The sequence below is a fragment of the Medicago truncatula genome, chromosome 4 (genome assembly GCF_003473485.1).
Source record: "Medicago truncatula cultivar Jemalong A17 chromosome 4, MtrunA17r5.0-ANR, whole genome shotgun sequence".
Classification (NCBI taxonomy): domain Eukaryota; kingdom Viridiplantae; phylum Streptophyta; class Magnoliopsida; order Fabales; family Fabaceae; genus Medicago; species Medicago truncatula.
Window position 1 is genome coordinate 33,560,808 of NC_053045.1, and position 122,144 is coordinate 33,682,951.

General features: G+C 32.4%; 13 protein-coding genes across 32 annotated transcripts; 3 read left to right on the top strand and 10 right to left on the bottom strand.

The window, feature by feature from the left end:
• The first annotated feature begins 7,082 nt into the window (after positions 1 to 7,082).
• LOC25492674 (RHOMBOID-like protein 13) lies at positions 7,083 to 8,646 on the top strand. Its single transcript, XM_013600858.3, has one exon. The coding sequence runs from the start codon at positions 7,607 to 7,609 to the stop codon at positions 8,420 to 8,422; it is 816 nt and encodes a 271-aa protein (XP_013456312.1). The 5' UTR covers positions 7,083 to 7,606; the 3' UTR covers positions 8,423 to 8,646.
• A 6,790-nt stretch (positions 8,647 to 15,436) lies between these two features.
• LOC25492675 (protein ENHANCED DISEASE RESISTANCE 2-like) lies at positions 15,437 to 17,993 on the bottom strand. Its single transcript, XM_013600859.3, has 3 exons — positions 17,803 to 17,993; positions 17,468 to 17,514; positions 15,437 to 16,707 (listed from the first exon to the last, which is right to left on the bottom strand). Exon 3 carries the CDS (start codon positions 16,700 to 16,702, stop codon positions 15,803 to 15,805), a length of 900 nt encoding a protein of 299 aa, XP_013456313.1. The 5' UTR covers positions 16,703 to 16,707; positions 17,468 to 17,514; positions 17,803 to 17,993; the 3' UTR covers positions 15,437 to 15,802.
• A 5,718-nt stretch (positions 17,994 to 23,711) lies between these two features.
• On the bottom strand, positions 23,712 to 28,411 carry LOC11414458 (F-box protein SKIP16). The gene is made up of 5 exons (XM_003606775.4): positions 28,058 to 28,411; positions 26,417 to 27,139; positions 25,822 to 26,040; positions 25,078 to 25,184; positions 23,712 to 24,116 (listed from the first exon to the last, which is right to left on the bottom strand). The coding sequence occupies exons 1-5, from the start codon at positions 28,259 to 28,261 to the stop codon at positions 24,038 to 24,040; spliced, it is 1,332 nt and encodes a 443-aa protein (XP_003606823.1). The 5' UTR covers positions 28,262 to 28,411; the 3' UTR covers positions 23,712 to 24,037.
• Positions 28,412 to 30,659: 2,248 nt separating this feature from the next.
• Positions 30,660 to 41,031, bottom strand: LOC11412967 (flowering time control protein FPA). 2 transcript variants are annotated; one of them, XM_039833755.1, is made up of 6 exons: positions 40,596 to 41,031; positions 38,032 to 38,277; positions 37,322 to 37,401; positions 36,228 to 37,106; positions 34,257 to 35,691; positions 30,660 to 30,980 (listed from the first exon to the last, which is right to left on the bottom strand). In XM_039833755.1, the coding sequence occupies exons 1-5, from the start codon at positions 40,890 to 40,892 to the stop codon at positions 34,269 to 34,271; spliced, it is 2,925 nt and encodes a 974-aa protein (XP_039689689.1). In that variant the 5' UTR covers positions 40,893 to 41,031; the 3' UTR covers positions 30,660 to 30,980; positions 34,257 to 34,268. The 2 variants fall into 2 exon arrangements, with proteins under 2 accessions (XP_039689689.1, XP_003606822.1); XM_003606774.4 differs by having other exon boundaries at positions 36,228 to 37,102; positions 37,321 to 37,401.
• A 1,839-nt stretch (positions 41,032 to 42,870) lies between these two features.
• LOC11412484 (3beta-hydroxysteroid-dehydrogenase/decarboxylase) lies at positions 42,871 to 50,129 on the bottom strand. Of its 3 annotated transcripts, XM_024782625.2 has the most exons (13): positions 49,956 to 50,129; positions 49,605 to 49,862; positions 49,443 to 49,535; positions 49,255 to 49,367; positions 48,680 to 48,850; positions 47,909 to 48,025; positions 47,738 to 47,817; positions 47,067 to 47,262; positions 46,412 to 46,520; positions 45,238 to 45,412; positions 44,658 to 44,814; positions 43,602 to 43,668; positions 42,871 to 43,518 (listed from the first exon to the last, which is right to left on the bottom strand). In XM_024782625.2, the coding sequence occupies exons 2-13, from the start codon at positions 49,852 to 49,854 to the stop codon at positions 43,313 to 43,315; spliced, it is 1,734 nt and encodes a 577-aa protein (XP_024638393.1). In that variant the 5' UTR covers positions 49,855 to 49,862; positions 49,956 to 50,129; the 3' UTR covers positions 42,871 to 43,312. The 3 variants fall into 3 exon arrangements, with proteins under 3 accessions (XP_024638393.1, XP_024638395.1, XP_024638394.1); XM_024782626.2 differs by lacking the exons at positions 44,658 to 44,814; positions 49,956 to 50,129 and having other exon boundaries at positions 43,379 to 43,518; positions 49,605 to 49,949; XM_024782627.2 differs by lacking the exons at positions 44,658 to 44,814; positions 45,238 to 45,412; positions 49,956 to 50,129 and having other exon boundaries at positions 49,605 to 49,949.
• A 2,271-nt stretch (positions 50,130 to 52,400) lies between these two features.
• Positions 52,401 to 56,834, bottom strand: LOC11412966 (hydroxyacylglutathione hydrolase 2, mitochondrial). Of its 3 annotated transcripts, none has more exons than XM_024782963.2 (9): positions 56,532 to 56,834; positions 55,865 to 55,952; positions 55,424 to 55,606; positions 55,079 to 55,282; positions 54,776 to 54,899; positions 54,186 to 54,286; positions 53,267 to 53,341; positions 53,075 to 53,173; positions 52,415 to 52,667 (listed from the first exon to the last, which is right to left on the bottom strand). In XM_024782963.2, the coding sequence occupies exons 3-9, from the start codon at positions 55,433 to 55,435 to the stop codon at positions 52,521 to 52,523; spliced, it is 762 nt and encodes a 253-aa protein (XP_024638731.1). In that variant the 5' UTR covers positions 55,436 to 55,606; positions 55,865 to 55,952; positions 56,532 to 56,834; the 3' UTR covers positions 52,415 to 52,520. The 3 variants fall into 3 exon arrangements, with proteins under 3 accessions (XP_003606820.1, XP_024638731.1, XP_024638729.1); XM_024782961.2 differs by having other exon boundaries at positions 55,865 to 55,977; XM_003606772.4 differs by lacking the exon at positions 55,865 to 55,952 and having other exon boundaries at positions 52,401 to 52,667.
• Positions 56,835 to 63,548: 6,714 nt separating this feature from the next.
• On the bottom strand, positions 63,549 to 70,802 carry LOC11413905 (calreticulin-3). Its single transcript, XM_003606771.4, has 14 exons — positions 70,599 to 70,802; positions 70,349 to 70,456; positions 69,769 to 69,961; positions 68,618 to 68,876; positions 68,317 to 68,373; positions 67,871 to 67,918; positions 67,659 to 67,745; positions 67,515 to 67,572; positions 67,155 to 67,222; positions 66,909 to 67,004; positions 66,759 to 66,815; positions 66,576 to 66,659; positions 64,878 to 64,913; positions 63,549 to 63,831 (listed from the first exon to the last, which is right to left on the bottom strand). Exons 1-14 carry the CDS (start codon positions 70,696 to 70,698, stop codon positions 63,820 to 63,822), a joined length of 1,263 nt encoding a protein of 420 aa, XP_003606819.1. The 5' UTR covers positions 70,699 to 70,802; the 3' UTR covers positions 63,549 to 63,819.
• Positions 70,803 to 77,205: 6,403 nt separating this feature from the next.
• LOC11416828 (uncharacterized) lies at positions 77,206 to 81,879 on the bottom strand. The gene is made up of 4 exons (XM_003606768.4): positions 80,277 to 81,879; positions 79,502 to 79,804; positions 78,950 to 79,041; positions 77,206 to 78,366 (listed from the first exon to the last, which is right to left on the bottom strand). Exons 1-4 carry the CDS (start codon positions 81,195 to 81,197, stop codon positions 77,499 to 77,501), a joined length of 2,184 nt encoding a protein of 727 aa, XP_003606816.1. The 5' UTR covers positions 81,198 to 81,879; the 3' UTR covers positions 77,206 to 77,498.
• Positions 81,880 to 85,169: 3,290 nt separating this feature from the next.
• On the bottom strand, positions 85,170 to 86,449 carry LOC11427662 (60S ribosomal protein L38). The gene is made up of 3 exons (XM_003606767.4): positions 86,291 to 86,449; positions 85,722 to 85,905; positions 85,170 to 85,384 (listed from the first exon to the last, which is right to left on the bottom strand). The coding sequence occupies exons 1-3, from the start codon at positions 86,291 to 86,293 to the stop codon at positions 85,362 to 85,364; spliced, it is 210 nt and encodes a 69-aa protein (XP_003606815.2). The 5' UTR covers positions 86,294 to 86,449; the 3' UTR covers positions 85,170 to 85,361.
• A 7,894-nt stretch (positions 86,450 to 94,343) lies between these two features.
• On the bottom strand, positions 94,344 to 100,181 carry LOC11422047 (uncharacterized). The gene is made up of 2 exons (XM_024780624.1): positions 99,908 to 100,181; positions 94,344 to 94,396 (listed from the first exon to the last, which is right to left on the bottom strand). Exons 1-2 carry the CDS (start codon positions 100,179 to 100,181, stop codon positions 94,344 to 94,346), a joined length of 327 nt encoding a protein of 108 aa, XP_024636392.1.
• LOC11415975 (U11/U12 small nuclear ribonucleoprotein 59 kDa protein) lies at positions 99,121 to 105,269 on the top strand. Of its 13 annotated transcripts, none has more exons than XM_024782185.2 (11): positions 99,337 to 99,451; positions 99,574 to 99,680; positions 99,760 to 99,855; positions 101,598 to 101,819; positions 102,022 to 102,361; positions 102,457 to 102,540; positions 103,129 to 103,194; positions 103,525 to 103,597; positions 104,073 to 104,458; positions 104,687 to 104,727; positions 104,852 to 105,269. In XM_024782185.2, the coding sequence occupies exons 4-11, from the start codon at positions 101,644 to 101,646 to the stop codon at positions 104,931 to 104,933; spliced, it is 1,248 nt and encodes a 415-aa protein (XP_024637953.1). In that variant the 5' UTR covers positions 99,337 to 99,451; positions 99,574 to 99,680; positions 99,760 to 99,855; positions 101,598 to 101,643; the 3' UTR covers positions 104,934 to 105,269. The 13 variants fall into 13 exon arrangements, with proteins under 13 accessions (XP_003606813.1, XP_024637961.1, XP_024637953.1 ...); XM_039833309.1 differs by having other exon boundaries at positions 99,574 to 99,676; XM_039833308.1 differs by having other exon boundaries at positions 99,594 to 99,680.
• Positions 105,270 to 109,493: 4,224 nt separating this feature from the next.
• LOC11422046 (protein NLP9) lies at positions 109,494 to 115,230 on the top strand. 3 transcript variants are annotated; one of them, XM_024781028.2, is made up of 7 exons: positions 109,494 to 109,554; positions 109,933 to 109,973; positions 110,545 to 111,570; positions 111,874 to 111,918; positions 111,992 to 112,738; positions 113,212 to 113,335; positions 113,901 to 115,230. In XM_024781028.2, exons 3-7 carry the CDS (start codon positions 110,674 to 110,676, stop codon positions 114,824 to 114,826), a joined length of 2,739 nt encoding a protein of 912 aa, XP_024636796.1. In that variant the 5' UTR covers positions 109,494 to 109,554; positions 109,933 to 109,973; positions 110,545 to 110,673; the 3' UTR covers positions 114,827 to 115,230. The 3 variants fall into 3 exon arrangements, with proteins under 3 accessions (XP_024636796.1, XP_024636798.1, XP_039689599.1); XM_024781030.2 differs by lacking the exon at positions 109,494 to 109,554 and having other exon boundaries at positions 109,561 to 109,973; positions 110,559 to 111,570; XM_039833665.1 differs by lacking the exons at positions 109,494 to 109,554; positions 109,933 to 109,973 and having other exon boundaries at positions 110,682 to 110,812; positions 111,151 to 111,570.
• Positions 115,231 to 115,772: 542 nt separating this feature from the next.
• On the bottom strand, positions 115,773 to 119,576 carry LOC25492676 (uncharacterized). The gene is made up of 7 exons (XM_013600866.3): positions 119,434 to 119,576; positions 118,570 to 118,671; positions 118,416 to 118,484; positions 118,297 to 118,330; positions 116,558 to 118,193; positions 116,286 to 116,376; positions 115,773 to 116,045 (listed from the first exon to the last, which is right to left on the bottom strand). Exons 2-7 carry the CDS (start codon positions 118,647 to 118,649, stop codon positions 116,009 to 116,011), a joined length of 1,947 nt encoding a protein of 648 aa, XP_013456320.1. The 5' UTR covers positions 118,650 to 118,671; positions 119,434 to 119,576; the 3' UTR covers positions 115,773 to 116,008.
• Between the last annotated feature and the right edge of the window lie 2,568 nt (positions 119,577 to 122,144).

Below are 122,144 nucleotides of genomic sequence, written 5' to 3' on the forward strand. Positions count from 1 at the left end.
CGTTGAATATATAGGGGGGTCTTGTCTTGGTTCATAATTCCTCTTAAATTCAACGTTTGTAGCGTGTGCATCATGCATGCAGCTCGACAAGATCAAAGTCTATACATTTGAACTTAGCATTTGTAATTTGGCTCAAAAGTCTTGGATAACACACAAACACTTCGGGTGATTGGGAGTTCGGTAACTTTGTCTCTATCTTCTTTTAAACTAATTATTATCTCATTAAAATAATTTATTTTAATTATTCTTTTAAATCTAAAATACGTTAAAGTCACTAAAATGCAAAGTCACTCAATTATTTTTCAAAAGTTTCCCATCCAATGGAATTTGAAAAGTACATATTGATATGGTAATAGTATGTTTGAATTCACTTATTTGATCTTATCTATTTATATAAATATTTGTTAGAAAAACTTGCATCATAAATTATGAAATATTCATAAACTTTTTTTTCTATTTATTTTCATAATAAGCTCTTCATGATAGCTTATAAAAATGACATATAGTTTATATAAAAATAATCTAATTTTCTAATTTGTTACATAAATAGTAGCTTATAAAGAAGCAATTAAGCAGTATAAACACTCAATTAATTTGTTTATTCAAACAAGAGTAAATCACTAGGAGAATTTGCGGTTCGGTTTGGATCGGTTTTGAGGCAAAAACTAATCTAATCCAAAGATAAAATTATATAATCTGATTCAAATTAATGCGGTTTAATTTGGATTAGTTTTTGGATATGAAAATTACCAATTGTAACTTTTTTTATTAATAATAATCTTATAAAAATATGATAAAATAAGAAGTTCAATACAAAATACAAAATATGATTTATAGTATGAAATAACAATGATTGATTATCTTTGAAACATATGAAATAGAAACAAAATTGATTAAATTAAACTCATAAGTAGTATTAAAAGAATTAAAAAGAAAAAAATTATAATAGCTTAATTATATAATATACTTGTAAAAATGGAAATATGTATTAAAATATTTGTATGCAGTTCGGTTTGATTAAGTTTTGAAAAATCAATCCAAAATCGGATTTAATCCGAGGGGTTTTCACAAAATATCATCCAAACAGATCCAATAATATTCGATTTTAATTTGGATCAGTTTGAATTTGAAAATCCCTATAAATCACATTCTTCATTCGCAACTTCTTCCATTTTGAAAGTCATACATGTAGGTTAGGAATAATTTCCATTTATAAAGAGAACTTAAGAACTTCATTTAATTATTTTGGATATTAAAGTTGGAGGTAGGCATGTAGGACATTAGGAGTATCAAAGTTGGGAGATATACCAATCATCACAATCAGTCATCACACGGGATTTATAGCGACAGTTTTTATTTTTATTTTTAGAGGGAATAAAATGGTATTTGTCGGCATGTTGAAATCCTAGCCTCTATACTACCATCAAAATATAAACCAAATTTGTTTTTAGTTACTAAACTATATGTATGATTTCATGCAAATTCCAGCTCAAATACGTCGTTTGGAGTATTTTTCAACAAAAAATAATAATAATCCAAAGTTGCATGTTGAGTATAGACGACGTCTAAAAAAGAACTTGCATGTGATTAAAAGGTGGTTGGATTTCCCTATGATATGATGGAATAGAACGGTTGTTGCCTGGTTGGTGAACAGAAGTCTAGTCGGACTACCAGTCTGAGTTACCACATTTTCTTGGTTTCTTTGATTTGCAATTTAAATTTCAACCAAAACAAAAGCTTAAAAGAAAAGAGAAAATCCGATGAACAAATTGTCAACACCCATGACCTCAGCTAAGAGAGATGAATATTTTCCTGGACATCAAATTTCTTGGAGAATATTCATACTTATATTTTTTTAATCTTCCAATTCTCAGAAGAAGAAAAAATGGTTATGATAATCTGAAATTCGGTAAGAGATAAGTAAAGTTTGATAAAGAATGGTTCCACACAAGAATATTAAAAAGAATTCTGATAATCTAGAGTTTCGATGTGAGGTAGGTAAAGTATAACAAAAAAAAAATTCACACATGAATCGAATTCAAGTTCTCCTGAACTATTCATCTTTTATGAAGATCATTAACCATTTGAATTTAATCGCTCGGTTTAAGAATATTTAATTTTATATTATAGAATATCTCTCTTATATGTTACATCAATTATATATAGTATTTATTAATATCCGCAAGACTTTTTAGCAATTTTTTTCTGTTGTTGGAAAACTTTGCTAAAATTGGAAGCCAAAAATCGCTGGATATTAAAACTTGAAGGTCACAACTGCATTTTATTATTCTTCTCAGTTAAAAGCACACTACTATTACATGTTACATTACATACTCTCCTTTTTTGTTAAACCATGGCATAAAGCATCTCATGGTAACAAGAAACATAGATGGCAAAGACATTGTGACCCTATAAGCCCTTATTCCAAGCCTTCTCTTGTGCATCTTTCTACGCATATCCAAAGCAACTCTCATAGCAGCTTCATTCACTTCCTTTACTAACCTTTTCAGCTTCTCCTTCAAACTAACATTCTCTCTTTCCAAATTCAAATGGTAACTATTCAGAAATGCTCGCCTTGCGTACCAAAATTCGCGACCACGAAGAGACCATGATCCATGATCAAGTTGCAAATTTGGTGTTACTTGGAGTTGAAGGGAAGTGTTAATAGAAGAACTTGCATAAGAATTGTTGGATAATTTGATGGGTCGAACTTTGGAATTTCTCATATTGAGTAAAGGATATGAAAATGTTGGAGTGAGGAAATGGCTTTGTACAAAAGGATTTTATAGACAAAATGTTTGTTTAGTTTTGTTTTGATTTTGCTTTGGTACTCTTAACTAAGCGGTTAAACCATAGAGGAAAACAGGGTGTTGAGGTTTGGTTGTTTTGTTGCACCAAAGATTAACATTCTTAAAGTTTGGTGTGAATAAATTCTTATTTAATTGTATTGTACATGCTGGTTGGTTGCATATAGTGTGTTTGAATGTGATTTCTCCTCTCATTTTTGTGTAGGGAATATGATTTCTCCTTTAATGGGGAACGTGAAGTTTAATAAAGTAGTTAGATTTATAGCATAGCTCAACTAAAGAATAAAGAAGTCAAACAATGGGAGCATGCTAATCAACAATTTTGTTTTTATTCAGTAACTTTCAAAGTTTTTAAGAATGTACTGTGTATACCCTCTTTCAAAGAAAAAAAAAACTGTACAGAACATATCGAATGGTTTTTGGGAAAATATTAACCGTTATATTACAGCTAGGTCGTTATGATGCCTTATTCCACAATATAAGTCATTTTAAGAGGAAAAAAAAAAAAAGGAGTTTCTACTGTCCACTTGCGGTATACCTGTTTCATAAATCAATAAATTAACAATCATTTTTAGATAATAAAGAACTATTTTTTTCTTCAAGAAAGGTAATAAAGAACCATTTGTCTTGTACCAAAAAATAAAAAAAAGAACCATTTGTCGATTTTTGTATTTAAAAAAATATTATTTAATAAGAAAAAACAACACTTCATTGTTTATAAGAATCATACCAATTCATCTTCAACCACAAACTCAATTCAAAACTAACACCCTTTTTTTCACCATCAACCTTCGTTTTTCTGAATATTCCTTCATTCTTCTTTCATCGATTCAAAAACTTCACCGTTATTCAAATCTTAATTTTTTAGTTTTCAATTTCATCATCAATATCAGGAAGAGGCAAAACCCTAGGTCTTGGTGCTGCCAAGAAGGCAACATCAAGAAACAGCAAAACTAAAATTAAAGTTGAAAAGTTAAAATTAAGATATCAGTTAATGACTGATAACTGATAGCTTATGGTTGAAAAGTTAGTTTATTAAAATTAAAGTGTTTAGTAAAATTAATTGTTGAAGTGGCTGACAAATATAAAAAGACCTAAACGGACATGTTTGTTTATTTTATTTTTTTTACAAATTATATAAAAAAAATTTGGTTAATGTATTTTTTAAAATATTTAAAATTATTTTCGTCTCCAAAATGACAAATATGTTTTATGAATTAAATTTACTTTTTCATTTTAATTTAACAACTTATGTTTTATGAATTTTATTTAACTATACTTGCTTCCCTGTTGTAAATTTTAAGTAAAATTATATATTACATATGAACTAAGAGCAAGGTTAAAAATTAACAAGAAAATATAAAAATCAATATCATGAGATGACAACCTAATTGTATATGAGACTAAATGTAGCCGGTTACTTATGAAAAATTATAAATTATGCGTTCAAATGCTACTTAAAATAGCATCTCAAAAAATAGAGTTAATTATGTTTTAGGTCCTATAAATAGGTGCATTTTCAACAACAGTCCTTACTTAAATTTTATTAAATTTATTATCCCCAACGTTTTTTTTCGTTAGTAAAATAGGTCATCGTTGTTAATTGTTACTGATTGAGCAAACGGTGAAGCACACGTGGATGCCACATCTGACCTTTTTTTTGTTGGGTTAAATATGTTTTTAGTCCCTATAAAATTGAGGCATTTTAAGTTTAGTCCTTACTTAATTTTAACAGTTGTTTCAGTCCTTACAAAAGTACTATGCACTTAGTATTAGTCTCTTCTCAATTCAAATTTGTTTAATTTATGTTTAAACTCTTAAGTTTTTTAACATTTTTTTGTAGACGTGTTAAGAACATTACTAAAAGATCATCCGCAAAAAATTATCGCAAAATTTGATTTATATGTCCAGATTTTTTACTTTTATCTTTAACATTTATCGTTTTCAAAAATTCATATTTAATTCGTTTTATGTTAAAAAATTCTAAATTTTAGTAATTGAACCTTTGATAGTGTTCTAAACTTGTCTCAAAAAAATCGTTTAAAAATTTAAGAGTTTAAGGATAATTAAACAAACTTTGTTTTAGCAGGGACTAAAAATAAAAGTAAATTTTTTTAGGGACTAAAAAACCTACTAAAACTAGTTATGATAGTATTTTCATCATGAAAAGATATTTTTGACTAGTAATTATTCCAAAAAAAACTATCAATTCGGCAACAAAACCACTCATGCCCGACAATGCAAGATAAGTCATCGATAAGATAGTGAAAATCGTGAATATTTTTGATATTGGGATAGCCATTCCGCCCATTTCGTCAGGATAAAGAAGACGTAATTTATCATAACTAGTTCCTGCCAAGAAAAAAAGATAGCGCCAATAAATCCATGATATATTATTTGTAAAACGGCCCCGTTGAGCCCAATATCACTTATAGAACCAATTCAAATAATTATGAAACTCATATGAGATACCGAAGAATAAGCTATTCTTTTTTTAAAATTACGTTGACCAAAAGATGTTGAATCAGCATAAATTATTTAAATAGAACTTAATATCATTAACGAGGGGAAAAATATTGAATGAGAGTGGGAAAATAATTCCATATTAATTCGAACCAATCCATATGCTCCCATTTCATGCAAACTAGTGGCAATATACAAGAGTTTAAGCATAAATTGAACAAATTTGAATTGAGTAGGGACTAGTACTGAGTGCATAGTATTTTTTTAAGGACTAAAACAACTATTAAAATTAAGTAAGGACTAAACTTAAAATGCCTCAATTTTACAGGGACTAAAAACATATTTAACTGAAAAAAAGAAGTCAGATGTGGCATCCATGTATGCTTCACTGTTTGCTCAATCATCAACAATTAACAGCGAGGACCTATTTTGCTAACGGAAAAAAACGTTGGGACCAAAAATTTAATAAAATTTAAGTAGGGACTAATGTTGGAAACGCGCCTATTTATAGGATCCTAAAACATAATTAGCCCCAAAAAAATATTATAAGCTAATGCGGAAAGCTTTTAACTAGACATGTCTAGTCCTATCAAAACAAACTTATAAATTAGTTCAATAAACTAGCTTATTTATGTTACCAACTACAACCTTAAGCTTTTTGTTTTCTTTACACTTTTTACATAGTTTTTATGAATATCTAAAATCGACCCGCTCACCTCACCCTTTTTTAAACAGATTAACGATAAGGTGTAATGAAACGAGGAAAGGTTAGTCGATATTGTCATCATCTAATAAACAATGATGAAAAGTATACCATTGCCACCATTCGATAGTGTTATTGTTGTAATACAAAACTTTAAGTAAGTTAAATTTTCAGACTCGCCAAAACTAAGAGAAACTCCCGAAGTTCAACAAATGTAGTAGTTCATCAAAGAAATATTCGTACTAAGAGCGGAAACTGAACCCAAGACCTCGCCTGTCATTACCAAATGAGCCCTTATCATCTACAATGGAGACACCCATTTTTGAATACTAATAGTAGTTTTGGCCCCCTATGTTTCAGAAGTTGCGATTTTTGCCTCCTAACAAAATAAAATACAAAACCGTCCCCTAAGTATTGCCCATTTTGTAGTTTTGGCTCCAGATCAATTTTTGTCACGTGTGTCTTTTTTTTAAGGCTAAAATATGGTTTTGGTCCCTGCAAATATGTCTCGTTTTGGTTTTAGTCCCTGTAAAAAAAATTTGTTGTTTTTGGTCCCTGCAAAATATTTTGTTTTTGAAAATCAGGGACTATTTTCAAAAACAAAATATTTTGCAGGGACTATTTTCAAAAACAAAATATTTTGCAGGGACCTTTTTCAAAATCAAAAGATTTTGCAGGGACTATTTCTCTAATAAATGGGTTCAGTCATCATGTGCCACGTGTGCAAATCATCACAAAAGTGGAGTCAGGGACCAAAACCAAAATGAGGCATATTTGCAGGGACCAAAAACAACAAATTTTTTTTACAGGGACTAAAACCAAAACGAGACATATTTGCAGGGACCAAAACCATATTTTAGCCTTTTTTTAATTATTAAAAAATAAAAAATTATTTTTTAATTAAAAAAAAAATAGTTTTTTAATTTCAATAATTTTATATCATTACATTTCAATTTTTTTAATATTAAAAAAGTGCAGATATCACTTAAGATTGGAAGTCTTAAATAAGATTAGTGTCTCATAAAATCTTGAAACCCTGGTCTAGCTTTAGAATTTACCCTATTAATTTAATAAATTATGATAAAGACATAGATGAAAATTGATTATGATTGGTAATACCAAAAAAAAAAAAGTATACACATGTTGCTTCACAAAGTGTAGGCCATCAAAGAACAAACAATAAAGAACCGTCTAGTAGCTGAATCAATCACGGTGAGGACTCATCTTCTCTTCTCAATCCGTTTCACACAACAAAAACCCTCATTTTCCCCTTATCCAATTCAGCTTTTTCACTCTTCTTCATCAACTTCCCCTTCGTTCTCTGAAGACAAAGATTCAACCTTTCTGGTATTTTTTCGCGCAATCCATTTTCTTTTCGCAAACAACTTTTTGTTTCTATGGTTGGTGAATGCTGCACAAATTTTCGTTTCATGGGTCTCAGTAATTTATGAGTTTCCAGAAAAACCCTTGAATTTGAAATTGAGAGTATTGGATTGTATAGATTCTTATTGTCTTGTTTGATTGAAAATTTAACGACCCTTTTTGCTAAAGTTTTGATTTTTGGAATTGCTGCACAAGTGTAGAAATTAGAATTGATTTTGGGAAATTAGGATTTAGAAGTGATTTTGAGAAAATGGGTAAGCCTTTGATTTATGAGATCTTGGAAAAACCAGCAACAAGTGTTATTATAGCAATTTGCAGTGCAATTTGGTTTTATATACAGAAGAAAAATATTGGTTATTCACATGTTGGTTTGAGTTATGAGACTGCAATGGAAGGACAATATTGGAGAATAATCACTTCTGCATTTTCTCATATAAGTATAATTCATCTTGTTTTTAACATGAGTGCACTTTGGAGTCTTGGGGCTGTAGAGCAATTGGATCATGTTGGCCTCGGTGTCGAGTATTATTTGCAGTATACACTTGTGTTGGTGGTTGTATCGGGGGTTTTGGTTTTGGCAATGTATCACTTGTTGATTCAGAGATTCAAGGTTGAGTATTTTCGTCGAGTTACGGCTGTTGGTTATTCGTGTGTTGTTTTCGGGTGGATGACGATTCTTTCTGTGAAGCAACCTTCTTCAAAGTTGGAGCTCTTTGGATTTCTTTCGCTTCCTATTAGTTTTGCTCCGTTTGAATCACTTATTTTCACTTCGATTATTGTTCCTCAGGCGAGTTTTATTGGCCATTTATCTGGGATTGTTGTTGGATATGCTATAGCTTGGGGTTTGATTCATGGGATGACTAATTACTGGGCACTTACCTTATTGGGTTGGATTGTTCTTGTCTTTGTTTTGAGTTTGAAGAAATCTAGTGCACTTGACATAAGCTTCATTGAGATTGAATCTGTTACCGATCCTTCATTACCGTCTGTGCGATTTTTGGGATCTGGCAATGGTAGAACCCTGCAGATGAGTGCATTGCCAGATGGAAATGTTGACATTGTCTAATGTTGAATTGATATATCATTGTTATGTAACCTTGGTCGACACAAACCAATATTGACAGCAATATGACTCCAATTTTTCTTATATAGAAATTGTTCATAGGTTCATTAATATTTGTGTTTAGAATTTGCATCTTTAGCTATGTGGTAATGAATGTTTCAGATGATATATGCCAATTTGACGAAGTGACACTGCTCATTGCAAATGTCTACTTTTTGTTCCTTTTTCGATACGTGTGATAGAATCAGATTTGCTATGTTCATGGATGATAAGATTATGTTTAAGATATGTTATTACCATTTCCTAGTTGGTTGATGTATAAATGGAAATTAGTAACTAAATCACTAAATTGATGAAATTGAAGTTGATTCAGTTCAACAGTCTGGATTAGTCTATCAAGTTACTGAGTGTGATCACCGAGTGATCTGGGTTGGCTTTTCGATGATTTCCACAGCTTGTAAACTATTCAACCAGTTGTATTTTACAGAGCTTACTAGACTGGTTTATAATGCTGATAAACTTATTATTGCATTTGATCACTGAATGATCTTGGTTTGGTTTTTCCATGATTTCTACTGCTTGTAAACTATTCAACCAGTCGTTTTTTAGGAAACTTACTAGTTTTGTATAAAATGCTGATAAACCTGATATTGCATTTCTGTTTTCTTTCAAAGTTTATTGTTGATGTTGTTTTTGCTGTCATCAAATGATGTTTTTTAAGGAATCAAGTGATGCTTATTCACTGTTCAAATACTCAAATTGGAACTTCAAACATAGCTGGAATGATAAGTTGGTCTTCCAAAGATTCTATACATTGATTTGGTTTTTCATAATGTAAAATAAACCTTAATTTAAGACCAGATTGATGTCTAGAAACATACTATTGACAAACAAAACTGGTGTTGTGAGACCAAATTGATACTGATAATTTGATAAACAAAACTGGTTTTTGGGGGGAACATATTGATCAACCTGAACGTCTCCTAAATGTTGAACAAACAAATTTGATAATCTATGCTTAGTCATCAAAGTATCCAGCTTCTATGATGATCTAACCTGACAAGTGACAACCAGTCTTGCATATAGGGACAGTGATTTTTATTTTATTTTTGTAAATGAAAGTTTGCTTTCAAAATTTAACTACTGTGTTCAAAGTTGTTAAACTCTAACTAACTATAAAATGTGAGTTTACGTTTCTAGGTCACAAATTAGTTAACTGGCACGTAATTAAACCCTTACGTGCTCAAGCAAACTCTGAAGAAATTTGGTAAACTCACGATTTTACAAGCGAGTTTAAAGTTTACAATTTTAAATTGTTTTGGCCTAAAATGTGAAATACTAATCAATATTTTTGATATTTGATTTAGTTAATTCTTTTTTTAAGGATTGATTTAGTTATTTATGTGTTGTAATAGATACCGATTTTGAAATGTATTCTAAAAAAGTATTTATCCATTTAAAATCTTTTATGCTTTATTAAGGAGATGAAATGTTAAATTATTACTGTTTTAATGGTAGTATTAGGTAAACACGTGACTCTTACAAGTTTACGAGTTAAGTTTGCGTAAACATCAAAGCCCTTGTGTTGTTAAATTTTAGCTCATGAAAGTTTCTCAATTAAACAAGTTTTTTGCTTTGAAAATTTGTTTTTATATACAAGTATGTTTTTGTGCAGTAGGTAAATGAGAGACTTGTAAAGAATTTGAAATAAAATCGAGATATAAAAGCTAACTTAATTTACGAAATGAGTTCACTTTTTACTTTTTTTCATTTTCTAAAAAAGATGCTTAATAATGAGTTGTGTGAAGCAGAGGATATAGTGTCAATGAGCTTGCATGCACAAATGGTTGAATCTTGTTTACATGGCTTGAGTTTGAATTCAGAGTTTCTTTGTTAAATTTATCATAGAACCGACTATCTATTCCCCTTTTCCATCTCCAACTCCCAAAAAACTTAATAGTTTCAACAACAACAACCAAGTCTTATCTCATTAAGTGGGGTCGGTTACATGGATCAAATTACACCGTAGTGTTCAATCATAGACCAAATTTAGATCCAACAAGAAAGGCTTTGCAGGGTTACCCATGATTCTTATAAACTCAAACTATTGTCATGGAATCAACATTTTCATGTTAAAAGTATGTATGATCTTAGCATATTAAAATTGTGTTTATTTCATTTTTCATGAACTTAAAATTAATAGAGATATACAATGTCAATAACCAGCTATAAAAAAAAAAAAACTTTTTTGAGTCCAGTTTAATTTTCTGTAGCCATATTAGAATACATCATTAGATAATATTGAAAATGTGTCTTTGGATGCTGCTAATATATTTTCTATTTGTTTTAAATTTGAATAAGTCAAAGCAAAAGATCTATTATTTTGTTTTAGTGGACAAGTTAGTTTCACTTAGTAAGTAGTGGTGCTATAATTAAGAACCATTTTATTCATTCAGTTATTTCTTTTGATTTGTAATATAACATCAGTTTCTTATTAAAATAAAAATAGTTTTGCAGCCATATTCTCTCTGCTACGTTCTATTCTTTCATATTCCTCCTGTTATTCAAAACTAGAAAACAACAATTGGTATCCAGAGCTCTCTTCTTGAGGGACTTGTGAAATGGATGATGAGTCAAATTTTTCAAAAGTTGCCCCTCCTCTCTTTGATGGGAACAACTATGAACTTTGGGCAGTAAAAATGGAGGCTTACCTAGAAGCTTTGGATGTTTGGGAAGCCATAGAAGAAGATTATGAAGTTCCTCCACTGCCGAATAATCCAACTATGACTCAGTTGAAATATCACAAGGAGAGAAAAACTAAGAAGGCGAAAGCAAAATCATGTCTCTTTGCTGGTGTTTCAGAAACAGTTTTCACTAGAATCATGACCCTCAAAACACCAAAAGCAATATGGGACTATTTGAAGGAAGAATTTGCAGGTGATGAGAGAATTTGAAGCATGCAAGTGCTGAATCTGATGAGAGAGTTTGAGTTGCAGAAAATGAAAGAGTCTGAGACAATCAAAGAATACTCAGACAAATTGTTGTCTATTGCAAACAAGGTTAGATTACTTGGCACTGGATTTGCTGATTCCAGAATTGTAGAAATTTTTTTGGTTACAGTGCCTGAAAGATATGAGGCATCTCTAGCCTGTTTAGAGAACACAAATGATCTTAGTAAGATCACTTTGGCAGAAGTCGTACATGCCTTGCAAGCCCAAGAACAACGAAGGCTTATGAGGCAAGATCGTATGGTTGAAGGTGCTTTACCAGCCAAGAGCCAACACTCTTTGAAGAGTCATCCAGCAAGTAGTGAATACAACAAAGGAAATGATAAGAAGAAAAGTTTCCCACCTTGTGAACACTGCGGAAAAATGGGTCACCCACCATTTAAATGTTGGAGAAGGCCAGATGCAAAGTGCAGCAAGTGCAATGAAATGGGTCATGAAGATGTGATTTGTAAAGCAAAAATCCAACAAGTTGCAGTTGAAGCAGAAAATGTACAACAAGAGGAGGAAGACTATCTCTTTGTTGCAACATGTTTTTCCAGCAGCAATTCATGTGAATCTTGGCTGATTGATAGTGGATACACTAATCACATGACCACGATAAAGCTTTATTCAAGAATCTGGAGGACACCGAAATCAAATGGGTCAGAATTGGAAATGGTGTACATATTCCAGTTAAAGGCAAGGGAACAGTCGCTATAACAAGCTACTCAAGTACGAAAAATCTCACTGATGTTCTATATGTGCCTGAAATTAATCAAAACTTGCTTAGTGTTGGACAACTACTTGAAAAAGGGTTCAAAGTTATTTTTGAAGATAAGAATTGTATAGTTAAGGATCCAACATGCCAAGAAATGTGCAAAGTAAAAATGAAGAGCAAGAGTTTTTCATTTGATCCAATGAAGGAGGAGCAATCTGCTCTTCCAGTCACAATTAGCACAACTGATCTTTGGCACAAACGGCTAGGACATTTCCATCATTTGGGAATGGAATACATGTTGAAAAATCAATTAGTTCGTGGAGTTCCATCTTTAACAGAAAAGTTAGTTGAATGTGAAGCTTGCCAATTCGGGAAGCAAACGGAAGCCATTTCCTACAAGTACCTGGAAGGCGAGCCAGAAGCTCCAACTTATTCACACTGATCTTTGTGGACCACAAAGAACTCCATCACTAAATGGAAGTCTTTATTATATTGCTTTTATTGACGACTTAACCAGAATGTGCTGGATTTATTTTCTTAAATACAAATCAGAAGTAGCTGCAGTGTTTTGGAAATTCAAAGCTCATGTTGAAAATCAAAGCAATTGCCGTATTCAAATTCTGAGGTCAGATAATGGAAAAGAGTATTTGTCAAATCAGTTTCAACAATTTTGTGATGAAGCAGGGATCGAACATCAGTTGACTGCTCCTTACACTCCTCAACAAAATGCAATGAGTGAAAGGAAAAATAGATCAATCATGGAGATGGCTAGGTGTATGCTTCATCAAAAGGAATTGCCAAATAAATTATGGGCTGAAGCCGCAAGTACTGCTGTTTTCTTACAAAATAGACTCCCTACACGAGCTTTGCAAAATCAAACTCCATTTGAGGCCTGGTTTGGTTTTAAACCTTCTCTGGATTTTTTTAAAGTGTTTGGTTGCTTATGTTACTCACATGTACCTCAGGTTAAGCGTGACAAGCTTGACAAAAGGGCTGAATCTGGAATATTTATTGGCTACAGCACAGTCTCTAAAGCTTATAAAATTTTTCAACCTCAAAGTGGAAAATTTTTGGTAAGTAGAGATGTGCACTTCATGGAAGATGAAAAGTGGTGCTGGAGTGGTCCAAATAAGAATCATAATGTTGTATTGGACCTTGAAGAAACAGTAGATGATCCACCAATTCAAGGCACAAGATTAGTCTCTGACATCTATCAAAGAAGCAATGTAGCAGTGTGTAACATAGCTGTATTTGAACCAGCTAGTTTTGAAGAAGCTGTTATGGAGGCAAAATGGTTAGTTGCGATGAAAGATGAGCTCTCCATGATCGAGAAAAACCAAACATGGGAGTTGGTTCCAAGACCTCATGATAGAAAGGTCATCGGAGTGAAATGGGTTTTAAGAACAAAATTCAACCCCGATGGTTCTATAAACAAGCACAAAGCAAGGCTTGTTGTGAAGGGTTATTCTCAGATATTTGGAATTGATTATTCTGATACTTTTGCTCCTGTAGCAAGACATGACACAATCAGGCTACTACTTGACGTTGTTGCACAAAAAGGGTGGCAAGTGTTTCATATGGACGTTAAGTCGGCTTTCCTTAACGGTTTTTTGCAAGAGGAGATATATGTTGAGCAACCATATGGTTCTGTGATCAAAGGTCAAGAAGAAAAAGTCTACTTGCTAAAAAAAGGCTCTCTACGGCTTAAAGCAAACACCAAGAGTGTGGTACAATAGAATTAATGATCATTTGCTGCATTTGGGCTTCCAAAAGAGCCTCTCTGAAGCTACACTTTATGTCAAGCATGTTGGTGCTGATATTTTAATCATTTCTTTGTATGTTGATGATCTTTTAGTGACAGGAAGCAACCTAGCACTAGTTGAAGAATTCAAGCAAGAAATGAAAGATGTCTTTGAGATGACTGATCTTGGTCTTATGACTTATTTTTTGGGCATGGAAATCACTCAAAAGAAGAATGAGATTTTTATTTGTCAGAAAAAATATGCAAAGGAGATTTTGAAAAAATTTCAGCTTGATGAATGCAGAACAATGAACACTCCTATGCATCAAAAGGAGAAGTTCATCAAGGATGATGGGGCTGATAAAGTTGATGAAGCTCATTTTAGAAGCTTGATTGGGTGTCTAATGTATCTTACTTCTACAAGGCCTGACATCTTATTCTCAGTTAGCTTGTTGTCAAGATTCATGCATTGTCCTAGTGAATTGCACTTAAAGGCAGCAAAAAGAGTTGTAAGGTAAATCAAAGGAACTGTCCATTATGGAGTAAAGTACTGCAAGGTCAAAGAATTCAAATTATTTGGCTACTCTGACAGTGATTGGGCAGGTAGCTTGGATGATATGAAGAGTACTTTAGGGTATTGTTTCAACGTAGGTTCAAGTGTTTTCTCTCGGTGTTCAAAGAAACAAGAGGTTGTAGCCCAGTCAACAGCAGAAGCTGAGTTTGTAGCTGCAACAGCAGCTGTAAATCAAGCTATTTGGTTGAGGAATATCTTAGCAAATTTGGGCCTGAAGCAAGAGCAAAGTACACCGATTTTTGTTGATAATCAAGCAGCTATTTCCATATCATATAATCCAGTATTTCATGGGAAGACCAAGCACTTTAATGTCAAGCTATTTTACTTAAGAGAAGTGCAAGAAAATGGTGATGTGAATTTGGTTTATTGTAAAACAGAAGATCAAGCTGCTGATATGTTTACCAAGTCTTTTCCACTCAGCAGGTTTGAATTTTTAAAGAAGAAGCTAGGAGTTTGCAACCTCCACGGCAAGGAGGAGTATTGAAAACGTGTCTTTGGATGCTGCTAATATATTTTCTATTTGTTTTAAGTTTGAATAAGTCAAAGCAAAATATCTATTATTTTGTTTTAGTGGACAAGTTAGTTTCACTTAGTAAGTAGTGGTGCTATAATTAAGGAGCATTTTATTCATTCAGTTATTTCTTTTGATTTGTAATATAACATCAGTTTCTTATTAAAATAAAAATAGTTTTGCAGCCATATTCTCTCTGTTACGTTCTATTCTTTCATATTCCTCCTGTTATTCAAAACTAGAAAACAACAGATAAGATTAAGGCTAGTAACGGATGCTCTGAACTCTACCATTAAAAATTGTTTGAAAGAATAACCACTTTCCTCAGTTCCTCTAGTAAATCTGTCGACAACACATCAAAGAAAGTACAAAGAGATTAAAACATATAGTCAGAAGACAAGTAACTCTGAATATACATTTGAGGCTTAACACACATTTGCTCAAGCTCTTTTGATGTGATAAAATGGTGTAATCAAGATAAGGAAGTAAGAAAGAATCCCATCATATAAAAAACAGAATGCCAGTAATTGTTTGTGTTTACAAGCCTACAACTAAATATCATAATAAATTTACTAAAATACAAGCAAGCTATTGAGTGAAACAAATATCGAATAGGTTTCCTCTCTCGTGTGTGTTTGGATCGCCATCAGAAACCCTTCAATTTACGTTTGCACACCAAAAGCTGAATATAGATCTTGGTTGGTTTTCAGCAAGGAACATTTCCAAACTAAATTTTTACCTTCACATCACACATAGTTGAAATGGATTCAAACTTAGATTTGGAAATATGGCTCTTGCTTGAATTTGAGGTGGAAAAACTGCATATGTACGTTTGGACTTGACCCAAAATATCTATACAAGTTTATTAGAATTTTGTGAGTTAGAAGTAGAGCCATCTTCTTGAGAACCCAGAATTTGCCCAATTGAATTCCACAATCTTGTTGGAAAAGATTTTTGTAAACTAACAGTGCCGGAAACAGATGACGGCTCTATCGGTCTAGCAGAAGCAGGATCAACGTTAGAAAATCTGAATGCACCCAGGAGTTTTTCTGGAAGCTCTGATTCAGTTTGTCCCTCAATAAGAAAAGCCATGTCAACCGTCAAAGTTGTCACGTAACCAAATGCTAAATGAACTATTGCAGATGCAACCATAGAAGATCCAATATCAATATCTACTTCCATGAAATTTTCTGTCACGCAGTATTTACATGCAAGTGCACGCCCAATTATGCATATTGCTTGCTCCCCGACTGCTTTTCTCACAATCCAAGGACCATTAACAATATTGGCAATCATCTTAAGTCTTGACGTTCGAAAAGCATCATCGCCTTTCAAGAATCTGTCCATTACTGACCCCTCAGCAATAGGCTCTTTTGTTGTAAAATATGCCACTGCACTATAATTATCTTTGGTTGGAAGTTGAAGATTAAATGCCCACACAAAAGGCCTATCACCATCAGGAAACTCATTCTCAATCACCTTTCTAACTCTGCTATTCGGATGCTTCAATATCTCACCAATTTTCGTTGAACTTGTTATCCAATCAAATCCAAGAGGCTTGAGCAGATAATCACTTCCCGGAATCTTAACCTTTGTGGTAAAATACTCAGGACCTCTAACCATGAATGCATCTCCGGGTGGTGAACCCCAGCCATTTGAACACTTACCTGGATCAAGAAATGGAATGGCTCCTCCAGATCTTATTCTATCTATCCATTCAGATTTGTTTTGATCCTTTGGGCCAGCCATCATATGTACTGTTTTCAAGTAGTAATACACAATATAAGCTTATGAGATTGCTAACTCGAACACAATCAAAAGGTAAAGCAGTATGATCCATTCAAGGGTCGGCCCAAACTAAGTTGAGGTAAAGCAAAAGATGTCAAGAAAATAAATTTGGGTCTGGTTGGTTTGGCTTATTTGAGCTTATATGCTAAAATAAGCACTTGTGAAACTGTTTAGGAGAGCTTAGGAAAACAGCTTATAACATGTCTATTAGCTCTCCAACATAAGTAAGCACTAGTGAGACTGTTTAGGAGAGCTTATGAAAACAGCTTATAACATTTCTATTCGCTCTCCAGCATTAACTAAAAACAACTTATAGCTTATATGAAAACATATTGACTTTATTTTATCTTTTCTTACAGAAATATATGATAAACACATGCTATAAGCACTTTTTTTTTTGTTTTGAAAAATTCAAACTAGCCCACTGAAATTGGCAATGGGAGAATCAAACCTGAGACCTTGAGAGAAGCACACTCCAAGGTCCCAAGCCACACCACCAGGCCAACCCAATTGGGTTCATACGTTATAATCACATAATTGAGTTATTTATCCAAACAGAGCCTTGGAGGCCGTTTCGTAACTTCTGTAACATGACAGGTCAAGTTGCACATGGATTCAGAGATGTATTTACAAGTTACAACATGGAAAGGTTGGCTAATTTCACAGGTCTAAATACAAGTAAAGAGCAAAGAAATATAACAGAACTCAAATAAAGGTTCTCAATTTTACCTAGTTAGATGCTGTTCATAATCTTGCCTTTCCTCCCAAATTTTTGCCTGGAATAAATCAACAATAACAACTATTTAATTTTTCTACAGAAAAGCAAAATCTTGAGCAACTCTATTACTTCCTATACATACATACTATACTATGATTTTAGTCCAAGCAATTGTAATGTTTTGATTTTAGCTGCAAATGCAAAAATTGTTGCTTTTAGTCCCTAAGTAACATCATAAATACATGGACTATTTTAAACAAGAATTAAAATTAAACAATAGATTATTGTGTATAATACAATACTGCCGAAGAAGGGATACATATAGAATTGAAATACGTAGACGTACCAGTACTGTCTGTATACGTAAAAGACACCAAGGAGATTTTTGAGGTGTGATGTGTTGCAGGAAGAGAATGGAGAGATCTGGAATTAGGGTTTTGCGATTCAAATTTTGGATCATATGCTTTGCTTTGCTTGCTTGCTTCAGGATCACCAAGGAACGCCCTCTTTATTATTCAAAAGCAAAAGACAATTATTATCTACGTTATTATTAACCAGTCCCATTATTTATTATGATATATCTAATTATATTGAATCTTTGATCATTAATGAAATGCTATAAACACATTTCTTTCAAAAAAAAAAAAAAAAAAAGAATAATAAATATCTCTTTATTTAAAGGGTCATGTTAACTTGTGTCTTTAGGGCACATGTTAAGGTTTCTATAAAGAGCAAATATTTATTAAGAAACATTAAATTTTAATTGCGTAAAAAATAAATTGACACAATTTTCAACGCATAATTTCTATCTTTGATACCTTAACATGTGCCCTAAGGTCACAAGTTAACATTTCCCTTATTTAAAAAGTATAACTATAACCCCCCTAAATAATAAAGTCTTCTCTCGATCTCGGGTCATATCATCATACCCCTAAGAGCGTCTATAATGGATATACTCATTTATAATTTATTAATAATAGTATTTAATAAGTATTCAATCTCTTCAACCCAACATCTCACACAATTTTTTAAATGGGATCGACTAATCCATTATCAATAACTTTATAGCATTACATTTCAATTTTATAATATTTAAAAAGTGTGTGTCAAACTTAAGATTGAGAGCATTAAGTGAGACTTCGTGTCTTTAGGACCCCGTAAAAGTTTCTCCCCAATGAAATACCTAATAGATACCAGGTCTTAAATATTTAAGACCCTCCAATTGAAGAATGGCTAAGTGACCAACCATTGATTAATAAAGTGAAGATAGATATTGTAGATATATTTTAACAATCACGATAATTGATTTTTTCACTTTACCTTTTACTCACTTTAAAAGATTTTTAAATCGTATTAAGTATGGGTCATGCTAAGCTGTGTTTTTGGTAAAACGTAACACTTCACAAATAACAAAGTATTTATTTAGAAAAATTAATTTTCAACTATTAGAGAAATAAAACAAAATTCATTCATTAGTTTTTTTTTTAGAATGACAAAAAAGGAAAATAAAATCCTACAAAGAGGGCTTGGCCCGGGGCATCAACCTCAATACTGCCTTCAACTCTGAAGGGAAAGTCTGTCAAAAGGTCAAATTTAGCCTTGTTATTTTTACAGTATTTCTCTTTATGTAAGAAAAAAACATTACAATAATCATAATTAATAAGTGTGTTTTAGTAATAAAACATATTATACCATTAAAATTAACAATACTAATCATTATCTTATTACTAACTAGGTGAAACTACAAAAAACACATAATTTGAGATTGAGGGAGAACATGATTTAGGCTTTTCTATTATGCTTAATTGTATAATATTATAGTCGAGTTGATCATATTATAATGGTAATATGATATTTGTCTTATTTATTTAATTAATTATTTAAACAATATTATACATAAGATAAATTTGCAATTATAATAGTTTAAGTGAAGGGTATAATTCGAAGACAAAAAGTCATTTTAAAATCATATATCTCCTTTATATCAGAAAAAGATAGGTAGATACCATTTTTTATACATCTCTCATATACACCTTTATATGTTTGAGGTATTTTAATAATTTCACATCACATCACATGTCACAATTGTGTATGGATGTTAAAAGGTGTATGTCACCTAAGGTGGTCCATGTATAAGGGCTCTTTATATCTATATAAATCTATTTTATGCAATATGTTCACACATATGTTGTTTGAGTGTAACATCCTTACATTGTTGGTGTACAAAATTATACATTCATCATCACAATCAATCCCATTATGACTTTAAAGTTTGTTAAGAGAAAAGACAAATGTTTTTATCGATATGATGAGGTGATCAACAAACATCAACACCACCAATGCATATGAGTTGGATTCATATTCTTTTAAGAGTTGAGTTATTTTTCGAAGAAAAAAAAAAAGAGTTAAGTTATTTGAACATTAAAATATATGTGACGTCATGTTATATTTATCTTTAGTATTTTTTTATCTTTACACGTTTAGGAATGTAGATAAAAATAAAATAAAAGTGTTCTTTAATCAAAATTTTGATATCAAAATGCTATTTCTGTTGTTTTAAAGTGAATTGACAAAAACTCATATCAGGCAATTACTAGATATTTTAGATAATAGTTTCTGTGTTTTTAAACTATCACAATACCGATGTGATATTTCATTTGTTGTTTGGTTGATCATGTATGGTTTAGAAAAACTTGAGGGATGTTTATAGAAATTTCTCATAAAATTTGAATTTTTGTTTTAACAAAAAACGATTTAAATATGAATTTTTAATTTTTTTGTGCTAAATTTTTTAAATTTAATTCATATTTTGTTGATTTTTTCTTTTTGTGGAGATTGTTATAATATTTTTAATATATATGTAAAAATTCGTTCAAAAATATGAAGGGTACACATAAATGGACTTAAAAGGTAAAAACATAAAGCAAATTCATGATGAAAAAATATTTGGAGGTTTAAAAGATTTTTAGAGGGACTAAAAACAAAATTTAAAATAGGGTTAATATGTCTTTACCCCCCTGTAATTTGGACGAGTTCCGGTTTTTCCCCCTGTAAAAAAAAAAGTTTAGATTCCAACCCTATAATATAAAGATTCTCCACAAAACACCCCTGTAATATGAAGATTCTCCACAAAACACCCCTGACCCCATTCAGACGCTGATGTGGCACGCCACTGTGTAATTATTTTAATTTTAATTTTTTTTAAATCTGACATGTGTGTAATTGTTTAATAAATTATTTTTAAAAAGATAAAAAAAACTGAAAATTAATTTTCAAAAATTTAAAATCAAGAAAAAAAATAATTTTTTTAAAAAACGAAAAAAAAACTAGAATTTTTTTCAAAAAATAAAAATATTAATTTTTTTACCAAAACATTCAAAAATTAGCTTATATTATTTTTTTCGAATATTTTTAAAATTTTAATTTAATTCGGATTTTTTTTTAAAATTTTTCGAAAGTTTCAAAATATAGTAAGTGTATGAATTTTTTTTTTATATAATATTTTTGGAAATATATATAAAGAAAACAACCCGTTTTAGCTTTTGGGTTGGCTGTTTCTTTTCAAAAATGCCCACAATTTTCAATACAAATAACACATGTAACAAATAGATAAGAATAAATTTAAATATTAAAAAAATTTCCAGATTTTTTTTATCCTCAATTTTTAAATATTAAAAAATATTCTCAAATCTGTAACACATCGTAATAAAAATCTAAATTTTCCTAAATTTTTAAATAAATTTGTATCCAGATTTGTTTTTTTGTTGAGAAAATTTAAAAAACTTATTTTTCGAAAAAAAATCTGTTTTAAACTTCAAAAAATTTATATTCCAAATTTTCAAAAATAATTTTGAATTTTTTTTTTTGAAATATATATTTTTCGTAAATTATAAATTTTGGAATTTTCGAAAAATATATATTTCAGAAAATATTTTTCGTAATAAAAAAAATCCTGATTTTTTTTAATTTTTATATATTTTTTAAATAAATAAAAAAATTAATTATACAGTCAGCACGCCACATAGTCAGATATGCATAGTCAGCATGCCACTCAGCTCGCCACGTCAGCAATTATGCACAGTCACATGGGTCAGGGGCTAAAATCAAAGAATCTTATTTTACAGGGTTGGAATCTAAACTTTTTTTTTTACAGGGGGGAAAACCGGAACTCGCCCAAATTACAGGGGGTAAAGACATATTAACCCTTTAAAATATTAATAAGGATCAAGAACTTATTTAATTTTGATTTTAACTTAGAACTAAGAATTGTAAGTTTTGACTTCACACATGATTTTTTTCACTCATCTTCAAATCATTTTTATATAAATATATTCAAATATAAATAACTTCTTCAATTTACTTTTACTAAAATTAATTTTATAAATTCAAAATCAATATTTATCACCGTTGAACTAAACACACATTATTTAATACAAGCAACACACATAAGTTTTTTTATTTGTTACAGCCTAAGTTTGTTTTATTATATTTGTTTTATTAAAATTTGTTTTATGTTTGGTATTATTTATACTATTTGTTTTTTTGTGCAAATTATTTTTTATAGTATTTGTCTTTTTGTATTTTTAAATTTTGGGGAAATTACCTTGTTGGTTCCAAATGGCGACAGAGAAGAGAACCAAGTGGCGTAGACATCAAGGTGAATGTGCAAGCATTTTAGGTTTCTTTGCCCACTAATTGACATGCTCTTCTGGATCTCCTAAGAAAACCAAACCTTTTATATTAAGTTTGAAATTCACGTCAAACAATATAATAATCCAATGGTTCCTTCAAAAAAAAAAATATAATACTCCAATGGAAATAGTAAACTTTGAGTTGTATAATTTAAAAAAATAATAATTCATGGCCTTCCACTATTATGGCTCTGTTTGGTAAAAATAGCGGATAGCTGATAAGCTAACTGAAGTGTTTGGTAAAAATAGCGGTTCAACTAGCTGATAAATGTAAAATGACATAAAGGGTATTCTTAATTCATAATAAAAATTATATCATTAATTTAAGTATTTAAGTATTTGTAATTTTGTAAACTAATTTTTCTTTAAAAAAATACTTTAAATTTATTAATTTAATATATCCTATGTATTATAAATTAAATTAAATTTTATTCAATAAAATTTTTATCTTATATTTATTATCATTTAAATGTTTCTACTTTATAAAGAAAATAACATTTACCTCAAAAACAAAAAAAAAAGTAGCACTAATAGAGTAATACTAATAACAGAGAATAAAGAAAATAACATTTACCTCAAAAAAATAAAAATAAAAAGTAACACTAATAGAATAATAGTATTTTGTTTCGTAAAAAAAAAAACGAAGGTATATATTTTTTCAAAAAAAAAAAAAAAAAAAGGCCAGCTGATATATATACAAAAATTGAAATAAATGGATAGTAGTCTTTATTACGTAGCTTATTATAAAAATTATAATGGATAAAAATACAATTTAAATGAAATAATAAGGGTAAAATTGGAAGAAAAAGTGAGAAGCTATAAGCTATAAGCTCAAACGCTACTTGGAATAGCTTCTGAAAAATAGCTTATAAGCTCGTGAAATAAGCTATAAGCTCATGGTGAAAAAGTGTTACCAAACAGAACTTTTTTTATCAAACGAGCTTATAAGCTAAAAGCTAAAAGCTCTTTTTTTTAGTTTCACAAACAGACCCTATAACTAACTGTAATATTATTCATATAGCTCCACATGTCTAATAAATATCCACACTTGCAAAACTTCGTATTTTACTAGCAAATTCAGATTAGCACACAGACACTGTTCATATTTCTCTGTCTCTCATCAAGTACAGAAGCTACCAATATTGTTCATCAGCGAGCTTCAACATATTCTCCTTCTTTCCTTGGAAATGTATCCATTGTAGTATTGGAAAAAAGCATTGAAATATACACTTTCAATAAGCAATAGATACTCCTTTATTAAAATCTGAAACTCCTTTCCTTAATCCTCCTGAAGCATCTGCACCCTTACCATAATATAGTTTCTCATGTATCCCTCTGCTCTCAGCATGATGTTGAAAGAAAGTTCTACGCAGACTACAGTTTATAACTGATAAAAATAATGGATTGTTTGTCTTATATTATTCTGCTGTGCTTGAGCTACGTATATCAAACACACTCCAATAAACACCTATTGACAGCCCTGTTGAAATGCTATTTTGCGTGGTTAATCACGGATAATGTGGTAATAGATCTGTTTACTTTCTTTTCTGATGCTTGAATAATATATCCTCTTTGAGAACAAAAGCCTATGTGAAGTACACTGAATTCAATGACATATGTTTTACAATAACAGTAGATTGGATTCGAATAATTTAAACGACAAAACTACTATTTAAGTATATATGCAATGCATTTCATACAAAGATTGCGAGAATTTCAATATTACTACCCAAATATATATAGATAAATACAAAGGGAAATAGTGCACTGCCAACTAAAACTCACAACAACCAAACCAAGCAACTCATACAAAGTAACATGATGCACCAGAACTATATATAACCCAAAGCTGCAACCATTACAGATAGCTGAATCCCGTCAAGAAGCAAATCAGAAAATATAGTCTGGCAGCTGAAGAGGGAAATGTGCGACTTGAACTAGGAATGGATCCCCTCTTGGGTCTACCAATCTGAAATCAGACACAGAAAAACAAAGAAACATTAGTTCATTGAGTCATCGACGATAGCACTTGAACTTACTTAGTGCTAAATGCATGAGTTTTGATGCTTGCAAGGCATCCACACCCCATCCCATCCTTGGAAAGATTAAGGTTTGAATAGCGGACATATCCCAAAAGTTAATATTAGTTTAAATTGAATCAATGACATTCAACGGAAAACTACCTTACTCATAAACGAAAGGAGAAAAAAAAATCTGGATTTAATGATACTAAAGTACTGCCAAAATAGCTAGTAGTTAAATCCTGTTTATCATATATTGAAGAAGGTAAACAAGCAATACTAACCACAGCAGTTGACTTGACAGTTGACACCATACGGATGTCAAAACAACATTGACTACAACCTCATTTGACTCGGAAAATACACCATTAAGGTACTTACCTCAAAGACCGGACAATCTCATGTTCTCATATCCATCCATCATCCCTATCCAACTTACTTGGCCATTCTGAAGTCCTCTTTATTTATAAAAATAAATGGAGTATGTCATTTAGAAAGAGATACACAAAAAATAGATTGTGGGTCCTACCACTAAGTGGATCTCACCGACATTAATTATTTTTTAACTTTTTTTATAATTGTGTGTGTCTTTATCTCTCCAAATGGAAGAAATGGAGAAGGCCATAAATGGAGAGGATCTTAACTCTGCTAAACAACAGCTATCTGGAATTTTCTTATAGTCAAACTTTAACTTCATCCCACCCATGGCTCAACACTCACATACAGACACTTCTTTAGTAACACTTAAAAAAATAACAATTCATGTATATCAGATAAAAAGGGTTTCAACTGTATGTCATAGAAAATTCCTCAAACCCCAACACATAGACTTCTGTATAGCCAAACTAATCAAAGATAATGAAATCACGTGGGAATGTCAACAGCGATAATAATAAAAGAAAAGCATACCTTCCAGGTACAAAGGTAAAGGAACCTTCAATGGAACCTGAGGATGTTGGCAGAGGTGAGCAACTCTGATAAACAAATTCTTTGTCACCTGGACGCAAAAGTGGGTACTGCAAAGACATTTATCAAAGTAAGTAGTTTGGCCGCTTCATTCAACTATAAATACTTGCATTCGGAAAGGCAGAGACATTTTTCTTTGTTTTCTAATGAAAGTTCTAAAACGCACTTCCAAAACTACATACAATAGACACTCTTTATGGAAACTAGAACCACCAAAACAGTATAGCGTTTATGATGCTTGCGAGGTTGAACTTGAAGAAGACTCGTCTGCTTGCAAGCTATAAATCACCAGTTCAACTAAGCCTAGCACTGAATGCACTTGGATCAAACTTTTCATTTAAACTTTGATCCCAAAATGTGTAAAATCCAAGAGAAAAGCCTATATGCAATTAAGTTATTACCCAAGCATCGGAAACATACATAGCTAACATCTTCCCAGATTTTTCAAGACAATCGATACTGTTGAAGTTATAGGTATTACAAACTAATCCAAGGAGATAAACTAAGATAGTCTAACATAATATCAAAGATAGATATTTAATATATTTTAACAGATGCAATTAAAATACATATTGTACTCCAACAGTCAAGCATGTATTAGGCAAGAATGTAAGTTTATTAAATACAGTACAATTAAAAAAATAAATACATTTAAAGAAAGGATATTGGAGAAAAAGGAGCTTATACCATTCCTATAACAGCTTCTCCATTGACGTCAGATACTACAGCATCATTAGCACGGATGATCCAGTGCCTCCAATAAAGCTGGCAAGAACTGTGGGACATTCCATTGATCACACATCCTTGAGGTTGTAAGGACATGCGGATTGAATAAGAAAATAAGTACTTCTCACGGTCACCTTGAAGATCAACACCCTCAGGGACAAGCAATGCAGAGGCGCGAATCTCAAGAAATAAGAAATACTTATAAGTTTTCACATGAAAATTAATCACAAGAAATAAACAAATACTCAAAAAAGTATCCAGTGATCAACAGAATAGACAAGTGAGTTGGAACATCCCATGCAACACCAATGAGAAAAAAATCAACTGTTCTCTCCTCAAATGCAGCAGATCTCAGAAACTTTGATAGGATATAAATGGTAAAACGCCCGGGAGGCATATAGTATAACATGTCAAGTTTTGTACATATATATATATCCCATGCATGTCATGGGTACTAAGAAAACTGCATCGAACATTATCATGTAAGTATTCTTTTTCATGCCTGAATGAATAAAGCTAACAGTGCAAGCATAAGGGGCAATATATACTCTCCTACCTGCACACCATTGGTTACAGCAGTTGAACAAACAGGGGATTCTTCTGGAAAAAGACTAATGCTTTTGGCATTTCCTTCTTCGAGCAATTTGATAAAACCACGTTGTAAACGGCGACCATGTTCTTCTAACCACAGTAGCATGGCATCCTGAATCTTTTCGCTGTCCATCTCATGATGCAAACTAATCAGATTCTGAGGAACACATGGCATCAAGTCTCTATTGGTAAGAAGATTTCTGGTCCCAACATATAGTTGACCATTGGTACAGTTGAGAAAGAACAACTTCTCACGGTACGTGGACGAAGCAGCCACAAGAACATACTTGGATCTTCTTAAAAATCCTAAGTTGTGCGAAATTTGCTGAGTTTCTTGGATTACCTGACTTATAGGTAATAAATAAACATTCACGAAATGATCATAGAAGGAGTAACCACCAATAATTCCCAAAGAAATGTCAGATGTGCTGGTATCATGGTCATGTTTTTCAATTTCTTGCCCATTATGAAAGCGGTAAAGGATCCTTGTAGGAAGAGGCAATTTGACATTTAAGACATCCTCCAACTCTTGAATCTCAACTTCTGACGCACCTTCACAAAGAGTTTCCTTAGCTTCTGGAAAGTTATTGGTGAGCCAGGTTTTTATATTGTCCCAACACCTTTTTACACGCTTAACAAGAGACCAAGGATACATCACAAAAGCTTCTCTCCAAGTTTGATAAGCTTCCTGCACAACACAATGAGTTTAATTTCTAGCTGTACTGATATCTACTTACCACACCAACACTTCAGATTGAAGGTGTGGGGGTGTGTCTGAAGTCTGACACCCATACGACACCGACCACATGTCAATTACTTTCATACTTTTGAAAATTATTAGGGCAAACAGTCATTTTGGTCCCTGAATGAGTGAGACGCTGTTATTGTAGTCCCTGAATGTACCATAGTTGCAAAATGCAAATCCATCCACAAGTGTCTCTTTCTTTGTAATTTTAGCAACAAAATTGACTAAAAAAACACAGTTGAGGACCAAAATGTCCAAAAAACACATTTAAGGACTAGAATGACTAACTAAATAGACACTTGAGGATGTATTTGTGATTTCGATACATCCATGGGTGTATCACACATTCAGAACCAAAATGGTTGTTTACCCAAATTGTTATAGGTGCCTGTGTCATTGTCCGTGTGATGTCCAAGTATGTGCCTCATTGACTACTCCCTATGGTGTCAAATATATGCAAAAATTCTCATTTCAGTTCATTAAATAACTGATGTATCTGGTTTATATTATAAAAACATAAAAAATAAAAAAAAATTGAAAACTCAGTGTCAGGTCCAAGAACAGACCAATCCCACCGCCCACTGCGGGACCCATTTAAAGCCAAGCAAAGTTCAGTATGGGCTTGCCCACCAAAATTGGCACCAAAGTTACGAGGGAAAGGACTCTAATAATCCAAAGTAAGGTTGAGAGGTAAGTAAAATTTGACCAAAGACAGTTACAGCTACGATTCAAACTCAATTACTTCTAAAGGATTGTTCCTTATAATAAAACAGCATAATTTAAACTAAAGCATACACATCAAAGATTATAACTAGAAATGAAGAAGAAGAAAAAAAATGATAAAAAGGAGGGAAGAGTGACCTTGAAGGAAGGGGTCGGGTTTCCGAGATGATCAATGGGTTGAGTGAGAGAGAGTTCACGGAAGCAGATTTTGGACCAAAGAGAGTCATCGGAGGTGAAAGATTTGAACCTGTTACTGACACATGAAATTCTGGCAATGTCTTCGGGTTTAAGATTTTCCATAATTTCATGAATCGCTAAATCTCCAACTGATTCCAAATCCATCTTTCTCAAAATTCAATCGCTCTTTCTTCTTTCTTTCTGCTTCTGCTATCAATCAGTATGAATACCAAAATGTATCTCTTACTCAGAAATGATCTCCGCTCCTCTCTACGATGCTTACATATGCATACTACAGAAGAAAAGAGAACCGGTTCAACACAGGATGCAACCGGTTCCCTTTTTTTATAAATCGAGTATCTAAGGAGGGTGTATTGGATATGATTTTAAGGGATTTTAAAAGACTTTTTTATCATGAAAAAGTCTTGTATTATTCAATCAAGATTTTTGTCATTTAAAAAAATTCTTGTGGTATTCAATCAAGACTCTTAATCACTTAAAAAAAGTCTAGTGGTATTCAAAATCATTCAAATTTCGAATGATTGTTTAATAAATCAGATTTTGATGGATTTTGTGGGATTTTTTAGTGAAATTTTAGCATGAAAAAGTCTTAGGATTGTTTTTTTCTTTTAAGATTTTACTATCTCTCCCTCTCTCTCCTCCCTTCTCTCTTACTCTCTCTTTTCCTCTCCTCTCTCTCTCTCTCTCTCTCTCTCTCTCTCTCTCTCTCTCTCCCCCCCCCTTCCCTCTCTATCTCTCTCTCTCGTAAAAAACATCTCTCTAGCTCTCCCGTAAAAAACCTCTCTCTCTCTCTCTCATTCCTTCACTCTCTCTCTCTCTCTATAGCTCTAGCTCTAGCTCTCCCGTATAAAATAAAATAAAATAAATAAAAGAGTCTTTATTGAGATTTTGTGAAAGAGAGTGTGTTATGATATTTTTTTCAATTATTTCTTAAAATTCATAAAATCTGTTGAAATCTCTTGAAATCCATAAAATCATTTCAAATCCTTTAAAATCTTATGAATTAAATCCATTAAAATCATCAAAGTCATCAAAATCTTGCAAAGTCTTTTAAAATCCTCAAGACTTTTTTAAACAAAAATTGTCCTTTAAAATCCTAATCCAATACACCCCTCTAAATAGATTAATCATTCAAACCGGATAGACCCGAAAATGAGTAAACCGGTTCTTAAGATTATTTTATTTATTTTATTTTATTTTCTTTAAAACATAGGGTTTCAATCCCAAAAAAGAAAAACAAAAGAGCTAGAAGGTGAGGTAAAGAGACATCTGAAAAACAAATTTTTATATACATATATATAGTCGATATGATAAAATTTTAGAAACTCATGATTATTTTTAAAATATCAACATAAATATAGTGTGTTTATTAAATATTTTTAAGTTATATTTAAAACACCGTTAAATATTTAAGTCGCACTTATCGAAGATTTTATATGTTTATATATGCAGAAATATATTTTTGTACGATATGTGATAGTCGATATAATAAAATTTTAAAAACGCATAACTATTTTTAAAATATCGACATTAAAGATATCATGAGTTAAATAAGGACGATTATGAAATTTTGTTGTGCTTCAATTTTTATACATTGTTAGTAGATTAATGGCTTAATTACACTTTTGGTCCTCGTGTTTTGGCCTACTCATGAAACTGGTCCTGCCCTTTTAAAACAGAACAAAACGGTCCTTCAATTATCATTTTTGTTGCATTTTTCGTCCTACCTCCTATTTTCAAACTCCATAAACGCAGAGAAATGACAATTTTAGGCAGTTTTAGACCTACCCATATGCTCAACCATGAAATCAATAAGGAATAAAACATATAGGCACAAGGAATCTATTCTATTCAGCACACTAACCAAAAAAACCCTAATTTAAAACATATCTGAGAAATTAGGGTTTTTTTGGTTAGTGTGTTGAATAAAGTGGATTCTTTGTACCCACGTGCTTTATTCCTTATTTATTTCATGGGGGTAGGTCTAAAACTGTAATTTCTCTGCGTTTTTGGAGAATAAAATGGAGGGTAGGACGAAAAATGCAACAAAAATGATAATTGAAAGACCGTTTTGTTCTGTTTTAAAAGGGCAGGACCAGTTTCGTGAGTAGGCCAAAACACGAAGACCAAAAGTGTAATTAAGCCTAGATTAATAGATATAATAGATATGACTGATTCCGTAATTAATTTTTATAAAAACAAATAAATTAGCCTTATAGTTATTTGTGCGAATTAGATACACTTGTGATAAACATTATCCGTGATTAATTTTTAGAAAACAAAAAATTAAATTATGTTGAAACTAACCAACAAACACATGTTCAAACTTCAACGTACACTGCTGAATAAGCACCTCATTGGAGATGACCAAAGCGCACTAAAGAGGAACCACTTGTCCTTTTATTTTCATTGAACAAAAAAAACCTGTTACTTTCAACTTGATTTTCATACTCTACTAGTACTACTATATATTGATTGATACATTCTGAACAACACTTGTCATTTTTTTCAAATTTTAACAATCAAATAAAAACAAACTGAGTGACACGTCGGTACAAGTTTGAGATGGAAAAAATACAACGCGTATATCGAACAGAAACAAAAATCATAATCCAACCTTGCAATTGAGTCAAAAAACCTTACAATTTTATAGCTTGTAGATAAAACAAATGTTAAGAAGAAAAAGACTAAAAGATCCTAATATGAGAATAATTTAAAGAAATCCTTGCTGAATTCGTCAAATCATCGTCACCTCTGTCGCTAGCTTTTCATGCGTCTCTCTAACCACACACATTGCCTACGCGTCCATTTGAGAGTCAAAATTAACGATAACTTTAGGATATGATGATGATTTTTTGCAAACCTGTCAATAATAGTTAAAAAATTAATCCCGTTACGCAGAAACCATTTTACCATAAAACAATGTAAGAAAAATTGAGTAAAAGAAAATAAAACAAAGTAAAACAGTAAAATTACTGATGAATTAGAGATAATTATGTTGAAACGCGTAGAACCATTATACATCGACATTTTTGTCCGTGGAATAAACGTTGGTCATTTACTTGGTGAACATTGAGAATTCTTAAATCCCCCAATGCAGACGATAAACAATATGATACTCCCAACGTTCTTAAAAATTAAAATAAAAAATCAAAATATATTTAATTTAAATTTAAACTAAATAGATTTTAACTTTAGTTTATATCTAAGACTTGAAAGAGTTCCATTAATTAGGTCTACCTTGAATACAAAATCATAGAATTACGTTATAAATGCTAACATGCGTCAAACACTCAAACTACTAGCAACAAGACTCCACAAATAGCAAGTTTTATTAAAAAAAAAAAAATCAATTTTTAAATAAACTAAAATAAATTAGCACAATTTTAAATACAAAATTTCTATTTTTGATACACGAACGGTGTCTTGCACATGTAAACATTTCCCTTAGTATATATACACCATACTAGTAACTAAGATTAATAATACTACAGCACTAGATGCAAACGTGTTTATTATGTACCCATTTTTTCTCCTTTTTTGGTCAAGTAATATCGCGGGTAAAAATTCATCTTTTTAAGGTGAATATTTAGGATGTTTGAAGTTTGAACCCACATATATTATGCACTCATTCTAATAATTGTGCGCACGACACATGACTCATTCACATCAAGAACAAAATAGAAAATCTTTGGTGCTTAGCTGTCAGAAAGAATTAAAGATTCAAATCTAAAATAGTTAATTCTGAAATGAATTTTCGTATTTATCACTGCGCCACTTTATTAAGGACAGTTTGGAAGCAGAGACTGTACGTTCCAACGCTGCAATAAAGGATGAATTACCCAGAAGCACTAAATTCTGTAAACCTTGCTCATTTTAACAAACAAAACATGCTTTTAATATTCATGCATTGAATTCTTTCTTAATAGAATGATATTTCAACGATAGTTGGATCTAATGGAAGGGACTAGACTTCCACAACGTGACAAATTAAAGTTCGGATCTCAACTACAAGAAGTACGCGCGCATTTTAGTGTCCGACACGTCTCGAATAAAAAAAATGATAACAATTTTGCACGAATACTTGCAAATCAATGGAACATTAAAATCGAATGTTCTAGTCATGCATTAATTGTCCCTGAACTGGTGATACTTAGCATATGTTTGGTTGTGCAGTGGGTTGTCGCGCATCTAGGGGCCATATTACTGTTACAAAAAACGAGTGTCTGGGGGCCTAGAAGACGCGAATACAAACATGGAATTAACATGAAGAAATTGAAAGGATTGAATGGCAACATACATGAGGAGCAATTTCCATCTTATTTATATATTTATTCATTTATTCATTAGTACTATTATTACAGTCTAATACACTCTTATTTTCTAAGTTTTATTAAGTCTATTTAAACTGGGTGTTAATTTTCACAGGGAAAGCATAATCGACTATCTAAAGCAGTTTTACTAAATATATTTTACAGTAGTTCAGCATTATTGTCATCTTGTTGAATTTTCTGCTGTAAAATTCTTCCAACTAGACCTAGCATGTGTTCTTGCTCTATTTTGTTCCCATGTCTCATTAAACAAAGCCATCAGGGTTGATTGAACCATGAAAGCACATTCAATTCAATATTTGCAACAAATCCGATTAAATTCCGAATATTTTTAAAACATTATTATGAAATGCAAACAAATGAAATCCAAGGGCTGACTTTTCCTAAGGATAGGCTCTAGTCTTGTTAACAAAAGTTTAATATTAGAAGGCAAGAGGTAATTTTGCACATTCCAGAGACACAGATTGCAATAATGAGACTAACCACATGAGTTTTGTTGAAATGTCCATTAAAATTATAAAATCCGGATAGGAAGATTTCCGTAAAAGATCCTGTTCGTAGTTTAAAAATAACTGGCATCGGTTGAAAAAATCTCTAAACCAAATTGGAAAACTCATTAGGATTAAATTCAGAGTTGCTAAAACATCAGTGGGTCATAATCCTCACATTATTATACCTTTCAAACCCCTAAGTAATTATCGGAGTTAAAATAACGATGGAAACATAGAAAATTAGCGGGGATCCACAACGGAATGTGGTACCAAATTTTTTGGCTCAGTCAAGCAATCCCTAGTTATGGTTAGATGGGAAGGTAGTAAACAATATACAGATTTAATTAGAGCAAGTCATCTTCACATAATCTTTAGAAGCACATTTGAGATCCTTACATAGTGAAAATAACCCCTCACAGTAAAATAAGTTCAGGGGGTGATTGGATTTCCAACCCTAAAAACTACCTTCTAAAGAGGAAAGAAAAAGAGAGATCACAGACTATTGATAAAATATAATGGGATACAAAACTTAGAAGCAAAACGAATTATCATGCATGTGAAATAGAGCTATGTTCAAGAGTTTGTCACAATATTTGCTATCTATGAAACACATTCAATCCAGAAGGTAAACTACAGCAATAATAAAAACAGAGACAATATGACATACAACAAAAAGAAAAAGAACAGAGCATGTGACGAAACTTAAAGCTTAACATATATGTATCAATCACAAATAAGCTGAAATTGAATAGAATTTCTGACAGCACAAATAAGCAGGTGTATCGGTACTTGCTACACTCCATCAGAACTATAATACAACTATATTTATATGAATACCAGAGGGATTTTAATAGAGTTAGTATTTTGAAATTTGAAACTTGGGTAAGGTTGACAACAGTTTTAACAAGGACAGTACTATCAAAATATTTTATTTGGGGAAAAGTACAGGCGAAAAGATGCAAACCAAGTAAAATGTTCTAAGATCCTCCATGCAAAGCTTTGGACCCCAACACTGCCTACCAAACCTAATTGTTTACACGTGCTTAATTTGTCTTTGTAGGTTCTTATACTTAAGAATTCAATACTACTTAAGTATATGGTTTACATGTCACATGACGCAGGTTTAGAGCCCGCAGATCAGTTACACTACCAAGTGTATCAAGGTATGTAACGAGAAAGTGAACTTTCTGGGAGAAAAATATAAATATGGTCACAATTTCTATATGTTAAAAAGTACAGCTTAGTTAAGTGAATGGCAGGGATGTTATATAAACTATATCACTCATTCAAAAGAATCAATTATGGGGTGTTACTTACAGAAAACAATTCTTATTGTTGAACTCCTGGCCCATGTGCTCCTTGTGTTTGCTGCTGCTGTATTTGGAGTAGAAGATTGGCAGCAAACTGCAATGTTGACTGGTATCTCTGGTTCTTATCAGCCTCCAATTCTGGGGGGCCTTGACCAACTCCAAAGGCAGGATGTTGTTGGATGGGAGGGTTTGAGTTTACTTGGTCTGCAGTATATTGCATGACAGGCTGATGCTGAGGATTAGCACTGTTAACTTGACTAGATAAGGCAATAGAATTATTGGGTTGCTGGAAAGGTTGGGGGTTATTATTAGATTGCTGGAAATGCTGGGGGTTATTATTAGGTTGCTGGAAAGGATGGTGGTTATTATTAGGTTGCTGGAAAGCCTGAGAATTGTATAAAACAGAGACATCACTTCCTGGAAAGCCTTTCTGAGTATTGGGGGGAACTTCAGCCTGATACTGATGACTGAAATGGGGGGATGCAGCTACCTGTCCACTTTGAGTAGGTGTCACAAAATTAGACACGAGTCTAGATGAAACAACTCCTTGCTGTTGCTGGTTAACAGCATTGTCTTGAATATGAGAACTGCCAGAGAACGCTTGAGCAGTGTGGCCAGGAGCTGATGCTGGCGGGTAAGGCTGATGATGAGCATTATGACTGTTATACATATTCCTAAACTGCTGAGATGGATGAATGGATTGATCCGCAATTTGATGATCCTGTTTCCATATTTGAGATTGGTTTCCATCATTAGGTGCCACAGGAGGAAATGGAGGCTTCACAGTTGAGGAGCCTGCTCCTGACTTAGCACCATCAATAGCAGGTGACTGCACATTTGTGGGCAGAAAAGAAGCTAAAGTTGCAATAAGCTCAGGTGTTAATGCAACTCCAGCTTGAGACCCAGAAGCAGCAGTGTTTAGAGCATAGTCCGAAGCTGCAGGCTGAACTGAAGAAGGCCCACCTGTAGGTGGGTATACTTGTTTAGCAGGAAGCTTAGAATCCTCGTGCAACATTCGGTTGTAATTCATTGCTAAAACTTGTTCCTCTTTTGCAGGATTCATATCATATTCAGCCTGTGAAGGAGGCATCTGCTGCATATATTGATTTGACGGTACAGGCAAATGTGATGATTGGTGCACGGGCACACCACTTTGTACTGGTGCAAACTTGAGAACGACACCATATAGACGTTCCGGTCCGGTGACTTTCAGAACATCCGTCAGGAAATCTGAAGGAGGCACCAAGAATAAAGTTGTATTCTCAAATTTGGCAACACCAGCACGATTTTTTGCACCAAGGTAGCGTAGGAATTCAGTGTATGAACCAAAATCATTTTCACTATCAGGCAGAAAGAAAACAATCTCAAAGTCAATTGCATCAGCATAGTGTGCTGCGAGTGTATCCAATCCCGTCCTAGCTGAGCAATCCACAACTTCAGGACTGCAATAAATGAACAAAACAAACTTCAATACAGCCTCTAAACAAGACCTTGAGACAGGTATACCTTTTGACTGCTACGTAAGACAGTTTTCAAGGAAAAAGCAAATGGGCCCATTTCCAAGAACTAAGGGCCAATCACTTATATTGGAGAGAAAAAAAAACAGAGCTTGTCGGTTACCTTATTTACCAAAAAAAATATGAATAGTTTCTTCAGAAAAAATAAAAAAAAAGGAGCAATAAGAACGGCATACTGTATACTTCCTAATGATACAATGAAGAACAAATGTATAAGAGAAAAGCTAGCATGAAGCACAACCGAATAAAATTCATAAAAGTTAAAACCTACATGTTTGTTTTATTTAGAAAAGATATCCTATGCTAATGATATACCATTTGCTACAAGTGACTTTTCCAGCAAATAGGGATGGAGGGGTCAAATGCAAAAGTCGGCAGAAATAAACTTATTGGAAGAAAAGTCCTCTTCCATATTTACAAAATTAAATTGAAACACTAAGAACAGATAAAATTAAACTCACAGCTCTGTCCCGATCCCTTTCCCTACAGGGATGCATCTAGCACGACAAACAGGAGTTCCTCCTTTTGCAATAAGTCCGCGCCATATATGATCAGGTTGGACAGCATGTACTCCACCTGTAATCCTCGTGCTTGCTGAACCAAGGATACCCCTCCCTGCATAAGGATCATCATTAGGTAATGCACCATCTATCCTTGACCGCTTAGAATCTCTTGGAATATGATTTATGTCAAGTACATCCCATGCACCAGAGGATGATCTTGCAGGAAGCCTAGCACCCGGTACAGGAGAAGAAAGCAACCCTTGTGCAGGAGGAGATGGCCGTTTCCAGTTTGGACCCTTGTGTAGTGTACTATTCTCGTTAAACTCAGGGCCAGAAACAACAGATTCAGGACCACCATTAGGACCAAAAGGCCGCATTGGTATGTTTGGACCAACATTACCACCACTTGGCAATTGTCCAGGAAAACTATTCGGAATCATAGGACGATTATGACCAAATAAATCCATTTGTGCAGGTCGATATGGATGCTCATTTAGGAATAAATCAGGTCTTGGCCCATTACTTCCAGGATAAAAGCCAGGGTAGTCTTTGCCTTGTACCTGGTCAGCATTAGAATAATTAATTGTTATGTGAGGATCATTGAAAAGGCGCCCTTGAAGACCCTCTTTTGCACGCCGGGCTTCATCAACACTTCTAAATTCAACAAATGAAAAATTTCTTGAAGGAACACTCTTGATTCTCTCAATTTCACCAAATAGGATCATGGCATTGTGGAGCATTTGCTCATCGATCTGAACATTGGGAGGATAACCGATCCACAAAATATTATTGGGTTGACCGTCACCCTTTCTCCTCATTAGAGGTTGTGAATTCTGTTGACATGGAACAAGTTTTTATAAGTAAAAACTAAAAAAATTCAAGATACCAGCATAAAGAAAACATCAGCCAATATACAAATAGGTGCATGCAAGTCTTAACAGTGTATGGTCTTCAAATCCCAACACATTACATCCAACAAGGCAATCACAAAAGATGAAACGGACTAATGCGAGACACATCCAATTAGATGCACATTGTACAGTATTCTCACCAGTGGCCTTTTATGTCCAGAATAAGAATCAGAAGGCCCAAAGCTTTTGCCTTGAAATTGCCCATAATCAAGCCCTTGATCCTACAGAAATCAGAAAAGGAAATATTAGGGGGGTATGAAAAACATACAGAAGAGCAAAAATAACATGAAAAGAAACAACTTGTTCGGTAATCCTTGGGGTTAGTGGAATGGTCACACACTAATGTTAGAGAATCAGTACCTAACACAGAATCCACCAAATTTCTATAAAACATCGACGAAAAGTAATTGGAATGACACTAATATAACACATCCAAAACACTACTGACCAAATCAGACAAACCTTACAATAAAAGCAACCAAGGTCCATTTTAAAATGTGAAAAGCTTCACAAAAGGTAGTTCACTCATATATGAATTATTTATTGCAAGAAATAGCATTCCAGTATGTATCATTTTCAAAGAATCACACCCCAGTTACCAAATTGAAATTATAGATCCTGCCCTGAGACATCGGGATATTTATAGTAAAATAAGCAACTACTTCATCTGGTCCAGTATATAAGAGAAAGTTGGTCAACAAAAGTTGATGCATCTGGTCCAAATTTTAAACCAGGTACATCAATTTTTGTTGATCCAACTTTCTCTCTTATATTTGGGACTGGAGGAAGTAATTAATATACGGAAGTTGAGTAACAAGAAACAAAATCAGCATTCTAAAGTACAAACTTACTCTTTTTGCATAATTTGATCGGAGGAAGTCAACACGGATATTTTCCCCACCGATATGTTTCCCATTCATAATTTTCATTGCCTGAATAGCATCATCTAAATTGAAAAATTCAACACATGCAGTATTTCTGTCTCTGAAGAACTTGAAATCCTCAACTTTACCAAATTTACGGAAGTCAGCTTCCAAGTCTTCCTTTGTAACAGCTGGGCTAATGCCACCTACCCAAAGCTGTTTGCATGTCTTTGCCTGGAAATAACGTCATTTTTGGTTAAACACACGCGTGAAGAAATATACATATCTTAGCATCTACATTCAAACACATTACAATCAAAACAATCTGCTAATACTAAAAGGAAATTGTATTGTATTTTTGCTTCAAGCTATTCAAAGGCACCAACCACTTCTTAATTTTGACAGCTCCTATTTTGGACTTAACAGTCAAACTGTTGAAAAGAAATTCATATCTTGAGGTGACCAAGAACAAATAAATTCTGTAGAAAAAGACTATAACTGCTATTGTTATAATCAAGTAGAAAAAGGAAGTCAAGTTGCTTCTTCAGCATTACTCATATGAAAAAGGAAGTCAAGTTGCTTCTTCAGCATTACTCATATGACAGTGTAAAGGAATTTATTTTCTGTGAAAACAACATTTGCGGTACAGAACTAAAATATCCAAGGTTAAGTTCTAGTACAAAAAACTGCCCCTGCATAGATTTGAAAAGCAACAGAATTAAATTACGGTCCAATTTTACTTTATTTTTGTTGCCAAAAAAACAGTAGGACAAACTTAAGAACTAGAATCTCTGGTTTGAACAACGGACTATGTCCAATGCTATTTTTAAAATTATAATACATTGAGTTTGTATTTTACCAGTAATCTTTATTTTATTTTTGTTACATTTTACTGGTAGTCTAGTATTTACATCTGTAACGTATTTGCAGCTCCATGAATGATTCCCAAGTCTTGTTCGGAAACCACCAAAGGCACCTTTTACTATTGATGATTTAAACGTGGCTATAAATGGGGTCTCTTATAATTACTAGTCAGGTTGCTATTTAGATTTGGTATTATTATTAATGGATAAATAGAAACTGTGTTATTTTTATTTGTCTTTAACTTTACTTTCATTCACGTTACATTACATCATTAGAAGGACTAGGATTGGTTTTTTTTTTTTTGAGGGGACTAGGATTGGTTTTGACGGTGGTAACAGAGATAGTTTTCCAGAAACGCATGTTCTCTGGAAATTATTATTATTGTAATAGTGCAAAGATAGATGCAGTACAATCTCAAACGGGAAATTATTTAGAGAAATGAAACGTAGTTTCCACATCAGATAAGAAGCAGTTTCACTACCTCAAAAAGTACACTTTCGTAATATCTGCATCATGCGTTTTTTTTTTCTTTCTTTCTAAATAAGCCTTATTACTAATAAAAGCACTATTGCCTATGCTCTGCATTATCTTCTCTAATTTTTACTCCAATCTCCTAGAATAAAATGCACACTCTTCATCTCCATAATTTGTCCCTGTTAATCAAATATATTGGTATCATTTTTTTCACAACATTTCATTGAGGCGAAACTTGGTTTAATTCAGTTTTTTTTGGCGTTAAACACAGTTTACCCTACACGATTTATAACTAAAATTTACCGTCCCTGCGCTTAACTTAATCAAAGTTCATATATTTTCACGTAATCGATTACTGCTTTGCAGATGTTTTGGCAATTTGAGCGGAAGGTATCTCCTCGCAACACTGTTTGATTGTTTATTTGAAACTGTTTGCGCAATACTAATTACAACATTCATGATCATGAATTCATTACGCATTTCGTTGGCACAAGGCAGAAATTGATTTCTGCATAATTTTGGCGTGAATGAATTCGAGAATTAAGGCAGGACTTAAACTTCACAAAGTAATCTTTGTCTTAATAAACCAATTAATACAAAAACAAGCTTTCAGAATCTCTTACATTGAAAGGATCTATTAGTTAATTAATAGCGTTAGATTTAGATTGCTAATTACAACCAGTTAGACCAGCAACTTTCACAAATCCAAATTCACGATAACATTGATAAAGTTCTGCGAATATTATAAATTTGCGTATCGTAAATTTCAAATCAATCACACGCTGCTAAGTATATCTTTAGATTATAATTCCGGGGTGTGTTTGGCAGAATCACGTTAATTTTTGTATTTCAATGTGAATTTCAGTAAAAACACTAAATCCCAATCCAATCATGACACTGTTCACCATACATATCCTAATAATTCACCATAAAAAACCACTCGCACGAACAACGAGTCTTCAAGGTTTCATCGATGAAGCAAAGTACCGAAAAACGTATAAGAAGATTTGATTTGAGCGATTAGAAATCGAGAATTCAAGCCAAGCAATTTCGTAGGCAAATTAAACGATGAAAATTGAAAACAAAATTAACCAAAACGTTGAATTCAATAATCGTAATAAGAGTAATCGAAGTAGATTAGAATAAATATAAATAATAATACATGAATCCTTATTGTAATTGAAAATTAAGAGAGCGCAAAAGTGAGAACGAACCGGTCTAGCAAACTCAATTCTCAAGGAATTGCCACGAAAATTGAATCCCTGAAGAGCGTTTTTAGCAGCTTTTGCATCATCAATGCGTTTGAAGAACACGAAAGCGTAATTGCGAGCGGAATAAGATGTGACGCTATCGAGAGCACCGTACTGAACGAACAGATCCATCAGATCGGAATCTGTTACGTCCGGCGATAGATTCGCAACATATAGGTTGTTGGAAGGAGTCGAAGAATCCTCCGAGTATCTGCCGCTGCCTTCATGTTGTGGTCGCATTGGCTTCGCCGGAGGCGTCATTGCGATTTGAAAAGATGATGCTCTGGGAACGTGAAGAAGCTTGCGAGATTGAGGGTGAAAATTTTGGAGAGAAAGAAACCCTAGAAGAGAGGATGAACTGTTGTGAGGGAGAAATAGAAAACGGATTAGGATTAGGGTTGTGGTTACAATATAAATGCAAATTTTTTTTTTTTTTGGACAAGAAATGCAAATTTTCTTCCTTCGTTATATTTTTATATTTATATCAATACTTTCGACATTTTTGAGTTGGATTTTTTCTTTTCAAAAATACCTTCAATTTTCAATATAAATAACACATTGTAACAAATAGATAATAATAAATTTAAATATTAAAATAAAAGTGCAACAAACACAGATATCCATTTTTTTTCCTTTATCATTTAAAAAGTGTAACAAAATATAAGAGTGTATCTTTTTCATTAATCCAATTATACCTTTAAACAATAATTTTTTCTATAATAAAGATTGTTTTTGGTGTCATTAAAAAAAATTAGATTATATTTGTTTGTTATATTGTTGGTTTCATTGAAAAATATAATCATGGTTAGTTTGATTTGTTATCATTTGAAAGCAAAAAACGCTAATATTTGTGACTTATTGTAACTCTTTCCGGTCCGACCCATGTGCAGCCCTCCAAAGGATTATACTAACTAATTAAACAGGAAATGGTCTAAAAGTGTTCCTTTGAAAGTTTCTATTTGCGCATGCCGTCTCTTTCGTAATAGATGGCCGACAAAGGATAATTTGGTGCGGCGAGGTGTTATTACCAACGACAATCAATTATGTGTTTCAGGATGTGATAAATAGAAAACTATAGATCATTTAATAATTCATTGTACTATTTTTGGCAATCTTTGAAAACTTATTAAGTCTTGGATTGGTGTGTATTTCCTCAACGGGTTATGGATCATTTTTACCAGTTTGTTCACTCTTCAGGTGCCTATGCTCCCCGTCGGTCATTTCTTCATTTGGTTTGGCTTTGTTGTATTTGGGTTCTTTGATCTGAAAGGAACCATAGACATTTTGCTAATAAAGTCAACACGACCGTGCATCTATTGGAAAAGGTGAAGATATATTCTCTTCGATGGTTGAAAGCTTAAAATGTATGCTTTCCTTTTGATTATCATATGTGGTGGCAGAACCCCCTTGCTTGTTTGGGGATTGAGTGATGTTTATTTTCATTTCATCATCACAACTCATTTTGTCTGTTTAAAAAAAAAACTTCTTTCTGCATTCCTTGTGCAAGGGAGCAAAACTATTTCTTTGTTAATATAAATCGCATTTTGCATGTTAAAAAAAAAAACAGGAAATTGCCTTGCAATCGAACCAAAGGGGAGTTTTTTTTTTTTTTTAGGGAAACAAAAGGAGTTAAAATGTTACAACCAGAATTAAACAAAACCATAGGATTAGCCTCACGAAAGCACGGGTAAATTATAGCAGACCAATAAGAGAGATTGAGAAGATTAATAACCTCTTCCAAGAGAGGTTTAAGGTAGGCAATGAAAGTGTCTTGATTGAGAACCATCTTTGCAACATTGGCAGTTTCTGTTTCTAAAACAACACGATTGAGTACACATAGTATGGATCAAGCCCCACATATCAGTGCCATGGGAATTACTTTGGCCAAGTTTGCAATTGAAATTTTGAACAAGATCACCATAAAAAACATTCAATTACAAGGAGTGTTTCCAATACTATCGTTACTGAGATTTCATTCAAGCTTCATTTCAGTCTCTTAAAATGTGCATGATTGATTAGGCGTTTGCCTACATTTAGGATAACTATCATCATCAGAGATATGCATCTTATATCGTTCAGCATTTTTCAACTACCTGTTATTGGCCACCTTCCAAAGAAATGCTCAAGTTATAATAAAGACCAAAAAAGGTTTGATACGTATTCTTATTTTAGACGTATCGAACACTACATGTATATGTGGATATCTCTCATAGGATAAGGAGTTTAAACACTTGCTAGATCCAACTAAAGAAATGCACAAGTTATAAAGACCAAAAATATGTTGAGAGCTTAAAAGCAATTTACATAACTATTTAGAGAAGCTAGTACATTACATATATCTCACAATCGTGAGCCTCAAATTTTTCTGGCAAGAGAAAGTTGCATGTTCCTTTTGCACGCTCATTGATGTCAATGAATCATCAATCTATCTATTTGTTAATATTTCACCCGTTAAAACACAGAATAACGGTAATTTCAAACGGCAACGTCTTCAGCCTAAACACAGAATAACGGTTCTATTCTTGTGATTACAGAAGTTAAGACGGGGGAGAGAGGGCATTCTTTAAAACATGATTCTATCTTTCCCCATTCTTCTAAAGGGGCACAACTCCAACTTTGTGAGTAACCTATAGCCTATAGGATGTCAAAGATTGGAGAGCTAAGCTGAAACCTCTGTTTGGCTATCTCAGATCTTTCCCGCATTCTGGTCCTTGGTAATGCTGAAAGTTGTCACCATAATGCAGAAGCCGCGATACAGAAACAGGTAAGTTTCTCATCAAATATACCATGAACTCCTTCGAAATAGTAATTAGAATATCCACAAGTCCATCAATTTCTGATTCATATTGCTCGTAAACAAAGAATACCATAAATGCGAAGACCAGACCTACATAAAAATTCAGTCAGGGTAAAAATGAAAGCAGGCAACATTGAAGTTCTGCAACTGCACTGCAAACAAGAATTCCATACCTACACCTATCAATGTTGTCAACAACTTTGATAGAAACAACTTCAGAAGGTAGAGAAAACCCGCAACCTGCAATGTTTTAGGTATGCCGCGTGGAGGAAAAGAATCTGTTAGGACTAATATCTAATATGAGAAAATATAGAAGAAAACAGAATTTATGAGTAAGTATCCTTCTGTAATAATGGAACAGCAGAGGATTTTATTTATTTAAACAATCCGCACAAATACAATATGAAAAGAACAGAAAGACAAAAATTAGTACGTTACACAGATTCCCTTCCAAGTTTTAGAGAGCTTGGATCACTCCCTCCTAAATCCAGATAACCAACCCCCTAAATCCAGATAACCAACCCCTTCCCTTTTCCAATAAATTCCCTATTTATTACACAAATACATAACTGATCACATAACCATAACTGTTCTAATTAAACCACGTATATGACTGCCCTGTTTCAATAAACAGGCAACCAACCCACTTACTTGGGTCTCCTATGAAGTATTAATGATTGGTCTAACTGAATCCTAGATTTTTTTTTTGTAGAAAACAGAATCCTAGAATCTAAATCGCAGTAAAAATTTATTCACATATAAACCGTTAATTCTTTCTAGACTGCCATTCTAAGCCTGCCTTTGTTTTGGGAGAAAATGAAGGGACGAAAGAAGAGTGGAGAAAAAATGAGTTAAAACTTAGAAGAAATAAAAGACATGTTGGGTCCATGACATCTTTTTCTTCCATCACAAATGAGATAGAGTTTTGTTAAATGAAAATGAGATAGGATTTTGTTAACATGTAATAATATATATTTACCGTATATAAAGTTAATATACTTTTCCTTTCAAATTTCTTTCTCTTTTTTGGCATTTAAACAGATCTTTAACCTTTTCATAGACCAAATAAAAGATTCTGACATTAAATACATTGCATGCATTCTCATTAAACAGATAATGCAGACATCATATATTTAAAAGAACACATAATAAATTTAATTAGAATAGGAAAAGAAGTGACACTGTTTAACAAAAATAAATAATAATAAGACGAGACCCACATCTTTTACCTTGAAAAATATAGACCAATCATCCCCTTGGGCCAGTCCCTTAATATTTTGAAACCCCTTGTTCCATAGATGTAATGTAATTGTAACTGAATCTTTCACAGCCGTATCAGAGATCTTAAAATTAGACCCAGGCACTCTCTGTATAGAGAAACCAAATCTGAACCAAAGGGTCCTACAGTTAGTCATGGCAAAAGATTTTTCGGTGACCTATGAAGGAAGATACGAGCCTGTTACCCCAAATTCCCAAAAAAAAAATCAAAAAACATGACGTAATTCCCGAACTTAGCACTGATTTGTGGTGAGATATAAGTAGCCTTATAGCTAAGAAATAAACCATATCCCTCTTTGAATAACTTAACTAAATAAATAATCCATGGATAAGTACTATTAAATTTAGTTCTGCAAAAGATTTAACCAGCACTCGAGCAGGACAAAAAACATAGAAGACCAACTGCTAAATAACAGAACAGGCTTTTCATTTAAAAAATTGCGCTATACAGTGTCCAGAAGACACAGTTCTCTAAATTTATTAAAAATGCATAAAAATATAAAGTTGAAGTCTATATGAGTAGACACATACAGCTTTGATGGCAGAAAACCATGTCCACATAGAAGTAAAGTCGCAAACAGTAAAAGCCTTGCAGCAGATGATATAAAAGTGCTTCCAGAAAGGAAAAACCAATAGAACAAAAAAACTAGCCCAAGGAAACATGTGAAGGATGCCTTCTCGTTTCTCCACAACAAAATGTCAGCCACTGTAACAATAAAGCGGTGCATAATTTCATTATTTGGCATAACAGACTGTTATTTAAGTGCATTGATTCAGAATAGTTAACAAATACACCACCAAATATTCAATTTCCATTTAAAATGTATGACTCAAATTGTATTCTACCTACGCGATTTTATAATGATAAAAAGCCCACTCATTGTCATGTGACTGAAAGGTCACGGGTTCAAGTCCTGGAAACAACCTCTTGTGTAAAAAACTGGGAAAGGTTGCGTACAACACACCAAATGGTGGGACCCCTTCCCGGACCCTGCATATGCGGGAGCTTTGTGCACCAGGCTACCCTTTTTAAAAGAAAGTCCGCTTGCCCATCAATTTTGTGAGTTCAGGGTTATGACCAAAAGACGAGTACAAAAAAAAAAGGTTTACGACTATAAGATACTAACAAGAGAAAAGTACATTACTGATGCAATCTGAAAGTACACTTTGAAGGGGTGATAGAACGAGGGAGTGTCCTTGGTGTGTGCTCATAGGTGGAAGAACAAGGGTGAAAAATCATTTTCAGTTCACTTTCATACTAAAGGAGGATAATTAAAAAAAAAATTAGTATGGGTGAAAATGAGATGTGTTTCTCTTTCCTCACCCTTATATTTAACTTGTACCTATATACAATCAAGAGTACGGAAGATTTCATTACAAATTTTTGCAACTGACCTAAGCGCGCAAACACACACACACACACTCTTTAGTAAACAAAAAATGGCTGATATCCCAGCAAGCCTACAAGCTAGACCTTTACTGTTGTTGTTGGTGCCCATAAACTTATGTCCAGGATAAACTTGCAGGTTAAGAGTCAATATACAAACAAGATGCAACCAATCCATGCAGTAAGATATACCAAACAATATGCTCCAAGTCATTCCATTTCAACCAACGGTTTCTTTCACATTAATTGATTTAAGAGAACAAAACTTCATTACTCTAGATATAAACATTTTAACACAATAAAGTGTTATGTTCTAACCTTTTCCACTACCAAGCAGCTTATCTGCTTTTGACCGATCACAGCATCTTGAGAAAGATGAATCTTTAGCTAAATGGGAGAATGACTCTATGGTTAATGTGACACCTTCCTGTATTATCAAATATCAGCGATCACAACCAAATCGAAATAGTAAGAATTTATGTAACATGAATAGACGCAGGCAAAAAAATATTTCATTTTTTTTTAGAACAGGTCTAAAGTAACATATATGAAGGAAAATAAAGTGGCTGCTAATGGTTGAACATTTATACTGTTTCAAGCATTTATATATCACCTGATGAATAATTTGGAAGCGAAATTCAGTTTTTGATGAAAGGGTAAGAATTCATCTTTAATTAATATCCTTGAATATTGACAAAAAGAAATAAAAAGGCCTTCTAATGTGTGTGTGTGTGTGAGTGCATGCACGTTGACTATACTTGTATGTATGAGAATTCTGGGGTCCAAACAGTATCAAAAAGGAAGCAATCATTTCTCATTGCACTGGTCATCATTTGTAAGATAATATTTCATCATTTAAATGTTACATGTTATACCACATATAACCAATTGTCACTAATAGTTCAAACGAGAAAGAACAAGAATACAAAATATTTCACAAGTAACAATTTAAAATAAACAAGCAGATTTAAACCTCAAGGGAGACTATCGGTGCGTATGCAATATATTTTTGAGCTGCTGAGCAGTTGAAAGTTCGGGTGTGTAAAGCTAACTGAATAAAATGAACTAATAAGGGATAGTTGAAGTATCCGGGTCCCGATTTTTCATATAACCACTTTAAAACTGAGAGAACGTATTGCACTAAATTGGCAGGAAGCTTGATGAATGGCCTGCAATTAAAGGAAGGATTTCCATATTTTGGTTAATAGCATAAAAGGTAAAAAAAACCTAATATAAAAGCAAGAAATACGGTTGTTGCCTGCTGCAGTGAATGAAGTAGCAAGCCGAAAGAGCAAAACTATCACAAAAAAGAGATAAATGAACAAAACCAAAACACCGCAAGGTAACCAACTATGCTTTGTATGACAAATGAAACAGCATAAAAAACCTAGTTCTTCAAAAATTAGAGTCAAGATGGTTAGACATCTCCTACACTGACATGTAAAAGAAAAATTTGTGATAGCTTGTGGCTATAATTTTCCTAACGATATGAGCAGAGTACATATAATTTACAAAGTTTTGTTTTTCACCAAAAAAATCTGATATGCTGTATCACATGATCATGTCAAACATATATAACCAAGCATCAACATTACTGTAGACAATGTTATGTCATCATTATGAAAACAAGTTGCTAACTTTTACCTTCGATATCCAAGGCCTTCCAATAAAAGTGAGAGAAATTTCCAGAACTTCATAGGCTCGAGATTTGTGATAAAAAATGCCTGCAGATAAAGCAATAAAACATTTGTTATGTTGTGCTTAAATATCAAATAAAGCAGTTAATACAACCTTATTGGAATTCAATGTGTACACCTTTCCAGCCACAGAAACCGTTTGGAAATTTAAGGCTTCTTCTGCACAGATATGGGCATGAGCAACATTCTCAGAAAAGGTGAAGTCGGTCAAATTATCACCAGTCCCTATAATAAACTGAAATGAGAAATTGTTACTCCAAAGAAAAGCTTGAAATTCGGAATTGATGGTCAGCAACACTAACCAATGTAAATCAATGCCACATATAAAAGACTACTAGGAAATTTTGAACTCAGCTTCATGGTATAACTCAACAGTATTTACAGCATATCCAATAATCACTGCTAATCAAGGAGGATCCATAATTGTGGATTTCAGAGATTGCCTCGAGTACAAGAGGCTGTATGAAATTATGTTTACTAACATATACATATGAAAAGGGTTTCAGAACAGACAGTTCTTAGTACAAAATTTAGTAGAAAAGGTATCAGAAAGAAATATCAGTCAAGCTTCCCATTTTAGTGAAGTTGAAATTCAGAAAAGTCTGTAGACAAGTATTCACTTGGTATGAAGAAATGGTTTTTCATGAAAAGTCAAAACAATAAGCTTTAATAAGGTAAAGAAAAAAAAAGGAACAAAAAACAACTTATTTTGTGCTTTCTTCATCACCTATAATATTTAATACAAGAACTGAAAATTTAAGTTTCGTACAGCTTACATTATTACTAAAAACAACTTTTTCCCCTAAACATTACTAGGACTATTAAGAACAAACAGATTCTGAACTTACAACTATTAACAAAAAAACAAAGCAGGTGTGAAGTAAAGCACCTTTGTGAAACCATATCTTGCTAACTTCAGAAAAAATGGCACAAGTTCTGAGTCACCAGGACCAAACACATTACTAGAACGAAGCGAACATGTCAGCACTCCATCAATGTCATTAGCATTCAAAATCAAAGCTTCTGCTTGAGCCTTAAGGTCAATTAACATGTTATCAACCTGCAGTTCACATCCCGCTTTCAAAATCACTTAATTACTTGTAAATGAAAGAGTGTAAATAGTCATTTTGATCCCTATACGTCTGAGGTGGTGTCCCACTATAGTTTTTTATGTGTCTTCAAATAGCAATTTAATAGACCAAACCGAGTAATGAAAGACACATCCGAGGACCAAAATTAACCAACAAAAGACAGTTGACGAGGACAAAATTGACTAACAAAAGGCACATTCAAGTATATTTTCGGAATTTTGATACACGTTCAGGTACTGTAGTGACAAACCTCATGCATTTAAGGACTAAAATGAGAATTTACTCAGGATAAAATACATCAAATCCAATCTCTCTTGATTCTGTTATAAAATAATTAAAGAAACAAAGGAAACAAACTTAAAGAAAATCTCACTTTCCACGGATACGCCAACGGTTTATCTCTATCAAACACAACATCAGCAGAACTATTGTATATTAAGCGTTTCACTTTAGATTCTCTGCAAGCAATAATCACATTCTTCGCACCTAAATTAAACATCAAATCACATTATTAAAAAATAAAATCAATAGAATTATCAATCAAAGAAAATCAAAGAGTACCTTGAACTATTAGCTTATACAAACTGCAGAAATGGTCGCCATTATTGGAACTATCAACATCAAAATAGAAAACGACGGAAGAACCTTCTAGAACTGCACAAAAAGACATTGTTAGAAAATTGAAAGAAGATCGAAAGAAGATCGCGTCGATTGAACGGTTACCTTTGGCGATGCGGTGTTTATCGGTGAGGTCGAGATGGAAGTAAGAAGCGCGGGAAGAAGAGAGAGCTTCAGCGAGGAGAGATTCGGAGTGGTGAAGGTTGAGAGAGTGAGTGGAATCGGCGATTCGGACGATCCAGTTTCCGAGTTTCAAGAGCTGTAAGACTAATGATTTCCCGATGAATCCTCTTCCGCCTAAAACAACGCAAGTTTTAGGGTTTGAATCTTGGAAGCGATCGGCGTTAACAGCCATTGATGCGACTGTGAAACGATGAATGTTAATGTTGTATCATATTCATTCACGAACAATGCAATGAGAGAGAGAGAGAGAGAGAGAGAGAGAGAGGTGGTTACTTGAGGAAGAAGAACAATCTTTGTTTTTTCTTTACTTTGGCGCGGAAAATGTGAGTGGTACGGTACTGAGAGTGGGTGGGGGGACCCCTGGGGCTAGAATCTTTTGGACAATGGAATGGGGTGGAATACCTCAGGGTTAAGTATTTGATTATGACCCTGACCTTGGTTCTTGATGCTTATGTTTCATTATGTTTTTATTCTTTAAATTGCTTTGTTTTTTGATTAATACACCTACGTCCAATTGTTTCATGAGCTATCCAAAAAATATTTCTTCAAATAACATGCCTCATCCAAAAATGTGACCAACCAAGCAACTACTATTTTATACATACATTATTTGCTTTGTTTCTATAAGAGATTTTGACATTTAATTTTTATGACAACTCTCTTTTATACTCTCATTATACTTTTATTCTCTCTTTATTGTTATCATCCAATAAGAATAGAGAAAAAAAATTATCCCTAAAAGTTGTTGAAAATTGCATGTCAAAATATCATTCGTCTTTCTATAAATGTTTACTGGTGGACACATAGTATCAGTTCTCTCGCCAATTGGATTTTTCCCTGGAAATCAATTTGTGTCACATTTGCTTAGTGCTTGTTTGTCACTAATTATGTATTGCTCAACGTGAATTCTTGTTGCATCTACAATTTTGTTGGGCAGCTATGTTGAATAAAACGAGTTGTATATTCATGTAGCACGAACGCTAATTTTCTTGAATTTTTCTTTCTGGGCATTATTTAACTAGTGATAGTGGGTCAATATATGTTTATTCACATAACTATATATTCTAGCACTATAATAATATTAATTAATAAAATGAGAGGAGTGTTATCGGTTTGATGGTTTAGAGGCGAAAATTAACAAACAAACACATGTAAAGAATGGAGCAAAAATATAACTCCGAATTTAGCGGAAAACAAAGAGGTTAGTGGGAATGAATTAGCTGATCAACATCATTCGTTGCTTTTTGTCAATCATTGCTCGTATTAATGAATATTTTTCATCAACATTAAGACATAGATCCAACTGAATATTTCTCATAAACATTATGGATCATGTTAACAAGTATCTTTAATAGAAAAATATTAAAAATATTTATTATCATAATCCATAATAATAAACATCATAATATTACTACTAATAAAGTATGTTATATTATTATTACAGACATAAGGTGAAAAGTCCACTTAAACTAGGATGATGATGATGATTATCACATCACAGTTTATGGTGGGGACTACAGACCTACCAATTGTCACTACCTTTGCACATTTTATGTGCTTTTATGATTCTTATGACAGGACATAAACATTAAGGCATAGATCCAACTGCATAAGATTGGAAGTGGTTAACCAAATTAATTGTGATGTACCAATGAATGTTGATAATATCATTTGGAGTTTGGACATCGACATTTTGATGTCTAAGTACTTGTTAGTGTTTTTTTATGTTAAATTTAGGATTTTGGAGAGCATGAGATAACTTATTTTTCTTTTCTACATTAAAATAAGTTATTAAATGCTTTTCAGCATAATTAAGTGGTGATTGAAATTTGAAATGTTATAAATTTATTTATTGTCTTATTCTTTCACTTTTTAAAAAATCTCAAATATTTACTGTAGTATAGACTTACAACACCTTCTAAAATCCTCAATCCAAATTTAGCTCAATTGAAATTTTGAAATGTGCATAAGATCTAGAAGATAAAAAAATAATAAAAGACAGGGATAATGGCAAAAGATATGAGATAACCAACATACACAAAAAACATAAAGCGCTGTCATATTCGACTACCATGATGATGGCGTTGCTGGTTACTTACAAGACATGAAAATGGCGATGGGGATGGTCAATCTGCTAGCGTTTTAAGTTTAGGTGGAATCCATCCATCAACTTATAAATTTATGAAAGTTACCATCCACCATACTTAAATCAGAATAGTTATAATCTATGAACCACCCGATGCACACGGATATCAGACACATACTCGAAATAATAACATAATTGAATTTAACGGTCTTGGACATCAGACACACATTCAATAAGAAGTGTTGGTGCTACATAGATATAGATATAGTATGGCCAACGCCCAACCGCCACTTACAAACCAAAGAAATGATCTTCAACAAAAGTTGATAAATATATATACAAAATATTTGAATTTTTTGAAGGAAAAATGTTTGAAGTTGAATGCATAATCAATTTTAAGTGATAAATCACTTACTATCAACTTAATTAAAATGATAAAATTGCAGCTAATGCTCTTATTATGTAAAAATGAGGATGGACCAGAACTTAACTATCCAAAGCACTAAGCATTCTCAGCCTATGCATGAATAAGCTAAAACAAAGTCTGTGATGAGCTTCCTCAAAAAATTATACTTATTTTTTACTTAACGTGCCAACAAAAATGATGTAATTTTTTAATAGTAACTTTGGAATGAACTCAGGAGAATTGAAAAATTATATTAAGACACCAACATGTAATTGTCGATGGATTCAATAGCCTAATCTATACACAATACATATCTATATTCATGAAAATTTATATTGAAAAAATTCTAAAAATTATCCTCTGCTTGTCGAATGACACCCAGGGCTTCAGCGTCATCCGCTGAGGCTGCAACTTTTAGTTTTCGCCGGATTTCCATGCTCCAGGTGCGAAGGAATGGATTGCAAGCCTTTTCCATCTTCAGTGTAGTTGGAACCTGGGAAACATCGATAATTTGTTAAAAGCAGAATGCAGGGTATTCAAACATACCAATAACTAATGGATTTGGATTCCCTGCTCTCAAAGAATCACATAGTTGCTACAGGCAACTAGGCAAGAAATCTGATTCGAATCTAGAACGAGCAGCTCACGTCTCAAGTTTGTATTTTGAACTGAATGCATCAAAGTTGAAACGTGAGTCGTCTGATCTTAATCCAACAGTACTGATCTCTTGACTGCAGTGACATCGTAAATTTTTACTGAAGGGAATCTCGATAAAAAACTAACATGTATGTAAGCTCAATAAAAGTTTAATAAAAATGATGTCTGAAATATTGATAATGAGCAGTTAGAGAAGAGAGTATTTGAAACCATTTGTCTCAGAGGCGAAGTTTGCAAAATTACCGTGGGCAAGCCTTTATTTCTAAGCTGAGCTACATGTGAAGCATAGGATTGAAGTTCCTTGTTTTGAGGATCTATGGACAATGCAAACTTTGAATTATCCTGCCAAATTTCAAAGAACCAAAGTCAAGACTACAGTCCCAAGGGGTAGAAAAGAAAGCAGGAAACTTAAAGGATGAAATTAAAAAAACTAACCAATGTATATTCATGACCGCAATATATACTTGTATCATCTGACAACGACGTGATCTTTTTGAGAGAAGACAACATCTGTAACACGGAATAAATTCTTGATAAGTGATAGAAAACGCGTTACAAGAGAATCAAGTATCTGATTTGCCACCATGGAAAAAATAGCTAAATCATAGTTGTTGTTTTTTTTTTAATAAAAGCTAAATCATGGTTATGTTGCACATTAGCAACATATTCAGAAATCCACACCTAATATTCAAAAACAAATTATGCAGACAAATAGTATTTAACAAAGCAAAAAAGAATGGTATATCAATAACATCATATATTTAAAGTTTTTTTTTTTTTTTGTGAAGGAATCATATATTCAAAGTTGAAAATATGAAAAACATTATTTAACCACTAAAATAATGTCAAGTGTCATAGTAATTTCTGATACAAACCTCACAGTTAGTGAGAAAAGGCACATCAGTATAAATTTAATTACTGTTGCCTAATATCAATCTTCCAATAATTCAATTCAAATGTTCCTACACTGTGTAATGTGTATATGGGGAATTTATCTACCGAAATATTTCATAACTATAGATTACAACTAAAAAATAAAAGCATGCGTAACCTCAATTCAAACAGGACCTTTCGGAACAGGAACTTCAGATTTACCAGTTATGAATTATTGGAAAAGAATACAGGTTTCAAATATCATACGGTTATCATTTAGTTGCAAATTAAATAACTGTGGATCATGTGCTTTTGTGCAGGTATTTCCAGATTTTAGGACTTCAATTGAAGGGATAAATCAAGATATGCAAAAAAGAAAAGAAATATTTGCAAAATGCAATGACTTATCACAGACAAGTCATTGCATCTTCCAGTTGTCACCCTGAAATAAAATGAAAAACTAAATGTAATCCAAATCAACCTGTTCCGGTGTTCCTTCATAGATCTTGCCACAAGATAAGCTGAACAGGGTGTCTCCTGTAAAAATTGCCGCAGATCCTGGAAAGTAGAAGCTTATATGGCCTGCAACAAATAGTATATTGCGAAAGTAAGGACTGGCAGATTGAGGTAATAAAAAAAGCATATACAGGAAAAACCCAAATTATATGGCCTAATACAAGTGTGAACTACCAAAAGCAATAACCCAAAAATATCAAATAGTAAGTCCTACTTCATAGTATTGACAAAATAAATCCAGGTGTTTAGCCAGGATATTAGGCAAAACGGAAAAATACTTTTATAAAACTGTTTTTCAAAGCTATTTTACAAAATGGTTTTTAAAAACTCAAACCTTGATCAAACAAGCCCTGAATGTCTTGGGCATAGTATTGGCACAGCCATGTTATTGAGAAAAGAATATACAGTATATTATATAGGTAAGTAAAGTGCAGGAGACTAAAAGAGCCAATGTGCCAAAAAAGCAAATTAAGCTAACCTCTTATCAATTAAAATATTTTAATAAATGGCAGCAATTAAGAAGAAGTACTAATACAAATAGACCATGAATTTGACCTTGAGTGACACCAGGAGTGGCCATTATTTGCACCTCATGACCAGCAAACATCCACTTATCACCATCACTCAAATAGATATCAATACCAGGAATTCTTTCCTTGTCTACATCAGATCCAATTACCTATAACACAATATAGGAATAGTTACAAATCGAGTAAAGCAATCCTCACTGTAAACCTGCTCGTTGCAAGTGGAACCTAATTCAAACACAGACTATGTTTTTAGATTCAGATTATTTTTGCTGAAAGCACACTTACAAAGAAACTAAAATGAAGAGCAAAAGATGAAAATATATCATACCTTTGCCCCGTACCTTTCTTTCAACTCTGTGTTTCCATTAGTGTGATCGTGATGGTGGTGTGTATTCAGTATGTAAGTTAAATTTAGATTTTTCTTGGTCAAAGCATCTATGACTGGCGCAGCTTCAGAAGGATCAACAACACCGACGGTCCCTGTATCCACATCATATAAAATATATGCATAATTGTCTCTTAGGCACGGAACCTGAAAATTAAAGAAAATGAGAATACATAACACATATTAGGATTTTGATGCATTGCTTCACAAACCTCTTAGCTTTAGTAACTGAACAAAAGATCTAATTGCACCATGTAAATCATAAAAAGGAAGAATAGATCCTCTCACCAATTCAATCATTAACGAGGAGGAAATATTCACTACACTGCAAAACTGATCTACCCTCAATGACCGACTGGCTCCACGCAGTGTTTTCAATGGTATAGAAAATACTCGCGAAAATCCATATAGAAGACCTTTTCTGAAGCAAATTTGTCTCACATCTGGCAATGCACAAAGCACACTTCTTTCCTAAACAACAAAGATTAAGTTAACTCATTTCCAAATCATAATCAACAGTCAGCTCTTCAGCAAAAGAAAATGTTATATGGGAATTAAAACGGGAAAACCACGCCATGGACTTAGTATTATCATTCTAATGAAATAGAGACAACATTTTCATTTAACAACCCTTAATGATATTATAGATTATAATAAGCAATAACAAATATATAATATTATAAATACTTATAAATGAAAAAGACTAAACCACCAACTTATTTTAAATACCTCACCAACTACTCAACTTGTTTGCTTACATTAGGCTTGAAAGTATCATGAGAAATTCATTTCCTTCATTTTTCTCCCTGCTCTTTTGCTGTGATTTTAACACTTCTATTAGCCTAGATGTTATTAAAAGGGTTAAATCATAGCAAAGGAACGTGAGAAATTTGATAAAAATAAAGTTATCATCATAATTTAAAATCTAATGAAAGCAAGGTGAGAAGGTGGAGAATATTTAAAATCAGTTCCACTTGGTTGCTCCCAACAAAGTTACAAACCTTGTAAAAGATCTACAACCAAAACATTTGACAAGGAAAAAATTCACCAAATCAAATCTATGACATATTGACATTCTCATCAAGGTTTTACTAAAATGTTTGAATTTGTTTGTGGCCACAACAACATCAAAGTTTTGATGTCACTTCTACTAGAGTTTCACTGGAATTTTATGCAACATCACAAGTATCGGATTGCAATTTTCTGCAATATCAATTATCAACTATTGTGTCTTAACTTTACCGTGGTTAAAAACCTTGATTATCATATAAAAAGGTAATTCAAGTACTTCAAAAAAGTAAAGAACAAAAAAATTATTATTTCTAGGTATATATTTCTATGATCTTATATTCTCCCAATTTTCAACAAAATGAAAATGAAAATGAAAAAAAGTTACCTTAATATCGGTCATCGAGTGTGGTGATAGATGGAGAAAGGATGAGAGGAAAGAAAGAAGAAGGGGAAAAAAAACGCGGTTAATTTTGCATAATTTGGGAGATGAAATCAAAGCGGAGAGGATGGTGAGAGAAAAGGAGAGGAATGGAAGGTGGGCATAGTAAAAAGGGTGTTTGAGTTTGAGAGGATTTGCATTTGCATCTGCAGCTGGCTGGATGAAAAAGAGAGACCAAGTTGTATTTATGTCGTAGTTAAGTTGGCACACTCAATACAACTCAACTCAACTCTCTTTACTAATTCACTAAAAAAAATCTCAATGGATTCATCAATAACTTTATAGTTCATCGGTTTTAAAGTTTATACTCTCTTGTTATATTTATAAAAAAAATAAAATAAGATTCGTTGAGAAAGTGATTTATTCGGTTTATGTTCCACGTTTGATAAATCAATTATTCAATAAATTTATAATTGTTTCTTATAAATATGATCGGAAGGAGTATATACATGTTAAGAAATGCAAAAATACTGTCAAGAGACATAATCTTTTTATGGGTCATGTTAACCGGTGCTCCCGACACACCGGTTAAAGAAACTAAAAGAATAAAATTTTAAAATGAAAATAACATTTTTTATGCTTTTGAAGAGTTGACAACACAAATTTCAATTCTTAACCAGTGTCCCGAGAGCATTGGTTAACATTACCCTTCTTTTATTAAACTATTTGTGTTAACTATTGGTGTGTTCCCTACAAAAGTATAATAAGTATCACCTCCGTCCTTAAATTGTAAGACTCTTTTAAGAATTTTTTTGTGTCCCTTTTTATAAGACTCTTTTGTTATTTTCAAGTACATTAATTATTTCTTTACATACATAATCCTATTTATTATACGTCTTTTTCTTCAATCAACAATAAATAACATGTTGAAAACATAAACTAATTATCTCTTAAAGGATAAAATTGTAAAAACAATAGTGATTACAAACAACTTTAAAGTAAATATCCACTATCTTAATTCCCGTGATTTTGACAAAAGGATCTTATATACAGGGACGGAGGTAGTATTATTTTTGAAGTAGTGTAGACAACGTTAATGAGAGGACATAAATTACGTTGAAAACTGAAATGACATTTATTTTGAAACAATTGTTTTTTCATTAGAGTCATTCAGTGTGAAACAAAGAGTATCATTTACTCTCTTAAATTAAGTGAGTCATTTGATTACTTCACATATATTAAAAAAAGTGTAAGTGAATGAGAGAGAAAAATGATTTTACAAATATTAATTAGATTTATAATTGAAAAAAAATATTGTATTGATGGGTCAATTATTTTATTTTTTTGTAAATGACTTGATTATTTTGGGACGAAGAGAGTGTTAAATAACTCAATATTATTATTTTTTAATCATAGTTTTAAAAATCAGCTCGATAATCGACCCGTCTGAGTCACTAGTTGACTCACACGAGAGAAACATATTGAATAATTATATTATATAACTCGTCTCCATGAAAAAATATGTTAAATTGAATTGAACCAAATGACTCCGTATGTTTTTTTTTTTTTTTATATTACACTTATAAGATGTCACAAATTATTATATTCGGAAAATTCTAAATAAATATTGAAAAAAAACTACATTTTTTAGTAAAATAAAACTCTTATGTTTAGCCATATTTGGATGAAAATAACTCCTATATGTTTTAGCAAACTAGATATTATAGCTTCCAAAATCTTTAAAGATAAATATTGTTTAAGGGAAGATTTTGTCAACGAAAAATTGGGTCATAACCCAAGTTTTGTTTGGCGTAGTATCCATACTTCACATGTAGTAGTTAGAGAAGACCTTAAATTGAGAGTTGATGATGGGTCGAGAATAAGAGGATGGTATGATCCATGGATTAGAGATGGGGGAGATCATATGTGACACCTGCGGTACCTATGGAGAACGGAGGTAGTGGGGTGGCCAAGAGAGGTCGTGATCCCCTTATTTATATTCTTAAAAATTTTATACTACTAGTATTGTGCTATTATATGCTACTATTTCAAATTTTATTGTGTGTCTATCTCAACGTATAGAAAAAATGGAGAAGATTTAAAATAGAGAGGATCTTGACTCACCCACTATCTATCCACTCTTAAAAACATGACACCATCTCATAATTTCTCACCTCAAACATCAACCCTTGTTCCTTTAATCCATAACTTAGCCTCTCAATTCCTTTCAACAATCTCCATCCTTTAGTACGCGTGCAAATGGGTCAGAAATTGAAAATCAATGTTGCAAACAAGAAAGGTAAAGGGAAAGTCGTCGATTCTTCATCTCAATCGGTGCATGTGCAATACTTGCTCAACACCGAGGATTTTGATAGGTATATGTAAATATTTTACTCTAACAAAATTGACTCTCAAAATTTTTGTGATTTTTGAATACTGCTGCTCAAACGGGGTTTGATTTTTCTGCTCCATTTCAATTTCAATACCTAGGCTAATGCGTATTTTTTTGGTTTGAATGTTTGTCATCACAATTTAGCGTCATTTGAAAAACCTCCCTCTACTCAAGCTTATGCATAGTTTTTTGGTTGAGAAATTATATTTGTAGAACCATTTTGTGACAACTTTGTATCACATACTCACATTATACTCTTATTCTATTTCTTCTTTTTTTCTCTCTCCATTGTTTTTGACCAATAAAAATAAGAAGAAAAAATTGTCACAGAAGTTGTCTCAAATGGATGTTCAAATATCATTACTCTTTTGGTTTGAATGTTTGTCATCAAAATTTGGTGTTATTTGAAAAACATTCCTCTACCCAAGCTAATGCATATTTTTTTGGTTTTATCCGGTTTGTCTCTTGACTTCTCTTAGGGGTGTTTCTTAACTTCTCTTAGGGGTGTTTGTTTCCCGATAAAAAATTTATTCATGGGAATATGTGAATAGGAATACACATTCCCATGTTTGGTAGAAGGAAACAAAATAGGAATTAGGTTAGGGCCACTGATTCTTCTGCAAAAATGAAATATTAAGAGTGAAAATCTAACGGTGATTCAAATTAAGAAAATAAATCATGTAAGCACTTAATGAATTAATTGTTTTATTTATTGAATATTGAATAATTTTGAACCTTTAATTAAATTACTCCCTATGTCCCTTAATGTAGGCATCCATTGCTTTTTTCACATTTCTTAAGAAAAGTTGTCAGTGTAATTAATGTGTCTGTTTTATGTGTTAATATTACAAAATTGTCATTTGTTTGTATGTGTATTAAATTTGACTTTTCATATTTCAAGACAAGATAGTAGTATTAATTAGGGGTATGTTTAGGAAAAAAATAATAAATGCATCTAGTAATTTGAAAATAAGTATACATTTAGGGACAAAAATAAAATCAAATGAGTGCTTAGATATAGGACGGAGGAAGTAAGATGGAGAGATAGAATTCAATGTCAAAATAAAGTTTAACACTTTGATGTCATTTAATCACGATTTGATATATACTACCTCCAGTCCTATTTATAAAAAATATTTGACTTTTTTGATTCATTGCATAAATGATGTATTTGATCTATATTCTACACAAAATACATCAATTACTCAATGAATTTAAAAAGTCAAAATTTTCTTATAAATATGGTCGGAGGGAGTATAACTTAATATATGACACCGACAATAATTTTTTACTGTAAAACTAACTTATAAAATCGGTCGTTTAATTGAAGCATATTATAACGTGAACAATATTTATAAAGTTTTACATTAATTAGAAATTACATGATAGGTCAATTAGATACCTCAAAATTAAAGTATTATGAACTTTAAAAAACAAGTTAATTTTGTTGTATCTTATGGATATATCAAATGATTTTTTAATACAAAAATTTGATAATATATGTTATAATATCTTTCAATTTAATTGTCGATTTTATAATATTGTTATACACTAAAAAATTATTGTCCGTGTCATATTGTTAAGTTTAACACCATGATATCAATTGATGTCCTTTTATATATATATATATATATATATATATATATATATATATATATATATATATATATATATATATATATATATATATATATATGGGTTAGGATCAAATGACACCATGGTGTCAAAATTAGTTTGACACCAAATCTTATCCATTCATTTCATTTAATCCAAAGGCTTAAAACTATCACTAAATTAATTATCATACACCAAATACTCTATATCTAATTGAGAAACATATCTATCATCATTAATTTATAATCAAACATTCCATTTTTATTTCCCCAAATTTATAAATTTTCCCATATTTCTATAATCATACTCAAACTTCTTTTCTAAAGTTTTTTTATAAAATGAATGGTAGAACTCATATACATATGGTTGTTTGAGTCATCATCACCATCAATGATATTTCTTTGTTTTTATCTCTTATACTCATTTTTTTTTAATTATTAATTAAATTGTATTAAAAAAAAACCAACAAGCTCGACTAATGATTCTTGAATTGTTCATGCTAATTAGATTATTTTGTCACTCATAGGTTTAATTTTTTTAGAGGACTCATCATGTTTCATATTTAACTGAATTAAGATTTATCATGATTTTATAAAAATTATAAAGTTTGAGTTTGTGCTTATGGCCAAAAGAAAAAAAGTTAGGGGTAAATAAAAAGGGTTTGAATCTACCAAAAACAAGAAGGGGTTGTTTGATTATGAATTAATGATGATAGATATGTTTCTTAATTAAGTGATAGAGAGTATTTGGTGTATGATAATTAATTTGGTGATAGTTTTAAGCCTTTGGATTAAATGAAATGAATAGATAAGATTTGGTGTCAAACTAATTTTGACAACATGATATCATTTGATCCTAACCCTATATATATATATATGAGGGTGTATCAAGTGAGAGGAAACCGTAACAAGGAGAAAAAACGGCGAGAAAAGAAGCACACAAAAGGGAATGAAAAATTAAGAAGCACAATAAAGATTAATCCAAGGGTTGTTATATATATATATATATATATTCTTCTTTGTATATAGTACTTTATAATGCGCCGGCCAACCACATGCGATGCCGTCGTATACCGAATTCGTCATGTTTCTACTTTTTAGCATCAAAATGGCATAATTGTGGTAGCTCAACAATAATAAATCAATAATTTCAACAAACTATTTTCATCATCAAAATGCAAATGCTAACCTATACTTTAAAATATGTCTTAATAAATTTAAGATAAATTTTTTATCTTTAAAGTTATGCATTCAATTTTTTAAAAGTTAAAATATCGTTATCAATATAAAGTTTTTATTTTTAAAATTTTTAAACGTATTTTTAGATACTGATTAACAAGACACATTTTCATTTTGGCTATCCTTTTCATTTTCTTGTTATCTATTATTGTTTTGACTTTTCCTTGCACACCTATTGTCTTAACACAAGCTGTAATTATTAGGATCGTCATATTATTTAAATGAAATATATCAATAAATAAATAACAAAACTATTAAATTTTAGCAAAAGTAAATAAATTATTAAATAATTTAAAGGAGACTAAAAGGTGAGTTCCTTTAAAAAAAAACATGCATCTTCAATAGTGAGGTCTTCACCATTTAAGATTTGGTACCTAATAGGTATCTTCATTGGATAATTTTTTTTTGGAGTCTCTTAAGACCCAAGGTTTCACTTAAGACCCCATTCTTAAGTGGATCTCACACCACTTTTTAATAAAATAGTAATTGTTGAGTTACTTTTGTTGAAATGTAAATGATAAAGAGTTATTGGAGGGAGTCATTTATACATTTTGTTAGAAGATCTCTATTGAAGTGGTTGAGTACTTATTAGATACTATTATTAAAAAATTATAAAAAAATGATGTGTTTAAATGTGACCCGTTTAAGACCTCAAGATTGAGGGTCTCCATGTTCTAAGTCAACTTTCAATTTACTCTCTCAGTTGATTATATTATTTTTATCTATATACAAAACTATAAGTACCATTGTAAACTTAATACATAGTGAAAAATGCCGTGTTCAAACTCGAAACAATGTAAAAAATATTCAACCTAACATTCATAGAACTAGCTCTTACAAAGAGGAGTAATAGAAATAATTTGCAAAATTACAAGAGATGGTCTTACCAGATAAAAGCATGCTTTAGGATTCGAATGTTAGAAAACATATTTAAATAAATAAATTTATTTTTTAATTATTATTAACCCCACCCCACCCCACCCCCAATTCTAAAAGAGATGAACTCCAGTAATTATAAGATTGGGTGGCATATGTTAAATCTAATTAAGATTATTTTAATTATAGATCAAACTATACTATTGATTCAAACATAACTAAAGTTATTATTATTTTTTTGACGTAACTAAAGTTTATTAGTAATCGCTTAAGTTTGATGACTTTGATCATTCGATCAACATCCTTTGATTAATCTAATTTATAAGTAACATTTTATGATAAAGAAAGAATAAAATAACATGCCTATAAGTTTTAACTCAACTAATAAAAATGTCAAATCTGATAAGCGGATCGATGTGACCATAATTCAAACTCCAACTCATCCATTTTTTGTTAGTTTAATATTGTTATTTTATCCATCTAAAAATATAATGTATTATGTAACCTAGCTTTGTACCAAACCACACATGTTAAAGTATTCTTTTCTGGTACAGAAATCCCTCATGGCTATAACATACTGTTTTGAATAAGGTCATCTATATCAGTTTAGGTCTTTACTTGTCAAAATAGTACCAGCACACAGAGAACCAAACACATACTACAAATAATTGTACATTAGCTTCATGTCCTTCCCCATAAGTTCAGACTAAAAAAAAACTCTAATCACTAGTACAAGTCAAAGTTACCACTTCCTCATAGAGAAAAAAAAATTACTTTTTCCATTTGTAAATTAAATCTGTCATATTTTGTAACGAAATTATCAATATAGGTGAAATTTTGAAAATTGTCTTTCATATAAAAGGACAAAGAAATCTCATAAGTTAGTCTTTTTGGAGATAGTACTAGTTCAAGCTTAGTTTCATGATCTCAATCAATTTTCACACTTGAAAAAACAGTAGCAGCTGTTATATCTAACAATGCAAAAAGATAATAAAGTTGACATAATGACTGATGCTCATTTCTACTCAGTTGGTACATACATAGTCAGTGCAATTGATGCTTTGGTCCTAAAATTCACAACACACTAAAAATTTCAAACTTCAAAGTTGGCATTGAATTGAAGATTGCTGCAGCAATTATGCAGCTTCCAACTACCCCCCTCAAATTGCCTCTTTCAAAGTTCATCCTGTGAGACATGGAAACGTACATCTAATTAGAGCAAGAGCAATGAAAACGATGTTGACACTTATCCAAAAAAAGAAATGAAAAGTAAAGTTGAGAGATGGTGTAGCTCAACATTTTCATAAATTTTCAATGGTCAATCTCAGAAATGGATTTACAAAATTTTGTATGCAATGTTTTTTTTTTGTGTTAGTCCTCCGGTTCTTAGAGAAAAAGGGTCATGATAATCTAAAGTTCGGCTAAAAGATAAATAAAATTTAATCTATGAAATGTTCCATCAAGAATTTTATATTCAATACTCATTGCAGTATGGTTAGTTGGTTACATCTCAGAAATTGATGGAATTTTCAGTAATATGTTTATTTTTATATTTTATAGTTATACGTATTTAGCACACCAATAATTGTCTTGTCATGAATCATGATGCTCCATTGCCACTGTTTATTTTCAATCATTGCATGTTTTGTCGTTTTCCATTATTTAAGGTGCTGAACAAATTCAAACTTTAGTACTTTATCAAATGACCTTTGTGGGTCGGTTACACCTACAAGGTACTCCTCCGGTGGTTCAAGATATAAGCAAATCATTAATAGTTTTGTTTGTTGGTCGGTAACAAGTTACAAACATGACCATAAACTCACACACAAAATGAAAGATTCTATATTCGAATCCGAGACACCACTGGAAATATTTACCACTGACATTTTGTCTATAAGAAAGGTAAAAAAATTATTAAAAGAAACATAACTTTTTAATTACATAAAAAAAGTTAAATTGTTATGTAATACTAATAACTATAATATAATATCTATTTTTCTTAAAAAGTGTGAGGTAATTTGTTGTATTTTGTGGTACTTTTGCTTAGGATCTTTATTAAAAAAAGAATGTAGGGTCTTAGTTAAATGGAATAGGTTGATTTTGAAATGAGTGAGAATGAGATATGGGCAAATTGTCAAAACCAGTTCATTCTTAGCAACTCCAGCAAGAACATGAGAAAACAATAACATATAACAAAATTAAATATAAAAAAGTGGTAGATTCTTGGCTTACATGTCCATAATCGTCCATGTATTCGTGGGGATCCGGCTGCAAAACAAAGTGCTCAAATCAGATTTCATGACCAATATGCACTAATTGATCATAAACCCAATTAATTGAAGACCCAGAAAATTACATGATTTGGACCGAGAATTCAAGAAAGATAAAAACAGAAAACTAATCTTCAGTTCTTGATTACACATTTAAGGCAGTCATGCGATTTGTATCGTTGATTCAAGATTGAATAACTCATATTTTGACTTTGGTAAATCAGGTTCAACCAAGTGATTGGTCTCAAACCTGGGTTCGATGCAACAATTCTTGACCAGACTATATACTTACCTCACGGACGAATCCAGTGTACCAGGGCCCCTTCCCCTTGGAACCGGAGGTTTAGCACTAAAAAAACAGGTTCAAAGACCTACGTAAGAATGTGAGTTATCCTGTCTTGGTCCAATGGTCCAGATCGGCGACTATGTAGTCCTGTGAATGGAAGGAATTAACGTCCTTCCATCTTCTCCCTGCCTCAACGTTATGTTTCTCCCTGCCCCAACATTATGTTCTACCACATTTGCCTTCTATCTTCAAAAATGAAGCCTGTATACAGCCACTTCCTACACGCCTTCTATTTTCTAAATAATGTATTCACAATACTATCCTACTAACCCAGAGGGAGGAAAATGGATTCCATGCGGTGGGATATTTTGCATTCACACAGTCAGTGCATTGGTGACTGTTGGATTCAGATTGGACAATTCACAAAAAATGCAGATTTTGATTTTTCAGAAAATCTGTTTGAAACTGTCCGAAATTGATCCAACAATCATTGATCTGATGCGTGAATTCAGAGTATTCCGACTGCAGGGAGGGAGTGCCTGAATTCTCTTCCGACTAGGTCGGCAGACTAAAGTTATTGGCCTAAGCATCTTAGACCCAACCCCTGACCTTTTCAATTCTTGGGGTTCTTGTGTGGATTCCACCTATACATGACACTCATTTTTGTTGTTGTGTGCAAGTGTGAGTTATATGTCTCACATCGGATAAAATAGTAAAGGTTGAACATCTTATAAGTAAGAGGATCCATAAACCCATTGCCTTAAGGTTTTGGGTAAGAGTGTGGTGTCTCTCTTGCTTGTGTGGTTGTTCTAGCCTCGATGTGGACGGTCTCCCTGGCTCCCCCAGTGACCCAACAGTGGTATCATAGCCCCGTTCGACATGCAAAGTAAAAGCTTCCCCTTGAAGGGTGAGCATGATACTCACACTTGAGGGGGAGTGTTGTGTGCTCTGATGGGAGTACTAAATAGAACTCGAAGCATAATAAACAAGTACCCTAAGCCCTCGTTTAGATGGTTTGACTACAGGGTTCAAAGGGAAGAGTTAAAGACAGCTTAAGAAACAAGACAATAAATAAGTTACAAAACTTCTAAAAATAGAGTTAGACCTAATTCAACGATCCTATCAAAACCGTCGGCTTCTTCGATACCATCTTATAATTTGAGTTAGACCTAATTCAACGTTAGAAAACTAGTTTGTAAAGTGAGTGATGTCTCCCACTTAATAAAACATTTCTAGGTCATATGATCCAGAAGACTCTATTCCTACTATGCACACAAGTAAAAATAGACAAAAATTTAACTACAAACCTATCGCTATAAACACAAATACACCCCAGAACAACATTTTGGACTACAATCCAGAGAAAAAACTTACCCTCCTACGGCGCCTCTTATCTCCATATCTACTGCCCCTTTCTCTCCTCCTCTTTTCGCCCTCTTCTCTTGCCCTTTTTGCCTCCTACATAATTATAACATCAAACAGTGCCCCTTCAAAAAACAAATATGATGACTGCATGTATCAGAATAGTGCTGAAGCATTAAGGCCTTGATCCATTACCTCTTCTTCCCGAGCCCTTCTTTCTTTTTCCGCTTCTTCAAAAGCTTCCTTTTCAGCCTGAAATTTGACACATAATGAGAATGCAAATACTATGACAGTTGCTACAAACTAAATAACAGATATACAAAGTCTGAAAGCAATTGCTCCTACCTCCCTATTATTAACCATATATTCTTCCACAATTTGCTTTGCATACTGTGGGTCATCACAAATTAAGATGTTGTCATAAATCGAACCAGCCTTTACCTGAAAATCAAATTATCATAATATAACGGCGCTTCAAATATTCAGTAATAGCTAAATATTCGAGGAGTACAGATAATTTTCTTCGCAATTAATACTCAATTACTATAGAGGAAGGAAAAAAGTAAAGCAAAGAAACACAGATGCACACACCTGCCACACTTCAATGCCAACATACTTTATTGGTTTCAGCACATAAAGATCAGGATCATCCTCAAATTCTGCAGGAAACAAAAAGAAAAATTCATCAATAAAAATTTGTAATGTTTCAGGGGTAATACAAAAAGAAAAGATCAAGCACCATCACAGCTCAAAGATGCTGACTAAACCATATGTCCATATGCTATACATAAATTTTGGACAGTTTAATGATATGTTTGGATATTTTAAAACGAGCAGAGTGGAGCAGAAAGTGAAAAATCTATATTCTGATTCCTTAAAACAGTCCGATATCACATTAAGTCTATTTTAAGATTCTAATGACTGATATCAACTGCTTAAAAAATAATGTACCTGGGTTATCAATCCATGGAGTCTTCCACTTTCCCTTGTAGTTGGGGTTCTTGATTTTCTGAGATTCAACAATTTGCCACAATTAGAAACCAAGGGATATGAATGAATGTCAATTCAACTTTCAACATGTACAGTTTGAAGAACCTTTCGTTTCCATGGTCCTCTGTATGCTGGATTAGGAATTTTGGAAGGCTTCCATAGTCCATCGTCTTCATCATCCCAGTCAGCAGGCTAGTCAAACAAAATATTAAACACGAAAAAAGGAAAAAAGCTTTCATCAAGCCCGTGCCAAATACGCGTATTTATTTAGTATATTTTAACATTTATCTAAACATGCAGTAAACAAACAAACAAACCTTTTTGGCTTTCGGATCGGGAATTTCTGCTGGAATTGAATCATATCCCTGCAATATCAAGACAATAGACTTGCACACATGAAATTCTACCAACTAAAATTCACAATGACATTATATGTCATATAAACCTTCAAGAAATCAGCCATTAAAACTTATTTGGGGAAAAAATAATTGTGAGTTTGATGCTCCATCCTTACTATAATCTATTTTCAATTAAACTCTACAAAAGTTTGATACCATTTATGATCCCCGACAAAACTTAAAAAGAATTTGTATACAAAAAAATAAAAAAAATATTGCTGAAGGCAGGTTAGTTGCAGCATATATTATCTATCGCTCATATGAACATGAAAGTTATCCAAACCACGGTATAATTCTTGAAGGTGGCCATTAAGGTTTTACATGCACATGCGAACAATAAAAAAGGCAAAGGTGACAACAAGTACCTCTGGTTTGACATCATCAGGGTTCTCAATGTACTCTCTATCATCCCAGTCTGCTGGCTGCAATAGAGAAAAAGACAAAAAAAGGTTTCACGTGAAAGAAGATAAACAAAAAGAAGCAAAACATCTCTTATCTCAACTAAAAACTCCTATATAATGTTTGAGTTGTTTCTGAACACGTGACCTTTGAGATCCAGACTGCAATAACTAATAACATTGCACTTGAATCTCAGCATTGTAACATTCAAATAAGGAAAATACACGAATACTAGCCAACCGACTAACACTAATTTAGAAGTATTACCTTTTTAGCTTTGACATCCTTGATTTTCCTTGGAGGAAGGATGTCCCAATCTGTGTACATGCTACCAAAATCTCTTTCTCGATTATCGACAAGGACACTGTAGGAGGCATCAGGCCTCAGAATGAATGTATAGAAATGAGTTAATTTGTCAGTTTCACACTCCAGATCCTTTCTAATAGGATAATTCTGCCCCTGGTATGACAATATAACATGGAGCTTCTTTGTTTGTGTACCACATAGATCCGGTCCAAACATCAAACTGCATTAAACAAAACCAATCAGTTCACCCTGCTCAATACATTACACTGATAGAACAACTGGGACAGTGAGGTGTAGATACCTTCAACATTAAATAACTTGTGATTTTCTTACAATAAAGAAAGAGGATTGAAATACAATGTAGCACCTAACACATGTCAATGTCGGCCACGACACCGATACATTGATTACATTCAATTATATCATTTTCTCAAATTGTCATAGTGTCAGCGTTACAAAGTCGGTGTCGTGTCCGGTGTCTGTGTCAATGCTTCATAGTTGACATATATAAAAGTATTTCAGCAGTAGCAAAGTGTGGTACACATTTTAAGTTTATAGTATAAAAAGTCATATTTTCTTGACCATGTTAAAGCACCAATAACGAAAGTTAACAAGATTGAAGATTACTCAATAGTTAAAGGTAGAGAAAGACTATAGGATAACTATCGGTCAAACCAATGAGAGAAATTTAAAGGTAAATGGTTTCCTTGACCATGTTAGAAGATAGGTTCTTTGCCTTCAACGCGTCGTTCAAGTGGTTGAGCGACTTACGAGTTGAAGATAGAGGTCCGAGATTGAAATCATGACTACTAACGTAACATAATAACAACTAAATTTTCCTATAAAGGAAATAGGTTCCTCTTCAGAATAGCCTTTTGTTTGATCAAAATTAGATAGTATCTAGTATAACTCACATGACAAGATCATTGAGGGGAGTGGTGGGAAAAAAATAATAGAGGCGTAAAAGATACAGAATAAGCATAAAACTTGTCATTTTGATCGTCAACAATGATAAGCTATGGATCGTTTCACAACTAAAACACCAAGTCCAAGAATTTCCAAATCTCAAACCACAAAACAAGGAAAATAGACATGACGAGAAATCGACGAACCTATAAGGAGTATCACCGCCAAATTTCTTCTGATTGACATAACCAGAAAGAAGTTTGATGTAACCACCACCACACTCAATATCCTGTTCAAATTTAATAGAATACTGAAGCACCAGGGTTCTGTTCTTATTGGTCAACTCTGGTATCTTTGCAGATATGGCAAAATGCTTGGCATCATTATATGTCTGAATACCTGCAAGAATTATAAAACACTAGTGATAATCAAACCCTATAACACTATAGCCATATTTTGATTAACTTATTTGAGTTTATCTATTAGCATAAGCACTTGTAAGATTGTTTGGAAGAGCTTATGCAAACGGTAAGCTATTTATCTACATGTCCATAAGCTGTTATCAACTTATTTCCATAAGTTCCCCAGAATAGCTTATATGAAAAAAACGTGACTTTATTTTATTTTTTGTTATAGAAATAGCTTATACATAAGCATTTAAAGGATAAGTGCTTAATTAAGCAGTTTTTCGAAACATGGCATGTAGGTAAAATAAGTAATTACAAGAATCAATTGAATGCAACATTAAATTAAGTAATGAATATGAGTAAGAGGGTGGGTAGGTACCTTTGTCATCAGGATCAGCAGGCCATTTTCCAGCAGTATACTTAAAGGTACCTGCTTTTCCTTCACTCCTTTTCCAATCAGATAAAACCCAACGACTCTTCCACCCATCTTTAATTTTATATTGTTACAAAAAAAAAACCAATGTTAATCAACTAACTGAAACTGAATATAAAAGAAATGCAAACAAAGAAACATAAAGGGTCTTGAAAAGTCAAAGGTAGGAACTTAACTTGAAGATGGTTTTAGTTACCTTGGAATGTCTCTTCGAAAAATACTTCAGCAAATGAAGAATGAAAAGTGATTATTAGAAGGAAAAGAGAGAGCTTAGGAAGATGAGCTGTGATTCCCATCGCATCACTTGAGAGACAGTGGAGCTTGAAATGTTTAAATTTAAGAATATAGTGAGTAGTAGTTTCTAGAATACCATCATCACATTTTTCTCTTCCATTTCCGCATTGTGTATACTTAAACTCAAGGGGTAAAGTTGGATTTCTTACTTCGAATCTAGTATAACTTTATAGTTGTACACGTGAGTTTTTACTTTTAAATGATGCTATACACAAAAAAAATAAACCGTTTTATCATTTTATATTGATTTAAAATATAGTCATTTTCGTATAGAAAAAATAAATTATAAAAAGTTTATAAAATTATCTTTCAATAATGATATTGATAGTTTGAGAAGTATATTATATTATAAAAAGAATTATTAATATTTCATTGATATTATAACGCAGTTAAATGATCGTTTGATCCAACTTTTTTCAGCATAAAAGTTACGTCAAAGTTAAAATTAACTTTTTTGAAATAAAGTGATAGTAGTTTTAATTTTTTTTTCAATTTAGAAACTACTTAAATTATTTGGTAAATTTCTTTATAAAATTGTGATTTTATTGAAAATCACTATAAGTTAATATTCTTTTTATTAGAAAAAATAAGTTAATTCTTTTAAAAATAATGTTTAGAAATAGAAGCTATTATAAATTTTCATACTTAAATGTTTTACTCTAATTTTAAATATTAGAAAAAAATATTAAATTTGATGATTTAAGTTATTTAAAAATTCTAACGATACTTAATTGGCGTTCAGCCAACCACTCTACTATTCCCATCTATGCAAAAAAATATGCAAAATTTAAAGGTGACATTGCTCTTAGTAAATATAATAATGGAGATAAGACAAATTCAAAGCAATTCGATTTTATGAAAAATAAATATGAGGTTCTTATGAATAATGGAGAGGGAAAGAATCTTCATGCAATCCCTCATTTAGTACCGGCCTTGACTCTACTTTCGGTCACAGGGAGAAGAGGAAACAAGGAGATCATTATAAGAAATCGAGTAAAAGTCTTAACATAGTTGAACCGAAGAGTAAAATACTAAAAAGTCTTCACATGTGCAATTATGGTGGGCCCGAAGAGTAAAATACTAAAAAGTCATAGTCATCTTCATGAAATTTTAGTCAGATTCTAATCCGACCTCGTCTTTCTTAATGAAAGTCATACTCAACTTGTGTCAACTAAGAAAGAAGGAGGGTTATAGATTGTTCATGTTATGGAGGTAGATGTTCATTCCGGAGAATTTTGTGCTGCTCAAAATTCTAGAAAAGATATTTGTTTGTGCCTTCATATAATTTGATGGGTTTATATTTGGATCATTTCGAAGGAATGTGATCTTCATATTTTCCAAAACAAACATACATTTCTTACAGATAGATGGTTGACATGGTGAAACTCAATTCTTAACGGTGACTTAAGGTGTTTAGATTCAATGACCTTATCGATTTTCATGCATGGTGGACTAACCCTTATGTTTCTTTAAGTTCTTGGAATAGAATTATTGAATTTTATCAATATCATGTGTATCATCATTGTGATTTCACCTTTGACTTATTGACCTTCCTTTACAAGTTGATTATGGTGCCATTCTCCTCAATCCATTTGTTTATTTCCATTTGTGTTTGTTTACAATTTTCATTCATGAAGCTCATGAACATTGTTTGAATTGGATAGGATTTTTGTGTTCCTTTTATGCATATAGATATAGATTATGTTTTTGGAGCATTTGAGATCAATAGTAAACAGCTACTCATCATACCATACAACAAAAATGGTTAATGAGTAGTTCAAAAAGTAACAAGAATTGCTATCAAAAAATAAAGAAAACATCAAATAAATAGATTAAACAAATAAATTTCGATTATGGTGCAGAATAATGTGATGGGAATTGACCCAAACATAAGGCTAAATGTGAATTGTTTGCCTTTAATATCTTTTGAGTCAAATACAAGAAAAAAAATAAAAAATTTCAAATTCAAGGGGCATTTTGCACATAAGTGCAAAACTTCAGTGGGGGTATTTGCAAAACGTCATATTGACTAATAGAAAATTTTGACGGAGGGGGAAATTGATTAACGTCATGCAATTTCAGGGGGTAATTGAAGTTTTCTTAATTTCAGGAGGGTAATTGATGAAACTTACAATTTCAGGAGGGTAATTGCTTATTTACTCTTACTTATATATATAAAATCTTTTGGTTTCTTAAAAAAAATGACATCAACAAAATACTCTATCTATTCCTTTTAAAGTGTCATTGAGTGCGGATTTAGCGTTTCTATTTAACTATCGATTTGGTATTTTAAGGGTAAAATTTGTTAATTATACCATTTGTCAATTACTCTTATCATTTTCAATAAAAATAATTAATGTTATATATTTGGAAAACTAAAGTTTGTTTTTTGGGTCATGTTAACTTTTACTTGAAAACAACAAAGTTTTGACTTTTAAAAAGTTGAACATACCGTTTTTTAACAATTCTCAATGCAAAAAATTTATATGGGGACACTAGTTAACATTACCCTTGTTTTTTTCATCAATCAGCGGAAGTAATACTTGATTTACTCACAGAAACAAGGATTACGGGGTGTAAGGCAGCAGCAACACCAATATATCCCAATGTGAAACTAAAATCAGTTGCCGAAGATATAACATTTGTTGTGAGCGTAATAAGCCAATGGATTTTACTTTTCCCACCTTATGGTCTTCTTTCGCGCCCTGTAAAATTTCCAAAAATGCCCTTGTGCATTCCGGATTTTAAAATCCGGATTCATGTTTACTATTTCGGATTTTATAATCCGAACAATTCTTATGTATAATCAGCCATCAGACTCTCTCACATTTCAGCAGTTTTAAGTTTTGCTTTTAAAAACAACAAAAAAAAACTAAGTAAAAAATGATAAAAACCTGTCAAATAAAATCATAAAAATATAAAAATAGCACCAAAAAATTCTAAAAATCAAATAAAACTAATGGAAATTCTTTCGGATTTTTCTGAGAATATGAAAAATTTTAAAAAAAAAATGAAAAATTGGTCTAAACGATGGAATTTTGGATTTTGAGGGACGGAATCCCTTGAGAAGTCCCTTCTAAGGGAGTCATGGTCCTTGAACTTTTTCTGATTTTCTGGGGAAATTTTGGAGCAATCCGATCAAGTAGTCCAAAAACCCGATTTTTGACTAAGAACATGTAACAATGACCCAAAACAGAAGGATGAGAGTTAGGAAGATTAATATTGTCCATAAAATGACTATTCATGTTACAAACATGTTTAGAATTTGTGCTGATACAGTTCAGATTATATAATCCGAATTGTTTTACCTTGAAAAAAGGTGTTTAGGGGGTTTCCGGATTATGTAATCCGGAAACATCATGTAACGCGTCCTATTTTTTGAAGTTTCCGGATTACAAAATCCGAAAAAACTCGTTACTCATTTTTTCACCCTTTAACAAAAGAAAACATCATTCCGGATTATATAATTTTGAATGCTCCGAAGATAATTTTGGAAAAAAATAGGGTGCGCGAGGAAAGACGTAGGGTGGAAAAAGTAATACTGTAAGCCAATTTATGCATACACTAGGGCCAACCCACTTTGAAGTTGTTTTCAGAATAGTGAGATATTTAAAGGGAACTCTAGAAAAAAGGTTAATGTTAAAAAATAGAGGGCATATACAAGTTGAAGCCTATGTACAAATGCTAACGGGGCATGTAATATAAATGATTGGAGGTCTATATCTAGATATTGTACCTTTATAGGTGGAAACTTAGTTACATGGCGCAAAAAACAAAATGTTGTAGCCAAGAGAGCAGTGCATAGGTTGAATTCCGATCGCTGGCTCCTGGTTTTTGTGAAGTACTATGGATCAAAAAATTCATCCAAGAATTGAAGATTGCAGGCCCAACTCCAATGAAAATTTATTGTGATAATAAGACAACAATTTCTATTAAGATATGATGTACCCTCCTGTAAAAAAAAATTATGTAACCAAAAAATAAGTATATTAAAAATAGGGTAAGAAAAAAAAGATATGTACATCTTTTATGGGCATACTTTCCCCCACAAAAAGAATAGATATATTTTCACTGCCCTTAAAAAATAAGATATATTTTTATTGGTAATTTTTTTTATCATATATCTTTTTCTATGGAAGACGATAACAAGATGTCTAAAATTTTTACGTGTATCTTTTATTTTTGGATGAAATATATGATTTTTTTAACGTCTATCTCATTTTATCTATCTATCTATCTATATATTTTTTTTGTTACAATCTATACATGTGTATATATATTGAATCTTCGTGTATCTCTAAATTTGCACTTCAATATAATATACAATTTTCTCAATATTTTAGGATAACATATCTGAAATTTACGATAAATCATGATTGAATAATTATATTTTGACAAAAGAAACAAACTTTTTGTTTTTTTTTAACAAAGAAACAAACTTTTTGTTGAAAGGTTAAAAGAAACAAACTTTCATAAGTAGTTTGAACTTCATAGAATTATAGTAGAACTCTACTTGTAATCTTTTATAAAATAATTTTTTTTTTGACTCAAATCTTTTTATAAGATACTCTCTCAATTTAACATTCATGAGTACTCCTCTTCTATAAATACTCTCTAAACAGAACGAGTTATAGCCACAACATCACCAAAAAAGCTATGATCAAAGAAAGTTTTGTTGCAAGGTACAAATTGCCATGATGGAAAAACAACATCAAGAAAAACCTTTCAACCCTTACTATAGGTTCGCTGTGAAAAGTGTATTGTCCAAAGTTGCACCGGGTCAATTCTATACCAAAGAAGAGTTGAAACAACTAGAGGAAATAGAATATTCACTTTTCACTTCAGAGAGCTCGATGAAAGAAGAGATCGTCATGAACTCAAGTGACGATGAAGGCAGCACCTCAGAAAGAAGAGCTAAACCAAAGAAAAAGAAGAAGGAACCAAATGAACATGGTAATGCAATAGTACCACCACCTCCGTCACTGCCTCCAGAATTACCAATTCGTGTAAGGAACATGATCGCTGCGTTGAATGGTACTGATATCAGATATGTCATGTGCAAGAATTTGTTCGCGACTGATCTTAGCAAAGGTCACAATCGTCTTTCATTGCCAGGTGGACAAATCTTTGTCACTAAGGAAGAGAAGAAAATATTAGATTCAAGGGATAAAGATGATAAACCTGTTGGTTTTGAAGTGATTGTATTGGAGTTTTGAAGTGATTGTATTGGACCCTAGCTTTAGAAGGTACATCATGGTTTTGAAGAAGTGGAACATGAATTCTGGTATTTTAAATCTTATGCAACGCTGGAATCGTCTTTTGAAGGAAAACAAGTGGACTAGAGACAATAATGTCAACCATGAACTCGATATATGGTCTTTTAGGGTCAATGGCCAGTTGCACTTCACTCTCAACAACAAAGATTCCTAATGATCATGGTAGTTTTTATGTCTCAAGTAAAACTTGATGTTGCAAATCAAGTTAGATATTGATGAATTTCAATTTTGTTTTTTATTTTATTTCAATCTTGTTTCATTAGGCAAATCTAGCTAGTTTTAAGATTTTAATTTGATGATCTTGAATTGGTTGATCCAATAATACTTCATCTGTTCCTTTTTGAGCGTCTTTAGGTGAATTTTGTGTTCTTATTTAACTGTCTTTTGGTATTTTAAGGGTACGATTTGACAATTACTCTTATCTTTTTCAATAAAACTAATTAATGTTATCTATTTGGAAAACTAAAGTTTGTTTTTATTTAAAGAATAAAACAAAGTTTGTTTCTTGGTATCTTCAAATTTAAACAAAATTTTGTTACAAACAATGGTTCCAAGAAGAGTTAAAATTATATAAATAAGATGAGTAACAATTGTTAAAAATTTCAATTGTAACAAAAAAAATCCTAATTTCTAATCATGTAACTAACTAAAATTTCTTAGCTTTTGATTGATGTGAAGTTAGAATAATTTTTATATTGACTTAAAATAATTAAAAAGATGTGCACGATATTTAGAAAATTGACAATTGTTTGTTAAGAGGGAGAGAGAGCGAGCAAAAAAATAGGAATTTGTTGGAGAAAAAGATAATAAATGACAATTGTTTGTTATGAGATGAAGATAACATTAAATTTATTGAAAATATAAAGTGTGTGAGGGTATAATAGGAAGACAATGTGCAAAAATGCACATCGCTAATTTGGTGTTAATTTTCTAAAAAGACTTAAAAATTAGATTGTACTATTTGTACAAGTTCAAATTCCAACCGGTTCTGTTTCAACTAATCATGAATTCAAGTTTTGGTTTCTTTCTATTGAAAAATGTTACATTATGACATGTCAACTTAATTCTTTCTCAAGCAACATAGGCATTAACCCTTTAATATGGATCAACTCTAAACGGCAAGGATTTTGATTTGAATGGAAGGTGTGTGCTCCTGTTTAGTTTTGTAAACATGCTTCTTAAGATGTGATTGACATATAAAAAAGGAATTGAGTTCCTTTGCTTGCAGGAGACTAACAAAGAAAGTTTCTTCTTATATCTTCTATTGTTTCAATTTGTATAAATATCATCAAAGCATACAATAACTTTGTAAAAGGAAAACAAAACAAAATCCTCACATTTCACATTTATTGTTTCCCCAAATAAATAATCAGAACTCCAACTATACCTCAAACCCATGTAGGATTTATGTACAAAAAAAAAGTGGAAAAGAGAATTTTGATTTTTTTTGGTGACCAAATTTCCTCCAAGCCACCATAATAATGCATCCTTAAGCTAAGCTATGTACTTCATCATATATTCATATATCACCTTTTGCCTTTAATCTCTGTTGATTGTGACTGTGAGTCACAAGTAAGTGCAGCAGCAGCAGATTCAACATGTGTAAGAAGATATTCATATATCTTCTTCCTGAGCCTATCAATTGTCTCTGTTGGTATCTGGCACAATTCTCCCTCGTTCTTGCTCGATCCTATCTCATCCAACCAATCGTTGACGCTTTTTAGTTGAGTGAGAATGCCTGCTATTTGACCATTGTTTGACAAACCAATGTCTCCATCACTATCCAAAAATTTCTCAACAAACAATAAAAACCAGTCTCGTGATCGCAATTGCAGCATGTCGGCTAAATTAACCGCCGCATCAAGGTCATTTCCTCTAATCCACTCTTGGAGTGGTTGTTGACCTAGTTGCTTTTTTGGATTTGATATTGCATCACCTTGTTTGCGCGGAGTTCCTTGCAAGGCTTGTTTGGAATTAGCTACTGCTGGACGAGTTTTTCCATTAGCTTTCATTGAAGCGTCTTCTCTTGAATTTTCGAGGACTAAAATTGGTTTACTTCCAAGAACACTCTTTTGATTTTGAGAACTACTTGTAGTTGAAACAGGAAGCTTGGACGATTGAGGCTCTCGGTTATAAACAGAAAAGGATGATAGGTTGGTGGATAAGGCAGCTTGGACCCAAGAAGCTGCAAGTTTTTGTCTATCTGATTTGAGTTTCTGTGCTTCTTCTGTTGTGATTCTTTCATTATCTGGAGATGAACCATCCGGAATGGTTTTAGAAAGGGAATCTGAAATCATCTTCGCGCTACTCAGGCTAGTGTGAAGAGTTAAAAACTGATCAATTGTATGTTGAGGGTTATGTTCCTTGGCAGAATTACTTAGCTCAGCATATACACTGCAACAAATATACCAAATAGTGTCAGAAATAGCTTGAGTAGTGGCAGAGGAAGATGTTTAAACATCTAAGGTTTCAACCTAAATATATTTTTTTAAAAGAAATTGAGTAAGGAGAAAATTATGATTAATTAAAGTGGTATTAGTAGCCATTTTACAACCGTTCCTGAGGAAATTTGAACTCTGTCTCTTTAGGTTATATAAGGTCAGAATTTTACTACTGAGGTTAAACCTGAATTTCACTATATGTTTCACTATCTTACCTACATTGATTAGATTACAATATTTTCAGCAGTCTTGTACACCATAAACAACTTAAAGCCGTCCTTTCAACTCATCAAACCACATGTTTAGTCAATGATAAGTATCAACATTATAGCTTTGGTATCAGTATATATCATATTATTTTTTGCATATCCTCAAAAGGTGATTTGTTTCAACTTGATAACGAAATTACTGAAAAACCTTTATTAATAATGCATATCTTGGTTTCAAATTGAAATTGAAATTTCTTGACATGATCAGTCCAAAATGTCAACCGGATTAAGAAACAAAGATCTGAAAATCTGATCTAAAGTCAATACCTAAGACATTGTAGCAAACTGTCAGCAGCAGCAGCCTCTTGCATGGCCTCAGTTGCTGCCATCTGTGCTGCATCTCTGTGCTTCATTACTTCCTATCAACATGTGAAAAAAAATAATAAAAAAAATATAACAAAACATTCACAGATCTTCTTGTTCTTAATGAATAGTGAATCCAGTAGATATTATCTCAAACTCATAAAACTTTTAAGTCAATAATGGTCCAACAATATGAATGTTGTATACTTATTGTGTGTGTTGTATGTATTTATCATGTCATGACAGTTGATTTCAAATGAGAATAAGCAACGAACTGATGAGTCGTTTCGTAACAGACAGTATCTTTGGACAGTTCTTCATTACTTAACCGTGTTAAAAAACATGCCAATGAAAATTACAGGTGAAGATTGCATACAATTTTGACACTCATTTGCAAGCATAAATACTTTTGTTGGGGAGTTCAGAGAGCACTGGAAGCAACCAACTGACTAATGATACAACTAAAAGAAAATAAGGTAAAACAGAAAAAATAAGGAGTTATAAGACGATATATACCCTCCCAAGCTTCGCAATAGATGAAGGGAGTGAAGTCCATTGAACACTTGCTTCTGTCACTTTTTTACTATTTATTGAAACCTTGACAAAGTTTCCAGGAAGTCCGGCTTCTGAAGATTTCTTTCCAAAAGAGTTCCTTGGCTTTGTTGCCTTTTCTTGTTCTTCCATAATTCCATCACCATTAACTTTCTTTATAGATTTTTGAATCTTGTTTTCTTCCTTAGAGGACTTGGTTGGTGTTTGTGTCTTACTCTCATAATCTTTAGAAGTAAACTTCTCACTCGATGTACTTTTCCTAGGAGTCTGGAACACCATAAAGTGAATCTTGTTAAAACATAATTGTTTCCTTTACTCAAAACACAAAAGTAATGAAATACAGACATGAGACACAAAAGTTCAGCATATTATTCAATCAATAAAACATATTTAACAAAGAAAATAAAGGACATGAAATCAAATCCAACAAGGCTTGTTCAAAAAGACAAAGGCCCTATTTGGATAAACAGATCAATTAAGCGCTTATAGCATAAACGTTTATCATAGAATAAATGCTTATCATATAAGTGCTTATGCAGAGGCTATCTATAGAAGCGATAAGCTGTTTTCATAATATATCCTAGAGAGCTTATAGAAATCAGTCGAAAACGACTTATATACACTTCATAAGATATTTTCATAAGCTTTACCAAACTGTCTCACAAGTACTTATGTCAGTAGATAATTTAAATTTAAAACAAGTAAATGCAAACAGGCCAAAATTGTGAATCAAACTTACTGTGCTACGAAATTCAGGCTTAGAATCAAACTTAGAAGATACCCTTGATTTGGATGTCTCTTTATTATTCTTAACTTCCATGTTCCCTTCCCAGCTTTTCCGCAACGCCTTAGCACCAAGCTCAATTCCTTGAACCAAATTTCTGATTGAATTTCCAACTGCCATTCTCTTCCCAAGAGGACTAACGCCGCGAACACCCTTTCCTGTCTCCACCACTCCCACCTTAGCAATTAGCCTATCCACTCCATTGATATTTCCTTGTTGCTTAACTCCATTAGAAAATTTCTCAAAAGAAGTAGGTAAAGAATAGCAACTAGTGGGTGAAGAAGGAACAATAGCCCTTGAATTCAATGACTTCAATCTTGTTAACTTTTCCTTCTTCACAAAATCAACAACAGAATCTTTTGCTGTCTGAGATTTACATCTACCTAAAACCATTGATTTCTTATCAACTTGTTCTTGATGATTCTCCAACACTTTCATTGGAGAGGACTTGGAACAAACACCATTCCTCTTAACCTTAACCTCAGAAGCATTGCTAAGAAAACCAAGTGAGTTAGTTGCAACAATATCTTCAGGTGTTCCAACACAAGCATGTCTTCCAGGAACAGGCCTAACACCACGAAGAATCGGAACAGGCGAAGCAGCTTCGAACCGATCAACAAAAACAAACTGGCCTAACTGAATCTTGTCACTTAGGATTAGATCATCATGTTCATCAGGGAGAGAGACATAAGTGGCATGTGATGAATCAGAAACCTTAACATAAAAGCCTTGATTTGTAAACAAATCTCCACCTGCTAGTGCTGGAACAATGCTCACAACTTGTAACAATGATGATCTATGTTCACCACCAACTTTTATGTCTGTGTTCATGTGCTGCATTAATTTTAGTAGCACCCCAGGAACTAGATTTGCCATTTTTTGTTGCTTTGGTAGGTTCAATATGCATTACTCTTCTAATACTCAAATGGGGTTTTGAAGATATATAAAAAAAATTAATTTTTTTATACTTTTCTTCAAGACCCAGTTGAACAATGGACAATGGAAAAGTTAATTTCTTTAACTAGAAACTGGAAACTGATGGAATACCAAATCTGAATTAAAGAAATATATGTATTGTCTATGTAAGATTCCAAAATTGTAAAGATCAAAATTATGAAGCAAAGTTATGCAGTGAGAAATATTTCAGACTTTGAAAAAAAAAAGTAAATTTGGTAGCAAGTAAGAAAAGAACAGTTAATAAGACAACAATGAGCTATAAAAAAAGAATTTTGTAAGCAAAGAATGAAGAGATTTTATACTATGGTTTTTGTATTAGTGGGTGGTACAGCTATGACATGAGAAAGAGAATCTTCTCACCATTCTAAAAGCACAAGGTAGACTATGATAATCATGGAGCCATTGACAATTATGTGAAGTCTTGAAAAGGGAAAATTATTTATCCTTTGGAAATGATTTGGAGTTGGTGTTTCTTGTGTACTTCAATGATTATAAGAGTTTTACTACTTGCCTACACAACAAGTAAAAAAAAGGTATGATAAAAAGAAAATTGGTAATTTAATTGCATTCAGATGAGATGATTCAGGTCTCTTTTAACTTAACCAAAAATTTAAAGTTCGAACACAACTTTGAGAATATAGTAACGTTAAAACTCTTGAGAGGGAGTTTTACAGCCATCGTAGTCCTATTTGACTCGATGAATTAGTCTATGCAGTTAAACGCGAAGAATACCGATTTATTAAAAAGTTTTGGTGAAGAGGTACATAACTGGCAGGAGTAATCTTATTGCATGATTGAGAAGCAAAGAGCTGTCAGTGTCTGACAAACACATCTAAACACACATGCACTTCAACTTGGTACAAAAATGTGGAACCTGAAATCTGACCCACACTCTCTTTGGTTGCATTCCTGAAAAATACAGAAAATAGGAATGGTTAATATAAAGTATGAAGCTCAGCTGAGAAACTAATTCAAAAAGAGTATGGCTATTGACAGAAGGAGAATCTAATCAGAGTTTATAAGTTTTTTATTTATAGTTTGAATTATATTTAAATAAGGTTCAAATTTATCTCAAAAATTCTGTTTTTTTATGATCTAGATAGGAGTGAATGCAAGGTGCATGTGCAGGGTAATGCAGTAAGGTAGTGGTATGTCGGCTATAATAAAAAAGTTGCGTTATTTTATTTATACTTAAGATAAATATGTCAATCATTTATAAATAAATAAATAAATATATATATATATATATATATATAATTATAACATATACTAGTATTTTAATAACAGTTGTAATCCGTTATTTTATTTTATTTTTTTGGTCAGGATTGTAATTCGTTATTTTATTCTATAAAAATAAATTGCTGTTACTCCTTTTATTCTTGGAAGAGGGAGTTATGATTATCTAAAATTTGCTCGGGATTTTAAGTAAAATTTAACAAAAAAAATTATTTCAGTTCATTAAGAATTGTTTTACTTATGAATCGAGTTAAGATTCTCATGAAAAATTCATGGTGAGAAAAATTTATGAACCACGTAAATTGAATCAGTTGATTTAAATAAATTGTCACTTTATTAAGGACAGTTAATGTTGAATTATGGTGGAAACGGTATATTTGGCAATAAAAATTAAGGTGCAAATAACCAAATAGGTTTTTGTCTTTGTAAGTTATTCTCAATCTAGTCTTTGACTCTAATAATATTCCAAACTAATCTCGGTCTAATTGAAAAACTTTTGACAAAAACAATGATTAATTTAAAAATTATTAAAGTCAGTGACTAATTTGAGAATGACTTAGAAAGGCATGACTCAAAAATCAAGTGATATTTTTTGTTGTTGTAATTGGAGAGGAACTATTTTTTTTAAAAATGTTGAGAAGTGTTCTATAGACACTTGTTATTATTTTTGTCAAAAACTTGTCAAAGATTTATAGCTAGTAACATAAAAAGTTATCTTTGTAAACAAAAAATGTTATTAATAGAATTATTTTAACAGTAAATGTCTAATTTAGTTTTTCACACAATGTCTAAAAAATCTTGAATTGAATTCCCCAAGTATCACTCTCTATGTGCTACTTAATCTTTAAAGTATATGAAAGTTCTTCATAATAATACTTGCAATGAATGCTCATACGGAAAGGTTAACTCCTCGAACGAAGTCTTCACAACTTTAAATTAAGTTATCTGAAAAAACCTTGCGGACAGCTTTGGTACTTTAGGTTATTGTTAGCGATTGATTAGTTAATCAATGATTCTATATCGATGAAATTGTTGTACTTAGGTGTAAACAAAGGGAATTAGAGAATTGTAAAATAACAAGTCATAGTAGTGGTTGCCACCTTTTGATTGGGTGACAAAGTGGTTGAAATTATTATTAGATGCTCTAAAAGTTCACTAAAGATGAGGTACTATCAAGTTTAAGCTTCCACTTTGTCAAAACAAGTTTAAGCTTCCACGGCATATACCCATTAGAAGAACAAATGATTATTTAAAAACAATAACTAAATGTTACACTGTTGGTTTAAAATAATTGCATAAATCCAAGTAACAAGCATATGATCTCAACGTTCCTCACCAATAAAATCTTTTCTTTTACATACCCACCAATAAAGATCTTCTTCACCGACGTTCTGTGATTTTATAAATGAATGCAACATCGTTAAGACTTACCGGAAATAATTAGTGTAGTTCGAAAATGTAAATATTTTTTTTTGTTTAAAACTACCAAATATAACAGACAAAAATACCGAATGTTACATAATAATGATGTAACATTGCTATTTTGTTATGAATAATTTTGTCATGTATAAAAGAATCAATACATGGCAATTTTGTAAAGGTTAAAATATGCTTTCATTATTAGGCAAAAAACACATACTGCAGTTATAGAGAAGCGAAAGTGACCATTCAAATCCACTCAATTTGGAGTCGCCTTCCACTCAATAGTGGAAGGTGGTCTATCCTGCAAGGTTTTTCTAGTAGGGTGGTGTAATGGAATTTCGAAATCCTAGTTATTACAGACCACAAATATTTTTCCATGACAGGGAAACAAAATAACATGATAACAAGAAGCTCACTATAATAAAAGTAGCTATGATTGATACAAGATAACAAGAAGCTCAATATATCCCATCACCATAATAAAAGAAGTGGCCTAGGACAAGGTTAATGCAAGAAAACAGGAAACTCAATCAGAGAAGGAAAACAGTCGGCAGGTTATGAATGTATTAACTTCTTTGCTACAAGTTTAGCATGGTTTTACTTCATGGAAAGTGACAGAAAATTTAAGTAGACAATGGACACCAGTCCATTAATTAGTTAACTGATATGTCATGGATAAATACAAGATATAGAGAATTTAGCACTTAAAAACTGGGAAAGTAACACAACAGATAAGATCACTTATGCACCATGATTAACCACCGGGGATTCCTTAGTCATAGATGCTATATTGGACGTGTAACCAAAAAGAGGGCGATGAATGGGGTACTGAGGAACAAGAATAATACTCTAACCTGAGGGATAAAAGCAACCAAACAAAATAGGGAGATATTAAGCTCTTAAACTATTGGTTAAACACGTGATGCATGGGCTAATAAACAAGATTTGGCCTCACAACCAAACAACCAATACCATGCCACATACCATTCTTATAATGAATTATTGTTGCAAGGAGGCTAAGATATAGTGTAATAGACAAATACAAACAAACAATGGTGTGTTTTTGTAGGTGCGGATTGGCATTGTATTTAAGGAAGTGTTGGCAGAAGCCTAACATGGCTTAATTTTTTTCTCCTAAAAACTTTCTGCTGATTGAATTTAATAAATAATCACCATCCAATTAACCCCTGTTGACTTAGCTCAAAAACATATTCAAGAAACAACCGGAAAGACTTCAGTATAAGAGGTCTAATTGATTATATAAATAATTGTAAAACTGCAGTACGACAAGAAAATAGAGCTGGATCATTCATAATGAGAGTTGTAAGCTGGTAATAAAAAACAACTACAAGACAAAAAATATTGGTAAATCATGACACCAAAGCAACAATTGATCTTCACTCAGTACACATTTAACTGGTAGAATTACAAGTCTTGCACATTCAAACCTGCAAAAGTGAAACATATACGTAAGTAGGATGACCTAAACTCAAATTTCTACATCTTGATGATCAATTCATAAGTTATTCCTAGCAGTGGGAGAAAAACAACAGAAACCCTATGAAATGGAAGAGCATGCAATATTCTCCCATATCTATTTGGCCATTACACAATCCTATTATTTACTTTTATAGATTCCATTTTAAAAAATTATTACAAATTTAAGGTTCCAACCTATAACAACCAACAGAAATAAACAATTATGCAATTCACTCGCCGCACATAGAGTTGAAAAGTACTTGCACATCCATAACATATGACCAAAGATAATTCTCAACAACTAACCTGGAGGAAGTGATTGCTTCAACTTATCAGCTTTCTCAGTATCAAACACACAAAGTGTGTACAAGTACTTGGAGCATCGAACCTTGAACTTGACAACATCTTTGCTTCTCTTGATTTTCACGGAGCGTGCATCCTTCCTCCTAGCAGTTAGGAGGAAGTCCTTAATCTCGTTGATTTGCTTAGGCTACATTTCAATAAAATGAACCATTTTCAAATCACAGTACAGAAATCCAAATAAATAAAAAATAAAAATTGAACAATCAAAACAAAGCATTTTCATTCCCTATATCAACTACCAAGTTTGAAAATCAAAACCCATAAATTCCCTAACTCAGATCAGTGTATACTAAACTCCATTGTTTCAATTTCATGGTTCAAATAGACCTAAAATTGAGTAAATAAAATTCATAGGAGCAAAAAATCAAATTATCTAAGCTAATCATGAATCAAATACAATGAAAATCAAAATAGGATAATGTTAAGATTCTTCCAATTTCCTACAAAAAATTGTGAATTGAAAGAAATATACACAAACAATGCAAAGAATCAATGGAGATAGAGAAAAGTACCATTTTTTGTCTTCGCTGCGATTTCCTCTTCCTCCCCAAAAATCACAATCGGCACGCTCAAGTTTCAAGGTTGAGAATTTTTAGGGTTCATATACTAAACTAAACCCTATATTATGAAAAGACGGTACTGTCCTTCTCTCAACGCGGGTTTTTTTCCTCCTATATTGGGCCGATTTACCATGAGTTTAGTTTATGCAACTACTAACACCTCCATTGTTTTCAAGAAATTTATAATGTCTGAGAATAATTTTACCGTTTACGAACAAAATTATTTTTATTTCTAAAAATATGTTTTTTTTTTACTTGAGAACAGGATGATAAATTTTCCCTAAAAAAAAAGACAGTGCAATATCGACAAACTAATCGTGCAAATTGAACAAATTCAATACTATAAGATAAATCATTATTTACACTTGTATACAAGGCAACCAAACAACAAGCAGTGTCGTCAAACCTTTTTGAATGGCAAAAGCAATCCTCATAAACACAATATTCATGGACCTATGAGACATGACATTACTATGCATGACCTTTTAAACTCTATTTAAAAGGTCAACAGTCTCTAGTGCTAGGAAACCAAAAATGTCAAAAGCAAACGGTATAAAAACATGTCGATTGTTAGAACACGTTTTCTCATGTTTGACCATTTGCTTGATGCAACTTTAGGGTTGCCTGTCATACCGTAAAAGGCCTGACGCCTAATCCCACAAGTGGTGAAACCTCAGTCAAGTCTATACATGCATGTTTTTCTCCTACCCATCCGTACACCATAACATCCGCATGTCTGAGTGTTAAACTTCTATCTAGTGGGTCTATCAAGAAGTTCACATGTGCCTCGTTCTTCACTGATGCTCTCGCCCGTTTGAATATATCAAAAAAGTACATCTCTAACAAAGTCATGTTTGTACTTAAAGTCAGGAAGCTCCTTACAATGAACAGCATGAAAATCCCACAAAATCCATCAAAATCTGATTTATTAAACAATCCTTCGAAATTTGAATGATTTTGAATATCACTGGACTTTTTTTAAGTGATTAAGAGTCTTGATTGAATATCACAAGAATTTTTTTAAATGATCAAGAATCTTGATTGAATAACACAAGACTTTTTTTAAATTGGAAAGAGTCTTGATTGAATACCACAAGACTTTTTCATGATAAAAAAGTATTTTAAAATCCATTAGAACCTGATCCAATACACCCTCCTTAATTAATACATATATTTATCCATTAATTTGATCTATGTACTTTATGAGTTTTAGTTAAGAGATATGTTTATTCATTATTTTTTACGTGTAATGTTTTTTTATTTGACCAATATTTGAATTGAACTGGAGAGATAACTCACTCGTGACTTAGTTTTATCATTGGAGGCAGGGCCGGTCTAATGACTAAGTAATTTAAGTTAGGATTTTAGGTTTCAAAATTATGGATGAAAAAAAAAAAAGATCTTTAAAAAATTAATTTGGTTATAGGTATATTATATGACAGATAAATTACAGACATTTGCATAGCTTAATCGATTACCTTTTTTTTTTGTAGGGAAGCTTAACTGATTACCTAAAAAGCTTCAATTACTCTTGGTCATGAATTCAAATTTTGATCTCCACAAAATTGATTTTATATAAATATTATTTTTTAAAAATATGTTTTTAAAGGTCATATTAAAATTTTTGTTTTAGGCCTCTTAGTCTGTTGGGCCGGTCCCGAATGGAGCTAAAATTGCCGTTCATTAGATAATTGGTTTAGGGATATTTGATTATCTGATCGTGACCCGTAACCTAGCATGCGTTAAAGCTTTTGAGAACATTAGTTTCAGTTTCATTGTTAGATAAATGAGACCTTGAGCTAAGAGATTGATCTCTGACCAATTGGCAAAATCGTTGTAAACACAAGACACTTAATTGAAGATACTAGAATCTCTCTATTAACAATATTGTGACAAAGAGAGATTTCGTACAATTATAATCATCTTTAATATCATGTGCTTTTAAATTTGGGTACATTTGTAAAGTGCTGATTAAGAAATGTGCTACGTGTAACACCCCGTTTTCCCAACATGTAAATAATACATAATGATCAGAGTATTCAATTTAAACAAGATGTCACACTACTTTAAAAGATAAATAGAGTAAAATTACTATCTATTTAAACATCTTCCTTCAATAATTCAAATTACATCGCAGCGGAACATTTCATTATTCAACAGAATGACACTACGGCCTCAACATAAACAACTTATTAAAGATTCTATTTCAATGGTTCATCAACATAATTCATAATAATACGTAACAAAAGGAAAACAATGCAAAGATCCTCATCATGTTACGTATCAGAGCGACCCTAAGACAACGCGTGAGAGAGTCAACTCACATCAACAACTAATCATGGTTATCTGCATGTTACACACGTAGAGGCAACATTCAAACAGAATGGATGAGATTTCACATTCAATAATAAGGGAGAGGATCCACTCCAGTGAAAATTTCCTCCAGTTTTCTCCTGTGAATCAATCTTAGCCGTCCATTTCTTTTAATGAAACCTTAATTAATCTCAGCCCTTCATTCATTTTAATGTGTCATTTTCATTTCCCTCCTTCCCTTTTCACGTTCTGGCTTCCCGTAGAAATAATAGAAACCTCTTCATCTTCTTCCATAACAACACAGACCTGGTGGACACTGAATATCATTTATATTGACGTCGCCGCCGTGCTCCATTGATTACCACCGCTGTGCTTCTTGATTGCCATCGTTGTCACCGTTGTCGTCGTCTCCGCACCAGTATTCGACGTTGTCTCACCCTATTGCGACGCTCATTCATCGTCTCTGTCATTGTTTCAAATTCATTGTCTCAAGGTAACAAGTAACAATCCCTTCGAAATTTGTTTATGTGGAATGAAAATGGTGATAGTAGACTTGGGTGACCAAATCTGTCATTTTGGTTCTTCATTATCAACTGTGTATTTTAGTCTATGATGCTAGTTTTAAGTTGTTGGCGCCTTAATCTGCATGTTAATTTATCTGTTTATTGAAAGCAGAACGTGAAATTAAGCGGACATGTGGATTTATATGTTATTTTTACGACACTTAGGTATGTGATTTTAGGTTTGATTTTACTGTTTCTGAAAGCAAGTCATCAATACTACTACCACATATGTCTCTTGTTTTCTCCCCTTATGTCATAAACAACCATAGTATTGAATAGACATGCTACTGTGTTGAATACAAAATATTACTAGGTTTGATACTCTTCTCTTGCTATTGCAGTAGGTTGCCAATTGATTCTATTGTTGCACCATAAGCCATCTCCATGGATAACGAATTTGAGTGGAAACCTCGAATAGGAAAACAATTTAATACTTGGGACGAGGCAAGGGATTTTTGGAATGATTATGGTGGAAAAATTGGATTTAATATTAGAACAGAATACTTGAACAAAAGCAAAGATGGAATGGTTTTGTCTGGAAGATTTGTGTGTAGTAAAGAAGGTTTTCGTAAACCAGATAAAAGAGACTGCTTAACAACTAATCATCGGCTTGAAACAAGAACTGGATGCCCTGTAAAGATGGGAATCAAATACATAAAAGATATCGGGAAGTATCAAATTCATGATTTGTTTGATGAGCATAATCATCAACTGCACCTTCCTAAGACGACTCACATGCTTGCATCTCAACGAAAATTATCTGAAATTCAAGCACATGAGATTGACTTGGCAGATGATGCAGGAATCAAGCAAAGGTCTTTATTTGAGCTAATGAGTAGGCAAGTTGGTGGTAGAGAGAACCTTGGTTACACACGCGTGGATCAAAAGAATTATCTTCGCAACAAGAGGAAGAGAAACATGGCATACGGGGAGGCTGGCAGTATATTACACCACTTTCAACAAAAGTGTGTAGAAAATCCATCATTTTATCATGGAGTCCAATTAGATGTTGAAGAACAAATAACAAATATTTTTTGGGCTGATGCAAGAATGATAATGAATTATGAATACTTTGGTGATGTAATCACTTTTGATACTACATATAGTACTAACAATGCATATAGACCTTTGGCTGTATTTGCAGGATTTAATCACTTTAAAAGAGTGGTGATTTTTGGTGCTGCGCTTCTTTACGATGAAACTTCAGCATCTTTTGAATGGCTGTTTAGAGAATTCTTGAAGGCGCATAAGAATAAGAAGCCTCAAACTCTTTTCACAGATCAAGACCCAGCAATGGCTAAAGCTTTGCATGAGGTAGTGCCTGAAACATACCATGGTCTATGTTCTTGGCATTTGATGCAAAATGGCATAAAACATCTTGGGGCTAGAATGAATAATGGTTCTAATTTGTTGAGAGACCTTAAGTTTTGCATGTACAAATACGTAGAAAAAGATGATTTTTGAAATAGCATGGGATAAATTGGTTGATGATTATGATCTTAAAAAAAGTGGGTGGATAACAAGTTTGTATAAAATAAAAGAGAATTGGGCTAAATGTTATATGAAGAATGTTGTGACTATTGGCATGCGAAGTACACAACTTAGTGAAAGCTTCAATGCAGATTTGAAATCTTGCTTGAAACCAGACTTGGACATCATCCAATTTTTCAAACACTTTGATAGAGTGGTCAATGACAAAAGGTATAATGAGTTACAATGTGAATTTGAGTCTAGGCAAAAATTACCAAGGTTGAAGATGGAGCATTCACCTTTACTGCAATAAGCTGCACAAACATATACATTACCTATGTTTGATCTTTTTCAAAAAGAATATGATAAATACTCTGCAGCTTACATAAAAAAAGTAAAAGAAGGTGAAACTACTCATGAATATTTGATTGGTATGCATAAGGAGGATCAAGAGTTCAAAGTTTTGTTTGATCCTTCCATTGACATGATTTCGTGCAGCTGTAAAAAGTTTGAAAGTTTTGGCATTTAGTGTTGTCATGCAATCAAGGTTCTTGATGTGAAAGATATCAAATCAATCCCTAACCAATATATTTTGAAAAGGTGGACAAGGGAAGCAAAGATTGGATGTGTTAAAGATACACATGGAAGAAATGTCCAAGAAGATGTTAATCTTGATAGCGCACAATGGTATAGAGAGGTTTGTCCTAAATTAGTGAGAATAGCTACAAGCGTGTCTGATTGTAAGGAAGCACGTATCTTTGTAGAGAATGCTATTAGGGAGTTGAGTAAGCAAGTTTATGACATTAGCGGTAAGAACTTGGGATTGGAAACAGACAATGATAATCCATAAGTCAATCGCGATAATCCGCAAGTAAATCATGATAATCCGCAAGTCAATAATGACATTTGCAGCTTGTATGTTTTAATTTGTTCAATTAAGCAATTTGTGTTTTAACTTATCAAGTTAAATTTAATTGTGTATACTTTTACATAGGAAACTATTGTTCCAAATAACATATCTGGTGTGTCAAGTCTACAACCACTTCATTTTGTTCCAAATAATCATGGTTATGGGCTGAAGGTAATTTCACTTACAACTTGGATGTTCTAATTTGATCAACTAAGCAATTTGCGTTTTATATTCTCAAGTTAATGTTACTTATGTATTATTGCTTTTACATAGGAAACTATTGTTCCAAATAACATATTTGGTGTGCCAAGTCCACAACCATTTCACTTTGTTCCAAACATTCATGGCTATGGACTAAAGGTAATTTCAGTTGCGGTTTCTATGTTTTTAACTTGTTCCATTAATAAATCTCTATGTTTTAACATCTCAAGTTAAATTTAATTGTGTACTGCTTTTACATCGGAAAATGTTGTTCCAAATAACATGTTTGCTGTGTCGAGTTCAGAACCGATTGTGTCGAGTTCACAACCACTTCAATTTGTTTCAAATACTCATGGTTTTATTAGCCTATTAATGGTAAGTTTTCTGTTTTCATTGTTGTATTTTAACATTTATATCCTATTAGAATTCTTTTAAAAATTGTTTATACTTTGTCAATAATATAGGATGCACATAATGATACTTATCTCCAATCGTTAAGTGGAGACTTCCACCAAGTTTCAAATCACAAGTCATAATGGCCTCCTCAAGCGCAACAGGATCGGGAGAGTTGATCGCAAAACCTCAGATTTTGTTATAGTGATTTCTTACTAGTAGCTAATTTAACAAACTATTGTGTATCTGGATTTGTTTGTACGCTCCACTAGTTTATTTGCCTTTTATTTTGGTGGATTAGTCTATAATTTTGTGAGACATTGGTGAAAATTGTAGTAGCTTTGGTGGCAGTAATATTGACAGGTTCACAACCATATCAGATGTGAGACATTATATGTGATGTTTTTCTGCACTATTCTAGCAGTGCACAACCATATAAGAAATTATGTGTTGTTTTTCTGCACTATTCTAGTAGCAGTTTTATTGTAGCAGCATGTACAAATGCTATTTTAAACTGTTAACAAGCAGAGAAATATTGCATTGATCACAAGTACAAGCTACAAATAATTATATTCCATTAATCGAAATCTCGAAGTACAAGATCTTAAGAACACACGTTAAAACCATAACTATAAATCTATAATTTTACATTGATGTACAAAGCCCCTAATACAAGCTAATAGCTCTTCCTCTTTTATTGCCAAAAGAACAATTACAAGACCCCAATGCAAAGGCAATTACAGGGTCTGCCTAAAACAAAGCTATAAAAGTACATGGGATCAAACATAACCAAACTGCAGCCAAAAACAGACATAGTAGTTGCTGTTAACATCCATGCATAGTTTTAAAACTCGGACCGGTCGTCGACTCGGTAAGGGTGCTGGGTCACTGGTTCATTGGTTGAACCACTGGGTCATTGGTTGAACCGCACAACTGAATCGGATTGAACCGGATGACTCGATCATATGACTCGGTTCTTATAAATAAGTTTAACCGTGTGAGTCGATCTCTAAAAATTACAAAAAATTCAAGACACGCATAATTTTACAAACTCATTCTTCAAATTAAACTACATGATTAATATTTTAAAAAAAACATCTCTTCATTTAATCAGATTAAACTAACTTACTCATCTCAAAAATATTTATAAATCGTTCATAACACTAACTTTTCTTACAACAAACACTAATTAAAAGTATAATATTCAAGTCATGAAAAACTAAAATATAACAAATTATTTTAAAAAAATTAAATATCAAAAATATATCAATGCTTTCTATTAATTTCTTCACATTCCTTAAAAAAAAAATTAATTTCTACACATGAGCTTTGTTATACCTCTACCAACTACTAAGCAAGCACCATTATACCTGTGGTATTCGTGTCATAAATTTGGGCTTATTTGAGAGGCCCATTATACCAATCACTACTAAGCACCAACAGGCAACAACAAACCCTAATAGTAGCAATACTAACAGCAGCCGTCAGATTCATTCATTTCTTTTCTCAATGCTTCAGCTTCTCCTCCTTCTTATCTGAGATTTGTTTTTCTCTTCCATCTTCATAGTTGAATAAAGTGCTATTCTCGCTCTCTCTCTTACTGTGATGCAAAACTGCAGCTTTCTCTAACTCAGATTTTTCTACCAAACACAGATCTGCAGCTTTCTGTCAGCGTTTTTTCACTCTTTGGACAAAAAACCGGTCTGATTTAAAAACCACCGAGTCACCGGTTTGACAGGAAACCGGCCGGTTCATACCGGTTCGTCACGGTTCAATTGCATATCCGATCCAACTATCTGCTCGAACCGGTCATGTTACCGGTTCCTGGTTGGACCGGTCCGACCGGCCGGTCCGGTCCGAGTTTTAAAACTATGCATCCATGACAATCTACTTCAATTGAAAACAGAAAGAAAAAAAAAACAGAAGCTGTTAACAGCCATGACCATCTACTACTGTTAGCAGACATAACAGTTGAAAACAGAAGAAAAAAAAAACGAACCAAAACCCCTTAAACAAAACCCCTCCAAACTATCTACTTCAGTACTTAAGCATTCCCGAGCATTCCAACACCATTCATAATACAAACTCGATCTGAATTTTAATCTTTTCGACCTCAAACGTCTCGTTATTGGTCAGACCATAATCTAAGCAACTGTCATAGTTTCCAAGCAACTAATTGATATTCAAGCCAGCCAGAGGTAGATAAACCTGAAATTAAATTGATAATCAATAAGTCAGAATCAACAAGAAATTAATTAATCATGGTGAAAGGAAAATGGAAGCAAACTGAAAAGAAAATTGACCTAGGAAGGGGGTGGTCGCTACTTTCAATTTCCCGTCGTGAATCACGGTTGCAAACGACGGTGGTGTGGAGACCAAAATCATGGAGTTGCGATTAGTGGGGATTGGTCGAACAAGTAAGATTGAGGTGGGTTTTGTGAGGAAGAAAGGTGAAAACGGGAGATAAGCCCAAACCAACCGAAAAACTAAAGAGATATAAAGCCAAAAGGCAAAACGACAAGCCATTATTGTGTTTTAATTCCAATCCATTTGATCTATCCTTATAATAAATGAACGGCTTAGATCTGTCACAGAGAGAACTGGAGAAAAATTACACTGGAGACAATCTGTTCCCCAATAATAATAAGCATATAATTCTTTAAAAGAATTTAATACATAACGACATCTATTCATCATTAGTAAAACTAATAAACAATAATTTAAGTAAGAATATTTATCAACACAATGCAACAACAAATCATCATTAACAATGGTTCTCATAATTCCAACTATAAATCATCAATTAACTTTACTCAACAGCAACAATTCATCAAATGCAATATGTATGTGGTACCATCAGAGCATCAAGCTTTCTTCGTTTAAAATCAACAGAGAATCAAGCCCTCAACTTTAATATGAATGAATATACATTCCAGAGCATCAAGCCCTCAACTTTAATGATTATGCATGGACTCAGCAACAAATGCAACAACAATCAACAACTTCAACGACATCGACAACAACTTACAACTTTAACGACATTGACGACAACAACGACAACGACTTTGCATCATAATATCATAATTCATCAACATATACATTTATATAGTAATTCAACATCATATAACATCATATTCATCAACATATACATTCCTATAATAATTCAACATCATATAACATCACATTCATCAACATATACATTACTATAATAATTCATCAATTACGAACAACATCATATTCATCAACGTATACATTCATATAATAATTCAACATCATATAAGATATTCATCAACATATACATTCATATAATAATTCATCAATCATGAACAACATCATATTCATCAACGTATACACCCATATAATAATTTAACAACATATTCATCAACATATACATTCATATAATAATTCATCAATCATAAACAACATCATATAACATCATATTCTTCAACATATACATTCATATAGATATTAAATCATCCAACAAAGATATTCACATCAAACCAAGTTAGATCTATCACAACATAGGTTAAATATTCTTAAACACCGTAATTGAACTCGTAGTACACAAGCTTTGAGGTTTGAAGACAACCCATAAGTTTTGGGTTGACTTAGAAATAGTTATGCGGAACTTTCATAAAATTTCACTAAGACCTCCTTGGAGTATTTTCATCATAACTCAAAAATCAAAAATCATTTTCAAGTCGAACCAAAGTCAATGGAAAGCTAACACAATTATCTACAACTTTCATATTTACACCAAAGGCCAATTCAAAACATAAACGTGTCAAAAAAACGCAAGAACATGAAAGAGGACGTGCTGTCAGAGAGCAACTCGGGAAAACCCAATTTTTTCACCCCAAAATCCCAATTTTGACTTCCCAATGCCCAAATTTGATTCCAAAACTTGTCTAACTATTTCTATACATGATAAAGCACTCAAAACCATATAAAACTTGACCAAAAACATTATTTTAGAAAATCATCAATTATCAAAAACAACATCTACAAAAACAACATCAATCAGAAGTGAATTCATCAACAACAACATTATACTTCACCAATTTAATCCACAATAATCACTTTATACAAATAGGCACTTATGGGTAGAAGTAGAAAAATAGATTATACAAAAGATTATGAATGAAATCTAACCCTAATTTCTATAACATCAAAACTAACAACAACTACAATGTTAAACCCTTTTTCAGAATTATACAACTCATTATTAGAGAAAGCTAGTCCCACCATTACCTTAGATTAGATGATCAGACTCTACAAGATTGCTCCTCTTCTCACAAGATTCTTCTCTTCTCTGACTTCTCACTTTCTCCATTTTTCTCCCAAAAGCAGTTTCTACGTATTCTCTATTCTGACTTTCTAACCTTTCTTTTTATAAACCTAACACATTCTCCCTTATTTCTATTATGCCCCTCAACCTCAATATTTGATTTTAATATATATATATATATATATATATATATATATTTCTACACCAATTAACGTAATATTTCTACACCAAATAACATAATATTTCTACACCAGATAATGTAATATTTTTATGAATGTTTTAATGATAACAAACCTTATGGAATAAACACTAAGTTTTATGAATGGTGATCTACTAATGTTTGCACTTAAGTCTTTTCACAAAAGTTGACAAGAAAGAAGTCTCTTACAAGTGCATATATATACTCATTGGAAGAATATCAATACATTACTATCACAAGCTCAAAGAAAATATAAAAAGAATATTGTTTGAATCAAATAAGTGTTGATTGAAGATTTAACAAGAAGATAAATTTTATGATCAATTGACACATCCTCGTCACCACATAGTTTTCATCAAAGCCTTAAAGATTCGAGGAATAAATGATTAAAATTTGATAGGAATTATCTTCAAATAGCTTCTAAAAAGGGTTTAAGGAAAAGGTACAAAGTTTCATTCAAAAGAATGATCGAATGTACCTTCATGATTACATGCATACCTAAACTAAAACATCTCAAAGATACTCAATGGAAAGAAACATTGTGTGCAATCGCCAACATGAACTATGAGATAAATTGTACCATCAACAAAATAATTAAAGGTTAATTAACCGAGAATGTATTGTCATCCATATAGAAGAGAACATTATCAACTCCGATGAAAGAATGTTCTCATGATGAGGATGCATATTACACCTGAAATTATTCTCATTATTTTATCAAAATGATTAGAATCAACTTTAAAGAGAAATCAATTCATTAATGAATTATTTATTAAGTCATTCATTTATGATATTGATCGGAGAATGATCAAAGAAGAAAATTCATGATCATATGCTTTGAGATTCTATCATAATATACTTATGATGGTCCAAAAATCCTATATCACTATTCAAGATATGATTTGGAGAACAGAAATCAATCAAAGGAATTTTGACTTTGAGAAAGGTTTCTCATGTTCCTACAAATATCATTTTGGTCATACAAAATGAAGAAAACATCCTCATTTGATGTTTTAAAAGATAACAAAAATATTACAATTATTATTTTGTTATCTACTAGTGTGTTTTGTGAGAAATGTTTCATGAGAATGTTATTGTTAAAGAGAAGAACATTCTAAGATTACAAGTGAAGTTGAAAACATCCTTATCAAAGCAAATAAGCAAAAGGACATAGATGAACTTTGTGGTACAAATCCAAGAACAAAATATTCCCTATGTCTCACCAAAAGAAGATACTTTGATATATGACATAAATGAAAAGAATATCACATGATTACATAAAGGCTGTGAATTTAAAGAAATATTGAAAAAGCACGTGCCTTAAAGAAAGAAGAAAAATAGTTTTACAAAGAAAGAATGTTCTTGAGAACATTCCGGTAAAACTACAAAGGAATAAGGATGATGTCATTATGTCCCATCCATTTAACACAAGATCACTGAATTATTACATCATGTGTTCTTAAAGAAAGAAGAAAAATTGTTTTACAAAGAAAAAATATTCTCAAGAGATAAGGATGACATCATTATGTTCCATCCATTTACAACTAATCATAGCTGTATTATTACAACCTCATGTGGGTTGTCTCAATAGGCTTGGAAAGAAGAGAATGTTCTTCAGAACATTTTTCACTTGGAATAACACATTTTTTTGCAACTTTGCGAATCAAGCAACAAAGCAAATGCACATGGGTTGTTTTGGAACGTACAAACAACAGTTGTATGTTTATGTATATTTCAAGTGAGCTTCAACGAATCCAACCATCTATAAATATAGCAACATATCAAGGCAATTGACAAGAGCTTAGAGTACAAAATAATTCAATATCTCTCTCACGTGAATATTTTGCATAATTCATGTTCAATGTCTTTCAATATGAATATTTTTTTCTCGTCCCTTTATTACTTTATTTATTTTAGTCATATATTCCAGAATTCTCTAGTCCTTTTATTTACTTTATTTTAAATATACAATCTGAAATTTTCTGATCCTTTTATTTTTAATTAACATATATTTTTATTTGTTTAACTCTTACCAAGAACTTTCTTGAGTATATAAACTTATTTAAGTTTGAGGAATAATTTTTAAAAGGGTCATAATTCAAACCCCCTTTCCACTATCACCTTCATCATTGTTATTTCCACTTCCTCCAAAGACATAATTAAATAATCCACAACTTCTTGGTGATTTTATTTTTGGTAGTTATATGAAGAATTTGTTGATGAGTCATGATTGTAATTCACCAACAAAATATACAATCAAAGTTCTAACATCAAAGTCCCAATTTTTTCTCTAAAGTTTCATCTAGTATTTGTTACCTAAATACTCAAATTAAGAGTGTCAATTTAAAATTAACTTGAACATAATAAATAAGAGATTTTTTTTTATCCCTACCAACTGAGCATATATTATGCATTATCCTCAGACTTTGCATATATTATGCATTATCTTAGCAACCGAGCTAAACTCACGGTATACTTAATTAATAAATAAGGGCTTCACCAGAATCGCAAAGCTGAAGAAAGAGAGTGAAGCAAGAAACGGCAACACCAGAATCGCAAATCGCAAATCGCAAGCAGGAAGAGAAGTAAGTAAAAAAGATAAGATTCAGATTCCTTCTTCTCCTGTTCTTATATTCTTGTGCTTTTTTTTTTTAATATTAGATTCGATTCCTTTTCTCCTGTGATTTTTGTTCTCGGCGTGAAAAGGTACCGTTTTGTAACGGCCGCAATCCCGGTACCGGTCCTTTTTTCGAAACCTTGGGTAAGATTTATTATGGTAAGCTTTTGACGCATTTTTAGTGTAGTTTAAGATTGAGTTACTTCGTTTCCGTCCCGTTTCTAGCGTGAGTTTTGGATATTTCCCACACTATTTGTTGAAGGATATACATACTGATACAGTTAATCTCAATCACACTAAGGCAATGCCAGCTCACCACAATGATGTTGGTTCTGTTATGTCAGATTCGTTATCAGAGAGAGAGTTGTCCACTATATTTTCTTAGTGAGTAAGTACACTTTATTGAGTGATGGTAAAGGGTCTAGCAATGAAATCTTTGTTCTTACTATTGATAAATTGTCATTCAGGCCAGTCAAGAATTGCATAATCTGCTCCTCTAATCTAAATGAACATGCATTTCTCATACCAGCACACACATCGTCGTCTAGGGCAAGTGCAAACAGGTATAGGTCGATATGATTCTAATTCTTGCCACAATTTTTTTTTTTAATTCACCAAAGTAATCAGTTACAGTTTTGGATTCTTGCCTGAGTTTTGGATTCTCAGCTTTAGAGAATTGTTCTTTCAGATCGCACCACACATCAACAACGTTCTCAAAGAACACAATACCTTGTGCGATTGAATCTGAAACTGAGTTCATTATCCAAGAGTGAACAAGGTTGTTGCATCGTTCCCATTCCTTCTGATTGAGATCATCTTCATCAGGGACTTCCATTCTTCCATCAACAAACGAAAACTTGTTCCGCCAATCGCTCAACGCATCCCACATGCCCAAGCATGGCAATTATCCTTAGTCAATTTGGTGGAAACAGAAACAGTGTTGGGACCATCACCGGGATGAACGTAGTAGATCGAATCGGTATCTGGTTGCGGATTCGAGGTTGAAGCAACTGTTCGACCCTTGATTGAAGAAATTCAGTGATTGATTGAAGAATCAAGAAGAAATTGATTCTTAATTGAAGAAATTTGACACTTGATTGAAGAAAATCAACGACTGATTGAAGGAAAACAGCGATTGATTGATGAATCAAGAAAAAAAAGGAATTTCGGAAGCAAAGCAGGATAGAACCTGCTCGGATATCTCAATCCTATTCACGTTTAGCCTGCATTAATGCCACTGATGAAAGTTATGAATTTAACTTCCTGAAATTTATAATCTAGAGAAAAAGAAAGGAATTTTTTTTTATTTTTAAATGAAACCAATTTCATTAAACCGGTTGAGGCAATAAATCAAAAGCCACAACCGTCGAAATACAAGATGGAGTTTCTTCAATCCAAACAAAGTCCGAATTGGATCCAAACAAAGTCCGAATTGGATGAAAGAGCAAATTTTGCTAAGTAATGCGCAGCTTGGTTAGCCACACGCCTAACATGAGCAAAGCTAATTGAATTAAAGCTAGGACTTAGTTTGATGCACTCATTTACAATTGTTCCTAAATAGGTTGATACATGAAACTCGTCTTCAATTGCCGTAATCACATTCCTTGAATCTGACTCTGCCTGTACATTCAAGAATAATAGATCCTTTGCAAACTGTAAGCCTTTCAACAATGCCATTGCTTCTGCAACATCGGAGTCGGGTAGAATCGGCATATACCAACAACCCGCTGCTGCCACAGACCCATCAGCATCTCTTATCACCGCTGAGAGGCCCCATTTTTCATTCTCCGAAGGGCCCACAACGTCAACATTAAGTTTGTAGGATCCTGTAGTCGGAAGACACCATCTGATGTTACTGTTTGGAAGTGATACCTATTGGTTTTGCATCTGCAAAATTTGAAATTCTGCACTATTGTAGCAGTGTACAGTTTTAAGGCATTATTGTAGCAACTGACAGCACAAGGAATATCACTCCCCTCAAAGCATCTCTTGTTTATAATCCACCAAATTTGATTACATGTAGATAACACCAATTGAATCACATCATCGTCTTCATTGCAAATTATTTGTTCCAACCATTCAATTAAGGACATCACAACGTTGTTAGTGTAGCCAAATCTCACACCTAATTTTGATGCAAACCACACTGTTTTTACCCACTCACAATGCATAAATAAAGATTTGCTTAAATGCAGATTTTGCGGATTTTAATATATGTTAATATTTCCACTTTTTGTTTCGATAAATCAATTGTATTTATTCTTTTATTGTTTAGTGGTATTGACTCTTTTCCTTATTCTTGTAGTTTTGTTTTTCAGGATACCTGATTTACACTGTACACATTGCTATCAATGAATCCAGTTCCTTTTCAGTCTGCACCTCCGCCACCACCACAACTTTTTCTTGAACCTATGCAGCTTCCAATATTACCACCCGAACCACCAAAGTCAAGTTCCTTTTGGGAGACCAGAAATGTCTGTGATTGGTTCAGGGAATTGCAAGATACTCTAAATCTTGCAAAGGGAATGTATGTTGTTCTTATTTCAACTCAGTACATGTTTTTTTGTTTAAACTGTAATCTATCCACGTAAAAGTTGCTTTTCAGCTTAAATCTCTCTCGGTTAAATTATGATTGAAAGCTTTTATCAGCACAAAATAAGCCAGTATAATCACTCATTGTGTTTGGTACATGCTATTTGATAATTGATAGTTTGATGTACTTTATGTAGGCAAAAGGAACTAGAGATGTTGAAGACGATCAAAGAGAGTAAAGGGCCTTTAGAAGATGTAACTCATGGCTCAAACGAAAATCTTTTAAGTTTTATGAAATGTCTAAAGGACAGAGGGGTTAGTATAGAAACCCAAGAAGCAATGGCTGTTGAAGAAGCAAATTCTTTAATGTTAAAACTAAAAGCTCAGCTTGAGCCATTCAGATATGTTGCGGATGAAGCAAGTCCATGGGAAGAGAAATCAGCAGTGGCCAAGTTTACGAATAAAGTGCATAAGTCTAAACGGAATAAACTCTGGAGGAAGAAAAAAAGGAAGCGTATTGCAGAAATGCTGGCAAAGGTCACTTTGCTTTGCGAGACTTTTTCTTTCCTCTTTATTGTAGCTATTGTCTAAAACTGATGACTTTTATTTGGTTGCTTTGTTAAAAACTCTAGGAGCACGAGCAATTTGATCAAATTGACCGAGAGGCTGATGAATGGAGGGCTAGGGAGATTGCCAAGGAAATTGCAAGTATCAAGGTATTGAAATTTTGCAATCTAAGCCTACATTTATATTGACTGTTATTGATAATTGTTTTTGCCAAAGGCTATCTGAAAGATTATGTCAACACTGTTTTCAATTTTTGTCCAACGAATAAGTTTACAAATTCAGATATACAAATACTGTCTCTGACATTTTTCAAGATTCGGTGCTTAAATAAACCTGATTGATTAGTCAATTATGCTAAACTTGGAGTTGGAGGTCCTGGGTTCCAACCCAGACGAATGAGAAAAAAACTAATCTAACCACCAATTATTAACATTTGCCATTCAAAAAAGTGCACATATTATTCCTGATAAAGAGTGGAGCTGGTTGAAAGGCTTTAGTTCACTATAATTCCAATTAATCATCTCTACAAATTGCTTCATATTACTTGTTGTGCCATTTTCTTAATTATTTCAAACTTTTGGTCACTGTTTTCTTTACTGTCTCCATAGAGGGAAATGGGGAAGGGTCGTTCTAATTTATCATGTTCAGGATTTTGCTTACAGATATATTAGTAATTTAGCCGTTAAATCAGTTTGCAATACAAGTCTTAGTAAAGTCTGAAACATGTCTATATGCAGGTAAAAAAGATGAACGAAATTGGAGAGCTTAAAGTCAAAGAAGAGAAGAAGAAATTAGAGTCTGAGGTAAATTTATTTCCTTTTGTTTTGCCTTTGGGGTTGCAGGGTACTTCTGGTACTCTAGCACTTTTGTACTCTTGACTTTATTTTGTTTATATATATTATTTTGCTATTTTATAAAAAAAGAGTCAGAGGTAAATTTTTGTACAAGTGATGGTAAATCATTTCTATTTTATGGTTTCCGTGAACTCTGAAGAACTTGATCATATATTCTGTTCCTATCTACCATATGGATATAGCTATACATTTCTTTAGTCGATATCAATCACAACAATCTATATTTTATCATTTTGTGTATCAACTGATGTGATTCTCTTGCATTTTGTTATATCACAGCTCGAGTTGCTCTTGATGGAGGAGAAACTTAAAGAATTACGCTCCATAAGGATACAAAAGTTGAAAAAACAAGGTATATATAGAAGAAAATCACTCTGCTTCTAGTTAGTTGTATTGTGATTATATAGCATATTATTTACTAGATTTTTATTGTTTTGCTTGGTTTTGTTTTCTTCTCCCTTGTTGCCACATTTATCTTTTGTACTTCTTATAATAGTTTGTTACCTTAAATTCATAGTTCCGATTCTGAATGCAGGTTTATGGTTGATCATATTTGTGATGTGCATGTTTGAGTTCAAGTTCCAATGTTTGGCATTTTGATTATAGCTGAATAACTATTCATTTTATAAATGTATCATGAGAAATACCTTTACAAAATTTAGTAATTATCAACTAGAAACCATACATTTTTAATTTGATGGTGTCATTTACTTTTTTAATTGAATTGTTTTAGTTCTTGTTCAAAAAAATTGAATTGTTTTAGTAAGTTTACAATTTAAGTATGCAGAAATTTATAATATTCATATATGTAAGTTTCATCTACGCAGGCCATTTTCTCCCAGAGGAAGATGATAAATTTTTTGAGAGAGTTCAGGCTGCAGTGGAAGAAGAGGAGCGTGAAGCTTTGGCTGCAGCTGAAACAGATGCTGCTAAAGATGCAATTGCAACTGCCGAGGAATCCAGGAAAGCCATGCAGAACCAAGGGAAACTTTCGAAAGAAAGCAATGATGAAAGTCAGATTAAGGAGAACAACGGGCAAATAGTCCATAGTGTAACCGAAGAGGGATTAGATGCAACTGATGAGAAGAAATCTAGTAACATAGCATCTGAAGGACAGAACTATGGAGGAGCTTATGATCCTTTGGCCAATTTACCGATTGAGTTCTATCATTATTATCATGGAAGCAACAATGACATGGGCACATTGATCGAGGTAATTTTAACTACTTTTTTTAATCAAGTTCTGCATCTTTTGCTAAGAATTCATATTGGTGGCACGTAACTGTGCATGAAGGCAGTTTTACTTGACTTTTATTTTGAGTAACAGATATACTTAACTGATGCGCCGCTTTTATTATTGTTATTATTACTATTATTAGTTCAAAGTTCAATTACATGTTCTTCCTAAGTCCATTATTGACTGCTGAATAATCTCATGCAGGTTAGAAGAGGATGGGATGCATATATCCGACCAGGAGGAAGGTAAAAAAAAAAATTAAACTTCTTACGCTGAGATTTTATTTTCAGAGTTAGTGTGAAAAATGTAAAATAAAATATTCGAGTATCTGATTTTATTCTTTTTCCTGTTCATTGTAACTTTGTGCAGTCGCATACCAGGACACTGGGTTCAGCCTCCTCCTCCAGCCAACGAGATATGGGCATCTTACTTGGTGAGGTCTAAAAGATAAGTTTGTAAAATCATCACCAGCATTGCATAAATATATCATCTGATATGTTTTGAAGGTTTGAACGGTTTTCCTGGCAAGCCCCGGTGTAAGCTTTTTGGCAGCATGTTTATATTTCTAATATAGAATTTCCATTGTGTAAAATTCCAGTGCTGATCGTCATTTTTTTAGGTTGATAATTATCATTGTTGAATGTACTAGGAAAGAAGGAAAATAATTTTGGAATGATGTTTCTAAATTATAGTTTATAATACTTGTGATTATGGATTAAATGAAATTTGTACAAGTCTTTTACTCTGCTCTTTATGCAGAAATGATAGTGATTTGGATTGAAGGATAGTTTTATTACTGTTATAAAACTAATTTAATTTTCTTCTTGTTATAGAAATCTTTCAGTTATAAACTAAACACCAATATTTTTTAATGTGTCCCAGAAAATGTAATGACAACCATTCCAAACTAGCATTTTTTTAACACAATTCAATGTAAATCTTTATAGAAATTAGTTACCACACGAAGCAGATTGGACTTTTCTAATTACACGTTTTTTTAACTATTACAACACACTGTAACTAATCCTTCAACAAAAAAACACAAACACAAACTGTAAACTAATGGTCATGGACAACTCTGCATGTGAAAGGTACAATCTGAAAAGTTGACAGTTTTTTAACTAGATGGAAATAAATAAGAGTAGTGTTATTTGAACAACCATATGAGACAACTTTTGTGATAACTTATTTTCTCTCTCTTTTCATTGGTCAAAAACAATAGAGAGAGAGAAAAAGAAAGAGGGGGAATAAGAGGATAATGTGAGTATGAGAGAGAAAGTTGTCAAAAAGTTGTGAGAAAATAGTTGTACAAATATCATTTCTCAATAAATAAAAGACTAATGTATTCTAAGAGTAAATGGGTAATCCATTCCTCGAAATTGTAGGTATCCGACAAATAAGTCTCTCTGTTAATTTGTATTTGTATCGTTAGAGATTATGGTTTGACGCGTTAACTAAATATGTAACCCTTTAATGTCAATTCCGCACTAATTACATAGCACACCGTAAACAAATTTCTTTATGTAATTTAGGTCTCTTAAGAACTAATCTATGTCTCCCAAGAACAAATCTGTCAGTAATAATTATTTCATACATAATTGTAATTACTTGAAAATTTGTTTCTGTGATGACCTGAATTTTATAGGTAAATTAGTCTCTAATGAACTAGTGTGTGTGTCATGGGTTTAAGGTGTAATGTGGACATCTTCAATTAACGCACGACATAATTGTCTTGAATGTCTAATTTTAAAATTTTGATGATGTAGTATTTGTTATTGTGCAATGTGACCATTTCAAATGACATTTTATAATTTTAGAGATGTATTTTTTTTTTTGAGGAATTTCAAATATGTATTCGTTAATTTGTAAAATGAGAGATTATTTTGACCGATATTTATAATCTTGAAGATTAATTTACCTATTCACTCATGTTCTAAATTGTTACAAGATTGGTACACGGTTTGTACCTTCAAAAGTCTATTTGTCGGGAACTAATTGGTTTGGGTGTTTATACTCTTCAAAATTAGATCAGAAAATTCAATTTGGTCAAACATATTTTCACCCTTATGTCTCTTTAACTTCACTAATAGTGGTTTAAATTTTGTAATTTGTACTTTATCATGCACAAAGTTTGTCGTTGTTGATTTATTAGTCGTTGTTGATAGGGATATCAAATTCGTTTTTAAATACTATAGTCTATTAAGAATAACATTAACATGTAAGACTCCTTTAAATTTTATATTTAGGCAAATCCATAGGGATATCAAATTCGTTTTTATATTACTAGTTTATACACTTCCAAATTCGCAAAATGCATACACTCATAAAGTATTCCACGTCGTTGGCAAGGAAAATTACATGACACAGGAAAGTTACATGAAAGAGTTTAAAATTAGTAATATCATGATTTTTCGATTCAATAAATCAGTAAGTAAGTATATGCTGTAAAAAAACAGTAATTATATACACACACGTACGGAATCTGTTAAACGTTACGTACAAGTTTACACATTGACAATATTTGTACTATTATTATCAATATTAAAATAAATTTACTTAAAAGTGACATTTGATATTTATTTCAACGAAATTATAATAAAATATTGTTATTATGATGATTCAAAAGGGAAAAGAAACACTTGACAATGAAAATGAATTTAAAAATATTATTTTAAAGGTTAATATTATACCTTTTTTTACAAGGTTAATAACTATGCCTAAAAATATTAGTATATAGCTTTATAATTGAGGTTCATTATTCAACAAAAAAAAAAAAATTGAAGTTCAATTTAAGAGTTACCAATAAACTTTTGGGCAGATACTTTTTGACCCACTCTTCCTGATTGTTTAAAATTTAAATAAATATCACTGTATCATATGAGTTTCATATACGACAATCAATTTATAAGAAAGAATTTATATGTATGTGTGTCTATGCGTACGTATGTGTGTGTAGGCTGTTTAGTATGAGATCCGATCTAAAAAATGATATCTTATCTTTCGATTCAACATTTAGACAATAAACCACCTTTTTTGACTCCAATAATTATCATTTTTAGATCAAAATTACAACAAATGTGAAAATAGAGACCAAAAGGTTTGATTTTAAAAATAGGATTATTTTTGTGGAGATTAAAAATGCAATTAATCCTAATAAAGATGAATTTCATTTTTTATTACTAATTTTTCAAAAAAAAAATCTTTTTTTATTACTAAAAAAATATAAAAAAAATGTTTATTTCTAGTTTATTAAATTGTATTCGTAAGTATACAAGATTCTCAAAAAATTGGTTAAGGAAGGAGAGACTCAATAATCCAGAGTTGGGTCGTGAAATATACATTTGACATGATCAAGAATAGTTTCAGCAAGAATTCAACTCGGGTTTTCCCAAACAATACGTTATTTGATAGAACTCATTAATCACTTGAGTTCATTCGGTTGGTTTGAGAAAGAGAAAAAATTACCATGAAGGGGAGAATAAATCAATGTGTAACACTTTGTAAACTCTCTCTTATATAATTTCCAAAAATAGTATAAATATTCACTAAACATTTTTTTTAATAGTAATTAGGAATTATACTTTTAATCTATATATTCCAGGAAAATTTGTTTCCAGAAATCAATTTAGTAAAACTTGAAACAAAAACCCTCCATATATAAAAAAAAAATGAATGTCAATTTTTGTTTAAAAACAAATTTTAAAAAATATTTTTATGCTTAGTATGATAATACAAAATTTATGGTTATTTTTCTAGGTAAAAGTAAAGGGTGCTAACTTGTGCCTTTTAAGACATATGTTAAGGATTCCGTAAATGATAAATATTTATTACTATAACACATTAATTTTCAATCTTTAAAAGATTAAATTGACACAATTTCCTAAACCAAATTTCCACTCTAGGTTCCTTAACATGTTCCTTAAGAACACAATTTATCATTTATCAAAAATAAATTACGATAGTATACTGTATACAAAGTTGATCATTGAAAAAAAACAGACCTGATCTCCTAAAAAATTCCTTTAGAAAATAGATATATTTTATGTATTCTAAAAAAAAAATATATATTTTATGCACGAATTTTTTGGATAATAATATTACGTGATCATTACATTAAAAAAAAGATGATTACGTGATAATTGGAATTTTTTAAAAGATTATAATTGGAACAGTGTATACATTCATGCTCCAAACATCATCGTGAAATCAGCATTTACATTTTTATTTTTGGTGAATGTCAGCATATACATTTTAGAACTTATAAATTTACTATTTTAATCAATAATATCTAGCATAAAAGAAAAAGAAACAAATATTCACTTAAAAAATGACGCAAGGCATCCACACTTTCAAACCATTATGATGCATTAAAAAAGTGAGATATTAAATATTTAAGCCGTATTCTTACACTTACTTTTGAGTTGATAAGGAGTTGATTCATACTATAAAATAATAATATGTTCAACTTCCATTAATAATATAAAGATGTCGTTGAATCCGATGAGCTTAACTCAGTTGGTAGGGATATTGTATATTATATGTAAGCGTTGGGATTCGAAGCCCGGACACTCCACATTTACACAATTAAATTGTGTGAGCTCCAACCAATAGACTAATTGACAAAAAAAAAAAAAAAGTCGTTAGATAGATAATATGTAACAAAATTCATCTAAAAAAAACTTGTATGCTTAAAAGAAAAAAAAATCTATGAATAGCTAAATATAAATTAGTCAAAATAAACAAATAAAATAAATGACCGTAGAGTACGGATGGCAAAACATAATCACTAGGAGTCAGCTTTAAGGTTCGAAAGAAATAATAAAAAAGCATATAATTTCCAACATCAAATCATTATCAACATCCTTAATGTGTCACCAGAATAATTATATGCCAACTTTTATTTCTTTATCAAATATCATTGTCTAGCCATTAGATTCTATTTGAATCCAGGTGGTTTGGTAGTTCTTCTAAACAATATATAATAATAATAATAATAATTTGGTTTAATTTAAATATGTGTTATTATGTTATATTATTGTGTCCACGATATAAGTGATAAGATGATTATTAAGGTAACACTAAGTGTGAGGTTGTTGTTGTGGCGTGGTTGGTCGTCGACCACGATAACAACTTTCTATTTTTAGTAACCGGTTTCTCTGAAAGTGCCGTACACTATTCCACTTTCACACTCTTTTTATAGAAACTATCTAACATTTTTTGTCTTTAATTCTTAGTAACTTAGATAATTTTGAGGTCGGTGTAACACAAATAACTCATACTTTTCCTTTTGTTATGGTTTTGTGAAAATCTTGAATTTGGATTTGTCAAGTTTGGAGCATTTGGAGTTTGGAACTATAGAACAACTAGAACTTAATTTGGAGCATTGTTGAAAAAATAATCATTGATAGATTTTTCAAATCGTTGGTTTATTTTATGCTGCATTGTTTCAGTGAAGGAGCTTGCTATATGGAGCTAGGATTCAAGCTTTCAGGTTTTTGTGCATCTTTATTTCATTTTTTTAGTTTATTTAAATTTTGTTTAGTTGTTTGTCTTGTTTGTTATGATGTTTTAAGAAAATTTGTGATGAATTTATTGTTTGTCACAAAGTTGTGCATGTTCTGTTCATTGAAATTATTTTGGCTTCTCAATGGTTGGTTTTTGGATTTTCAATAATAAATGGAAGTGATTTAATACTTTGTGAATTGTTAGATTCATAATATTCATCTAAGAGTCCAATTCGTAAAACATTTTCTCATACAAATTTTTTTCTTGTGAGGAGTGAGTTTAATGTTCCTTTTTTCTAGATGAGGGGTTGAGATTTCCATTTTTTAATCTTTGTCATCAAAACCTGGCTAAAAAAATCATTCAAGAGAACATGAATTCGAATCTTGGCAAGATTTTTTTTTTTTGCCAAACTTTACTTACCTTTCAACCGAACTCTTGATTACCAGGGACCCCTAACCGGAGGGTTAAGACCAAAAAAATAAGGCTAAAACAAGTGTTGATTTATTAATTGATTTTCATGAATTCCTTCCCTATGTTAAAAGTTTGCATATATCCAGTTTTAATCTTGCAGGACTACTTGATGCTGGTAAATTTGGAAGGAATGTTTGGTGCAAAGCAATATTTTCATTCAAAGGGTCTCTAACATTAGTTCAATTTCAATTTCTAATTTTCTCACCAACCTGAACATGGAAGGCCAATATTCGTCAAAGGAGAGGGGTGGAATCAGCCTTTGGACACCATTTGATAGTGGAATGAAAAGTTCATTAAATTCAGATGACATGTTTAACAACATCTCCGAGCTTATGAACTTTGATAGCTATGCTGGTTGGTGCAATGGTTCATCATCAATAACTGATCAAACTTTAACTAATGATCTTTCATCATTTGCATATGATGGATTGAATTTATCTGAACACATAAATGGTCCATTTTTTATGACAGAAATTGGTGGAAATTACAATGTTATGGATAGTTATGATGAAAAAGTGCTATTACAAGAAATGGAAACTCAACTTGAGTTCTTAGATAATAATTCAAATGAAACAAATAATAATTTAGATTCACAACAAAATGGTTCATATGATATGTGCAATTACATAATATCAAAATCACCTAGTTGGTCACTTGATGAGAGAATGATGAGTGCTTTATCCTTCTTTAAGGAATCAGCTGGTGGAGGAATACTAGCACAAGTTTGGGCACCTATAAAGTATGGTGATGACTTCATCCTAACTACAAGTGATCAACCATATTTGTTAGATCAAAAGCTTGCAGGTTACCGCGAAGTTTCGAGGTCGTTTACGTTTTCTGCAGAAATGAAAATGGGATCTTGTTGTGCTGGACTTCCTGGTCGCGTGTTTAACTCGCATGTTCCTGAATGGACCTCTAATGTTGGTTACTACCATAAATCTGAGTACTTGAGATTAGATCATGCTATTAGTCACGAGGTTCGGGGATCAATCGCTCTTCCTATATCTGATATGAACTCTGAAGTTTCATGTTGTGCTGTACTTGAACTTGTCACTACAAAGGAAAAGCCTAATTTTGACAAAGAATTAGAATTTGTTTCTCATGCACTTCAGGTTGGTTTTTCTTTTGCTACTTCCACCATATACTTTGATTTTTCTTGTTTTCCTATTTCACCGCTTCTTATGTTGTGTTTTTTATGGTTAAATATGTTTTTAGTCCCTATAAAATTTAACCTTTTGGTTTTTGGTCTATATACTCCAATTTGTTTCTCACAATATACATTTTGAATTCATATTTATTGCAAAAAATATGAATTCAAAATGAATTCAAAATTACTAAGAAAAGTAAACTTTTCTATGTTTAAGATATTTCCAAATTGTGTTATAATTAAATGAATTTTCCGTGACTTTTCGCAGCGTGTGAATCTAAGGACTATTATGCCTCCACGACTTCTTCCTCAGGTATTTGCTGATTCCTGAATTTCTGATATATCATTTTATCTGAAATTCTCAAGAGGTCCATTTTTTTATGCAGTGTGTATCAAGTAACAAAAGAGCTGCATTAACAGAGATAACTGATGTGTTAAGAGCTGTTTGTCATGCACATAGTCTACCACTAGCACTGACATGGATTCCATGTTGTTATAGTGAAGGAAAAGGTGAAGAATCTGAGCGAATACGAATTAAAGAAGGCCATATAACAAGTTCTAATGAAAAATGTGTATTATGTATTGAAGAATCAGCTTGCTATATCAATGATAAAATGGTAGGAGGATTTGTTCATGCATGTTCTGAACATCATCTTGAGGAAGGACAAGGTATATCTGGAAAAGCTCTTCAATCAAATCATCCATTCTTCTATACCGATGTGAAGGCTTATGATGTTAGTGAATATCCACTTGTTCATCACGCGAGAAAATATAACTTGAATGCTGCCGTTGCAATTAGGCTAAGGAGTACTTATACTAATGATGATGATTATGTGTTAGAATTCTTTCTTCCGATCAATATGATAGGGAGTTCGGAACAACAACTTTTATTAGACAATTTGTCAGATACTATGAGAAGAATTTGCAAGAGTTTGAGGACAGTTTCAGAAGCTGAACTAAGAGGGATGGAAGGTTCTCAATATGAGTTTCAAAAGGAAAATGTCTCAGGTTTTTTTCCTATGTCTCGGGGGAACTCTCAGATAGCGTTCAGTAGTGGTGACAATGATTTATTCCAGATGTCATTCAACGAAACGAACCTAAAAAATAGTGGAAATCAAGCTGCTTACAGTCAGGTATATTTTGACTGAATCTTCTATATTTTCATCCTTTTAGAATTTAATGTGAAATGAATGCTCCATTTTAGGAAACATTTGTTTCAAGTTATTGTGTATCATGGAATGTATTAGAACTCAGAACAGCAACCCTGGTTCAAAAGTAAACAAATGCGAAAAAATGTAAACAGAAAACACACGATATTTGATAACAGAGTTCGGCCAATTGTCCCTATGCCTCCGACTGTAGAGCACTGCAGTATCTTTATATTATAACTGGAATTTTAGGGTTTACAGAATGGAAGCTTAGTCACCTGCTCACTTATCAGTAAACTAGAAGTCGTACCCAACAGAATGAAATCTGAAGAGAATATGCAGTGGAATAGTAGAGCAGAAACCTTAATTTATCTTTTAACTTTGTAACTTCCTTTTGTTGCTATTTTTAATGTCTTTTGGAACCATGCCTTTTAACATTGTAGTAGTTTCTCTTATAGGCAACAAGTGGATCAAGAAAGCAGGCTGAGAAAAAGAGGAGTGCAGTGGAGAAGAATGTTAGCTTGAGTGTTCTCCAACAATACTTTTCTGGTAGTCTGAAGGATGCTGCAAAAAAAATAGGGGGTGAGACACCATCAATATCTGTGAATATTTCCTTTATATTTATTATTAACTCAGCTTTTAATTTTGGGTTGACTTGGAAGTTAAGAGTGGACTCATTGAGGGTGTGAGGGTTGGTCCATCATAAGTTTAAGAGTTGCAATTTTGTTCTGTCAGAACATCAAATCCTGCTCTAACTAGACATAAATAAAATCACAGAAGACACAAACGATTGATGACGGAGTTCAGCCAGTTATGCTTACGTCTCTGACGAAGAGTGCCTGTTGTAGTTTTTATTGCACTTTCAGCTCCACATCTGACCACTTATCAGTGAATATGAGTCATGCTCAACATATCCAAAATGTCTTACCATTTGGACTCATACACTCTCCAATTCCAACTTAGATACATTTTCACTAAGATCATTAACATCCTTCGTTGTTCATGTAAAAAAATTAAATTTGGCAACTACAACAGCTATGTTCTATGATATTTTCTTAAGATTGACATTACCCTTTCACGTAGTTCATTCTTGTAAATAAAGACAAAATTGATTTCAATTTTTAACAATCATTCATTCTTTAAACAGTTTGTCCAACAACTCTGAAGAGAATATGCAGACAACATGGAATTTCAAGATGGCCATCGCGCAAGATAAATAAAGTTAATCGTTCATTGAAGAAAATACAAACCGTGCTTGATTCTGTCCAAGGAGTTGAAGGAGTTCTGAAATTTGACCCTCACACTGGTGGATTTGTTGCAGGAGGTTCAATCATCCAACAAATTGGTAAGCATAATAAAACTCTCAAGTTCCCTGAGAAAGCCTCGGTACCTAAGTTGGAGGATGAAGATGTTCTTGTTTCTAACTCATGCGAGGTGGAATTGGAGAAAGACAATGCTATTTCTGTTGACTGTATTGAAGATTCAACAACATGGCTTTGGACAAAGACTCAGGATTGTCCTAAACAAACCACTATAGATTATGTTCTTGAAAAAGAACAAGATCAATGTGGGTTGGACAATAGCAGTTTGCATGATATTGGCTCTCATAGTTCTTTTTCAATGATTGAACTTGGTTTCGAAGAGGGAAAAGGAGCTGATGAACATAACAACCCTACTTCTTCAAGCATGACCGATTCATCAAATGCCTCTGGCTCAATGGTGAATGGAAGTTCATCAGGATCTCAAAGCATTGAGAATCAGAAGCACTCGAAAGTCAAATCAATTTGTGTCGATAGTGAGTCGAAATTCGCTGTCAAAGCTAACTATAGAGGAGACACTATTCGTTTCAAGTTCGATCCATCTGTAGGTTGTTGTCAACTCTATGAAGAAGTTGCAAAAAGGTTTAAGTTACAAAATGGTTCTTTCCAACTCAAGTATCTTGATGATGAAGAGGAATGGGTGATGTTGGTGAATGACTCAGATTTGAAGGAATGTGTAGAGGTTTTGAGTGATATTGGTACACATTGTGTGAAGTTGCTCGTTCGCAATATACATGGCGGCAGTGACAGTTGATTCTTCTCACTTCTCAGACATGTCACAATATATGAAATGATGCATGGCTTTCAATGCTACACTTGAAGTATTGCTTCAACAAACATCAGATTCTAAAACCATGCAAAGTGGATGGATTTTCCTTCTCAGACAGATGCAAAATTTCAATTACAGTTAAGATAGTGCACGTGCCATGTGTTTTCATTGTGTTAAATATTTATTATAGTCCTTTAATCCTCAAATAAGGTAGGTTGGAATAAGGTCAAGCTTCTTTGGAGTAGTTGTTTTTACTTTATAGAAGATAGAATAGTGTTTCACATGAATCAGTAATAAATAACCACATATATAGCTTTGAATGCTTTGGTCTCAGTCAGTATATATTTCAACTTTCATGGAAAAAAATGATCACGTGTTTACAATTTCTATAGATCTGAGTGCTTGCTTCTTTCTCCTTGCCAAACAGGTCACATGTAAAAACTGTTATTATTCTATAATAAGTAAGAACATGTTATTAACGATGCTTTTTTATACTACCAGTGGGAGTTGAAGTTAAGACCAGCTGATTATTTTACAATAATACCTCTATCTCAAATCAATAAACACTTTGAATAATGTATACAAAAATAAAATCATCAATAGAAAGAATAAAAAATATATTGCACATTTTATCCAAAAGTAATTACAATAGGAAAATGTTAACCGGTGCCCCCAGGGCACTGGTTAAGGAAGCAAATATAGTAACTTTTGTAATTACAATAGGGAAATAATACTACCGTTTTTTTGTTCTGTTGCTCAGTCTAATTTTTAACAAATGTTGCCCAATCAAATTGATTTTTGGGCATTATGCCTGAGTAAAAAAAATGGTAGTATTGGAGTCATCTTATCTTAATCAAACGGTCCATATCGCATGATTGTGTCAAATGCCATATTTCCTTATTGCAATGAATTAGAATCCAAACAATATAGATCATTGACACTAAAAAAGACGGACGATCCTGAAATTAATTGAAGCTTTGTCCACTATAAAACATAAGAGAATTGTTCTATGGAGTATGAAATTTTGGTATTTAATTGAAGAGTTGAAAAACTATACACTTGTAAAACTAGTGTCAAAACTCAGTAATTTGGTGAACCATATCCAAAAATGCAAAACCATTTCAAAATGCTCTTCACTGGTTGAACCTGAAAGCCTGAGTTCCATTATCACAAGTCCATCAATATTTTCAGTCTTTCCATGCTACTGCAGTGTCCAAAAGCAAGAGTTACTCATACTCATATATTATAACATAGCTTGTGTAGTGTGTATTTATATGCCTAAAAAAACTACCTAATATCTTTGTTATGCATCGTTGTACTTCACAGAGATGCAAATAGTAAAGCTTATTTAGAAAAATAAAATCATGGCATTTTTGACAGAATCATGCATACTATACACAACATTTCTTGTTATGCTGCCATAATTTAGGAATGTAACAAATACCTATCTGGAAAGGAAGGAATAAGCTCCTCAATTACTCGAACAATAGGCGGACCTCCTTTACGTTTCCTAGATGATGACTGTTCTTCTGTTTCTGCAAGATATAAAGATAATCAATGATGACAGCACAAGCGTTAATTAATAAATTTATACCAAAACACTACTTAACTGTCATTCACAATATATTAAAGTAGTACCGGCGTGACCATACAAGAATATTTAATTGTATAAATTGGTGGTAGCGGTCATAGCAGTAACGGAAAAAATTTCAGTACCTTTTATGTCTTCACTTTGCTTATCACAGTTGAGGTATGACCTCTTACTCAAGTCTAAGTTTAGGTCTTCAGCTATGGCAAACTCTTCCAACATACGACCTATGAGATTATATGCAAGCATAGATGTCTTATCACAAGCATCTTGGGCAGCAAGGTATTGGTTCTTGTGTCCGCTGTACTTGGTGGGTATGGGTTTTTTCTCCTCACAAAAGTTGGATTTATCTCTTGGAGCAGCTTCAGTGTAAGATTCGTGAAATTCATGCCTCTTGACAATATTTTCATCTGGTTCTTTGTCAAGTGAAACAGCTGAAGAATCACAGTTTTTCCTAGACATAGGTGTACTAAACTGCTCTGTGATTTCTTCTTGGCATTGGTTATTATATGGAGTGTTGCGCATTTTCGATTCCAAATTTATTGTATCACAGTTCTTATCAGAATCACTATTCAAGCATTCACTGGGTGTAACTGAGCAGTGCAAACTATTCTCAGAACATTGACTATCATCCTCATCCTTATCACTTTCATTGTCACTGTCTTCTGATTGCTCCTCCATATAAGCATCTGTAAAGCCCTGGTCAAATTCATAGTCCGGCAACAAGTCTTGAATAATTTGATTTGTCTGAGCACTCACACTTAGTATGCTGTCAACTTCTTCTTCAATATGCTCCTTCTGGAGTGTTACATCATGCGTGCTTTTATTGGAACACTTGTTGATAACATCTAGAATCTGCAATAGAGACTTTGGAGTACTATTCATATCACTGCACTCAAAGAGAAATTCAGTCAAAAGATTTACAAAAGCTTTCCGTAAGCTCTTGTTTACTACTGTAGCCTTTGGTTCTATGAGAAGCTGTAACTCTCTTAGCACTGGCAATGGCACTACTTCCTTTTTCTCAACAGACAATATAGCTTGCATAATATCACTCTGCAGGGACTTCACTTCAGGCGAGAATTGGTAACATTCTTCTAAAAACGTGCTACCAAAACCAATTATCAGTTTTAGTGAGAAGTCTGCTACTGACATGGCATTGGCTAATGGCTCTTGTAGCTTATTTCCTCCATCAAGTTCTAAAAGCATCTTTCTACTGATCTTATTCACTTGTCTGATTAGATGGTTTCGTCCCCATCCGTTTTTGAAAGGTTGCAACTGAGGCATCGGTGCTTTAATTCCTTTAAGTTTTCTACGCATTGCAAGCAAGGTTTGGGACGGTAACTTTTCCAGTCCACACAACACCTTCACTACAGCAGCATGATAAAATTGGGACTCAGATCCAGGTAAAAGCTCACACCTTTGTCGATAATTCTGAGGATTATTGAGAAGTTGAAAAAGCTGTTTACGAGTTTCCAGTTGTTGGTCTTTGTTTCTTTTGCTGCTCAGAACACTTGAAAGAGAACTCTTGATAATCTTTTTCAAATTACTTCGAGTTCTTTCATACTTGACTGTGTCACCGCCAACTATCATAGCAAGAAGGTATAGACCCTTGGTAGTCAAATTATCAAGGCATGATAATATGAACCTTTTAAAGTTCGGTATTTGGTTCAAATCCATATCATCCTGAGGGATACAATTCTCACTTTCAATATAGTGTGCTCCAAAGGCGCGTTCAACACGAGTTCTCACTGACTCATAAAATAGCTGAAATGATTATTAGATTATCAATTGATCATTCATATTTCAAATTTACAAAGAGCAAAGCAAGTAACTGTAGGAATATGATAATACAATAAAGGAAACCTACATCATCTTGTCTGAGTAATGATTCGGGTGAATACCTGTAGACAGGAAAAGAAAAAAGGAGAAAAGAATTCATTAGAGTGAATCCTGATGACTAAATGATTTAACAAATGAAGCACTCACCAACCGGTTTTGCAAATTTCTTTCAACTTCTTCCCCTCCTTTGTTGTGATAGGTAAACCTAATAACCACCTGCACCAGTTTAATTAATGTAATTAAATTTAGTCAATATATCATATCCAACACCAAAAAAAAAAATAAAAAAATGACAGATTACCTCCTCTTAAGTTTGATTTGTTTATCTTGGCGCTTTGCATCTCTTAAAATAGAAGAGATATCTGTTCTACAAAATTTCATTATTTAACTAAGCTGATCCAACCTAAGGAAAATATGAAAAGAACGGGAAAATATTAATAAAAAAATGCATCTTGACATCTCTATACAAAATTGACAGGGGTATTCACATGTCCAGCAGGTTGGGGTTCAAGAATAAAAAAAAGCAAACCAATCAAATATAATTTAATTAAATTCAGTTATCAAATTAATCATTAAACAAAACCAAGAGCAAAAACAGGATTATACAAAATTATTATTTGTGTGTTGTTTTAAATCATTTGTTCCTGAATGGAACAAAAAAGAGGCTGATGAAGCTAAAGCTGAAGTTGAAATATTCACTTAAGAACGTGAAGGAACCCGTGATGCACAAGTGAATTAGATACCAGAAGCTATTTCCATAGCTTAGAAGCTGGAACTACAATTAATTATAACTACTCCAAATAGCAGATAAAATCATTTGAATGATAAAAAAGTCATTGTAAGAAATTCAAGACTACTTGGGCATTATATGAACTAGTGTCACTAAAAGGGTCTTGTGACGAACGAATGCATTAAAAGTTAGAACCAATTTGTTTAATTATGCAGTAATGAGTAATCCTGTGTAATATATTGAAGGTTGAAACTAGGAACCAAGGTTTCAAAAAAAGGACCGGTACCGGGATTGCGGCCGTTACAAAACGGTACCTTTTCACGCCGAGAACAAAAATCACAGGAGAAAAGGAATCGAATCTAATATTAAAAAAAAAAAGCACAAGAATATAAGAACAGGAGAAGAAGGAATCTGAATCTTATCTTTTTTACTTACTTCTCTTCCTGCTTGCGATTTGCGATTTGCGATTCTGGTGTTGCCGTTTCTTGCTTCACTCTCTTTCTTCAGCTTTGCGATTTCAGTTTGCAGGGATGTTTTTGATCTTTTTTACATGGTCGAAAATCAAAACCGCCCAAATTACAAAAACGAATTGAATATTTAAGCCCTTATTTATTAACTATCCCCGTGAATTTAGCTGTAGGGATAATGCATAATATATGCAAAGTCTGAGGGATAATGTGTAATATATGCTCAGTTGGTAGAGATAAAAAAAATCTCTTATTTATTATGTTCAAGGTAATTTTAAATTGACACTCTTAATTTGAGTATTTAGATAACAAATACTAGATGAAACTTTAAAGAAAAAAATTGGGACTTTGATGTTAGAACTTTGATTGTATATGTTGTTGTGATTGTGATTTTGTTGGTGAATTACCACCATGACTTATCAACAAATTCTTCATATGACTACCAAAAATAGAATCACCATGAAGTTCTGGATTATTTGATTATGTCTTTGGAGGAAGTGGAAATAACAATGATGAAGGTGATAGTGGAAATGATGTTTGAATTGTGACCCTTTTAAAAATTATTCTTCAAACTTAAATAAGTTTATATACTCAAGAAAGTTCTTGGTAAGAGTTAAACAAATAAAAATATTTGTTAGTTAAAAATAAAAGGATCAGAGAATTCCAGATTGTATATTTAAAATAAAGTAAATAAAAGGACTGGAGAATTCTGGAATATATGACTGAAATAAATAAAGTAATAAAGGGGCCAGAAAAAAAATATTCACGTGAGAAATAGATTGAATTCTTTTGTATTGTAAGCTATTGTCAATTGCCTTGATATGTTGTTATATTTATAGATGGTTGAAGTCGTTGAAACTCACTTGAAATATACATAAACATACAACTGTTGTTTGTACGTTCCAAAACAACCCATGTGCATTTGCTTTGTTGCTTGATGCGCAAGGTTGCAAAAAAATGTGTTATTTTAAGTGAAAAATGTTCTGAAAAACATTCTCTTCTTCCCAAGCCTTTTGAGACAACCCACGTGAGGTTGTAATAATACAGCTATGATTAGTTGTAAATGGATGGAACATAATGATGTCATCCTTATCTCTTGAGAACATTTTTTCTTTGTAAAACAATTTTTCTTCTTTCTTTAAGAACACATGATGTAATAATTCAGCTGTGATCTTGTGTTAAATGGATGGGACATAATGACATCATCCTTATTCCTTTGTAGTTTTACCGGAATGTTCCCAAGAACATTCTTTCTTTGTAAAACTATTTTTCTTCTTTCTTTAAGGCACATGCTTTTTCAATATTTCTTTAAATGCAAAGTCTTTATGTAATCATGTGATATTCTTTCCATTTATGTCATATATCAAAGTATCTTCTTTTGGTGAGACATAGAGAATATTTTGTTCTTGGATTTGTACCACAAAGTTCATTTATGTCCTTTTGCTTATTTTCTTTGATAAGGATGTTTTCAACTTCACCTGTAATCTTAGAATGTTTTTTTTTTTAAGAGAGAATTGTAATCTTAGAATGTTATTCTCTTTAACAAGAACATTCTCATGAAACATTTATCACAAAACACACTAGTAGATAACAAAATAATAATTGTAATATTTTTGTTATCTTTTAAAACATCAAATGAGGATGTTTTCTCTCACATTTTAACAGTTTTTAGTTTTGTTTTTAAAAATAACAAAAAATAAGTAAAAAATGCTTAAAATCTATAAAATAAAACCATAAAAATAGCACCAAAAAATTCTAAAAATCAAATAAAACTAATGCAAATTTTTTCGGATTTTTCTAAGAATATGAAAAATTAAAAAAAAAAATTAAAAATGTGTCTAAACGATGGTATTTTGGATTTTGAGGGGCGGAGTCCCGTAAGAAGTCTCTTCTAAGGGAGTCATGTTCCTTGAAATTTTTCTGATTTTCTGGGGATGTTTCGGAGAAATCCAATCAAGTAGCCTGAAAACCAAATTTTTGACTAAGAAGAGGTAACAATGACCCAAAAACGGAAGGATGAGAGTTAAGAAAATTAATATTGTCCCTAAAATGACTATCCATGTTACAAACATGTTTAGAATTTGTGCTGATACCTTGAAAAATAGTGTTTAGGGGGTTTCCGGATTATGTAATCCAGAAACATCATGTAACATGCCCTATTTTTTGAAGTTTCCGGATTACAAAATCCGGAAAAACCCGTAACTCCATTTTTCACCATATAACAAAGGAAAACACCATTCCGGATTATGAAATCCGGAAACTCAGGGACATTTTTGGAAAAAAAAAATAGGGCGCACGAGGAAACCCACATGCTGGGAAAAGTAATAGTCTAACATATTTTCTCCCATTAACAGCCCATACTCATCCCCTAAGTAAAGGTTGATCACAACTTCATTTTCGTGCTCAGAAAATGATGCGTCGATGATGAAACCGTGCGGAGGTCACATCCATTTCTACACTCTGCAGCTTTGAACGTGAAACCTTGATATAACGAAGAGGAGTGCATTTCCACTCCTCTGTAAGCTCCAATAAGGTGTTGTAAATACACATTGCTCATACAGCGATAAAACAACTATGCATTAAACTTGTTTGAACAATATTACATGGAAACACAGTTTGAACAATAAATTTTAGTGAAAATCATTTAGAACCAAAAACTATAAATTTTAGCTTTAAACT

Coding starts and splice junctions, on each gene's coding strand:
- LOC11422046 (XM_024781028.2), top strand. CDS start 110,674: ATGGAAGGCCAATATTCGTCAAAGGAGAGGGGTGGAATCAGCCTTTGG. Junction 111,571..111,873: donor TTGTTTCTCATGCACTTCAG/GTTGGTTTTTCT, acceptor GACTTTTCGCAG/CGTGTGAATCTAAGGACTAT. Junction 113,336..113,900: donor TGCTGCAAAAAAAATAGGGG/GTGAGACACCAT, acceptor TTCTTTAAACAG/TTTGTCCAACAACTCTGAAG.
- LOC25492676 (XM_013600866.3), bottom strand. CDS start 118,649: ATGAAATTTTGTAGAACAGATATCTCTTCTATTTTAAGAGATGCAAAG. Junction 118,331..118,415: donor GAAATTTGCAAAACCGGTTG/GTGAGTGCTTCA, acceptor TCCTGTCTACAG/GTATTCACCCGAATCATTAC. Junction 116,046..116,285: donor ATTCCTTCCTTTCCAGATAG/GTATTTGTTACA, acceptor TGGACACTGCAG/TAGCATGGAAAGACTGAAAA.
- LOC11415975 (XM_003606765.4), top strand. CDS start 101,644: ATGAATCCAGTTCCTTTTCAGTCTGCACCTCCGCCACCACCACAACTT. Junction 103,598..104,072: donor ACAAAAGTTGAAAAAACAAG/GTATATATAGAA, acceptor TCATCTACGCAG/GCCATTTTCTCCCAGAGGAA. Junction 104,459..104,686: donor ACATGGGCACATTGATCGAG/GTAATTTTAACT, acceptor AATCTCATGCAG/GTTAGAAGAGGATGGGATGC.
- LOC11413905 (XM_003606771.4), bottom strand. CDS start 70,698: ATGGGAATCACAGCTCATCTTCCTAAGCTCTCTCTTTTCCTTCTAATA. Junction 68,374..68,617: donor AGGATGTCAAAGCTAAAAAG/GTAATACTTCTA, acceptor TCTCTATTGCAG/CCAGCAGACTGGGATGATAG. Junction 67,573..67,658: donor GAGGACCATGGAAACGAAAG/GTTCTTCAAACT, acceptor GTTGAATCTCAG/AAAATCAAGAACCCCAACTA.
- LOC25492674 (XM_013600858.3), top strand. CDS start 7,607: ATGGGTAAGCCTTTGATTTATGAGATCTTGGAAAAACCAGCAACAAGT.
- LOC11412967 (XM_039833755.1), bottom strand. CDS start 40,892: ATGACGCCTCCGGCGAAGCCAATGCGACCACAACATGAAGGCAGCGGC. Junction 38,278..40,595: donor GAATTGAGTTTGCTAGACCG/GTTCGTTCTCAC, acceptor CGTTATTTCCAG/GCAAAGACATGCAAACAGCT. Junction 37,107..37,321: donor TCTGGACATAAAAGGCCACT/GGTGAGAATACT, acceptor TGTTCCATGTCA/ACAGAATTCACAACCTCTAA.
- LOC11427662 (XM_003606767.4), bottom strand. Junction 85,385..85,721: donor GAAGCAATCACTTCCTCCAG/GTTAGTTGTTGA, acceptor TCACTTTTGCAG/GTTTGAATGTGCAAGACTTG.
- LOC11412484 (XM_024782625.2), bottom strand. CDS start 49,854: ATGGCTGTTAACGCCGATCGCTTCCAAGATTCAAACCCTAAAACTTGC. Junction 49,536..49,604: donor TAAACACCGCATCGCCAAAG/GTAACCGTTCAA, acceptor CTTTTTGTGCAG/TTCTAGAAGGTTCTTCCGTC. Junction 46,521..47,066: donor CACCGATAGTCTCCCTTGAG/GTTTAAATCTGC, acceptor TTGATAATACAG/GAAGGTGTCACATTAACCAT.
- LOC25492675 (XM_013600859.3), bottom strand. CDS start 16,702: ATGATGGCTGGCCCAAAGGATCAAAACAAATCTGAATGGATAGATAGA.
- LOC11412966 (XM_003606772.4), bottom strand. Junction 53,342..54,185: donor ATGAAGGAACACCGGAACAG/GTTGATTTGGAT, acceptor TCCGTGTTACAG/ATGTTGTCTTCTCTCAAAAA. Junction 53,174..53,266: donor GCGGTCATGAATATACATTG/GTTAGTTTTTTT, acceptor GAAATTTGGCAG/GATAATTCAAAGTTTGCATT.
- LOC11422047 (XM_024780624.1), bottom strand. CDS start 100,181: ATGTGGGATGCGTTGAGCGATTGGCGGAACAAGTTTTCGTTTGTTGAT. Junction 94,397..99,907: donor AACTGTAACTGATTACTTTG/GTGAATTAAAAA, acceptor ATTTAATTTCAG/GTTTATCTACCTCTGGCTGG.
- LOC11416828 (XM_003606768.4), bottom strand. CDS start 81,197: ATGGCAAATCTAGTTCCTGGGGTGCTACTAAAATTAATGCAGCACATG. Junction 79,805..80,276: donor AGCCTGAATTTCGTAGCACA/GTAAGTTTGATT, acceptor ATGGTGTTCCAG/ACTCCTAGGAAAAGTACATC. Junction 79,042..79,501: donor CTATTGCGAAGCTTGGGAGG/GTATATATCGTC, acceptor ACATGTTGATAG/GAAGTAATGAAGCACAGAGA.
- LOC11414458 (XM_003606775.4), bottom strand. CDS start 28,261: ATGGATTTGGAATCAGTTGGAGATTTAGCGATTCATGAAATTATGGAA. Junction 25,185..25,821: donor GAGAAGCTGTTATAGGAATG/GTATAAGCTCCT, acceptor ATGTCTTTGCAG/TACCCACTTTTGCGTCCAGG. Junction 24,117..25,077: donor TTTACCTTTGTACCTGGAAG/GTATGCTTTTCT, acceptor GTCTGATTTCAG/ATTGGTAGACCCAAGAGGGG.